This window comes from Pavona decussata, unplaced genomic scaffold (assembly GCF_977016875.1).
Source record: "Pavona decussata unplaced genomic scaffold, jaPavDecu1.1 SCAFFOLD_155, whole genome shotgun sequence".
Lineage (NCBI taxonomy): Eukaryota > Metazoa > Cnidaria > Anthozoa > Scleractinia > Agariciidae > Pavona > Pavona decussata.
The window spans coordinates 2,902,649-3,046,827 of NW_028145567.1; the positions used below are offsets into that span (position 1 = coordinate 2,902,649).

General features: G+C 38.2%; 6 protein-coding genes, 1 long non-coding RNA gene and 2 pseudogenes across 12 annotated transcripts; 5 read left to right on the forward strand and 4 right to left on the reverse strand.

The window, feature by feature from the left end:
• Positions 1-254: 254 nt before the first annotated feature.
• Positions 255-14,397, reverse strand: LOC146465876 (leucine-rich repeat-containing protein 27-like). 4 transcript variants are annotated; one of them, XM_085128326.1, is made up of 13 exons: positions 14,203-14,397; positions 13,929-14,059; positions 12,990-13,048; positions 11,633-11,718; positions 10,881-10,950; positions 9,781-9,846; positions 4,487-4,739; positions 3,804-3,944; positions 3,583-3,674; positions 2,799-2,851; positions 2,045-2,115; positions 1,370-1,496; positions 255-717 (listed from the first exon to the last, which is right to left on the reverse strand). In XM_085128326.1, exons 1-13 carry the CDS (start codon positions 14,386-14,388, stop codon positions 589-591), a joined length of 1,464 nt encoding a protein of 487 aa, XP_084984452.1. In that variant the 5' UTR covers positions 14,389-14,397; the 3' UTR covers positions 255-588. The 4 variants fall into 4 exon arrangements, with proteins under 4 accessions (XP_084984452.1, XP_084984451.1, XP_084984450.1 ...); XM_085128325.1 differs by having other exon boundaries at positions 9,781-9,849; XM_085128324.1 differs by lacking the exons at positions 255-717; positions 1,370-1,496; positions 2,045-2,115; ... (2 more) ...; positions 3,804-3,944; positions 4,487-4,739 and adding an exon at positions 5,324-7,467.
• Positions 14,398-16,648: 2,251 nt separating this feature from the next.
• Positions 16,649-22,449, reverse strand: LOC146465877 (uncharacterized; annotated as a pseudogene). The gene is made up of 5 exons (XR_014868222.1): positions 22,310-22,449; positions 20,102-20,193; positions 19,288-19,405; positions 17,392-17,557; positions 16,649-17,054 (listed from the first exon to the last, which is right to left on the reverse strand). The product of XR_014868222.1 is annotated as an uncharacterized LOC146465877 (transcript).
• Positions 22,450-24,362: 1,913 nt separating this feature from the next.
• Positions 24,363-46,228, forward strand: LOC146465878 (F-box/WD repeat-containing protein 1A-like). The gene is made up of 13 exons (XM_085128046.1): positions 24,363-24,519; positions 24,619-24,853; positions 27,528-27,714; positions 28,132-28,222; positions 30,975-31,112; positions 32,882-33,000; positions 33,731-33,836; positions 39,347-39,490; positions 40,439-40,557; positions 40,803-40,865; positions 41,250-41,297; positions 42,535-42,613; positions 43,790-46,228. The coding sequence occupies exons 1-13, from the start codon at positions 24,478-24,480 to the stop codon at positions 43,934-43,936; spliced, it is 1,518 nt and encodes a 505-aa protein (XP_084984172.1). The 5' UTR covers positions 24,363-24,477; the 3' UTR covers positions 43,937-46,228.
• An 808-nt stretch (positions 46,229-47,036) lies between these two features.
• LOC146465879 (uncharacterized) lies at positions 47,037-48,302 on the reverse strand. The gene has a single exon (XM_085128051.1). The coding sequence runs from the start codon at positions 48,282-48,284 to the stop codon at positions 47,226-47,228; it is 1,059 nt and encodes a 352-aa protein (XP_084984177.1). The 5' UTR covers positions 48,285-48,302; the 3' UTR covers positions 47,037-47,225.
• An 83-nt stretch (positions 48,303-48,385) lies between these two features.
• Positions 48,386-67,958, forward strand: LOC146465880 (condensin complex subunit 2-like). Its single transcript, XM_085128045.1, has 20 exons — positions 48,386-48,790; positions 51,002-51,086; positions 51,240-51,335; positions 51,599-51,710; positions 52,252-52,319; positions 52,468-52,548; positions 52,698-52,899; positions 54,905-54,993; positions 55,676-55,748; positions 56,050-56,126; positions 57,111-57,226; positions 59,299-59,447; positions 60,144-60,265; positions 61,791-61,913; positions 62,809-62,851; positions 63,535-63,596; positions 64,083-64,289; positions 65,680-65,787; positions 66,887-67,060; positions 67,639-67,958. The coding sequence occupies exons 1-20, from the start codon at positions 48,570-48,572 to the stop codon at positions 67,696-67,698; spliced, it is 2,268 nt and encodes a 755-aa protein (XP_084984171.1). The 5' UTR covers positions 48,386-48,569; the 3' UTR covers positions 67,699-67,958.
• A 10,326-nt stretch (positions 67,959-78,284) lies between these two features.
• LOC146465881 (condensin complex subunit 2-like) lies at positions 78,285-88,990 on the forward strand. The gene is made up of 4 exons (XM_085128055.1): positions 78,285-78,388; positions 86,112-86,219; positions 87,925-88,098; positions 88,680-88,990. Exons 2-4 carry the CDS (start codon positions 86,154-86,156, stop codon positions 88,737-88,739), a joined length of 300 nt encoding a protein of 99 aa, XP_084984181.1. The 5' UTR covers positions 78,285-78,388; positions 86,112-86,153; the 3' UTR covers positions 88,740-88,990.
• On the forward strand, positions 80,747-82,961 carry LOC146465882 (uncharacterized). Its single transcript, XM_085127982.1, has 2 exons — positions 80,747-80,973; positions 81,114-82,961. The coding sequence occupies exons 1-2, from the start codon at positions 80,747-80,749 to the stop codon at positions 81,796-81,798; spliced, it is 912 nt and encodes a 303-aa protein (XP_084984108.1). The 3' UTR covers positions 81,799-82,961.
• Positions 88,991-112,933: 23,943 nt separating the features above from the next.
• On the reverse strand, positions 112,934-115,762 carry LOC146465883 (uncharacterized). The gene is made up of 3 exons (XR_014868174.1): positions 115,035-115,762; positions 113,168-114,578; positions 112,934-113,115 (listed from the first exon to the last, which is right to left on the reverse strand). It is a non-coding gene; the product is annotated as an uncharacterized LOC146465883 (long non-coding RNA).
• A 13,683-nt stretch (positions 115,763-129,445) lies between these two features.
• LOC146465884 (uncharacterized) lies at positions 129,446-134,539 on the forward strand (annotated as a pseudogene). The gene is made up of 3 exons (XR_014868190.1): positions 129,446-129,629; positions 129,733-129,819; positions 132,162-134,539. The product of XR_014868190.1 is annotated as an uncharacterized LOC146465884 (transcript).
• Positions 134,540-144,179: the final 9,640 nt, after the last annotated feature.

Here is a 144,179-nt window from a genome sequence, read left to right on the forward strand (position 1 = left end):
TCCATATAAGGTCAAACTACGGTATATGAGCTGATAACCGAGATTTACTGAACCAATCAGAACGCTAGAAATGCAATATCCGAGGCTGAGAATTTAATAATAGCTGATATACCATGTCCGCTCAACCAAAAATCTGGAACTGCGTTATCCAATGAATCGGTTTTTAATAATTGATTATTTGCATGAGAATTTTTTATGTAATACAGTAGTGCGACATACCTCTAAAAGACTGCAGTTGATTTGGACATACCATAAACAATCAAAAAAACTTTAATATAAAATAGGCAATAGTACAAACATTTCCAACAGTTTTATCAGTAAAACTACCTTGAATTTTCATAAATACCATAAACTGTTATCGTAACAGGAAAAAATGGGACTGTGCATAAAACTCTGTGACATCTTATCGTGTTAGACGAAAAATTTACACTTTTTAAAAGAGGCATTTTGTAGAATTAAGTTTTCTCACCACCAAAGCCACTTTGTGGACGAATAAAATTTGATCTTTTATATTAACACTCTAATTTTCACTTTGTACAAAAAAAATTGTCAATGGTATGTACATTATTTTCTTAATGCGGTTGGTATTTATCTTGGCGCGTTCTTCGTCTTGGACTTTGAATCCCACAATGCCGAAGTGACGTCATCACCAGTGAAAGCTCGCAGTCGATATTCCAATTCCTTCCTTTCATGCACATCGCGCTGGATTTGCCGAGCCTGCAACGAAAGGGTATCAGTATAAGCACAACCTTCAGTTGTACAGCCAACTATCTCTAAAGGGGACATTATCGCAACCAGCCCAATTTGTTCGGCTAAGACAACATAAATTGCAGCACCAATGTTGTCGTGGCAAGATTTCATAACCAGTCCCTAAATTAACTATGGTGTTTTCTGTGAAAGAGTTGACTGAACGTCATCAGTACGGAATTTCTTGATGCTTTGCACGAACAGTGGAAGACAGTTCACCTATGACTGGTCCTCTGCCAGGCAATCAAATACGTCAACCGTCTCTGGGCGGTCTACCTTCAAGTAGTGACGTCACCAAATGACATCCGCACACTCCCTTTCCCAGGCTTCGCCCGGACAACGAGTCGAGTCCCCGCTTCAAGCTTTGCTCGGACAACGACACAAGAGAGACTACGTACATACTACGCTAAGATTGACGAACTAGCCTGATTACAACAATTTCAGTATCACTTTGAAAAGCCAACAGCCTGCGCAGTAGGTGAAGGCGCGGGGGGAGGGGGTTGGGGAAAGTTTTCAAGAACAAACTGGAGGGATCCCTTTCCCGTCCCTTCAGCTACAAATACAAAACGACCGAGCTTATAGAGATTAATGTTTCAGCTTGTTGAGTCAAAGAGGTACTTGCCATTTCTAGGTTCTTTCTTGCAGACTCCATCTCTTCTTCTATGGATCCGTATGTTCTTGAGCGGTGGTCTTGTAACTTCTCCATGTGCATTTTGATTCTGTTCTCCAATTCGCGATCTTCTAGAGCCCTGCGACAACAAATGAACGAGACATCACTTCACTGTTTCTCTTTACCTCGACAATCCTCGTGACATAACGAACATTAGGTCTCATTATTTCATGACCGAGTCGAAAATTCATGCACTACCTTTCTTTCTTTTTCACCACACACTGCTCAACCTAGCAGCATCCAGGAAGCGTGTCACATATGTACCTAGTAAATTGACCCACAATCTTGGATAGAACAAGAACTTGAGAAATTAAGCCCCCCTTCCCCCCCCCCCCCCCAAAAAAAAAAATTAAATAAATAAATAAATAAATAAATAAAATAAATGGGGGAATGGGAGGGGTGGTGTTAATATTTTGCTTCAATTGTTCCCATAAGTCTCCCTACGGAAAGTTATGGGTTCGACTTCCGTCGGAATCTCAGATTTTTTATGTCGTGCCCATGATATGCTGAGAACTGCATCTTTCTTATTTCAAGAATGAGTTTTTATCTACTGTCTTTCGTTCTATACAAAAAAGTTCATTTTAGACCGTTTCTGACCGATAAAGAAAAACTTGTGAAAGACAATACCTTCTCGCTGCTCCTCTTCCATCTTTTTCTTCTAAAATTTCCTTTAGTCGCTTGGCGTAGCCTTGCGGAGTCTGAAACACACAAGGACAGTTACGTTAACTACACAGACAAGACTGTTATTCTTTTGTTGAAACTGTTGGGAAATTATTGCAGATTTTGATAAGACATTTCTTGTTTTACTTAGAAGAACTACAACAGCTGGAAGTTAAGCAGTCTTTGGACGACTGTGAGCAAAACTAAAACCAACCGCGACCTTTTTTTCCCGCGCTGGGCACCGGTTGAAATGTTTCGCCTCATTCTGATTGGTTGTTTGCTTCTGTTGTGATTGGTCATAGAGCAGAGCAGTTCATATAACAGTTTTCGATTGGGTGTCGTAAAACCAAAGCCAATTGAAAGTCATCACTCTAACCAATCACAACTGGCAAAAAACAGCACAATGGACCAATTAAAATTCGAGAAAAATAACTGGTGCCAAACGGAGGAAAATACGTTCGAGTGAGTCACAGGTGCTTTTCGTTTTGCTTTTCAGTGGACGAGAAAGCGGCGCTAGTTTTGCTAACCAATCACAGAAAGTTGAAAAGCAAAACTAAAGCAAACTTGAACAACTTTCGACGCTCAATTGAAAAACGTGCGATGTATTTAGTTTTTTGGCTTTAGCCGTTATTACACCGCTCTACTGGAAGCTACAATCACCACCATCGTGATTTCTTTGGTTATTAGAGAGTTCTTGAAACAATGCGGATAAACAGCTCACCTTCTCCTCCTCCTTGACCGACTTTTCGGTTCCGTAAGGAGCTTTCACCTCGACTGAAAAACAGATGTGAACAATGGTCAATATTATTGACATAAACAACATCTTCGAGTCCTCAGATGGATTTGGACGTGGTTTCCAAATTTCCTGCATAGCCACGTTATCATAAAAGTTAGGTAGCTTATGCTTGCTCAATTGCTGGTTCGTTCTCCAGTACTCTGAGCAAGGTTATAAGACCCGACAAGGTTTCGTTTCATAAACGACCAAAACATCTCTCTTTGACACACGGTGTTGCTAGCACTTCAACACCCAACTCAACAAATCACAGAAGCAAGTGAAATAAAAAGAATTCACCTGGCTTTTTTTTTTTTTAATTTATTTATTTCTACAATTACAAGTAGTACCACCTTACATGTACTGCTTACACAATACAATGAGCACTACTTACATAAATATTGACACGAGTTATATACCCACATCACTTAACTCAATATACTACTTCTTTATTTTAGTTACAACGAAAGTAATATAACACAATCTTGTACAACACTTAAAAGTCAAAATGTACAACGTATGCTAGCTATTTTTAAATACCTATAATTTTTAGCTATTTACAGTGTAATCTGCAGCTTGTCACTATAAAGGGAGAAACGATCGAGAGCTCTGTACCGTGATGAAGTACATTAAGCGTACAGTCTATTTTTTTTCCATTTGAGTTTGTGACTGGTCTCGTTCTTATTTGACTTGGTTATTTGCCATTCTAATTGATAAACCTAGTTGATCTCACCTGGCGGTGCGCCCTTTATGGCGGCAAGTCTTTGTTTCTGTTGACGCATAACTTTGGTCTGTTCTCTCCAGTCATCCAGGACCTGCTTGTCTCTACCGGGAGGATAATGAAATGCCAATTTGACAACAATTTTTAAATTGTTAAAACAACAATTCCAAGTCTAAATAATATATTAAAATTTACTCTTTCTCAGATCGAATTGGCTTGCTATCCAAACTCACTTTCTTTTCTGTAAGATCAGATCCTCTTTCTCGTTCATCACAGCTAATACCGCCAGTTGTTGCTGATCGGCCAACCGAGCCTCGTAATCCGGGAACCTTGGAGTCGCGTTTGCATCGTACTGAAACCGAGCGGACCAAGAACTTGAAAAGAAAATTCAAAAACTCATTAATAATTCATAAGCCAACTGACCTATCAAATGGTCGATAAAACATCACGTGCAGTAGTTTTAAAACCGGATAAAACCTCCTCCTTATTATATGCGGTGTTTAATGTTTTTCTCGTATGCTAATTTCCAACGTTCACAAAAGCATCATTGTTATGAACTCTCTTGACACACGCTTTTCCAGGAATGTTTTTGAAGCCATCCAAAAAACTCGCAGCACGTCTAAAACCACTCGGCTGCGCCTCGTGGTTTGAAATCTCGATAAAACACTGCTGCTCGTGTTTTAAACATTACCTAAACTTTATCATACCCATATATACAGCCTCGTTCCCAAGCCTAATCGCGCTTATCAACCAAGCCGAGTTGCCTCTCTGAGGCTTGGGACCTGGGCTCAGCTCAACGAGTGACGTCACGTTCAACTACGCGCTAAGAGGGACTGGCGACGAGGCTTCTATTTATACTGAGTCTTTTATCTCCGAGTTTCTTTTATAACTTTCAAAATTTTAAAACCCTTCCTACCTAGTTTCTGATTTAGGACTGGTCTTCTTCTGCCTGGCTGCAGATCTAACCTGTCCAGCAACCTCCCTGGAACGTGCATCCGCTGACAGCCCGCTGCTAGACTGCAGCTCCATCCGCTGTTTGTCGTATTCTCGCCGTAATACATCTGATCGTGAGGGAGGGGGGTGGAATGTCACCGGAGTGTTGATCAGTTCAGGAAGCTGCTTTTTATCTGATTTACTTCTGCGACTGGTAGAAGTTGAATTCTTTTTATCTGTGTTTGAAATCAAGTGGTAAAATCACAGCTTTAAGGACTTTAATTTTAAGATAGAAGGTAAAAGACCCCGCAAGTCATAAAGAGCTTTCGAGTTATGTTGTTTCTCTCGACTCGTCCTGAAAAGTTGTAACGTTAACCCCTACCAGCGGCCCTTTTTTTTAGAAAATAGGGGTTGCAATCGAAAACGTGTTTAGTTTCCTTTGGATTTACGACATTTTCAAGTAAAGTTTTCTCTTAAACAAGAGAAAATATACTGTCTGTTCGCCAACCAATCGAAAATAGACCACAATCAATTAATCGCGACCAAAACTACCTAAAGTCTCTCAATCAAAGAGAGGCTTGACCAGCGCAAAGCCTTTCATATTTCGCAAAAGGAGTAAAACTCTTCAGAAGGAATACTCTGACCCAAGCCTCACCTTAAAAAAGAGGCTGGAGGTAATTATCGTTTTCCCGCGCTTTTCATCAGTTGCACGCTGTTATATTGTTGCGGGTTCTGATTGGTTAATTGCACATTATTTACGTTTATTACTATTGTTCAATCGTTAGAAAGTGTTCATTAACCCCAGACATTACACGAAACGTTACGATAACTATCTTGTTTATTTCCGTTGTAAATAGTATCTTACTTTCAATTGTTAAAATACTGCTATTTTCGGACGTATTTACAGAGATGTAAAACTAGTAGACAAATTATCTTTTTTTCTAAAAACGTTATGTTTACAGGATATAATTGACAAAATTATTTCTACTTTTTATCCAGATATACGTAATATCTCAGGTTACAAAACTATATAGAATTATCTTCACTTACTTTTATTGTACAAAATAATTATAATTGTTGAATCGCCGCCGGATCGCAAGTTGAATGTAAATTGACCTAACATATATCTACCTGCGTAATTGTAAATACATTCTAAAACTTCTTCCGCAAAATTGGACTTTTACAATGTAAGCGGAATTGATTCTATTCTTAAAACTCTCTTATTGCTAAATCTCCTTTATCATATCCATATATAACGGTAGAGTATACTATCTCCGAGTTACTTTTCTCAAAAATGGCGCTTTCAAATGAAATTGTTACTAAGCAGAAGCCAAAACTTGTGTGTAATATATCAAGACTTTCCTAATATCAAGAACCTTTTGAACTTTTCAAGCCTGGCGAGATAAAACTCGTCCCATTTGTGTTTGCGCGTATTTGTTTGGTCGTTTTCATTCAGATCAGAGTTATTCACGTTATACGTTTAAAGTGTAAATGACTACAAAACAAAGAATGAATCACATGAATCTTATTTTAAAGTGTCCTTTAGAATCTAGAATAAACAGAAGTTTTTTCGATTTTCAGAATTATCTTTCCTGAGTTGCTTGCCATTTAGCCAGATTTTCGGTTTGACCGATTGAAATGCAAATAGTACGCGCGGATGAAACGGAAATTTCCCAGAACAAACGGACAACTCTTAGAGGTACTCTCCTTTTCTCCGTTCTAACAAGTTGCACAAAATTTTCCATTTCACAGCTATGATTCTATTAAATAAACATAAAGAATCCTTTATATCCAAATCTTATATTTGTCTGTTGAGTACGAGGATACGTTCTCAGAATAGACTTTTGCACGTAGCATGCTTCCTATATCCTCTAGGTATATCGCTGAGTGAAATTCTCTCTGTTAAAGTAATCAAATGAATCAATCCTCGATTCTCTCTCTCCCTCTCTCCTCACGCGGTATCACCGCTTTCATTTCGTTCGTCATCAACAACCGTCCTCAACTTTCGCTGGGTGATCGGCGACATTCTTCCATCAGAACTCAGCTTGAACTTGCAAAGCACATCAGCCGCATCCACCTTCCTTAGGTATGGACTGGTCCGGCTCATCATGGGTCTCCAGCGACCCTCATAACTGCCCGTGTAGTAATGAACAGTGAGCAGGCCTTGGTGGTCCGCTAGCGTTGTTATTTTACCAAGACAAGGTTGTCCTTTGATGTACAGCTTCTCAGGCACTCTAACGGCCACCATATCTCCTTCAAGTAAAGTAAATCCCCCTAAACCTTTGCCGCTAATTCCATGAATGTCTGAATGTTGAGGTTTCTGAACTTTATTATCACTGGGTGAGTTCTCGTTCCCAAGCGATGAAGGTGTCACTCCTTCTACAAAGTTCCTTTCCCTGGCATGTTCAGTCTTCTCAGCCATCGTTGACACAACTGCTCGGTCATTAGAATTAGAACTTTCCAACAACGGCAAAATCTTTTGAGGGCTTTTCGACTTTGTTCGCTGTCTTCGTCTCGTTTTCTCGCTCTTTGGTTTTCTGGCATCCTTATTAGTAGTATCCACTATATATAAATCCTTATCCAAGTCTAAATTTTTGCCCAAATTATCTTCCAAGCTTTTCCCTTGCCTATCGTTTTTGCGTCGAACCTTTTCAAGCGGTTTTAGTTGAACTCTACCCTCTTTCGCTCCAGAACCATGAAACAATACATCCTTCCTCGGTGACTTAGCTTCGTGTTTCACCGTCCTCGCCTGACACTTTTGCTCCCGTTCCACATCCAGGTGAGAAAAACTCCTGGACGGTTTTTCCTGCTCAAACGTCCGAGCTTTTTGTCCCCTTAACAAACCCTCTGATTCATCAACGGTCCTATTTTTTGGCCTCGCAGCCGCTTGGAAAATCGGCGGCAGTTTGAATCTCCCACGAACATTTCTCTCATTTTCAACTTGTTCCTCTGGCTCTTGGTCCCCTGAAACGCAGATTTGAAAGTGGATATCAGTACCTCTTCAGATTTTGTTTTCCTTTTTGTTTCGACTTCAGCCATTATTAAAACTTCAAAATGACAAGTGAAATACTTATTCCAAATTTGTTTACAAGAGCTTTTATCCTCAGAACTGTCTCTTTAAGTCGGATCTCTTCTCGGCTGTCGAGTTCAACTATTTGTTTCGTTCCTCCTAAACAGTTACTTTAAAACGTTTTTTTTCTCTCTCTTTTGGCAAGTAAAATGTTAAGGCATAGAAGTCAAGCGATATCCACTTTTAAATCTGCGTATCTTACTGCCCTCCACTACTATTTAGTAAAGTTACGATCAAAAGTGCGGCAGAAAGAAAAGACACCGTGTTCTTTCATTTAGTGGCACAAGAAGCAAGTTAGTTGGTTAGCATTCTTACGTCATTTACAGATCTCAGAAGAGTTGAATTTTATTTAGTATACAAGTAGTTCAAAGAGAATGCTTACAATTGATTATATGCCACGAAAAGGAGAAAAATAAAGGAAAACGTTTTCACGACCTAGGGAAATTGAGAGTACAGCTGTAGACGCAAATCTGAAATAAGGTTGTCTCCCACGGAAGACCTTCTGAACAAGTAAATACCTTTATGCTGTAAGAGCGTTTTCAGAACTGTGTAGAAACCTACTTATCAGCACTTCTAACTTGCTGTTAAATAAGTGGTGTTTAAGGGTGCGTCCTTTTGCTACTACGCATGCGTATTACGCATTGCCAGTTGCTCTGAGAAACTCGGGTTTCTTAAGGACGGTATCTACTTTTGTGCGCATACGTTCTGCGCATCTCGAGAAACTCGGGTTTCCTATGGGTGGTGCCTACTAATACCGCGATATTTTTCGCGGTTTAAACCTATGCGAAGAAAGCAGAACTTAGCAAGTGCTCTTGGTATCAAAAAAGAAAACTGGGGGTCATCATGTGATTTTCAGGGATAATAAAGCTTCAATGTGGAATAAAACGCCATACATGGCTACTGGATTTTTGAATTATTGTGGCCTTATTATCTCTGAAAAATGCGTGGTTACCCCAAATTGTTTTCCTTTTGGATTTCAATGGCCCATATTAAGATCTGCTTTTCCCACATAGTCATAAACCACACAAAAATAGTTCTGTATTAGTAGGCACTGTCCTTAAAGAAGGTGGTTACTGAAACAAAGATGTTTTTGCACGGTTTTATATCAAATTAAATGCGGCAAAACAGATCTTAGCAAGGCTATTGGAATCCAAAAAGAATATGGCGGGTAACCACACATTTTTCAGAGGTAATCAAGCTTCAATTTGGAAAAAATGTCACACATTGTTATCTATTTTAAAATTTTCTGGAATTATTCTTGCTTATAATTATTGAGCCATGAAATAAAACTCAATTTATACAATGGAATTTGACTTTGCAAACTACAATGTAACTCTTGTCAAGACCCCATTGCAATAATTGACGCTATAAAGTGTTTTAGCCAATTAAAGAGCCAAAACCCACAATACTCATAAATCACTGTCAAGTATAAGTTAATTGATGTTAATAATTTGTTACATTGTTATTAATGCCCCAAGAACAGAGTCGAGAGAATACCTTTAGGCAGTGATCTTACCAGGCTGCAGCCTTGCGGGATTCCCACGACAAAATATTAAATGGCACATTAAATGCCAAGTATATTTGCCCTTGATGCTGCACAAGTTCAGATCAGATGCTAGTCAAGCAAAATGGACTTATAGAAAGTAATGAGCAATTTTTTTAATGAGACTCAAGTACTTTTCTTTGTTTCAAAAACAACATGATGCATGGAAGGATAGACTCTTACTTTAGTTGTAAAGTACCTTAAGGCTCGAAGGAAGAAGAGATCGAGGTTGAACAAAATTCTGACGTAGTTCTGACGATGGAGTGAACAATGGAACAAGCAAAGATCAAGCAGTTGTTTCACTGAAGGACCACATTTTCTAGAATGCTTTCAAAACAAAAGCCAAAGGACTTTTTTCCAAGCCAGTCACAGATTGTGATTAATTTTGACCCTTTTAAGTTCCTGCAGGGCCCCTATTTTTCAGGCAGGAGGGCCCACTGAGGGCCCCCCCAAGGTAAAAATCCTGGTAAGAACACTGCCTTTAATAGGTTGTTTGCAAACTTACTAAATGACTGCAATGGTTAACGAAACTTTACTGAGAACCCAGGAAACAACGTTGATACCACAAATTTATCACAAACTACATATGAATGACTAACAACACGCATGCCGACATTGCAGTGCAGTACGATTAACTGTTAACAACCTGCACAAGAGGACTTACATGTCGCTTCATTCTCATATGGTGGACCAGGCAGTTGTTCTTCACTTGATGAAGAATCTGGATGTTGATCTAAGACGCAAATTAAATTTGAATCAGTGAGGTTTCTTAAAATTTTTATTGCAGCTGAAATTTAATTCTGAGGAATTTACAACTGAAAATTATCAGTTATAATATTGTGCATTACAGGGGTTAATGTCAATAGAAACTTATACTACAGTGATGGAGACAAGAACAATTCACAGAATGATAGGATTTAGTGAATAAATTGTGCTACATTTCTTTACTGTACTAATGGCCAAACAACAATGTGAAATAACCAAATTCAAGGTTTTTGGAGAGCATGAGCACATATGACCACAATTTTTCCATTCTCTGTCTCATCTTGAATGCCGTTCCCACCTGTTCTGTTCCTGGATAGTTTGGCCGCAGTGTACAAGTTGAACGAATTGGAATAATTGCAAAGTAGTATTCAAGGAACACCAACTTATTTTTTCAAGTGGCGTTTTTGCTGGCGTTGCCATAATACTTTCTTATAGTCTCAGATCTCAGAGTTAGAAAGACAACAAAACAGTCAGTTGAACTACCAGACCTGAGTATGCAACTATGCCCGACATCATTGTTCAAATAGCCTTCTGTAATCACCAAAAATCTTTGCATAATATCTTTGCACTGTAACTTGAACCAGAATTTCTGTTCAGTTCCTGTGGCCCTTTCTCAATTATCTTAAAGGTAACTGCTTTAACATTTTAGTGCACTTTAAATAAGAAACTAAAATTTTAAACTTTGTTACCCTTCTGCATACTAAATGAGGTTGCCCCCCCACCCCCACCCCCCTTTTTCCTTCCCAGTGATGGCCAGTAAAAAAAATTAATGCTGAACAGTAAAGATTAACATGTAATTTTAGGCTCCATGAAGGCCACCCAGTGTCTGTAACATGCTTCACAGTCTCCTCTGGCTGCCGAATGCTAGTTCAATCACTCTACCGATTGTTTACTCTTACAGTAACTATAATGTCCAGCATAATGTCTAGCATAATTTTTATAGCTTTTAGAACTGATTTTCTATCCCAAAACACAACCTTTTAAAAGGCAATTGCATACCTTCCACCACGACTGCTCCACTCTCTCGAAGCTGTAATAAATACTGCTCTCTAAGGAACTTGAGTATTTCCTGAACATTAAGGCCAAAAACGATCCAATTACACAACATCATCTTAAAAAGCACTTACAACCATTAAAATTAGTTATAATTAATATAGATTTGAGTTCCTTTCTAAGTAGCTTTTATTATGGGTTAATACAAAGTTATCATTAATTATCATCATTAATGGTCACAGGAGCATATTAAACAGATGTCTACAGCAAGACATTAAGGCTGCCATTTATAATCTCAGATCTTGCCTTATATCCATAAAAGTGTCAAATATGCATAATTTAAGGAGACAACAATCCAATTGACAACCTGTGTTTCGAATGTTTGGTTGTTTTTACAAACAAAAGGCTTGTGACAAACTTGATTTTCTTTCTTTTACCTAGAGGGCGCTACATGTATAACAATTACACTAAGATGAATCACTGTTCCTATATACCCCAACCCTTTCCATTTACAATGGTGGGCCTATATACCCAGAAATATATACTAATACATGTACGTGCAAGCCAGCATTGATTTGAGGCAAGAAGGAAACTTGTACAAAACAGCATAAATTAAATGTCATTTAATTCGAGGAGAAGTACATGTAGAATGTCCCTGTTGGACCGTTTTAAGCTTTGGTGGGACAGCTGTTTTTTTTCTGTTACATTGTTCTTCTTATAAATTAAAACTCTTTTAAAAGCATTTCATTGAAGTTTACCTGTGTGCCTCTTTCCACTATGTATGAAGGAGGAAACTCCAGTGGGTTACCAGAGAGATTGAGTCCTGACAAACTCTTAAGCAGACCTAAGATGCAATGTACACGTCAAATGAAAAGTACTGCTCATTACCAGCACTGCTGCATCTCACCTCACTTAAAGCAGACTTGGTGCTTTGTGAGAAATCTTTAAATCTTTAAATCTTTAATTAGCATAATTGCCATTAGCAAAGCTAATCCGGCAATGGAGCGGCCAGCGGATGCACAATAGGTTAAATTATACATGCAGAACATATAAAGAACTAATAAATTCCGAGTAAGAGCCAGACTTGACGATGTCAGGTGGTAATGCATTACATGCTGGGATTGATCTTACATAAAATGAGTGTTTGTAAGCGTCAACTGAAGAGAATGGTAGACTTATCTTAAAGTCATGACTTGCCCTTGTATGGCTGTACGCGGGCACAGAGGTAAGCTCGTGGGGGAGGGAGATGTTAACGTGACCTCTATGTATTTGATAAAACATGCCGATATCACATATGCTACGTCTTAATTGCAGTGAGGGCCAATTTAGGTCCGTGAGCATAGATGATACACAACTATAACAGCATAATTATTATTGATCCCTGTGGGAGGAGGGTGGGGGTTAATTGGTAAATGTTTAGGTGCTACTGAGACTCTGAAATCCCTCACCTAGCTACAATGATCAGATCACGATGAGATGCTTTCTGCCACTCTATTCCAGAGTATATCACACCTAATGAATCCCTACCCTATCAAGACTCACTATTTCAGTGATCACAAAGTCTCTAAGAGCCAGCTAATGGTGAATTTCACCTTCTGAAAGAGATCTTATCACTAGCTCACATTTCAACAGAATACAAATATTTGAAGCTAATTTCAAAGGTGTACAGTCCAAACAAACCGGCTGGGTTTGGTATTGAGCCTGCTGAGGGCTTTCTTAGCTACATTGATCCCTACTATTTTTTTCCTATTTCAGACTAAATCCTTACTAATAACACCATTTAATTTCCCAGTAAATGATAATCCTATTCAGTATTGTAAGAACAACTCTCTGATTTTTATACCCTATTCCAGTCACAAACCTACTTGGAGACAACTCAACCTTCATAGCAGCACATAAATATACTCAAATATCATATTCATACAATTTAATTCTAGAACTATGGGAGTACCTCCCCTCCCACCCACTAAATTGACCAGCTAGTCAACAGCCTCTAGAGTGTTTCCATACAACCCAAGACATTTAACTGCAGTTCAACTCAAGACTCTTAGATGGAGTGTACAATTTTATTAGAAGCCCTATCCAGACCACACACAGCATAAACTTTATTCTTACCTAATTCCAAAGGAAGTGATTCTATTGTGTTGCCCTCTAGCAAAAGATTTTTTAAGTTTCTGTTGAAGAAAATATTCTCTATCAGCTCTTTTGAATTGTCATTGACATTTTTGCCCTTCAGTTTTGACTTGGACTTTTCTTTACCTTTAGCTAAAAATTAGCCTTTTACTTTAATGAGCGAGATGAAAACCAAGTGGTTAACTTTTAACCAGGGATTAGCGTTAATTGCCTTTCGAACAACTGGGCCCAGATCATTTGCAATCATACGGTATTACTCCACATAATCATCTCTGTCATCTGAAAACATATTGAACTGATCAGATTGACCCAGAAGATCATACAAGGGACATTGGCCTAGTTTGTGTATCCAATTATGGTATTCATGCAGGTAAACCGCGGACCTCACGATGATGTTTTGCACCTAAAATAAGCTAATTATATACAAATTTGGATCCATACCAAAATCTGAATAGCCATGTCTTTTATTTAAAACTGAATTCACGAATGGAAGGTGTTTGCATCAAGAGCTGGAATAATTGCTTTTCACAGGTAAAATTAGGCGGCACATACATTAAATGCAATTAAATAAATGCAATTTACTATTAAAATTCATCAACATTGAAAATTCCATGAGCAAGAAATTCTCGTTTCAACTTCCAACAGTCTGTAAGCTACTTTTAGAGTCTTTGGTCGTTATTTGGAGGCAAATAAAAAGACTAAAGACGAGTGTTATTTTGACCATTCCTGTGGAAACATCAACACCTGAACCAACAGCCACGATATAGTAAGCTTTAATATGAGTGCAATTAATTGTCAAATACCGGTATGCACGTTTCTTATAAGGAATGCGAAAACACGATTTATACAGCTGGAGAATTTAACTAATTGGCTTTATTGTGGAAAACGTTAAAAGTAATGATCAGCAGACTAATATCAAACCTGTGCTTTCCAATGATGGGTGGAATCTCTGATATGCGGTTGTTCCTGAGATCAAGCCATCTTAAATTTGGCAGACAATCGAACAGCTCTTCGGGAAAGGAAGAAATAGCATTGCCCTCCAAATACAAAAACTGAAAAGAGTAAAAACAAGAAACATTGCTGTTAATCAGTGGCATGATTCAGCGTCTCAGTTCTCTTCTGTAAAAAGTAGACGGTTAATTAAACAACCGATGGACGTATGATCGTGACAAACCAAAATGGCCGTGAAAGTTACCTCTAATTGTTGTAAATTTAGCACTTCAGGTGGAATCTGTGTTAGCTTCTTCTTGCTTAGGTCAATAGTCGTGCTTCCTAAGGCAGAAGCTGTATTTATCAGCTGTTCTACGGCTTCCTCCACTCCATCACCCACCGCCATGTTTGTTCTGACAAATGAAGCTGCTGGCGTTTGATTAGTTACCATAGTTACGATTATTTGTTTATCCTGCCTCGCTTTTGTGCGCTTTATGTGGGTCCCAATCGTTCTCGTCCCAATATTTCACTGCGTCTTCCAGGTTCTCAGAGAAACAGTCGACTGCAAGCATGAGCAGTGTACAATTAATTACTGATACAGGCCTCAAAAGATCCAGGATCTCTCAAAGCTAGTCCTGTCGCTGTGGTCTTGCCAAATTTAAAGTTACAAAAAAGTAGCCTAAATAGTGTCAAGATTTTACAAAGACTAGGTGTGCCTAGGTTTGTTGTTTTTTTTTTTAACTATAAATTTCCCAGAGAACATCCAACATATCAGACTAATATTGACACATATGATGGATCAGAGAATTAACGTTACAGTGTCAGGGATGGAGTGCTATTACTGAACTCATGAATCTCCTACTGAGCGTTGGCCCTAGTAAGGAAATGGGACTCGAGACCGGCACACTGACTAACGCTCAGTAGGAAATTCACGGGTTCACTAATAGCACTTCAAGATACAGTCAACTCCCTATTGTGGACACCCTCGGGACCGCGAGTCAGTGTCCTTAAAAGCGAGAGTCCGTATAGCGGGAATTTATTTCAGTCAAACGTCTGTAATTATTTTTGCCGGGAATTTAGCTACTGTCCGTACTATCGGGATGTCCGTCTAGCGAGGTGCACGCAAGGCGACAGTTGACTGTACGCGTGAGTGTTATTTCTCTGATCCATCATCTGTGATATTAGTGCTAGCGGCGCAACATTTATTGATGTCTTTTTCCAGGTTGTTTCATCCCAGGCAAGGGTTGGAAAAGGCGTTAGCTTGCGAAAAGTTTGGAGCGAGGAACTCTTTACCAATCGAAATAAAATAGAGCCTGATCGTAGGCTGGCGAAAATATTTTCGCGCTTGTTGGAGCATCATGAAAAATCAGATATAGAACGAAATTGAAAACTGGTAAGGGAATTCTATTCTCTCTACGGACCTTGTTCATGGGCTTCTAGCATCAGTAACTTACAGTCTAAAGAGAACTCAGAGTAGCTTTAGAAAGATTTTATTGATTTGCTGCTATGTCAAACGGATACTGAAGAGCAATGCTTTGTTCGGAGGCGCATGGCCTAGTGGTTAGGGCGGCGGAAGAGTAATCCGGAGGCCCCGGAAATCCCACTCCGACCACTTGGATGTTTGTTTTCATGGTTTGCAAATCAAAGGCCACACTCTGTAGATAGCCAACTGGTCTGCCTCCCGCCAGTTAGGACTTTTAACAAATATTATGTTGAGTTTACATATTTGGTTCAGTCCCCAATTATCACTATAAATACTATGCGCGTACGTTTTCGCTACGACTACTTGCTAGCAGCATTGGCCCTATCCGGACTTTTTTTTTTTTTTTTTTTTAAGAAAGAAATGCCACAAAACTTTGCAACTTTGGCTAGAGTAGCTTGTAACAGATTTTCCTTTTCGTAAACGCGTGGAATTTTTAATTTAAAGATGCATCGGAAAGAACATCAGATGTAGTACTTCGAAGCCAGAAAAGCCCCAGTACAAATAAATGAACATTTCACAGCCTAACACTTCGTAACATGATTTTCGACACATGAAAAGGAAACATGTTATCTCGAACGGGAAGCGAACGCCCCTCTCCCCGGTTGCTAGTAGGGCGTCATGACCACTACAACTTCGAGGCAACCACTTTGCGAACTGAGTAGAATCCTTCTTAGGCCAGTCTGTGGGGCGTTTTCAATCTCTTTCCCAGGGTATCTCCACTTCACCACCCGGGGAGCAAAAAGTAGAGACACTGGGAACAAGGTTGGGGACGTTTTCTTTCCGAGGTATAAGCGTGTTTCATGGCTTCTTAATTAATCTCTAAACGGAATTAGTACACCGTTAGACGAAGCATTTTGAAGCCAGGAAAGCCCTTATGCAAATAAATGAACATTCCCACAGTCTAACCCTGTGTAACATCAGACCTAAAGAAACCATGATGTTCATCCTTGCTTCAGGTCTGGATCTTAACAATTTTTCCGAAGTTAGACTTACCTATTCAAATTTTTTTGGAATAAAAAATAAAAAACAGTCAAACCTCAGTGGATATTGACGTAGTGGAATCTGGCAAATGGATTAGTTCATTACATCTTCACATCACTATATCTTGCTCCCAACTGTAGAAATGGCCGAGGGGGATACTCGAGCAAATGAGTAAACTGAAGTGCTAATCATTCTCCCACCCCCACCCCCACCCCCACCCCACAAAAAAGCAAGCAACGAGCCGTGCTTAGCCTTATACACTTTTTCCAGATGTAAACGGGACCGGTAGGGACACTGGAAGTGCTTCCATACGGGGAAACTGGCTGGCTTTCCCTCGCACAACTGTTGAACAATATCGGTCCCAGTCCACCGGACCGCAAATTTCTCGTCCTTTCCCCACAACACCAAGGAGAGGCCAAGCATCTGTTGCGGCATAGGAAAATACAAAAACGCGCCTCCCGTGGTTTGATTGGTTCGCTGTTATGCTGTGTGCAGTGAATGGATGGAGAACAGAAATCCCGCCTGATGGAACTTCCACGTGGACACCAGGACTAGGATCAAAGGTCGCGTCTGTGATCTCTGAAGCAAATTTATCCTCAATAAAATGTTATTTAATGGACCCTTGTGACTTCCTGGTACGACTTGCAAGCAACCTAGGAAATACAAATTCAAATTTCAGATGAGGAATCGAATGGAATTTTTCCGGATTAAAATTTTAGAAATTTGGATATACATCAGTTGAAATCGGGACAACCCGCGGAAAATTCTGATCTATTGGTCCACTCACATTTACCCGGGACCAGTTTCTCCGGCGTTAGTTAATTGGGTTACTTCAGTTTGGGCTGAAAATCCGTGAATGAAACAGATTTGTTAATTTTCAAGTCGGTTCAGGTTAACAGGGAAATGCTGTTCCATTTAGTACATAAAGTTTCCTAAATTCCAATCCGGAACATTCAACCCGCGAATGGAAAGCGTCCTTCATTATATCACCATTTTCTCGAACGGATTCGTCAATGGAGAGGAAACCAGTGACGAGACTTCGATTGGTGTGAGGCCAGAAGGACCAGTCTTGGTGCCATTTTAGTCGGCGATTTCTGGATTCTGGCATCGCCATGCACAGCCATTCATGTTGAATATATCGAAAGGAAGGACCGATCTGAAGGGACGAGAACATAATTACATTCAGCCAAATTTTATTCAAGTAAAACAGATAAGAAGAGATTAAGTACATTTATGGAGATTCTTTCAAATCTTCCAGACTTTAATTATGAGCCAGAGCGAATTAAACAAGGGAATGCAGGCCTGTAGCAAGACTAAAACAACTGAGGGGGCTTAGCAAAATGGTGAAACAAAACTACCCCCCCCCCCCCCCCCGCCTCTCGTCACTCAAAAAAAGAATGATTTTGGAGTTTAAGATGCAACGAGAACATCAAAAAAACCTGGTAGATTTAGTAAGTAAAACAATAACTTTGCACCTGGATCACACTCTTAGGTACATGTTTTTGCCTTTTCTTTAATGTGGACTACTACGTGAAGTTTCCCAATTTCACGTTTGAAGGAGGACGTAGACAAACGACGACAAATTGTTCTCTCTCTTTTTAAATTTGGAATCGGGCAACAAGAATCCGACTGCAGGAGAATTTTTTTTCTCTGGTCTTGAGGACATATTTGTGTGGCTTTTATGTGTGACAACGCAGGAACACTAAACTGTTATAAACTTGTATTGCTTAAAATGAGCGGATGTCTTAGAAAACAAGTATTTTATTTCGACAGCTTTCACGGCTTCAGATTGGTTGATTTCAATCCATTTAGATTGTTATTTCCGATTCACAAGATAGGAGTGCCTGTTAGCGAAGGAAACTGACAGACTAAACTGACTATTAAAGGCTGTGAAAAGGCACTTGCCGCGTCAGAATTCAACATTAATTTGTTTTAATTATATATTTTTGGGCACATTGCTTTTTAATTTCCAAAAATTCTGGGGGGGCTCAAGCCCCCCCTGCCCCTCCCCCCGCTAGGGGCCTGGAGTGTGTGCCGGTCGCATATATATAATGGTGACTATAATGTTTGGTTTATGAACAGCGCTCGAGTTGATAACTAAAGGTAAATTGCCACCGTAAAGAAATTCGAGTGCTAACGTTCCGAGCCTTTGCCCTTCGCAGTTTGGTGGCCTGTGAAGCGGGTGCAGGTAAGGGAGGGAAAACATGTGACAATCTGCTTCCCAGGTCCCTCCGTTGAATCCAACAGTGAAATCGCTTGCGACCCTGGTGCCATTTATGCCTGTAGCCAGGATGTGCGGTTTGTGAATTTCTGCATTTGCGCTTACAGTATAAAAACCAAGAAAACAGCTAGCGTCTGTTATGCATTTATTGGTTTGTTTTGTTTTATTGTGTTTGGCTGTCTGAGTGGATTAGCCTCCATTCAACAGTCCCACTTGGTTCTTGCTTCAAAAACTCATTAATAATTCGTAAGCCCATTGACCTATCAAATGGTCGATAAAACATCACGCGCAGTGGTTTTAAAAACCCGATAAAACCTCCTCCTTATTAGTATGCGGTGTTTAATGTTTTTTCTCGTATGCTAATTTCCAACGTTCACAAAAGCATCATTGTTATGAACTCTCTTGACGTACGCTTTTCCAGGAATGTTTTTGAAGGCGCTCAAAAAACGTGTTTTATCGGGTCTAAAACCACTCGGCTGAGCCTCGTGGTTTTAAATCCCAATAAAACACTACTGCTCGTGTTTTAAACATTACTTCACCTCGGGCAGTAGTAGATATCAATTTCTTTTGGGAGGGGAGGGGATGAGTGTTAATGGTTGTCCTGAAAAAACAACTTATTTAGGTTTGTAAACAATTTCCAGATGGCATGCTAGGAAAAGCCTTACCAGGTCGGAAACTATGTTCAGTAGCTTGTCATGGTGAAGTATTTCACAGAAGGTTGGGTGCATCGTAGAAGGCAAGAAGACGCGCTTTGCGTAAGGCTTGGCCGTATTAGTGTCGCTTCTGATCAAGTTAAAAAGAGACAGCTGCTGTTAATGGGGACCCTTTCGATTTTGCTGCTTCCATTCCTGTTTGTTATTCCTATAACTACTCGGATACATAAAGAAAAGGAAGTAAAAGAGGGGCTGGGGAAAGAAAGGGAGTCTGAACTTCTTCGATTCAGCACCATTAACTTCCGGGTTCGCTCCCCTTACTTGACGGCTCTGCCTGTGGGTGTTTTTCTGTTACAAAGTCTTACCCATTTTCATGGTTTCCACTTCTTTTCTCCAACTTCGCACCCCGCCTAAGTCCTGGTTCTAACTCCCATCTCACTGCTATCTCTCTCTGCCCTGGTTCCTGCCACCTCATGTCTTTCTAGGTTCCCTCAAACTTCTCTTACCATAAACGAGGCGTTCATGAGACACAAAGACATCTAGCCCAAAAATATAACTTTCTATCCCGTTTGCTCCTCTGTGAAGCACGGGGAACCTAAAGTTCACTCCGCTCCTTTCAACCGGGCCCACTCTGCATACCACGTTGCTCCAACATAAATCCCATGCAAGCTAGCTGCCGGCAATTTCTTGGCCCGCTAATCTTTTTCATTAGTGATCTTAAAGGCCTTCATTGCTCAGGGATGCCTTCGTAATATATACACATCTCCATTTCTATAACGGGCAATTCGTTTTGTCGTGGAAAAACAGCCGACATGATAAGTTCTACCTTTGAAGGAGTTCTTCCGCCACATCAGAAATCTGCTTCAGTTTGGTAGCGTCAAACACGTCCTTGATACCCAAATAACCATCTTTTTCATACTAAATGAAAGGCAAGCAAAATTATGAGCTAAAAAAAAGAAAAAGAAAATAAATTATGGTAACGAACCTCTCAGACCAAAACAGTTAAAATCTAACAGGCTTCGACTAAAACATCTCAAAACCAGTTGTGGCAATTTAGAAACAAACCGTGAATGAAAACAACAATATATACATCATATGATTATAACGAGACCTTCCTAGAACCAGTTGTAAAAATAAAATATGCATGGCTGTCGAGATATCTTTTGATGATGGGGGAACTGATTCCTACCTCAGTTCCACCATATGTAGTAGATATCATCATCAAAAGATATCTCAAAACCCATTTTGATGATGCCACCTAGTAGTCGGTTGGGCCTAACCAAGAGCCGTTGACTCTCCACAACTCAGGTTCACTTATAATTTATCAAGTTCCGTAGCATTTAAGTGATCGCTAATGAACGTGCACAATCCACCACCACGTCGATCACCTGGCATGTCACGCCCGCACGGTGCAAAACCAGGCATGTGGATTAAATTGTCAGGAAGGCGTGACGGAAACTACGATTCAGTTATCACAGCCAATGTGGCATGAATGAGCAGAAATACAACCGTAAATTTCCTCCAGTTTGTTCACCATAGATCGGGTATTACTTAACAATTATTCCACGAGCGCGTTGCATTTGAAATGATAGATAGCAGCGCCGAGTTGGCTATAATCATCTCACATCCAACAAGCGTGAGTGGAATAATTGTTTTATTAAAAACAATCGAGAAATATTGCTAGATTTTGCTTATTTCGCTTTGCAAGAACAATTAGAAGACAATTTAATGGTCACCATTTCTCGGCTTGGTATAATGGCTCATATACCATGGCCGCTAAGCCAATCAAATCCCTGGAATTGCATTATACAATGATTCAGTTTTTAATATAAAGAATATCCTTGTTCTGGCACCAACAAATCCGGATTAGAGGCTTTAATCGGAGAGAGACGACCGTAACTCCTTGGTCGACTGAAAAATTATTGTAATCGGACAGTGCTCGAGTTGCCGTGCTTTAATGGCTTGTAACCTCTCCTTCGCATGCAGTCTTTTGGCGCGTCGCGCAAAAAAACTTGAAAAATCACTCGCGCCGACAACATGCATGGAAAGACTTCCGGTGCGTCCACTGAAATACGAGTCCACTCGATCGGCACGTACGGTAATCAAGTCACGTACGCTAACCAAGTCGATCAGGGAGGTACACGACTTGACTCTATTTAACAATTAGATTATGAGCTCGAGATTTCTATCGCGTGATAGTTGATGAGGGCGAAGCCCGAATCAACTATCACGCATAGAAATCGAGAGCGAATAATCTAATTGTTTTAGTATAAATCTACTAGTCGTTCAAAACTCAACAAGTAAATAATCTATTTCCTCATCGCAGACACTTCGAAAACGCGAAAAAGCGGGCGCCATTTTGTTGAAAATCGCTACTCGCTATCTATCACAGAATAGATAGCGAGTAGCGTAGCTAATCAGAGAACGGCATTCGTGATAGAACACTAGTAGATTTATACTAATCTTTTTTAGTATAAATCTACTAGTATTCTATCACGAATCCTGCTCTCTTATTGGCTACGCTACTCACTTTCTATTCCGTGATAGATAGTGAGTAGAATGAGTAGTGCCTGGCGTGACTTATTTATATCATTATTCAATAAAAACGTGAAGTTGTCGTGTTGTTACGTTTTGAACGACTAGCAGATTTACACTAAAACAATTAGATTATATGCTCTCAATTTCTATCGCGTGATAGTTGATTCGGGCTTCGCCCTCATATCACGCGATAGAAATTTCGAGCTCATAATCTAATTGTTAAATATTGGACAACCCTCAAAATGTGAGGTGACGGCCATGTTTTTCCGCTTTCAAACACGGCCAGATAGCCACCTCAATTTTCTTCTTATTTCCGGACTTTAGAGAAAATATTATTTCAAAGACATGGGAAGTATTTCGTCTGTCTTGGGCCTTTGCTGTGAGTCTACGCCACGCTGTAAGTACTAAGTAATCATAAGCTAAGGCTGAAACCTTGTCTCGTTTAGTCAAGCAAGTCACGCTTTTTAGTTATCAAACTAAAAAAAGCATACGTTACCTTGCACTTTTGTTCCTGCGTAAGGCCTGAAGTTGCCATAATCGTATATGTACTTACGGAATAGCAATCCAAGTTCAGATTCTAACCCAAACTTGTTTAAAGCCCGATCGACGCTGATAATTTACATATCCTGTATATACCTGCCGTGACACTGGGGCATGCATAATTATCATAAATCACCGCGGACTTCCCATAGGTGCCCGCGAGCACAGGATACACGACAAAAAAGGGTGACATTTCTTGTATAACATTTTAAACTTACGGTGTACAGTTTATGTACAAAACCGCTCACAAAATCACTTACTTAGTAAAGAAACTAGCGATAAAATGAGTAAAATGGTACGACAATGGAGAACATGCACGGTATAGAAACGGACTAATAAAACATTCGTTAGTTTACTTTAGGCAGGTCCACATCAGCCTTTGCAATTGGCTGCTAGATGGTAAACTCCTGCGTTGTCAAATAAAGTGTACGCATTTATGTATATGTATGTACGCCAAGACTGAACCAAGTTGCGTCCGTCAACAAAGCATTCTTGGCCCTCTTTTGTTCCTAGTTTATGTCAACAACCTTCTCTCTCAGCCGGCGGTTCATCTACCAATGAAATCGAACACTTTTTTAAAAAATAAGGACTCGGACTTGCCTAAACTTTCTTCGTGGTTTAGCACAAATCGCTTAACCTTGAATATTTCTAAATCAAAGTTTATTTCAATAGGTAATGACGTTACTGTCATTGATATTAACTCTTCTCTCGAAAGCACCCACGTCGGTGTCACCATAAATAAGGCAATGACCTGGGGTGACCATGTGGACACAATCTCAACTAAGATCAACCAAGGACTTGGTTTGTTGAAACGAATCCTGAGACACTTGTTGCCTCTTGAAACGCGTACCCAATGGGTTAGTCAGGTGTCCTCTATTTGACTTCGCCGATACTATCTGGGGCGACAAGGGTAATGCTGCCCTTATGTGTGAGCTACAATTACTGCAGAACAAGGCGGCCAAGATTATCCTTAGCCTACCATGTTTTTTCTACCATGGATTTTAAGAAAAAAATTGGAGGGATGTGGCTGTGCCAGAAAGCGTCCAGTTGTGTTTTGCCGCTTTCCATACATTTGTCTGCAGTATAGCGAACCAGCCGTGAACTGCTACTAAAAATAGTTCGCGGGAAAAAATACGGGGAAATATATGGAAAGTTCAAAACACGACTGGACGCTTTCTGGCACAGCTACATCCCTCCATTTTTTTTCTTAAAATCCTTTTCCTAGTGCCAAAATTTCCAATTCATGAATTTCTCAGAAGCGGTGTTTTATGAAAATTATTTGACATCGGATTTCCATACAAATACTGTTATTTCAAGCCTGTTTGCCTACTCGTCAAAATGGCCTCGAAAACCGTGATAAGGCCTATTTTTATCTACCGAGAGTAAAACGTCATTATGGCAAGTACCCCGTATTTTATCAAGGTCTTGCCGATTCAGGAACAACCTCCATAAATCAGTTCACGACGAGACATTAATAAGATTAAGAATCGCGCTTTCGGGCAAATGGCAAACATGAGATTCGCGCTTGTGTTTTCTTGAAAAAATGAGTACATTGACGAAAATAGTGCAAAACAATTCTGGCCCTTCATGCTTTTAAACGCAGAACTACTCAATTTTACTGAAAAGCTGACAACAGCGATCGGAAAATGTAGGAAAATAATGGTCACGTGACAGAAGCCATAACCCTGATTGCTCCTGTCACGTGGTCATTTCTGCTGTCTAAATCCCTCTTCTGGAGCAAGCCGGAAGTAGACCCCTTTTTGCTATTGGGGTTTCTTGAAAATTCTGATTGTATGATACTTGCCAAACTAAACATTTTCGCTATGTTATTTCCATTCAGTTTTGTAGAGGTAGGAAAACCAAAAGGGTTTTTCCCCGTTTTGATTATTGGAATGAGACAGGAAGGCGCTCTTCTTTTCTTCCCGAGTTTATTTCCGTCCAAGGCGTGTATTTCCGGCCGCGCGTTGAAGGGATCTGGGAATGAGTTTACCGAATGTACTGCGCATGCGTAATGCGATTTTTCGTGATGTCACGAAGAGTCATAAAGGTTCGGACTGCGGAGCTATCAAACAGAAGGAAGCGAGAATTTTTTTGACTTCCAAAACACTTCGGTATTTTAGGACTATGGAGGACGAATTGATCGATTACGGATTCGAAGAAGATAGTGTAAGAACAACACTAAGTAACCCTTTGTCTAGATTGCTTCCAAAACCCATGGACACGATCAAACATTTGACGAAAAAATCCTTTCTCTTTTGCGTTTAGGTTATGGTTATCGATGGCGAAGATGAGAAAGAAAGCGAGAAGGAGAGCGAAAGAAGTCGAGAACTTTACATCGAGCAAAGACAAGCTTGTGTTAAACATTTCGAGAAATGGTCAGAAACACAGCAAGTCGAATTTGTGGAATATTTGCTCTCGAAAATGTGCCATTACCAACATGGACACATTAATTCCTATCTCAAGCCCATGTTGCAACGAGATTTTATAACCGCTCTACCTGGTAAGTTGAAAATGGCCTTTTGGAACTTAGCTATATAATATACTTAAATGTTCTTTGTGGTATGCCATAGCACGTATTCTCTTTTAAAGTGTGGGAGAAAAAAGGATTAAAAAAAAAAATGTTTTGCCGAGCGCTATCGCAAAACGCGTGATGTTGATAATATTTTGGTGTCGTTGTTTCGTGGTATTGTTTTCGCCTCAGTTGTCTACTCAAATGTGTTGATTTCAAGTACGCACTAACCGTTTAGTTTTTTAACCATTGCTTGGGACGAAAATCACTCTTTGTTTGCCGCAATTTAGGTCTCCTTTTGAACAGCCAATATCGATACTGTGTAGCGAACAGAAATTTTAAGTACAAGTTGGGTCTTGTTTATAGTTTGGGCGCCTCGCAACGTTTAGTCGTTGTCGTTAGTTCAGGGACTGTTTACATTCGTTCTTTATAAATTAATTTACCGGAAAAAAAAAACGGAAAAATCAAGCAACAGTATTTTAGCAAAGCCAATCATTTTTTTGTGCCGTGTACAATATATAAAGTCACAAGGTGTTCAGTAAGCTTGATCATGTGAACGTGTAGATCTATTTTAAAATCCAGACGTCTTGTTGATCTGTGAGTTATCATAGATTGTTATTTTTCTGAAAAAGCGTTTAAAATATGCAGTAGTTTCAACTTGAAAATTAACTTGATTATGCAAAGATTACCACTTGTAATTGAACACCTAGTTGTTAGTTTATGATCTTAGAAAACTCTTGCATCTTATCATTTTCTTTTTGCAAGTTGAACGTAAAATTTATTCATGTATATTTGGCTACATCCAGGTTTATACAATGTCTGTTATGAATCTCAGTTGGATTTTCACCCCTGATGAAATTAAAAATTGGTATTTGAACACAATGTTTGTATACGTAGAATACCTTTGCATGTGAAGATGCCAATGATTTTAATCATTCAACATTCTAGGGTCCCTTCTGTGAAAATCATTCCTTCAGGTGTTGTTTTTAAACAGAAACCCTTAGCAAACTGTACGTGGGTTACATGTCACTATAACACTAATAGAATGGAAAATCTGAAAGTAACACCTGGTGCACAAGCCTTTAAACGTGAAACTGACAGTATCTGCTAAAATTGAATTATGAGCCAATGCATTATCGCAGATACAGTTTCCAAAACGAAACTTGCCAACACCACCCAGGAGATAAAAGAGAGATGTTTATGGCAAACGGCAAACGCGAGATTCATGTTTCGGTTTTCTTAAAAATGAGCACATAGATGAGAATTGTGAAAAATGATTCTGGCGGTTGATGGCAACCCAAAACTACGTAATCTTAATGAAAAACTGAAAACAGCGAGCAGCAAATGTAGGATAAACATGGTCAGATGGTCATTCCTGCCGTTTGCTGTAAACATCACTAATTCTAAATCTCTCCAATAGCTTACAAAACATATATGAGGCTTTTTTGATATTCCCAAGGTTCCTGAGAATATCCATTACAAAACTAGACGATGGAAATTCACACACTGAAATACTGTAAGAAAGATATTTAAACTTTTGTAAAAGCCTCACATGTTTTATTGTACTAAATGTGTGACAACCATTCTGGTAAACGTTCATTAAAATCTGATAAATCTAGATGCCCAATTAATTTATTCGAATGGAGGCAATACATGTAAAAACAAACCTTTCAAGAGTTTTTGGCCTTGGTGATTTGCTCATTTTTGACATCGTTAAGCATTTGTTAACATGCCAATGCCACTAGCCCGAGAATGAGGCTTTTGAGTGGGAGGGGAAACAGGGGAAAGTGTTTTTTTCCTTTCCCCTCCCTCCCCCCCCCCCTCCCATTAGAAAGGCCTGATACTCGGGTTAGCATGGGTTTTTTCTGTTTTGCCAAGCATTCTGGTTTGAGAACAAAATATTGGTTTTACCTGCTGTCATGTTTAATGGTTGGTCTACAGGTGACTTTCAGCATACTCATAATTTCCCATGTTGAAAACACTGCACTTTCAATAATTATTGTTAAATGAATATTTAACCAAGTTAACAACCACAAGTTTATACCACAAGTGGCCTTAAAAGAGTGCTTAGCAATCCAGTTTACCAGTACAGTACAGGCTCAGAAATTCATTTCACTGATATATACTGTAGTGTGGTGCTTTAGTGTCAGCATGACGTTGCAGTATTTTGATGCTAGCACTAGTGGAGCAATAAACAGTAACTGAGTGTATTGTTCTATGTGAAACCCTTTCATTCCAAGGAGTGATCACTATGTAATTCCTTGTCAACCAGACAGGTGTTGATACTAAAGAACATTATCAACTAGATGATACTGTTTGATATAACACCAAATTCTGTGAACTAACTTTGAAAAGAAACGTATGGCAGTCAGTCAGGAGAATTAACATTCAGATCATGGGAGTGAAAGGGTCAAGGGTAGATTGAAGGTATACACTGGGTATCAATATTAACATTGAAACAGTGATGACATGGAAGACAGTATTTGCTGATGGAGACTGTGAGAAACAGTCAAAAGCTCTAATGCTTCAACATTAGTGGACCTTGAGACAAGAGTTATTCATACAATAATTGTTTAAGATTCCAAGGTCAAGAATGAGCATTCACAGTAATATTAACATTGTTTTAATTAGTAACTGATTTACTAAATCTTGTGCTATCCTACAGCTAAAGGTTTGGACCACATAGCTGAAAATATCTTGTCCTTTTTGGACGCTGAATCCTTGTGTGCTGCCGAGAGGGTTTGCAAGGAATGGTATAGAGTAATTTCAGATGGAATGCTGTGGAAAAAGCTTATTGAAAGAAAAGTACGTACAGATCCTTTGTGGAGAGGATTGTCAGAAAGAAGAGGATGGTAAGGATTTATGTTGGAAGTCTACAAAAATTAATTTTATTTGTTGCTTTTTTCCAAAACTTGCAATCTCCTTAATTCAAAGAAAGTGAATGTCACTTTAGGCTTTTTTCCACACAACTGTTTGTGTGCAATATTCAGAGGTTTGAATGTAGCAAGTCTTAATTAGCATTTAGAAATACAATTTTTAATGACAAACTGTACTTGAGAAGTTTGTATCAAGAACTCTAGAAAGTGGTTCATCAGAAATCCAAGACCTAGAATTTTTTTCTGTCAAACTGCCACATATTTCTTTTTCTTTTCTTTCCTTTTTTTCTTTTCCCATTATTTTAATGCTCTTCCCAATGTTGGATGAAACATACCCTACCTGTTTCATATAAAGTAAAAACATAAATTTATGTTCTGCTTTGTCCATTGTAGGGGACAGTATTTATTCAAAGCCCAAGTGCCAGACCCCCCTGCCAATGCATTCTTTAGAAGATTGTATCCAAGGATTATTGAGGACCTAGAGGTAAACCTTCTATGATCGTAAATGTCCAGTGTTTTCGTTACAAGGTAACTAAACTTGTCTAGTGGTGGAACTTGAGGATGGTGCCTCTTAATAAGAGCTTCTTTTCCTTTGTAGTCATAAACTGCACAAAAATACCTTTGAATTAGTGGGTATCTTTCTTAAAGGAAACCTCCACTCGAAACATATTAACGTTAAATATTTGTTGAAAATACAATCTACAGTACTTTGAAATTTAGTTGGAAAACATGGAAATAATATTTCAGTGTCAGACAAAACATGATTTTATTATCGTCTATTTTCACTTTTAAATTTTCTGGGCACCGCCATCTTGGATTTCATGACATACTGATACAGTGCTCAATTGTTTCACGCAAAAGAACTTCTGCTGAATAACAATAGCGGCAACCATTACACTTCATAAAATTCAAAATGGCTGCACCCAGGAAATTTAAAAGCGAAAGTAGTCGATAATCATACATGTATCTAATTTTTAACACACTTGAATGTCATTTCTACATTTTAGACTAAAATTTAAAATTTAGACACTATTTTCAACACTTAACCGTCAATTTGTTTTCAGAGTGGAGGTTCCCTTTAAGAAATTAACCTGCAAGATATGTGCAGTAGCACAACTGTGCAGCGGTTTCATTAAGTTTTGAAGTAGGAGGGCACCTATAGGAGAGTAGCTGGGCAGAACATTACACTTGAAGTGACTTTCTTTATGTTCAGTTTGAAAGTAGGCAGTTACTGACTCTTGTGTATCCTGGTACTGGTACCTGGGTCCCGCCTTCTAATGAGAACCCTGCACAAGGAGCGACTGTCCTTAAGTAGCTGCCGAATTTGTCTTGATATTCACATGTACATGTTACTCTGCAAGCTCCAATGTCAACTTGGATATTATTTTCACGTTTCTTACATATTTCTTATAGTATTAGTGGAGAGAATTTGTTCAAACATCAAGACAAATATCCTTGGTGATCATTTCCTTTTTTCATGACCTTTGTTTTATTTAAGTAGTAATTTTGTGGGGAGAAATTACATTCCGGTCACTGTTGGAGCTTGAAGGATTAAATTATGTACTGATTCATACTGCCACCAAACTACAACCAACTTTGGCTAGAGCTGACACCTCCTTTTTGTAACCCCCGGTAATTATTAACTCGTGAATACGCGTAGCGCAATGAACGAGTTATAGCGATAGCTGACTCTCGACTTGGTTGGTTGGTCGGTCGGTTTTGTCGTTAACTTTCGGGCGTGCGCAGTGAGTGAGTTTTAAATTCAATTAGTGGAGAAAACACGCGAACATTTATTGTTCACGGCGCATCAGGAGATTCTTATTCAATATGTAGAGAATAATTTGACGATCATTTAGTGCAAGAATGGAGATTTTTCGTTCAATCTGAGCAAAGTTACAAGTTTTTTTCAGTTTTTCAGAAAGTCCGGGGTTGTAAACTCAATTAGTGAAAAAAAAAACGTGAAAATTTTTTTCACGACGCGTCAGAATTCTCTCATTCATTCTGTAGAGAATAATTTGACAATCATTTTAGTGTAAGAATGGAGATTTTTCATTGAATCTGAGCAAAGTTATAGGTTTTTTTCGTTTTTTTCTACAAAGTGCGGTTTCTTTTAAGAATTGAAAATAATTTAATTTAGAAATAATTTAATTAAAAATAATTTAATTTGTCAGTTTTCACGCGAAAGCAGAACGTGCCATGTCACGCATCATTGATGTCGTAAACAAAATTATGCAAATTTCTGGTGAAATGAACACTTTGAGATCTTGTCAGCTTTCATAGAGGTTTCAAAGGGAAAAAATGTTTCATTTTCGAAATTTACAACTGGTAATTTATGGGAAAGCAAAAGAACGCGGTCGATAAATTATTCTTATTTAGCAAGAGCTTGTCATAGTTCATTATTTTTACTTGAGGATTGCGTGGACTGAACTCCAAAGGAAAAATTTCACGCATTTATGTCGGGCATGAAATGTAATGCGATACTTTGTTGAACAGATTTCCCTTTGTGAGATCGGCTTGCCCTACAGTAATTTTGTAATTTTAATTCCCAAAAAAACTACACTTGCCCATCGGGCAAGTGACGGTCAGAATCCACTAGCCCGATCACAAAATCCAGTAGCCCCGGACTATCGGGGACACGGATTTGCATGACGTAGCTGCACATGGCGTGCTTCTATGAACTTTGAATAAAAAAACACGTGATCAGAATAATCTTATTCAATATGTAGAGAATAATTTGACAATCATTTTTATAGTACAGCAATGGTTATTTTTCGTTACATAATCGGGCAAGGATAAAATTTCTTTTAGCTTTCAAGGAAGTTTCCGTAACCGTCTAAATTTCAATTACTATGTGCCATCTGCATTCACGTTGGCTCACAGGAGCCTTTGATTTTATCCTTCAGAATAACTTCTCCCTTGTAAGACATGGTCCCCCAACTTTCTTTTTTAGGTCAGTTTCTTTGGGAACTTATAACAAATTTGGCATTTAGTTCCTCATCCTCATTGCATATTTAAATGCTGGTCTATTTAAAAGGCCTAAAATGTAGTAATCTTACTGTGAAAGAAAGTTTTTATCATTTGTTTTGACCATAGGTGGTGATAGCCTTCAAGTACATTGTACACCATCTATTCAATTTTTCCCTTACTACGCCCAGGGTAGCACTTACTTGTTTTCTTACATATAAACTGTTGTTGTAGTTGTGATAAATCAGTGTTTTCCTTTCTTTTTAACATAGACAATTGACACAAATTGGCGTTGTGGTCGCCATGCTCTTCACCGTATCTACTGCCGCAGTGAGAATAGCAAAGGTGTCTACTGTTTGCAGTATGATGACCATAAAATAGTTAGTGGACTTAGAGATAACACGATTAAGGTAAGTTATTAGACAGCGTTCAATGATCTGATTGGATTTCTTCTCAAGACATACTAACTGTTTTTGTGGCTACTGCCTTCTGGGAAGGGCAGTAGCTACTATGTTACCGTGTTGTGCGTAAGTCCGTAAATGGGAAGCTTTCGGAATTGCAGAATTTACCCGAAGTTGTGTCGAGTTCACCAGGACAGGTTGACGAGATCTCAGTCGGCTTTATTCGTAGATCCTTGTTTTTTTCAATTCAAAATGGCTGTCACGTCTCTCATGCGTGAATTTTAATGGCGGCAGTTTGTGGTTCTTGGAGCGAAAACACAGGTTTTCAATACTGTAAATCAAAAGAACAACTTCTAAGGAACACTCAGCTGCTTAAAAAGAGGTAATCAGTGAGTTCATAGTGGAGAAATGCCTGTTCGAGATTGTGTCAAGGCGAAACATGTGCGATCGCAAACAAGATCTGCAAATCATCACATGAGCTGTAGACGTTCTCGTAATTTTTGTGTGCTCCTGGGAATCAACTTAACAAAATACCAAAGGTTTGAATGCGAATTTTATCATGTTTTATGTTAAATTGGTTGATTTGTCATATTTCAAGTAGCTTTGGTGAAATTTTTGAAAAACAAGAAATTGTGCTTCAGTGACTCGCAGTTCGCTTGAGCTTCACTCGAGGTGAAAATTGAACGAATTTGCTTTTCAGGCGTGAACACAGGTCTATCTGAATAAATTTTTCAATTAAGAAAGCTTATTGTCTGTTTATCTGTGTGTCTTGATTCATGGAATTTCTTCACCATGCGATCCTATGTAAACAATGGGATGGGAGAGCCAAACCATATCTATTACTGTCCCCTGTGTATCAAACAAACTGAAATCCTCCAGCCGATACCAAATTCGCCCATATGACAACATGATCAAATTACTCTGCATAATTTTGGCACTGACTAGAGCTGTTCATTTACCCACTGAATTTTATACAACATTGCCTTTTTACTTCAATATTCTACAACAATAAAGCAGTAGCCACATGCAGTCATAGACTGCCTTTTATTATATATGTACTTGAAAAAGCATTGCAGTGATGTCAATTTTATTTCACCTTTCGATGCATTGCTTACACTGTCTTTGAGGGCAACATTTATTCAGGAGAGGCACTTATCAGAACTTATTGAAACATAAAAATAAAAGATAAAGTTCAGTTTACTTTGGGATAGATGTATTTTTCAGTGAGTGACATAGCCATACTTGGAAAAAGAAAATTAATCCAAGTTCTCCCAACAGAAGTCGAACCTATGACCTTCTGATTACTAGTTTGGATGCTCTACCACTGAGCTACAGGAGACTCGTGGGAACTAGGCCATTAAACTAGGTTCATGCAGTAGTGTACTTTTTGTTTTTCTAAACAACATACACTGTAATTTAGACATGGTTACGTTTTTACAGGCTGAGAACATTGGCCCCACGGCCAGTTTTCAACATGGTTCTGTAGGGGTTTCCTTTCCTTGGTAACAGATTTCAGATTTCACTGCTGTCACCAAGTTCCAGGAAGCTTTGCTGCTGAGGACATGTGACTTTACAGCCAGAGCCTGTGTTCAACAGAAAGGTTTTCTCCCAGTACCAGTTGGTGACTTTCCTGGTTTTCTCACTTAGACCCTTTATGATAGTTAAGCTCCCTAGCTTTGTAGTTCCAATGACAATTTAACTTCACTCACTGAGTGATAACATTTTACCAGAATCTGTTTTGTAACCGATTTCTCATTCAATGTCTTGGTGTCTTTCAGATATGGGACAAAAACACATTAGAATGTGTCAAAGTACTCACAGGCCATACAGGTTCTGTTTTGTGTCTTCAGTATGATGAGAATGTTACAGTCACTGGCTCAAGTGATTCCACAGTTAGGTATGTCTGCCTAGCAAATATTGCATCTGACTTAGTGGTGAATTAAGCCTTATAGTATTTTTAATGGGATAGTACATGTATGTATGCTTTAAGGTCATTAAAAAAAACATTTGGCGAAAATTTCCAAAACTTAAAAAACAAAATAGGAAAGTTTTATTTTGTTACTGAATATTGCATTGATATATTTAATTCAGTCAGTGCCAGCATGATGCACTTATGGATAGTGCAGATTAGATTTTTACGGAGGATTCTCTCTGTAGAAAGTCAAATGGTATAAAATTTTCTTAATTTAAATATTAAATAAATCCACTTCCATTAATTACAACACAAACTCTAATGACAAGTAATTAGGTGTCTCAAATTTTGAGTTTCATAGTAGATGGCTAGGATTTAGAAGTAGCCATTTCAGGAAATGAGTATTATTCAGGCTTATAAACAAGTACAGATATTAAGCCTTTTCACTGAAAAATAGATGCCTCAAAATTTAAAGTACCTGGACTTTTAGGTGGCTTCTGGCACCCAATGAGAACCTTGTGTACAGAGGAATGCAAATTTTCTCCAACCAGTCTGATACCGTCTTATAGAAACCTCAGCTCTTTATTTGTTGACTGTAGTTACTTTGCTTCCATTGTCTTGTTTTCTTTTCCCTTTTCCTGACAAGAAACAGTGTCTTCCTGCAGCATTTTGCTTTCTGATCAATCATTGTTTGATTGTATTATTTCTCTTTCAGAGTATGGAATGTTCACACTGGTGAAATGTTAAACACCTTAATCCATCACTGTGAAGCTGTTCTTCATCTGAGATTCCAAGAAGGCATGATGGTGACCTGTTCAAAGGTAAAACATATATTTATATAGCTGAACACCTCTGTCAACACTTATCCCGCCAATCAAGCTTCTTTCTAGAGCAGTTTTCTCTGGCAGAGAAATGATATATAATTGAAAGGTCATGAGCATGCATGTGCTTGAATCCTGCTGACGTTTCCGTCTCCCTTTCCAAGAAAATAATGCCAATGTTAATGAGCTACATGTTGCTAGTTTAGTTGTTACCACAACCTTTGATAAATATAAGACTGTGTGCTGTTTTATGTATGTAATAAATTATCACTAAAAAATTATAGTTTTGATATTTTGTTATTTTAAAAAATCATTTACTGCTAAAAAAAAAAAAATTAAAGTAAAAAGGACCAAGTAAGTTTGTAAATATCCAACAAGGTATAAGGACATTAAGAGCCACTGTCTGTAAATATCGAGAATCCGGCGTCAGTCGTGAAATTTTCAATTTCTTCATATTTTGCCCAAATAACCTCTATAGTGAGTTATTTTCGAAAATACTATTCAAAGGACCTGAAGCGCTTTAGTTTTTTCAAAATCTAAGAAAGTTCGAAAAACGTCATTTTGGCCTTCCGGGCGGCATCGAAACTACAATAAAATTATGCATTTTCTTTTCGCTCGTTCAGATTAACGCAATAACATCTATCGATGTATTTTGGTTAACTCATAACAGAACTCTTGATCTCCCTGAATCACTAAATTATTTTGAGAAAGCTGTTGAAAACTGCTTCTTTTTGGCTGTGACAATTACCCTAGTTACAGCGCTTTAGCGGATAAGGTAATTTTAGCTAACTTTAACAGCAACAAAAGCCCACTGGTACATGTAATTTGAAGTTGAAACTAGCATGGTTTTAAAGCTCATTCTTTATAGTTTGTTGTATAAAAATTGCTAAGGCGGCCCGACAAAAGTGTCCTGTCGAGAGACGGAAACGTGAAGTGTACTTTCTGGAATTTCGACCTTTCACGAAGCGAACAAGAAGCATCCCGATTCCGAACAGAACCGCACATTGTAAAATCTACCGATGAAAACCTGTTTCGAAATCCTGGATGCATCAAAACAGTCTTGTACTCAAAGCTACAATCCCTTTTGATTGAAAATATTATTAGGTTAACACTTGTGGAAAACAGGAGACGTGTAGTTCAAGCCGTGAAATATGTAATTCAACGCCGCGCCGAGCAGATATCTACAGTACCACCGGCACGCACGTGTACATGACGCAAGATTGCTATTTTGTTCCGCTATTATTTTACCGTTAAAACTAAAAAGAAGATCCTTAATATCATGCATGCTGTGGTCTTCTTCGTTCATTCTTATCTCGAGATTTTCAAGCTCTGAAGGGAACACGCCACGCGCCAAAAAAAAAAAAAACGAAACAAACAGGGCGATCAAATTGCAAGACAATGCAAATACGGTAGCTACAAATCCAGGCCCGATTTAGTATTCAGTATTCGATTAACGCACATTTATTTTATATTCCAGTGATAAGGAATAATATACATCAAATGATTTCGTAAACAAAGTAAAGACAAACTTTCAGCAATGTCAAAGTACCATGGGAAAGCAACTGTTAGCAAGCTTTTTAAATTAATTTGTAGTTGGAAACAAAAGAATGTCAACCTCACCGGTCTTTTGGCGATCCTTGAGAAAATTAGTGAATCCCTTGCTTCTATTGCTATGTATGACAAACTTGCTCCTATATTTAAAGTTAGCAAATCGGTAGACTTGTTTCCTCCAAAGGCTGTGAATTTCCACTGGAGTATTGCAATTACCTTCCGTCAAGTACAAAAGTTACTTTTATAGTTGACGCCATATGCTCCAGATTTCTCCCTCTACAAAACGTTTCAGAATGCCGTTTGTGGCCGGATTTTGAAGTAGTTTTGTTGGCCTGTCCCAATAACTTTCGCCCTCTGGGAAACTTGCAAACTGGCACTGTTATGGCCTTGTCGGGAACGGTGTGTAAATATTCGACTTGGTGCCTGTGCAGCTCCAGCAACTGTGGAATGCGTGACAGTCTATCGCGCGGTTCTCAGTGTCATAAGAGGGCTTAGTTAATGGTTTTCGTCCTTGCTTGAAGAGATTTCTCTCCGAGTACTCCGATTTTCCCCTCTCCTCAAAAATCAAATTGAATAGGCCTTATCACGGTTTTCGACGCCATTTTGACGGGTAGGCAAACAGGCTTGAAATAACAGTGTTTGTATGGAAATCCAATGTCAAATAATTTTCATAAAACACCGCTTCTGAAAAATTCGTGATTGGAAACTTTTGGTACTAGGAAAAGGATTTTAAGAACAAAATTAGAGGGATGTAGCTGTGACAGAAAGCGTCCAGTCGTGTTTTGAAATTTCCATACATTTGTCTGTATAGCGAACCAGCCGTGAACTGCTACTAAAAATAGTTCGCGGGAAAAAATACAGGGAAATGTATGGAAAGTTCAAAACACGACTGGACGCTTTCTGGCACAGCTAGATCCCTCCAATTTTTTTCTTAAAAATCTTTCCCTAGTTCCAAAAGTTTCCTATTCATGAATTTTTCAGAAGCGATGTTTTGTGAAAATTATTTGACATCGGATTCCCATACAAACACTGTTATTTCAGACGTGTTTGCCTACCCGTCAAAATGGCGTCGAAAACCGTGATAAGGCCTATTTCCAATCTACTTATAATTATAGGGAAGCACTTTATTATGCGCCTCTGGCTCGGGAGATTGCGCAAGTAATCCCTGTGATTTTGACATTAAATAAATTATTTCACTTTAAATTTAAAGTTACAAAACTAAAAAAAAAGGAGTGTATCGTGCTCGCTCATATTTAAATCATCATCATCATCATCATCATCATCATTTTCATTTCAGAGCAAGGGCTCTAACTCTGAAAGCTATAATCAAGCTGGAATTCTGCTAGCTAGAAGTTCTAGTCTTTCAAGGGACCGACCGCTCTCTCTTCTTACCTTTTTCTTTTCGGGCGCGTGCACAGTGGAGGAAGGGGTATTGATGCTGGACGATTTTTTTAAGCAATTAGATTTTTTAAACTTTTGTCTGGGAAATAATTTTATTTTAATTTTTAGGTCCAAAAAGAAGCATTTGCATTTAAAAACAGGAGCCAAACAAAACAAGGCCTTAGCAGCAGCCTTGTTGAACAATTTCCTGTGATTTTTTTCCACCTTCCAGTTCCATTGCCCACCCCCCTACCCCCTCCCAACGCGTAACGCGCAAAGCGCGCGGCTCCACTGATTTGAGCGCTAAAAACCGTGACAATATAATGTGTTACTGTGAAGTTTATAATTATTTGACACCTTAACTGCTTGGGAAAGCAGCAATTTTGATTCACTGTCCACTCCACAATCGTCGCTAACTGTCCTTTCTTGGCAAAATGCGAGATGCCCTTGGACGCGCGATAGACTGTCACGCATTCCAACAGTTGCTGGATTCTCTGAACTGGAGCCGCACAAACAACCAACCAAAATCGCATACATATATTTCCACACGGCTCCCGAGGAGGCCATAATAGTGACCGTTAGCAAGCTTCCCAGAGAAAAAAAGTTATTGACACAGGCCAACAAAACTACTTCAAAATCCGGCCACAAACGACGTTCTGGAAGGTTTTGTAGAGGAAGAAATCTGGACCATATGGCGTGATTGACCAATTATAAAAGTGACTTTTGTACCTGACGGAAGATTATTGCAATACTCCAGTGTACTGAATTTTATGACATCCTTTGGAGGAAACAAGTCTACCGGTTGCCAAATATACCTATAGAAGCAAGTTTGGCATACATAACTTAAACTATAGAAGCAAGGAATTCACTACATTTTCTCGATTGCAAAAAGACCGGTGAGGTTGAAATTGTTTTGTTTACCTTGTTAACAGTTGCTTTCCCATGGTACTTTGGCATTGCCGATAGTTTGTTTTTAATTTTGTCTACATAATCATTTGATGTACATTATGCCTTATCACTGGAATATAAAACAAATGTGTGGTTGTCTTAATCAACTGAATACTAAATCAGGCCTGAATTTGTAGCTATTTGCATTTGTCTTGGAATTTGATTGTCCTGTTTGTTTGTTTTGTTTTCTGGCGTGTGGCGTGTTCCCTTCAGAGCTTAAAAATCTCGAGATAAGAATGAACGAAGGAAGATGACAACATGCATGATATTAAGGATCTTCTTTTTAGTTTTAACGGTAAAATAATAGCGGAACAAAATAGCAATCTTGCGTCATGTACACGTGCGTGCCGGTGGTACTGTAGATATCTGCTCGGCGCAGCGTTGAATTACATATTTCACGGCTTGAACTACACGTCTCCTGTTTTCCACAAGTGTTAACCTAATAATATTTTCAATCAAAAGGGATTGTAGCTTTGAGTACAAGACTGTTTTGATGCATCCAGGATTTCGAAACAGGTTTCCATCGGTAGATTTTACAATGTGCGGTTCTGTTCGGAATCGGGATGCTTCTTGTTCGCTTCGTGAAAGGTCGAAATTCCAGAAAGTACACTTCACATTTCCGTCTCTCGACAGGACACTTTTGTCGGGCCGCCTTAGCAATTTTTATACAACAAACTATAAAGAATGAGCTTTAAGACCATGCTAGTTTCAACTTCAAATTACATGTACCAGTGGGCTTTTGTTGCTGTTAAAGTTAGCTAAAATTACCTTATCCGCTAAAGCGCTGTAACTAGGGTAATTGTCACAGCCAAAAAGAAGCAGTTTTCAACAGCTTTCTCAAAATAATTTAGTGATTCAGGGAGATCAAGAGTTCTGTTATGAGTTAACCAAAGTACATCGATAGATGTTTTTGCGTTGATCTGAACGAGCGAAAAGAAAATGCATAATTTTATTGTAGTTTCGACGCCGCCCGGAAGGCCAAAATGGCATTTTTCGAACTTTCTTAGATTTTGAAAAAACTAAAGCGCTTCAGGTCCTTTGAATAGTATTTTCGAAAATAACTCACTATAGAGGTTATTTGGGCAAAATATGAAGAAATTGAAAATTTCACGACTGACGCCGGATTCTCGATATTTACAGACAGTGGCTCTTAAGTGCTATAGATTACAAGCCAGTTATTACCTTTTATTCTTGTTTGTTGAGAAGTTTCCTCATAACAAGTTTGCTATATTAATTCAATACTGGAGTTGTTCAACACAATTTCACAATCATTCACAAGAAGCCTGTTTTTCAGTTGTCTGTCTTATGGTGTCCTATGACAGGCCTTGCCCTGGCCTAAATTTTTTACACTTTGCACACATGTAGGCTTGTCACAATTCTCAACTCCATATGGGGGTGCAAGGCAAAGACTTCAGGTCAATCAAATATCTTTACAGTGGTCAAATTACCTTAGTTTTACTCTGTTGACAAAACCAAATAAAGCGAGAAGTTTGGGATGAGGAAGCTTCTCATTATATTTAGATATATTGTTTTGTGTGCATGGGTGAGGTTATTTTTAAAAGGTAAAATCAGTAAGTTAGATTGATAACAATAATTATTATTATCGTAAGCGTTTGACTGTTTGATTTAAGGATCGCTCAATAGCTGTGTGGGACATGCAATCTCCAACTGACATCAACCTCAGAAGAGTGCTGGTGGGACATAGAGCTGCTGTCAATGTAGTGGACTTTGATGACAAATACATTGTCTCAGCTTCTGGAGATAGGACAATCAAGGTACTATTTGCTAGATCATTCTTCACATGATTTCCAGATGTTGAGGCTTGGGTTGTTATCTAATGCTCTGGAGGCCCTCAAACTGGAGAATTTAAATCAACAGAGACAACTTATATTGATTTTGATATTTTGGAAACGTTTTGGACGTGGACATGTATGAGCTTGCAATCATGTACACTGTACTCTTGTTTCTTCTCTGCATCTATCACATCACATTAAACGTACCGATACAATGCACTTGTAAGTAAAGCTGTAAATGTTTCGAACCCAGGAGCCATATCATACAGCTGTAAGAAGGCAAATAATTATTATGATCATCCTGGTGAGTGTTTAGTCCTGAGAAGCACTGTTTGAGGTGACATTTACTGACATTTCAACAACCTCAGTGGGAAGTCAAGTAAATTGTGAATCAACTGTACATGGTACAAATGCCTCTGCTATTGAGCTGATATGGTTCATGAAGTAACAATGTTATTGATAACTTAGTCGTTTGTTAGTTAAGTTGCAAAGTTATTGGCTGTGAAGACTGTAAAAACGTTTTTGATGTGTTTTGATCCATCTTTTGTACATTTTTCTAAAAACAAACATGATGTGTTATAAAATAACAACAACACTAAATTTTTCAGCAGATATGTTTCTTGTGGTTGATCCAGTGACTGGTCTGTCATATTCCTTTGACCTGAGTTCACACATACTGTAACAAACTTTTTCAACAATTTATTTTCTAATCTGAAAAAATCCTGGTTATAAGACCAGGTGCCCCATTTATTATGAAAAATTTTCACAGCCAGAAAGTGACCATATTGATGGAGTTCCACTGAAAATAACTTTCTTGTAATCCAGGATTTGTCAAGAACAACAGACCTTGTTCACAGGCAAGAAATTGTTGGCCTCTCCATATTATCTTCACTTAGTGTTATTTTTTGCTTGTTCTTCACTGTTCCTCAGGTATGGAGCACATCAACTTGTGAGTTTGTCAGAACCTTGAATGGACACAAGCGTGGAATAGCATGTTTACAGTATCGGGATCGACTGGTTGTTAGTGGTTCTTCAGACAATACCATAAGGTGACTAAGCCGACTAAAGGAATTTGTTATTCTAATGAAGTATACCTCCACTCTCTTTCAAGAACACGTGAGATCTCAAAACTCTCACTCTCATGAAAAGAGACTTGTTTAACTCCACTGGCCTGGGACTTTGATTCTACTAATTTGACTACTGTAATTTAGCTTGGTAGAAATGTTAATTATTTTGTCTTTTTTTCAATAATTTTATTTCAAATAATATCGTTTTACCCAATGTTTTATAACAGGTTATGGGACATTGAATGTGGAGCCTGTCTTAGAGTCTTAGAAGGCCATGAAGAATTAGTCAGGTGACCATCCTTTGTCTAGTTTGTATAAAACACATGTACCTCTTGCACTGTTGTGATGAGTGTATACCAGGACCAGTAGCAATCAATACCAAGGTCAAGAACCAAAAGACATAGAATAGAATTAAATAGAATAGAATAGACTGTTTATTCAAAAATACATCGCAGTCATTAGACTGAATTGCGTATTTTACAAAGAAAAATATAAATAGGTAAATGTGAACTCTTTTATGACATGCAAACTCTTTTATGACGCAGGCCTCAAGGCTCCATTGTTTATAATTGTGTATTTTAACCTTTATTTTTTAAGATGGATGAATAATGCTTATTATTATTAGTAGTATTCTTTGAAGGCCTAGCATGTAACTGATCTCTTTCCCTTTGTAGGTGTATTCGCTTTGACAACAAGAGGATAGTTAGTGGAGCTTATGATGGGTAAGCGATCTGATACAGGGCAAAAAACTTCCACTCGTCCGCCCGTCCGAGACGATTACTCTCGTATCTCGGACGAGTGGATTTCCAAAAGCACTTGTCCTACGGGACGAGTAGAGTTTGCCTAAAAAAAGATGTTCTTTTCTACTGAGGTCTGAGTTCCCAAGCATTTTGGACATTGTAAACTAGCCTGAGTTTCGCAAAGTTTGGTTTCTTTTTACGGTACCTTTCCCGTTGTTGCCTCTGTTTTTCCGAGAATATCTGGTTCTGTTGTTTCGATGAAGACTGGGGTCCACATACCATATATGGAAATGACGACCTCGTTTGAGACAAGGCTTCATTAACACTTGAACGAGGCGATTACCGTTGTGGCAAGTTTTGTGATTATTAATTAAAAGAAGTAATAAAACCTGTGAAAAAATATGAAGAAATTCGAATTCGAAAATTCCAACAAACATGGAAAAAATAATTTTTCCCTGGGTTAAAATTGACGCGGATAAGAATGAAATGTTCTGCATTGTGTGCCGCAAGTATCCGACAGTAGCCGATAAAGCGAGCCGGCTTTATGGTGGATCATCCGCCACTGGTTTTCGCCGTCACGGTTTCTCTTGTGAGTCACGAGAAGAGCCATTCTCATTTCTTTTGTTTTCAACGAGCTAAAAACGAAGAAAAACCAGAGCAGGCGCCGCTACAGTGAATAAGCCGTAAAATCGACGAGGAGTCAAAGGAGTCATCTTAGATCGCAGTTTTAATGCCTCATAGATGCGCTACATTTTCTCAAGTCGTGTATAAAGAATGTGAGTGATCCCCAATGTGTCTGTATGAAATGGTTTTGTATTAAAAAGTGCAAAGAACAACATAAATTGAAATAGCTGTTAAAATAAATACTACAGATTTGGTACAAAAAAGATTTTACAATTTCTACGCTTTTTATGACATTTTGTTATTCACTTTAATAATTTTTTCGGACTAGTAAATTTAACTTGCGGACAACCAGAATCTGAACATTACTCGTCCAAAGGACAAGTGGAATAAAAAAAAGTCTTTTGCCCTGTGATAGATTCCCTAACATTTGTAATGAAATGATTTCATGCGTGCAAATGGAAATCCAGACTGTAAATTTAGCTACAGCTGTATTCTCTTGTTCCTGTATACGGGCGGACAATGTTTTTCTCAGTGAACTGTCTTTCTGTTATAATAAGATGTAAATTATTCAGACATGTTCTATGTTCTGTGACAGAAAAATCAAAGTGTGGGATCTTCAAGCTGCATTAGATCCAAGAGCTCCAGCGGGGACGCTGTGTCTTAGAACACTTGTGGTATGTTTGCTTTCTTGCATGGAATAAAACACATACGGTCAGTTATTTAAACAAAGTCTAACTTAGGCTATGGCTTAAGACAATCAGTGGGCCTCCAAATCTGTTTATACTGTAAGTGTTTTGTTTAACCCTTTCCCGAACAAGAGTGCCATATGGCACAAGACGCAATTATGAGCTCAGTATTTGGTCAATTTGTGTGAAATTTGCACAACCAAAAGATCTTTGAAAGATCTATAAATTGAAGGCGTAAAATCATGCCCCCCTCCTATATGAGACTTGATTTACCACCCCTCAAACTTTTGGATTTTTTTTCCTTTGTACGTTAAGGGTCCAGTTGATATCTTACAACAAGCAATGCACTGAGAGCTGTACATTGAGCTATAGTTTAGGGGGATACCCAGTATGTGCAACGAATAAGAAAATTTTCAATGTTTTTCTCCTTTCGTTTTGGACTTTTCTCACTCTCATGTGTGACCTCCTCCATCTCTGTTGGTGTGATTTATAGCACACTCCAGAAAATACCTTTTAAATGGTATATCACATGTGGTCTCCCAGTTCATAGTTAGCGATTTAGAAAAATTCGCCATTTCCCTCGGACGGGAAAGGGTTAAGTAGATAAATAGTTTTCTAGTCTGGGATGCAAGCCTTCTTGCTGCAGTCAGCAGCAACCAATGCTTAGATATGATTGCTGGCAAAATTGAAAATGGCTTTGAACGTGGTTTTGTTAAACACCATCTAGAACTGTCTTTTGATAATTAGCCCATAGCTAAATATTTATTTAATTTTTTTTTCAAACTGGCTGAAATCGGATCTGTGTCATATATGTCTCTTTTGGGGCGGAGGGTTGTAAGAGAACCTACCCGATCTCAGTTTAGGGACTAAAACCATTCGATTAGCCCAATCTTGTGATAGGAAAGGTGAAAAGACTTGGGAGGCGTACAGTTGCCAGTGGGGCAAAAATTTGGATGCTTAAACAGCCTAGATACAGCTTTCTTGTTTCTCTTTAAATTGTGTCCATGAGAGTTGGTCAAGCAATAATTATTACACTGTAACTTACAGAAAAATAGGGGTAAAATTGGATGTTTATTGTAGTTGAAGAATTTAAGACATTTTAAAATGAACATTACTGGTATTAATAAATAAAAGAAAACCTTTCATTGTTTTTCCACTTTAAAGGAACATCAAGGAAGAGTTTTCAGACTGCAGTTTGATGACTTTCAGATAGTCAGCAGTTCTCATGACGACACAATTCTTATATGGGATTTCCTCAATTTCACTCCTCCCGAAGGTGCCGGCGGCAGTGGCGCAAAGAAGGCTTGCTGAAGTACTCTAGTTACTTTAAAATGATCTGTGTACAGCTTTCTCTAAATGTTTATTGCATTTTTGTATAAAAGATTCTCAAAGTGAAAATAGTTGTAAATACCTTATTTGATGTAATTCGTGGTATTCGAGCAGAGCTGCTTATAGATACTATAAGGATGCAAAATTTTCTCTTGCAGGTGTAGAGTAGGATAGGTTTTTGTTAAGGTTGTTATAAACTTTTTAAAGTTTAGCTATTGTTGAGATTATTTAGGGGAGCTAACACCTGGTATTGGCAAATTGTCGTAGACGTTGGAGAAAAAATGTGTGTTATCAGAAAAACCATAAGTACACCAAAGGATTTCACTTCATTTTGTCATGATATGCATGCAAAATGTTACTGAATATTTTGATTTTGCTCTCATTTCTCACCCACCTTTTTCAGGTGACAAACACAATTACAAGTTAAATAGCCCAGTGGCTATAGGAATCTCAGATGAATATCGTTAGGAAACAGTCAAGACTTGTGTAAAAACATTGTTTCTGGTGCCAGCCACAGGAAAATGTGCCAAAACTGGATTTGGTTCCTTCGTTATAAAACTGATCTAAAAAAGCAATACTTCTTTTTCTTAGTCAGTCAACTTGGAAATCATCAGGGCTAAACAAGACAAATAATGTCAGTTTCTCCAAACTTACAAGTTCAATCTCAACAACAACTCCAGGTGCTGTAATTAGATAATAGTAGGGAAATTCTCATTGTTGGCCCAATACAACTTTTTCATTAATTATAAGTTTTATGACATTGTTGATTTTCTGACCAACTATGCCTGTTGTAAGTGACCATCACATACAAAATAATTATTGAGTTATTGAAAACTAAGGTTTCGTTTTCTCTTGCTTCAAAATAATTTTGTCATTTCAAAACTTTAGTGTCCTCTGACTAAGTCAAGGCCTGAGACAAAAGCTGTCAGATTTTTTTATTACTTGTTAAACTGATTGATTGAAATCTTTTTGATAATGCAGGGCCTGTGCCAATCTGCTGTTCAATTTATACAGGATATAAACTTATTCCATCTTTGCTTAATTTATGTTGTGTTTTAAAATGTTTAATGTATTTCTGCTCGCATGTGGCTTGTTCTGTCTTCACTGTCTTGCATGCAGAAGTAAATATAAATGGACGTGATAATTTAAGCAGAAGTTATTTAAATTCTATGATAATAAAGTATTTGTGGTAAAAAATCCTCTTTCTCTGGACGCATTGAAAACCATGGGAAGTACTTAGTATACTGTATGTTTGTCTGTAGGAATATAGGCCATGAGACAGAATGATCTTTAATCACTGAATCTTTGACTTAATGCAATGCACTTCTTTTAAGCCCATGGAGTAAGTCCTATGGTGGAACATCTTCCTATTGTGCCATTTGCTTTGCTTGAATTTTAATTCTGCGAACTCTTGCAAGTGAAATGGTTTATCTTGTGAAGGTTCCTCACAACTGCCCAGATCCCTGAAATAAAAACCCCAGTATCAACATGCATGCATATTCCCCTTACTGTGCTACGTAAATTTATCATGGTACTATTTGGGAGAATCTGCTTGAACATCATCAAGTTTTGTCTTAAGTGATCCTTTATCTTCATAACCTGTATGGTTGATCAAGGATCAAGGAGTAATATCGTAATGACAAATTAGGGAGCTTTAGCAACAGCAATGGCAACAGGAACATCAAAAAAGCAGTAGGCTTAATAAGCAAAACGACAACTTTTGCATGTTTATTTCACCTTTTGGTACATTTCTTTGCTGTCACTGCAGGACTAGGATGTGAAATTTCCTGATGGAAATTTCCTGATGGAAGTTTGAGGCGGATGCAGGCATGATGACAAATTTTTCTCTCTTTCTGAAATTGGGTGCGGGTCTCCCAGAATTCAACTCCAGGAAATTTCATCTACATTAATTTTGATGTTTACTGCAAAGCGAGTTGGAATAACATTATGATGATGTTTGAAAAAATGTTGACGTTGGCGCTGCCGTAACCGTTGCTATAGCTCCCTAGGTGATTGTCACCGGGGTGGGGCTTACTGGGTTAAGTAAACCTGTTCTTTTTGTGTAATTGTATGCCATTGTTGGCTGCATTTGATATTCAAGGATTTGCAGGGGGGTTGGTTCGACCTGGCTTTTGTTAGTTCATTGAGACCTAATAAATTTGCTGTTTGTAAATGATTTGTTATGCTTTTTCAAGCATGTACATAAATGCTGGGTATAGTTTGTATTTCAGATATGGTTGGACTATTAAAATAAAATGTTAGAATATTGTACAAGTGAACGTGTTTCTTTTGTTGTGCAAATTTGTACTGGTATCTCTGGGGTAGCTATTTCTAGGGTCCTTTTTCTTCCCATCGCAGATGAAAGACTCTGGAAACAGGGTTTTGCAAAGCAGTATATCATAAAAAGGTGGGATGCAATAAAAAGAAGTTTTGCATGGAAACAGTGTGATTATTTATCAAGCAGTGAGACAAACAGCCTGCACAAAAGTAACTAGTGTGGGATAGGGCAGAAGATTAATAGTTAGTTTTTAAATTCATACTTGTGTTCCATTATTCCCTTCATTGGACTCTTGGCAGCTGCAATGAATTGTTTCAATGCCCTAGTGTGTGCAGAGGCCTCATTTCTCCCCGTGATTTACAACATGAGAGGGTAGCCTGCGAACTGGCTTCCCACGCCTGCTCAGATGGCGGAAGCACCATCTCAGTGCACCCAGGAAGCCTGTTCACAGGCTACATGACAGGGAAGAGAGGAATTTGGTCACATTCTCCTTTCCAATTTCCTACCTATTTTGTGGCGTGGCTTGGGACTTGGGCTCCCAGCTTCCTGTACTGAGTTTCTCATAATTCCTACCCTTGCTTTAGCCACTCCTCCCTCTTTGCATTTCCCAAATTCAGCATGAAAAATGTCCTCCTGTTTCTTCCTATTTCACATGTCACTTTACACCACTTTCCAATCTGTTCTTGGATTCCTAAACCCTTCCCCAACCGTCCACACCTCACCCTGCACTGTCATCAAGCCCTGTACATTAACCCTGGCCAGGCAGTGAAAATGACATGGTCTTGGAGAGAAGACAATACTATATTATTACCTTGACATTTTTTATTAACATTTTTGTTCGATTATTGTGTCAGCCTGTATTGTAGAGCGTTTACTGTCAATCTTGCCTGGACAATTATCATTGGCCTATATATAATCAGAATTCGTAAGTGGATAAAAACCTGAAGGTGACTGATAACGATTGACAGTTCACCAGAATAGAACAAGTGACTTCTACCCAACTGCATCAAAGTAACTATCAACATCATCAATAAGTTGATACACGCGTCCCCTCAACTTCAGACCACTGTTTCGCAATAGTCCGACATACTTCCGGCTTTTTAAAACTATATACCAGCGCCGAGAAATTCTTTGGACACACTTGATGTCGTTGAGATCCACGACTGTGCTCAGCGCCTCGACGATTTCCATTACCCTAAAATGCGGTAAAATTCGCTGACTGTTGTAGTACTCTAATGCAAAGAAAAAACATACGGCATCTTCGCCGCGCGACGAACGATGTTGCTTTGTCACGCTTGCTCCGTCCTTGATGTTCTCGAAAAAATCATCTTCGCGCATCAGATTATCACACGAGCTCATTGCAATGTCTTTTCTACTTACAATGTACATTTTATCGTGGATTTTTGCGAATCTTGAGCCAGGTGATTGTTGATCAAACAGACCCTGTGAATTCCTGTTTGGTTTGTTTACAGTGTCGTCAACATTAACAATGCTGCAATTATCAGTACTTTGTCTCTCATTACCAGAAGGGATTCCTTCTTTGTTGGCTTTGCTTTCTTCTTCAAAAGTGAGCAAATCTTGTTTACATCCGTCGGTTAAGTTTTCTAAAAGCACACGCTCTGTATCAATTCCCAAATCGGACAGTTTTGTTTGGGTTGCAACTGTATTGATAGATTCCTTCGATGGCCTGGATTCTTCAGATTTGGCGGCAGATTTGTTACTTTCGGCTTGGCCTTTTGTATCTTCTGCAGAAGAATCCCGCTCCTTGTCGATTGTTCGTCTACGTCCCCTTTTCCTTGGTTTAATCCTCGTTTGTTTCTTTGAAAAGTTCTTTGCGTTTTCCCGGGAATTTTCTTCGTCCAAAAAAGGTTGGAGACCTAAAATACTTCCCCTCAAATCAACATCACATACTCCAAGCTCGCTAGCTTCGGTAGAAAATACTTCTGGGAAACATCCAACGCATCCAACTCCTGTACACAATATTCTTCCATCTGAAGTTTTATGAGTTTCTACCCCCGTTGCCCAGCGATTTGCCGTCACGAAACCAGCCATCTTCTTTGATTACTGCAAAGTTCTGAAGTTGAAGCAGGGTCGGGAGGGAGAGTAATTTTTTTTCTCCCATGAGAATAGTCACGTGATTATTTTAGAGAGTCGGTTGTTTTGAGCGCGAAGTACAATTTTAGAAAGAGCATTCAACCGGTTTCTTACTGAATTGTCGATTTTGTGTGTTAATTTTGTCCATTAAGATAATTTTAAGGCCACCGTTTCTTTATTGCCGCTTTCTTTCTTCGAATTGCCTTCGAATTCACTTTTTTTCGTCTGACGGTACGTGATAAAATGGCGGACGTTGCTTCGCCATTTCGAACGCCGGACTTTATTTCTCCAAATGCGAGGCGACGACGTGGAATTGTTCTGACAAGCACCAATACACCAAAAACTCATTTAGCAGAGAATGACGACGCGGCTGAAAAAAGACAAAGACGCCTTTCCAAAGTGACATCTGCAACCCTTCAAAGTCCGGCCACACCAAGGAGTGCAAGTCGTCTTGATAGCGAACGGTAAGCTTCGATTTCTTCAGATTTCGTGTTAATTAAGCTTAAGCTAAACTTTGCTTTGTCACTTTATGTAAGCGTTTAGATTTAGTAGTAAGTTGATTTATCAACTTGCCTTTACTACTTTCTTGAAAATAGAACCACTGTCAGTGTTAATAATATAATCATGATCGATCATGTTGATAATTTGTCAGACCAGGTATAAATATGATTGTTATTGGCCCGATCCGGCGCAGAAGGAAAAGATGCATCTTGCTCGATTTTGTAGAGATCCAATTATTTTCAGGGCTGTCATCAAGCTTATAAGCCTTCTTGTCTTTGGTCATTTTTAAGATCAAACTCTAAGTAGCTGGTAATGTTCACTGTAGTTGCTTGCCACACACTGTTAACACACTGAGTAATGCATGGAAGCTAACTGTACAAATCTGCAGCCATGTAAGCCATTCTGTGGAAATATTTTCTTGTAGGTTATACTGGAATTTCAGTCGAACCTGTATTAAGTGCATATCAAATGATCACCCTCTGTAATAAGCAGTGGGTTGTCGAAGTCCCAAAAATCATTTCCCATAATTCCTGTACAAGGTTTTGTAATACATAAGCAAGTAAAAATTAAAAAAGTCCTTTGATTACGCTGTAATACATTCATATTGCAAATTAGCCTGAGTATCAGGCTTTTCGGGGGGGGGGGGGGGAGGGGGAAGAGAGGAAGGGGAAAAAGGAAGAAAAGCCTGACACAAAAGCATTGAGACGAGTATTCCGCCCCCTCAATGAGCATGACGCTTCGCCGTAAATAGTAGCCAATCCAAATAACTTCCGGTCATGCAACTGTCATGTCAGCGATGACCGCTGTGAGAGATATGAATTGAAGTTACACAGACAGCTCCATTGCAAAAGTCTCTCCAAACAAAATATTTTCTGTTGAGCACCACTGAGCAGAATTCAGGACTAAATACAGCTTCATTACAGGAGGAAAATACAAATCTCACAGTTCAGGATGGCAAGAAGTGATGACAAAAACGCAGCCGTAACTAATCAAAAGACAAATAGCTGTGATAAGAAACACAAGATCTCAGCTACGAAAACAAATAGGCGGCCGGATGAAGATTATTAAACAGTTCAAATCCTAACTAGAGAGGCTGTACTGTCACCGGCCGGACGCACTGAAACAAGCCAAACGTACCAAACCCAAATAAAATGCCTCAACGGGTATAAGAACGACGGTTGTTCAACAGGCGATAAACGCAGCACTCGTAACCCAGAAATGACAGAAATGATATTTGATATCAAAATACAAAACATGCGACAGTTGCATTGTTTAGTCTATCATGATAATTTTTGTTTCCGGCGGTGTGACGTAACCTTTTGTGTTTTGTCCAATCAGCGCCAACGTCCAAAATTCGGACGTTGAACACAAACTTCTGAAAGGTTTTGTGTCAGGCCTTCCTTTCCTCTTCTCCCCCTCCCCTTCCCCCCTCCCCTTAGGAAGGCCTGATACTCAGGCTACTTGCAAATAGGAACCGCCCCTGTCAGGAGCCAAGCAACAAGCACCATCACACTGGAGTAATTAGGCAGAAACATCGTCACCTGAACTGATACAATACCTAAATCCATTAACCATGGGGAATATATAATTATGCACAAATGCCGTGCAAGAGGTATATACCAGATATAAGACAGTGTTGGCAAAAGGTTGAGCACTAGGAAAAAGGAACAGTTTGAGCCAAGACTGGTTTTACTTCAATGCAGCCTATTTTCACTCTGTAATATTAACTCTTGTGCTTTGTGTTGCTGGTCCTCTTCAACAATGCAACACCTTTAGTTTTGAAAAACAAGGTATCTAGCTAGTATGAGCATCAGTTCAGTATTTACAACCTCATTCCCTGGGTCTCCTCGCTCTTGGGAGTGGGAAGAAGAGAGACCCTGGGAACAAGGTTGCAATATTTATTTGGTGTCTGTTAATAGCTGGTTTACATGTATGACATACACTGTAAGCATGTATAAGCATGAGGATGTTTATAATGCATGTGATAACCACAAGCAAAAGGTGACATCTATAGGGCAGCACATTTCCATAATCATGCATGTATTATTTGATAAACATTATTTTCTCTGCCTGGTCTTGTGTGTGTGTTGCACCGCATGACAGTCTTTGTTTGTATATTAGTACCTGTGTACCAGCCTCACATGTTTCTGTTTCAACTATGATTTTGTTCACAGGAGCCAGACTACAGGAACCAATGGTTTAACCAATGTTCAGTTAAAAGACTTGTACTCCAACTGCATCAAGTTATCAACTGAAAATGTACGTAAATTCATTTATCAGTAGTTGATATTTGGTTCTGACATTTTGAATCTAGTTTAGTATTCAGCTACCATCTGTCTTTGTTTGACAAGGCTCAATTGAAGTGGTACAAGTCAGTTTAACTCTTTGGTTCTTTTTTCTTTATTTTGGTAGAAAATCAATGCAAAGAATGCATTTGGCTTGCACTTGATTGATTACATGCAAGACTTGATCAAGACAGTGAAAGAAGGAGACATGACCAACTTTCAGGTGAGATAAACACTTGGCTTATCCATGGGCTCTGGCATTTGGGAGCTTCACAGATTTTTATTAACCTTCTGGAGTCCTCTTGCCTGGAAACCAGGAACTTGTCTGTCCTGTCCCCTTGCCATGGGGATTCGTAGCTAATCAGACCACTTCTGTTGACCTGGGCATCGTTTACAATTACTTGGTCCAGACTGGACAAAAAAATTTTTTGCCGCATGTGCATCAAAAGATGCATCTCTCATTTGGTTAAATTAAATTTGTCACAGGTTGCAAGTTGCACGCTGGATGCAAGTGCTAAAATTTATGCTGGCCGTGTTGATTCCATCCACGCACAAGCCTATAAGATGTTAGGAGGTTTAGGACGAGCTGACAATCAAGGTAAACGCACTAAAAGAACCTGAAATGTTCAGGTTGGAGATCTGGAGTGCCTTTGCACCAAGTCATAAGGCTTCCTCGTCTTTTCTTTCCTTATTGCTAATAAAAATTATTTCCAAAATAATGATAACACCTGACAAGACATGGTCAGATTTTACATAAATCTTGTTGAAATATATTTTTTGTTGGAGCTGTTTTTGTACTAGCAGTATGACCTCTGGGAGCGGGGATGGCACAGTGATGAGAGCACTTGCCTCCCACCAATGTAGTCCGGGTTTGATTCCCGGAGTTGACGCCATAATACAAAATGTGAGCTGAGTTTGTTTTTGGTTCTCGTCCTCCAGCCTGCTCCAAGGGTTTTTCTCTGGGTACTCCTGTTTTCCTCCCTCCACAAAAACCAACATTTTCAAATTCCAATTTGACCTGGATATAGTGGACGGAGAGCCACTCTATACATGTATATATGTGCCACTGATATTCCCATTTGTTTTATTATTAATTTAATTTATTCTTTTATATCTCATTATTTATTTGATTTTCACAGAGGGAGATGAAAATGCTGTAGCTGAAGGTAATGGAGAACAACAACAAGGACCTCAGAAAGGGAAAAAGGTAAGTGCAGACATGTATATCTCCATTTTTTATTTTCTTTATCTATTTTTACAAATTCTACAGCATGATGATATGGTTCATGTAATTTTCAAAAGGATTTATTTTGTAATTTAGTTTAAATTGACTGAAAAATCCCTTTTATTTCAAGGCTGCCCACCATAGACCTGGAAATACCATAGAGACAAATCTCAAAAACCTGAATGTCAACCAGTTTGACTTAGCTTTTGAGGTGAGTTGTGAGTTCAAGTAGGGACAGATGAATTTCACAGAATTGCGCCGTCTGATAATAGATTAATTTTGCTGCTATAAACACTGATCAACATAGTTTTTACATGATTGCTGTGATTTAAGGTTTTAGTGACTGTGTTCTTTTTGCAGGTTGATCCATTGTTTCACAAAACATCAGCGGCTTTTGATGAAGGTGGTGCCGGAGGCCTTTTGCTGAATCACTTATTTGTTCGTGATGATAGCTGCGAGCTTCTGCTTGACTCTACAACTGTAACCATGGCAACAAGGGATGCATCATCGGAAGGACGAACCACACAGGATAGTAGCATGGTTGACCTCTCTGAACTCCGAGGTGAGAAACACTTACAATTTACTGTCAAGGTCTCGTTTCTTTGCTAGCAGAGTTGCTTCGATCTGTGCTAGATAATGCTCTTTCCCGACTATGCTCGATTACCCACCGCTGCTCGGGAAATGAGCCCACGTTCACCCCTGAAGAGTCTCTTCTTGGGGAGGAAAGCTGGACCCAAGGGAGCGGTGAAAATTGGGCCTGTTTCCCGACTTATCTAAAAAAAAAGATCGAAGTGACTCTGCTAGGTTGAGGGTGTTGCATTTGAAGGTCTGAGAGCATAACCGCCTTGATGTCGAATTTTAGCCCAGCTTTCGATTTCGCTTGGATTTGTCCGAATTTTGGCTCTCCCTGGTTTTGAAAACATTTCGCGGATTTACAATCGTGGACAAAACTCCTTGAGAAAACCCAACTCGAACAGAACAAAAACCACTTGCTTACTTCTCCCTCCCACCCCCTTCCCCCTATGCAATGACAACCTAACACAGACAGCCAAAAAACCACTCACTTACTGTTTCTCCCTTCGTAATTCTACACAGTTACTTCTCCCTCCCCGCCCTCCCCCTTATGCAATGTTGATGTGGCAAGTGATGCTTGCCAGGAAACTGTTCGTGACCCAAAAGACAACATTGTGTTTCTCCCTTCATAATTCTACACAGTTACTTCTCCCTCCCCCCCTCCCCCTTATGCAATGTTGATGTGGCAAGTGATGCTTGCCAGGAAACTGTTCGTGATCCAAAAGACAACATTGAGTCAGGGGCAGGGGGAAGGGGATTTGGTAGTTTGCTTGTGTACAAGTGAACGCGTTTGGAAGGCAAATTATTTATAGGTTTTGTCCACGTCAGACTCGTTTTCCAAATTATCGGTAGCCTAAAAGTTTCCACTGTCCACTAGCCGTGTTTAGTCGCACCAGTTGTTGTTTCTATAAGTAACGTTTGTGATGACATCATGGTTTGCTTTTGCGGGTTGTAACAAGCCCAAAATAGATCATGGCGGTCGGGATAAACAACTTGCGTATCGTACTGGCTAGTTGGTTTCACTTTTGTTTGGTGAAGTTTGTAAACGCACGACATCTATGGATCTTTTGAAAAGTTATGAAATTGATGAATGCAGTTCACAGGAACTGGTCGAAATGTTGTCCAAAGAATCCCTCCTTGGTAGTGATGACTGTGCCGTGGCGAATTTTTCAATTCGATTATCAAATCCCGCGGCAAATCCCGCCATGTGCAAGGTGTTTTGCAAGCCTTAGTTGTGGTTTGCCAGGCTTGAAATTCAGTATGTAACGATTAACTTTCCAATTTCAAGGCAATGATTCAATGAAAGTACGTTTAACATAGATTTTCAACGGTTAACACCGACTGCTCGTGACAAGAATAGATAGTCAGTACCTTTTAATAGAAATGTCGTTAATCGTTGAAATGGCTACATGTCTTCCTGTTAATCGTGTGGAATGCTAGTTTTTTGCGTTATCAAGAGTGATATGTCAACAAATGGAACAAAGCTGGATTTTACGCCAGGAAATGGACACATTTTCTCTTGGAGAATGTAACTGTTTACATTTCTGACATTCCTGTCACGCACATGGTAGTTTGTAACAGAATCAAATAAAAGCGTGACAGCATTCTTTTCGTTGCTCTCGCGAAAAAGACCGCTTTCATGTGCCGTGTTTGAAAGACAACAAGTGTATATTGAATACAAGTATTTAATACTCAGTGCATTGTGCTCTTGGTCATCCAGTGTCTATGATGTTACCGATATATCTTTACAAGATGGTAAAATTTCTCAATGGCATTAATGCAAAACACAAATTGGCGTGAAAAAATACTGGACGATGGTTTTCAATCAAATTGCAGTTCACATGCAAAAGTTTGGACAAATCCAAGCAACATTGAAAAATGGGCTGAAATTCGACATAAGTCGGTTATGCTCCCAGCCCTTCATTTACAGTTCAACATAACATGCTGGTTAGACAGTGTACATTGTAACTAGGTGTGTTGCATTGTTGTTTCAGATGTTTACAGTCATGTAAACTTTCAAGGACTGCAGATTTGTCCTCATTTTGCTGATTTTGAATTCACCAATTGGACAAGAAATGGAGAGGTACACTGTTCATGGACTTTTCCTTATCCTAAAATAATTAGGGTAAATTTCCAGGGTAAGAAATTATTTTGTAACTGAGCTTACCAGTTATTGATTGGCCTGAATAAAAATGACATGAGATATAAATATTTTCTTTGCATGCCCAATTGGAGGCTTGGGGGAGGTATTCCCTTATTTACCGATAATGGGATATGGTTTCCAAAGCCTTTTGTTTAAAACAGGATATCTTGTTTGAATGTCCTGCTTAACCTAGTAGGCAGAACTTCAGGATACTTCTCAAACCAACCTATCAACACCAGCCTTAGCAAAATAGTCTAAAAACATTGCTGATAGAAAAAGTTTTGTTTGCAGTGCCATGCTGTGATAGTCTTCAACAGAATCACAGAATGATGCATTTTGTGTTGAATAGGGTGGGTAACCTAAGGTTTTTGTCACAAACTATGCCGGGGTTTGCTGGGCCAAGCTGCACCTCTGTGAGCTTAGATCTTGCCCCCACCCCCCACCCCCTGCTGGTGTTGCAGTCCGCGTCATTGGACAGTGACATTCATTAATTTATCCTATTTGTTTTTGTCCTTTGCATCTGATTAGACCAGTAGGCCAAATATGTGTCAAGCAACTTGCCTGCTCCTTGTAGCTGTTGGCTGTCTGATTAATTAGAGTTTCTACTCAACTGTATTTGTAGGCTAATACCAATTATAGCAAAATGGTGGCAGAACTGGAAAATAATGAACATGCATTTGATGTCAATGCACCAGGTGAGAAACCAATAACCTTTCCTACGTCCTACATCCATAGCGTAGCCTGAGAAAATGTTTGGTGCCACCATGATGAAATCATACAACTGTACCTATTTTAGAATGAACACACAAATCTAAATGTCTAGTTACATTGTACCAGTAAGTAGTTTAGTTCAGGACCCAGAAACTTACAAAATTTCTCAGCTAATTTATCTGACTGATTTCTGCATGTTTCAATATATTAATTATGCTTGAACTCTGAAGCTGAAAATGTTTTTTTTAGAACCTCAAAACTGTACGTATATAATAATATTTATAGCTACAGAGCCAGAGTGCGACTTTCCAGAAACAATGGGTGATGACTATGGTGACGATGATATGCCTGACATGGGAGAGGTGAGTGTTATGTGTAACTGCAGTTCTTAAGGATGGTGCCTACTAATACCAAGTATTTTTGCGCGGTTTTTGACTATGTGGGAAAAGCAGATCTTAGCCAGGGCTGTTGGAATCCAAAAAGAAAATTGGAGGTAACCACGCCTTTTTTAGAGATAATTAAGCAACAATAATATTGATTTCTTAAAAGCAGTAAAAAATACATAAGCAATGTATGATGTTTTTTTTTTTTCCCCAAATTGGAGCTTTATTATCTCTGAAAAAATGCATGGTTACCCCCAATTTCCTTTTTGGATACCAAAAGCACTTGTTAAGTTCTGCTTCTCCTCATTAAGTTTTAAACCACGCAAAAATATCCCTGTATTAGTAGGCACCACCGTTTGGAAACCCGAGTATCTCAAGATGCACAGAGCTTATGCGCAGTAACAAAAGTAGGCATGTCCTGGAGTGGAATGTCCTTGAGCTCAACATTTCTAAGCCAGAAATCAAAAGATGGCACTATACATACATGTCCGAGCCACCATAACATTGTACAGTCAAACAAAACCTAAACAGCACTATTCACAGTTACTGGCATGACATTTTAATTAAGTTAAAAGGCGAGCTCACCAATGCAGTGGAACCTTGATTTAACGAACCTGATCTATAAAACAAAGTCCTCAGTACAACAAACTATGTTTTCCAGCCCGGCCTTTTAAAATGTATGGAACAGAACCTCAACATAAAAAACCAATTTCCCTAATCAAGGTTCCACTGTACATGTAGATAATTTCCCATGACTAATTTAGTGAAAATGTGATTGACAATGAAGGTTCGAAGTTTGAAAGGTTTAACTGTAAAGTCAAACGAGTTGGCCAATTTTCTGTGATTTTCTCAAGAATGAGGCTTTTATAGGACACTCAGATTTAACACTCAGAAGTCAGCTGTTTCAATGGTGTACTCTGGAATGTGTAGTGTAATTTACAATGGCTAACTTGCATTCAACAGGACATGGAATTTGGAAGGGATGGCTGTGAAAATGTTTTTCGTAATCCTATCTGCAATGCATCACTTGCTTTTGCTGATGGTCAAGAGGCCAGAATGGTTACCTCCCAGGATGGAAGGTTTGTCTTCTACTGCAAGTAGATTGGCTTTAGGTCAATTATTAAAAATTAAAAAAAAAACAATCATTCCCATTTGTTTGAGTACATCTTTTAATGTTATTTACCTCCTCTTGTACCAAGCATTCCCAGAAGAAATAAAAACCCCAAGCTTTTATGTTAAAAGAGGTCAAAGAGAGGGGTGAAAGTTTTGAAGTTGAAAGGAAGATAATGAAGGTTTCTTTTAAAATTAATGTTTGAAATTTGTTTTAACAGCATTGAATTTGCGACCTCTTACCCCTCCCACCATGTTAATGAAATCATGTGTTGTGCCACATGTGTTTGTAATAAACATGTCCTAATTTTTTTCCATTTACACCACCGCCCCCACCCCTTCCCCCCAAAAAAAATTAACCACTCTATCACAACTACAATAGGCCTTTTTAGGATGGCGTCACTTGACTACAACTACCAGAATTCATTTCGTTTTCCTTTTCAAATTCAAATTTTGTAATCCCAGTGGACAGCAAAGAACAATAGCTCTAATTGGCGTGAGAAAACAAAAAACTGAAGGATTCTGGTAGTTGTAGTCAAATGACGCCATAGTGAATATGTCCTATTGCAATGCCCCCTTAAAGTACCAAGTTTGAAATAGGTCGGCCCCAGGCATTTATTTAGTCAAGTAAACAAGATTAGCAAAAGGTTCATAATTTGAAGTCAACGTAAAGGGTACAGATGAAGGCCCGTTTAAACAGTTTTAACACTTGAGCAACATTTTATTGAACGAATGTTGGTCAAGTGTTGATAATGAAACCCGTGGAGGCCGTTCAAATGATTTCAACAGTCGGTCTAAAATTGCTAAGAACTGGTTCATCGCGAAGAATTGGGAATAAATGTTGAACGAAGTGTGTAAATGCAACATTTTCGAGAACAAAGGAAATGTTGGAGGGATGTTGAATTTACAATGGGCTGGCTAACTTGCATTCAACAGGACATGGAATTTGGAAGGGACGGCTGTGACAATGTTTTTCGTAATCCTATCTGCAACCATTCTGGCCTCTTGACCGTCAGCAAAAGCAAGTGATGCATTGCAGATAGGATTACGAAAAACATTTTCACAGCTGTCCCTTCCAAATTCCATGACCTGTTGAATGCAAGTTAGCCAGCCCATTATAAATTCAACATCGCTCCAACATCTCCTTTGTTCTCGAAAATGTTGGATGGAGTTGAAGCCATTTACACACTTCGTTCAACATTTATTCCCAGTTCTTCGCGATGAATCAGTTATTTTTTCTGGTTAACCAAATGCCTCTAAATATTCTACTTTTTTTTCCCTTAATTGCTGTAGTCAATTATTTACATGTAAATACGCGAACTCATGTGAACATTTCTCTTTCTTAGAAACTAATTGAATATTCTCTTTTTTGTGTTCTGTAAGTAATGTTATCACTATTTTAATATAGTTTCGTATTGTAATTATTTTCACACGACCCCACAAGCTCTGAGCTTTAACCCTATCGTGTTTAAATAAAGGATATGCATGTATGAAAATTTATACCAATTTACCGTTTGGCTCAAAAAAATGTTGAAGTAATATATCAAACACGAGGAAGAGTGTTTCATCAGATATCCAAACACTGAGAAGTAGGTTGAAAAAACGAGGCGCAGCCGAGTTTTTTTAAACGACTTCGAGCAGTTTGGATATCTGATGAAACACACTTTCGAGTGTTTGATATGGCTTCTCAAATGATCAATAATTCTTGGAGAAATTCAAGGCTAAAGTTGGCAAACTTTTATGGTAATTAGGATCACATATCCAAACCACGGTCACGGTAGTGATTTTCTTTGTGTTCTCTTGATGAATTATATTAATGAGTTTGAGAACGAGTGTTGAAACAAATGTTGAAACCTTTGTTCTTGCAAAGCGAAATCAGCAAGATCTAGCAATATTTCTTGATTGTTTCTAATCAAACAATCAAACGAGGCGCTACGCGGCTCGTTGGCTATCTATCACCTCAACTATACAACTGCATCTTCACAAAGGACCCCAATTTAAAATTAGTCCATCCATTTACGTACTATTTTTTGGTTCACAGAACAGATCTTGGTTCTGCCGCTACGACCGCAGGTACTCTGTGTCTGGAGCTGTCTTCTCAGCCAAGTGATTACTCATACTTCAAGTCCGATGTCATGTCTACCTGGGCGGGACCGCAACACTGGAAACTTCGTTCCAGGTTTTCTAAAGGTACATGCATGTACTGCAGTGTTCAGCTTTGAGATCATGAGATCAGTGCTTAAATTTAAAACCGTAGTTAACCATGAGATGATCAGATCAAAGCCGATCATGAGATAGGTGGTTAATTAAACCAACGAACTTTCCGTTCACCGGTTAAAACCCTGGGTTGTTTGAGATTTTCTCAAAGAAAAAAAAAAGGAAAGTGCATAAATTAGGGTTGGGAAGCAAATTGAACTGTCTAGTCTATTGCTGCTCACAAATACAGCCGCCCCTTCGCTTCCGGCCGCAACGGGCATTAGACACATTTAGGCAGATTGTGCATCACGTTTGCCGTCTACCATATGCTCGTTTCATCGCGAGGGAGACTATCTGATTTTGTCCCTCAAAGATGATCTCTTTTTACCATGATCAAGAGAAAACCTTAAGCTATAGGACAATCGTGTAGACATCGGGTAATTTTACGCTTTGCAGTGATGTACTTACAGTTTTAGTAATATTGGGTTAAAGAGAGTTATTTTTCGTAAAAATGTAGGGTCTTTTTGCAAACGTTCTTCCTGCATCCAAGCATGTGGAGCCCCAGGACTGACGATGAACATTTTCAAACTCAAAAGAAATCAAAATGACTTTAAATTCCCTTATAAGTCATGATCACCAGTTAATTATTTTTATTAATATTAATTTGCAATTTTTTCTCTCACGATGTAGGCTTAATGAACTCAGCATCGGCAGCTGAACAACAAAACAAGAAGAAGCGACCGAAGAAGCAACCGTTTAGCCTAAAGTTTGACAGTGAAGTGGATTTTGAAAGCAGCTTTGCAAAAGGAAGGGTATGTCCTGCGATGACTTAGTAAACAGTAGTTGGTGTAAACGTCGTTATGAAACCGAGGCTTAGTGCAAAACTTTTCATATGAAAACTAGTTTTCTTTGCATAACAGCCGCTTAGCGGTCCGCAATTGCTCCTGTCTCCTGTTGTGAACAATAATCACAGCCGACGAAACGAAACGTCGCTATCTACATTTTAGGGGACTACATCGTGAGACAAACGATTATTTTATTGCGTTCGACGTAGAAAGAACGCACTCCTTATTGCGTTTGGAGTCGAGATTGTATGGGGCAGTCAACGAATCTGTGGGTCTTGGGACGCGTATCTGGCATCCCCCGCAGATACTGCTAAGGGGTGGATGACATCATCACCAACTTGGCAAAGGAAAGAGAGCCTGGGATGGACATCATCGAACGTACTCACTACTCTTTGATTATTACTAGTTTATTATTGTCTTTCGTATCGAACGTCAAGTTATTTATGACGTTGATACTTTCAGCGGGCCTTTACTTGTACTTTCGAGGGGCAATAGCGATAGTCGGAGAGGGGGAGGGGGAGGGGGAGGGGAGTGAGTCCTCACTCCCCCCCTCTCACTTTTTGTCTCCCCTTGGCTGCCCCTCCCTGGTTACGCCTGCCACACAGGATAAATTGTATCACTAGGTTTGGTGTGTTATTTTTGTTTGTAAATCATCCCCATGGGAAACGTGTACAGAACGACGCGGCATGAGAGAACAGAGCCTCGTCCCCAGTCCTCCTTGGCACGCGGTCAGATGTGACGTCACCCAATCCATTCAGCTGATCGGCTGGGCCGATAACAGCTATGTGGACTGAGAACGAGGCTGAGCGATGCTTACAAGTAAATTGAGCCTTTTAGCAGTTTAGGAGGGGTGAGGGGGGGGGGGGGCTTACTTGAGAATTACACAGTCCAACTGTATATGTGAATGTTTGGTTTATCAACAGAGGTGATAACTAAAAGTAAATTGGCCACCGTATAGAACAGAATCTCTTTACGGTGGCCAATTTACCTTACAGGGCCACTGTCACGGCGATTTTGCTGTATTTTGGTCAAAACTGCTCACTGAACATTTGACGAAAAACGTACATTTTGCTAACATGAAATTGCTCTTAGAACACGGGGATTTCTGCAAGGAAGAACTAACCATAATTGGTTCTTAGCGACTTCTCTAAAATACATAAGAAGAACTTGAAAAAACTGGCCAATTTTTTCAAGTTGTAATCCATTTCCATCCGAGCCATCCACAGCCAAACGTAACTAAAACTAGTTTCTGTGCACTGGTGGTGTTATTGTTAACAAAACTGAACCATTATTTAAACGATTCCGTTGATTGAAGTATGTTTTTTGGCCATTCAAAGTGACACTAAAATAGGTGACACTGCCCCTTTAATTGAGTTGTCAACTCTATCGATAAACCAAACATTCGTTTCTACTCCCCACTGACGCAACATCACAGTTTCTTTAGAAGATAACCCCTTATCCGACTGTATTTGCGTTGTTTTTGTTTCTGCAGGCTGCGACGACCTTATCCAAATCAACCTTAGCAAAATACACTGCAGACAAAACAACCTTGCCTGAAGACCTTCATTACGATGCTGATAAGCTTTTTAGACTCTTCATCAAACCAAAAATAATGGTGAGTAACGCGTTCAGAACTGTCCTTTGTAGCAAAAATGTTAAATAATCTTTTTCATTGTTATCGAAAAATTAACAAAATGAGGGTAATGCTGACTATATCAGGGTTCGTACGGGTTATGAAAAACATGGGAAGTCATGGAATTTTGTAATTTCGTTTTCCAGGCCTGGAAAGTCATGGATTTTAATTGTGGGTCATGTAAAGTCATTGAAAATTATGTTTATGGGAAAAATCGCTAAGAAAGCATTCTTTTAGGGAATAAAAAAGGAAGAAGAGGAACAATTAAAAAAAACAAAGAACGAAAAGGAACAAAGAAACAGATTTTTACGCAATAGAAATAAACACTGCGCATTTTGAGACTGTAAAATGCAAACGCTTTGTCATGGAAAACTTGAAAAGGTCATGGAAATTTATGGATTTTTACAAGCCCAAAAGAGAACAAACCCCGTATAAATAAAAAGCATCCTCTAAAAGGCGTACCATGGTGAGAAGGAGTATGTGTTGACGCTTTCAGTGTGGCTTTCTTGCGCTTTTTCGTGGTTTCCTGGATAACCTGCTGAACATCCATCTGAAGTGTCATTGAAAACGCAAAAACCTCCGTATCCACGACAATACGGACATTCAGACCGGAATACGAGTACGAGATTGAGTACGAGTACGACTTTCAAATTTCAAATCAGTCACATCCCCAAAACTCTCGTTCCTTTCTGTTGTTTACCAGCAGATAAGGAGACCCTAGAAACAAGATTGGTGGACAAGTGGTTATCTAAAGCACGCAAACTAGATTGGAAAAGTCGTAATGTTGACTCGTAGTTAAGTCAAATCTGAAGGTGGCTATTTGAAGTCCTTGCTTTTTGTCATACATACCCTCTTACATGGATGTGTTTCATCTTAGGTAAAACGTCAAATGCAAGCACAAACAGAGCTCAGAGATGATGGTAAGTATACAAGTTCAAACACTGGTTTGGTTGATGATGGCTATTTTATCGTTACTGTTGAGGTTATTATTTGTTCCCCGCTTAGTTAGTAATGGCTCATTGCCTTCTCATCACTACGACGCCTACTGGGTCTCAGACTGAACAAAGTGTAGTCTGACCGAAAGTGGACCCCTCCCCTTAACCCTTTACCGTCAACATAGTAGTGTGGTGTTGACAATCATAACAACATCATCATCATCGTCATCATCATCATCATCATCATCATCATCATCATCATCATCATCATCATCAATAAAAAATCATCATCATTTATTTGCCTTACTAAAAACAAGAAGAAATGATAGAATTTACAATAATGGCGAGGAGACCTCAAGAAACCGCCAGGCTTATAAGAGAGGCCACCTCGGCTGTCATTAACATTAAAGTCTTTATATGACACAGTGACGATCGATTGTACAAAGCGAAAGAAGACTTTGGGACAAGGCTGACTCCGGCAACACCCTGAAACTAAACAAAGCAAGCATTTGCCAAGCTGTTCCCTTTTTATTGTAACTTGTATGGGCAAGGCCAAACTTCTCCGGTTATTCAAGAAACACTCTTCAGCCATCTGGTAAATTATCCCACCCTTTTCTCGTAAGCTAATCCCTTAGATAGTGAGCTGATTTGAGCTAATCTTCCTTCAGGCTCTGCGTGGTATAACTACGACAATGCAAATGACTGCGCAAACTACTGTCCGGATCTACAGGTGAGTATCAGTAAGTAATGTGCAATTCATGGCAGTTGTCTGAGTACAGTGCACTTCGGAAATCAAGAGAAGGTAAAGGTTATTGAATGGGAAACGACTCCAGAACAACGAGAACCACAACAGGCAGTTATTTGAATTACTTCTTTGGGATATCCTTTTCTGTAGTGTAATACAGCCAATAATTATTGTAATGGTGCGAACTTAGTAAAAACAGTCCTTTGTCAGTAAGGATTTCATCGGGTAAAATCCTCAAGTATGAAAGGAAAAGTATTGCTCAATAGTTTTCATTTGAATGCGGATTCCATTTCATCAGACTCAAAACGTAGAACCGTCTGCAATTCTCGTGCAGCCAAAAAACAACACCACAGGAAATTGCTTCACTTGAATGGTCACACTTTCGGATTTCGTATGACAGCCACCTTACATCTATAGGGCAAGTTTAACTCTTAAGTTTAAAGCTCTTAAATCCGTGGTTTATTTTGATAGGACGGTGCTGACGATGATGACGATGACCTGTTTGATGGTGCTGCCGATGCAGGCGACGCACCGGACGGTGATTTCACTCAAGCGGAGTTCCCCTTATCTCAGGACACGATATTCGGGGACTCGTCCCAGGGCCTCAGCTTTACGAACGAGAGCGTGGTGGATCAAACCATGTTTGCTGGGGATGGCCTGGTTGCCCAGCCTAATAAGGTGTGTTGAAACCAAGTTCTCACTGACATTCTCTTTCTTTCATATAAAGGAAACATGAGACATCCGTAAGCGAGCTACAATCTTGAACAAAACTAGTTGAGAAAAATGGAAATTTTGTGCATAGACTTCAATCTCCCTTAAACAAGAAGTTAAGCTATAAAAGGAACGCCACTCCTTCCTTTCACACCTTTGTGGGTGTGAGATGCAAATTTAGACGCCGTTCAGTCGTAGCAAGTTGATGACTTAAGCGTCCTCCGAAAAAAATATACCTCAAAATTTCATAATACACCGCAGTCGTATAAGACATCGGTTTCTTATTTGGTTAACAGGGTTTATTCCGAAAACTAAGCCAATTTTATCAGTAACGGTCGTAGAAAAAAGGCATGTTGCTTGTCATTTGTTTACGCTCTATGGTTGATTGACAATTGAAGGTGAGAATGGCCGGGCCTGGCCCCTTTTATACCGGAATTTCCTGTTCAAGTAAAACACCGTCTGGAGAGGAGTGAACCTTCACTCCCCCCTCCCCCACCCCCCCCCCCCCACCCCCTCACTAAATGTTGCTTTGAATGCCGGCCGATTACACGGCCCTTTTTCAGCCGCGGACTAACAATTATGAGGAGGGGGAGGGTTGGGGCTGAGTTGTTGATGTATCACTGTAGCGGTGGAATTTGTAGATCGACAAAAAGTTTCTTAACAGTTGCGTCCAAGATTGTAGCTATCACAATCCAAGGCCAAGAAAGAGTTATGAAACACCCGAAAGTTTCTTAGGAAGCCTTGAAAGGTCATGAAATTTGTTAGACATCAGGGCATAACAAAGTCATTAAATTTCGTAGTTGCCTAAAACAGAACACTGCAACTAGGCAGTTTGATTCAGCAGTGGATACTTAGGTTTTCAAGCACATTGTAAGTAAGTAAGTGAACTTTATTTAGACAGGTGGCCCAATCAGCTAGGGGCTGTTATCCTGAGGGGCCTTGTATAGACCTAAAATAATTATTATTATGGTATGAGAAAAAAATTACAATATATATGACTCAAACACTTTTGGGTTAAAATATCATAGGATAGAAAAAAATAAATAAAAACATTTGCACACTAACAAAAAAATCTATGCAAAATCGTGTTTCATCATTAGTCGCTTAAAAGCCTCCAAATGACATTGACCATTTCTGACGTTTGTCCGCTATAATTTCTTCCAATCTTATTAATCCATCCGTGTTCCTTTTTGCACTGTTACCAAGTTGTTGCCGTTCATCTACATTGATTTCATTTGCAGGCTGGCTTTACTTCTTCATCTTACAGTAATGGCATACCATTATATCTATGGATTATAGCCCTGTTACTCTGCTTGTGTCCAGTGTTTTATTTCTATTTCTTTGTTCTTTCTTACAGGTTCAGAAAATTGACATTGGCTATGCCAAAACCGCCAAAAAGATGGACGTGAAAAAACTAAAGAGCGCCATGTGGGGACTTCTCACCGCAAATGGCCAGGGAAACAAGGTCTGTTCTAAAGCAAGCCTTCCCTGCTTCTCTACCTTAACCGCCTCCAACGCCTTTTCCGATTTCATTTGGGTGGCCGAAATATTTTCAGTTCTAACTTAGAAGTCTTAATGCTTGAAACTTTTGATGGGTACTCTACTGTAAGCAACGACAACGGCGACGGCAACGAAAACGTCACTTGAAAATATAACTTCATTTTATTTGCGCTACTTCGCTATTATTTCAACCCATCCAACTGTACAAGAACAGCGAACTTACCCAGGAACCAAATTGGTAAGAGTGGCGTACAAGTTAAGAAAGAAAATGAAAAATTCACCGTCGTGCGTTCACGTTCTCCATAAAACCTTGAATTTGGTCATTTCACGTTGTTGTTTTGCAGAGGACGGCAAAGAATTGTACCAAAATTTAAATCGTACATGCGGAGAGATTGTTTTTGCTCATTAAACCTATTGTTTTGCGGCGTTATCGTTGCCGTCGCCGTCGTCCTTGCTTAAGTTCCTGATTGACAATTGTTGTACACGGTGCTAATACATTTTGAGTCTGAATGTGGCTGGGCTATTGTCCAGTACTTTGCCATGACCCTAGATGTTTCCATAGTTGTAATTTGGTAGTGAAAGGCTCATCCCGTTCTTCAACTGACAACAAAAGTTTGGCTCTTCGACCAGTAATTGCAGTTTATTACTAACAGGGTTGTTTGCCATCGCCCTCTTTCTCTTAGGGCGTTTTCCATTTGTTAGAACTAGCCAGCTTGATCGATCAGTTCGCAAACTGGAATGTACCAATTTATCTTAGTCCTTCAAATTTCTCCAAACTAACGCGTACCACTCTCGGAGTGTTTATTTTTCAAGATTTCAATGCAGTTACATCCCTTCAAAATGACACATTCGATTTACAGACTGACTGCCGGTCGAGCGTGCCAGTTCTGACAAATGGAAAGCAGTCTTCGGATGGGTTGGTAGATCGGAAATACAAAAAAAAAAATAAATAAGACAATTATCGGTAAATATTTATAATTCCAGTTACCTGGGACTTGGTCATTTATTGCGATGGCCAAAGAATTCTGACTACACTCACTACGCTTTGGTTTTATTTCATGTAGGAAAATGCGCCTCCAGATCAGGATAGACAACAAAAGGACGAAATCAGGGTAACACAAACTCAATCGTTTAAAGACCTTTACGCTCAGCTGCCTGGAAAACTATCCAAGAACATGGGAAAGAATCTGTCCGTATCCATCGCGTTTGTCTGCATCTTACATCTCGCGAACGAAAAGGTAAAGTTTGTCCTTTGTTCAGTTTAAATTCAAAAGGGAATTAGCCCAACGGTCGTGGAATACTGAGAGATTGACACAAAAAGAAAAGGCTATTTCCGAGTTGCTTTAAACCTCATTATGAAAACGAGGCTAAGCGCACTTAGCCTCGCTTTCATAATGAGGCTCAAAGCACTCGGAAATGGCTTATTCGCTGCAAAACTGTCATCTGACAGTGACAACTATCGGCCACTCCTATGAAAATTTAGTACGTTAACAATTTGAGGATTGTTGTTCGTCAAACAAGATCGTGAATTTTAATGAAGCACCTTGTCCTCAAGAAGTGATTACGACCATTGTGTTTTCATTTGCCGACCAAATGGTGAACAGCTTTAGAAAGAAAAGATATGTTACGTTAAAAAACGTAACATATTTGGCAGCCCAACGAGCGAGGGCAGGGAGTTTCCATAAAAATGCGCGCTTCATAGCCTTGTTAAAAACAAGTTTTCGAAGGTGTATGCACTCGGAATGTTGTGGTGGAAAAAAGTGCGAACCCTATTAACAAGACTTGTAACGCGTTCCTTTTATTCTTTCTTCCCCAGTGCCTCATGATGACTGGTGACCCAGGCATGGAAGATTTTTTCATTTCTCAAGGCATATAGCTCTGTCATCCCAAGCAGTGATGACATTCTATCCTGGTGTCTTCTTTAACCTTAATGACAAACTCAAGGTAGGACTGAGAGATCCTATCTTCTCGTGAAAGAATTCTTCAAACCAAACGAAATTCTCGCAGGGCCTGTTCTGGGCGAGAATGCCGGTCGGACGCCCGTAATTCCTCGTCAGGGACTAGTCAACATTGCGTTGCTGACTCGAAGAAATGTATACAGGCTTGTCAACGAAAATAAAATGGATGCTTATTCAGTGTAATCACCTCATCTAAATCGGCGATATAATCAAACCTCCTTTAAGCAGCTAGCAGACCCACCCCGGTCCCCCAGGTCAATATTCGAGTGAACACCTTCAAGGGGTGTAAGTTTGAGGTTAAAATATGAAGGCCATTTATTTAAACGAAGTTCACATGGGGTCTTACAAAACGACGGTTTACACCTATTTCGTTCTTGCCAACCCGAATTGTTAAACGTTGCCTACTTTAGAGACCTTATAGATTCTAGTACGAGTACAGTCAGTCGGGGGCGGGTGAAATAGCACGAGTACGACTCCGAGTTTTTCCAATACATGTAGACAAATAGCGCCCGAGTGAAGAAGGGTCATTTTGGCGGGAAAACGAGATAGCCGTCGTCGAAACGTAAGTGATCTCGTCTTTTTGGAATCTCGATTGGGCTTAGCTATCATTGTTCAAAACAACTGCGTCAAGTTCGTCGCTCACAGAGAGTAAAATGAAGCCTCCTGTGATATATTTGTTCTTAATACTTCGCTGAAAACTCGTATTCATGATCGTACTCGTAACTAGTTAGAATCTGAAGGTCTAGAAGGCCTATAGCCGTAACCAGACACATTTAGCTACGTGAAGTGACCCAGTTATAAAAGAATATTTTGATCTGTGCATTGAATTCAAGGGGCGCTGTCGGGGAGATTTCTGTGTTTTGGTATTACATCTCATTTATCTTACACATCGCTCAAATATTTGACGAGATACCTTTTCTCTGACATCAAATTGATCTTAGAGCACGTAGAGGAAAATACTAAGTGATTTATTTTAAGGACGGTGCCGACTTATAAAGAAGTATTTTTTTTTTGTTTTTGTTTTTGTTTTAGTTTTTCCATAATGAAGCTTTATTATCTCTGAAAAATAAACGGTTATCCCCAATTTTCTTTTTGGATACCAAGAGCACTTCCTAAGTTCTGCTTTCTCTGCATAGTTTAAAACCGCGCAAAAATATCCCTGTATTAGTAAGCACCACCCATAGGAAACCTGAGTATCTCGAGATGCGCAGAACGTATGCGCGGTAGCAAAAGTAGGCACCGTCCTTAAAGGGGGATAAGAACATAGCTTTCTTAACATTTACATCGAATTTACAGTGCCAGATACATCCATTTGAAGTAGAAACAAGTCAACACGCGCCTTTTAACATGTTAACTTAACAATAAAAAAAATGAAAACTATTTTGAGCAAAATGCTCCCCCGTCTCTGCTCCTCCCTACCCCCCTCATTGGGGTAGAGTTACTGGGCGCATAGTCTCTGCAGAGCCAGCCTCACCGGTCCACCCGCACGAGGGAACTCTTAAAAACCGGATGATGCTGAAAACATATATATAAGAAGCGACAGCGTCGGACGGTCGGAGAATCTGAGGGTCGTTGGTTCGAGGCCAGGTTGGTATCTTCATTGCTGTGTTGTTTCCTTAGACGAAAAACTTTTCTCCACATTGTCTCTCTTTACCCAGGTGTATAAATGGGTAACGGTGACATACTGCTGGGGGTAACCCTGTGATGGACTAGCATCCCATCCAGAGGGGAGTAGCAATACTCCTAGTTGCTTCATGCTACAGAGAACCGAGCTAAGCTCCACCCGTTAGGGGCCACTTAGGCTCTTTAGCGACTTTACCTTTACCTTTCCATCAGTGATCCCAGATCCAGGTTTTCTAACCTATTTCTCCATTTGTTTATTTCTGCAAGTTGAATTAACTATTTAACCCCGAAAATAGATGGTGTCTAAAAGTACAAACGAGTGACCACGAATAACCATGAGTGAGAGTGAGAATAACATGAAAATATAATGACGTCATTTTTATCAAAAAGTAACTATTTAACGGCAAATGGACCGTTTTCGAACACCTAAATAGGTCCAAATTTGATACTGAAGACGTTTCCGAGAGGGGAGCGATGGGGGGAAGGGTGGGGCGGTCTAAATCTACCTCCTCACGTTGCCTTTAATCCTGCCCCCTCCTCCCTTTTTTGTTGACTTTGCCTTTTGAGAATTTGCATTTTTTAAAGGTGAAAATAAAGCCTTGCAAATGATAGTCTCTAGCATTCCCATAAAGGACACCCGGCTAAAGCTTGGTAGCAGCGGCCTGCATGTAGCTTATGAATACGCCCTGATGTCCGATGTGTTATAACTACGATAAGAAAAAAGACTGTTGTGTTTATGTACTTACCAAGTGAAATAAGACTTCTGGAATCGAATCAGTGGACTTTTTGTTTGGCGCAGCGAGAACGAACGCCCTGGGGGACAACTCTACCCAACTACAAATAACCAAATTGTAGAGACATCTGACATTTCAATTTCAGTGAAGAAGAGCGTGATTATGTGATACAAAATATTGCATCACATAATTACGCTCCTCTCTAAGATTTTGTCGCTTTCATTGGATGAATTAAACTTAACTCCTTTCATACTGTTCTATAAATAAGCGCCAATGGTCTAGTTCCACTTGTACGTGAAAAGCTAAGCACAAAGGCAAGAGCGAAAAAAAAAAAGGAGTACTGAACTTTGGGTTAACAACTGGGTAGCCAATATCTAAAGTCGAGGGGTGACCCTCCTTATGTGATATGAATTAAACGAGGAAAGAAAGAGGTCTATTTATGACCAGTTTGTAAGGCTTCTTTTATTTACAGGATTAAAATCATGGTACTCTTTTTCTTTTTATGAATTACATTACATGAAGTTCAATTGGCTGGAAACGACTTGGTTCCCGAGTTTTCCAACAAATCAGTGTCTTGTATAGTTCGTTCCTAAACGATTGCATTCTGATGGCATAAATCAATGGATTTACTAAAGAACACGCGTAATATGGTACACAAACAATGTTATGTTGTTCCCTTTTAGGCAATTCATCCCAAGCGGCTTGTGGAATGAACGAGTAAAGAGCAAAGGGCAAAACTGTCAGTATAGATACGGCTGTGACTATGAATAAGGTAACTGAGAGTTTCCTGTCTGAAACAAGTGCACCACAACGCTGACCAGTGGGATATCTTCTTACTTTTACTATAATGACAACATAAGAGTATGTGAGTACCAGGAGATTAAGGATAATGTATATTGTCCATGCGTAATAATACTTTTCATCTGTCAGAATGGATACCGTGCAAGAAAAAAGGAAAGACAAAAGCCAGCTAGAAATTATTACTTTAAAGTAAACCCATTTCTGAATTAAGCAGTGCCTGAAAGGAAAAAGTGTTGCGTGTAAGCGCTCTAAAGAAATTAGCGTAAGATTACAAAGGGAGGATAAGCCAAATAGGTTGAAAAATATACTGATACTGATGTGTTTCCAATGGTCACCAGGTTCAATTCCCCCATATCTAAAGAATAATTCCAAAGGTCCCGATACTACTCCCACCAGTAAATCAGCCACAGTCAGGTTTATTATTAGGTACGTAGTGCGCTTGCGCAAGTGGTGACCTCTTGCAAAAACGACGAGGGTTAAGGCGTTGACTAATAATATGAGAGTAAATTCAATGACACGAACTGCAACCCAAATGGCACCCTGGGGCTGTTTAGAATGATCTTGATAGGTGTCATTGGCCATCCTGGTGTAAAATATTTTGTTGGCTTCCTCTTGCTGTAATCGTCCTTATTTTTCTGGCGAAGACTGACAAAGAATTAAACAAAATTAGTACTTCAAGTGGAAGACATAATATTGAGATGAGAATGATATGATACGAGAATATTTTTGGATTTTTTTCTCAATTTTCATCAACACCACTACTGGCTATTCTCTTTTAACTTCCGCTGAAAGGTAGAAGACGCGGAAATATATCACATGTGCGAGACATCACAGGTCATAGGTGATTCGCTCTTTGGAAAAATGTAAAATTTTTAAAAACAAAACAACAAAAAAATTTTCATTCAATTGCAGACTTACGATCTTTGCAGTGCCAGTTGAGGAAAGGTTTGATGAACCAATAAAAAAATTGCTCATGGGTTCTTTTATCTAATGCAAATTGAAGCAATTATATTACCGAAACGATGGATCGCGGTGACCGCTTGCCGACAGATATGTTCCATCTTGAGTCGAAAAACAGAGAAACAGGAACCAACGTTTTAATTTAGGTATTTTGCTTAAATGTCTCGTTCGGCACCTTTTCACTTTTCCATTAAGTAACTTTGAAATCATTGCGTTGTTGTCGTCTTCAGCTTCAGAAAGACCAACTTTAAGAAACAACTTGAGATGAAATGTTTCAAGGAGACGCGCAGAAACGCTATTTTGTTACTGGCGGTCTATGGCGGTCCATCTGTTAAGCAAGCACACACACATTTCCCAGGACAATAAAAACATTTCCGTGGTGTATTTCCCATTTGGCCTTATTATTTGAACACAAAATGTTCGCTAACAGAAGTGGCTAAATGTTTTCTAAAAACACTTGGTGAGTACTTTGTGAGTGGAAAAATACAGATAAAAAGAAAAAGGAGAAAACGCCATTTCTATCTTTTTTTTTCTTGTCGTAGCATACTCACTCACCTCTTTTTTCTGTATGTTATCGTGATCTTTAATTAATGTATACCAGCAGCTGATCAAAACTATTAATACCCTAATTTCTCGACATCTGTTTCTTTATTCAACGCCACATCACGGTTTTCATTCCTTGTTGTTCCGCAATTATTCCAATGCGGCAAAGCTATTCTGCAAGTGGATTCGAAGGCGACGTTGCGTCGAGATCAAATGAGACTGAAAGGAAACTTTGCTGCCGTTTCAGTGGACACCCCGAGAAGATGGTTCGTCTCGGTAGGATTTCTGCGCAATTGTCAGTAAAACCGGTGTATTTTCATTAAATGGCACCTCAATCACTCTGGGACAAATATATTCCCACTAATAAAATTGGAAAAATATATCTATGTAGTTTTATTAGTGGGAGCATTTTTGGTTTGACCCCTTATTTTCTTTTAAATACGTATTTTTTGTCTTTCTTTTGGAACAACATGTGAAGTCATGTTCAGCGGAACAAGTACAGCAAATAGCGTCTGTTTCCCAAAATCGATCGCTGTAGGAAACAACACCGCCATTTTAGGTCCTTTGCTTAGTTTTTTATTGCGTAACCCCGCACGGCTTCCTCATTTGGCGTTGTAGTAGTGAAAAGGTTCCGACCGACAAACGACTAAATGTGCCAAAACATACCTTTTGTTTAAGAAGTTATCGGCATCGTGTTAAGTAGTTTCGGCGTACATAATTCTTGCTTGTAAATAAGCTATGTTTTCATCTGCTTGTAAATTGTTTTTCATATGGAACCGTCATCATATCTGTTGTGTTCATTAGGGTACACAAATATCTTCCCTCCAGTGAAACGTTTTTAACGATTGATCGACTAACACTGGGTAACCCCTCACGGCCTCTTCATTTGGCGTTGGAGTCGTGAAAAGTTTCGGATCGACAAATGAATAAATGTGCCAAAACGTACCTTTTGTTTACCGAAGTTTTCGTTGCCGCTGTCTTCGTCGCAGTTTCCCAAAGTCTCACGCACAGAAGAAACACGGGGAAAGTTATTGTGAGAATTTGTGGTTTCCCTGTTTGAGATCAGAGTTCAGATTGTAAGACATCCAGCAACTACCAATCTTTCAGCGCATCATTTTCGGTCAAACGTCCAGTTAATCTTGTGAGGAAGTTATCCTTGTGTTTAGTATTTAGGCATACATTAATTCTTGCTTGTCAATTAGCTATGTTTTCATCTGCTTGTAAATTGGTTTTTCGAAGGGAACCGTCATTATGTCTATTACTATCAATCAACCACATCGAAGTCTTCACAAATAACTGAAACAAGAATATTCGCGGCACATTTTGTAAACTTACCATTACAGCACAAAAGTGGGGGGACTAAAGCCCCCCCCCCCCCAGCCCCTCCCCCTGCGCAGTCCCTGTCTGCATTTAGTTCGTCTTTACTCTTGTAAGTTATTCAGTGTTTCCTTGTCTTTAGCTTGATTTTGTATTTTGAATTTGTGTTTATACAGTCGAACCTGTATATAACGGCCACCCTTGACGAACTGGCCGCTTAATACAGATGGCCGCTAATACAGGATCACTAAAAGTACTCACTGGGGGTTGTCTAATGTCAATTTTAATGGCGTATCATACAAAAAAAACACTTCATGCAAGGAATCAATAGGGAAATCAACACTCTTTCGAGCGATCAATACTTTAAACAAAGTTCAGTGCCAACTTGTAACTTACGGTATAATAAACATAACATTGTGTAAAAGTACTATACAATAAATTGTCCTCTACTCTTCTACAGTATACAGTGCTCTATTTCTATGACTTACAGTTCACAACAAAATATCTCATTCCGTCATTTCATAGTTTTTACGCTCAATGTTCAATGTCGCATGGCTGAAGAACAAGCTAATTAAAGAGGAATTTCTTGCTAAAGAGTGAAGCATATTCAAAACAAACTTTTTTTAGCGTTCGTGTTATGGTACTGTACTTCAGCACATTGCTGACATCTGAAAAGCGTTAACCATATTAAAAACGGCGGAGTATCAGCTTACAGTAGCTTTGTACATGTTATTTGATTCTTTATAGTGATGCTGAATCGCATTTTAAACACAATAAAATACCGCATAAAATAACATATGGCTTAGTTTCCATTCAAGGGTGGCCGCTTAATACAGCTAAAAATAACAAAGAAAAACAAACATAGGACTGCTACAGGGTGGCCGCGGCCGCTTAATAGAGAGGGCCGCCTAATACAGGTAACAAATACAGTGTTTGTATGAGCAAACAATCGGGACCTTGAAAACTGGCCGCTTATTAGAGGGTGGCCGCTCGATACAGGGCCGTTATATACAAGTTCGTCCGTATTTCTTATTTGTATCTATTATATCTATTCAATAATAATAACAATAATAATAATAATGATAATAATAATAAGGTTCAATCTAATCTCGTACCCAGATCTCAGTCGGCTCGTGGGAGATCTGGGCACGAGATTATGGAGGACCATCTGTCTATAGCGAACCCCACAGAGGCATCACAAAGTGTATATTTTATGCGGCCTTATTGTTTGAACGCAAAAATAATCGCCAATATGAATCCCCAGTTGTTAAATATCAGAAAACAGTCGTTCGTACAGCTTTCCCATTTACTTCAGCATTATGAATAAAAAAAATATAATAAATAAAAAGAATAAAGAGAGAAAGCCCTTCCTGTGCTTAATTTGTTATCTGCTAAAAAAAGGTTCACTCGCCCCTTTAATTTTCCTGTATGTTACCCTGATATACCAGCAGCCGATCAGACCTCTTTACTTGTGATAGAGACGCAGTCGAAATTTACAATAAGTGATTCTTCTTTGTGTAACTTACAACCTAATGCACAAAGAACAAGTCGAGAATTTATTTTAAATAAATACAGATTCAAGTTGTTTAAGCTTTTAACCTTAAAAACAGGATAATGACGTATTTTTTCTTTTTGTTTGAATTCAGTCAGAGGATATTTTGACATGAGTACATGTAATACTTGGACCTTAGACTGTTAACAGTCCCCCAATTTTTCCGTGTGATTGTCGAAATCATATCCTTCGATAGAACTGCCGCCATGTTGGTTGTTGGTTGGTATCCGAATACGGTCCATTTGCGGTTAAATAGTGACTGTTTGATAAAAAGGACGTCATTATGACGTCAGTATAATATTTTCATGTTATTCTCACTCGTGGTCACTCGTGTGTACTTTTAGACACGATCCCGAAAATATTTTTAATGCGATTGAAAATTCTCCAGTAATGTGAGTAAAACTGTTGCCTAGCCTCCAAATTTTCCTAGAACAAATATTTCAAAAATTCTTTGTTTGTCAATGGCTTTCTCGTACCTTATGCGTATGGACGGCCACCAAAAACACACGATTATAAATACGGAGATGAATGTATGTTTAAAGAAGGAATAGCTAATAAACAGAAGGGTTCCCAGTAAATAAATGGTAAATGATAGAATACAATAGCAAATATTTTGGCGCTTGAACATTTTGTGTCAACTTTGCGTGCATATTTGTAACATAAGGGCTTGTGGTACGTGAGCTCTTGTGTAGAAAAGGGTTGACAACAAACTGAGTTTTTCGAGGCCTCAGCTCCTAACGAGCAGCGGTACCATACCAATCAGTAGATAAGATAACTTTCATGTTTTATTTTGTATTAAGCTCATTTTATTCGTTAGAAATAAAACTTCGCGCGAAACAAATCAGCAGTAAGTATTCTCGATCGGGGGGTATTTGATCCCAAGCCAAAAATGGTCCGTGTTTTGAGCTACATGCTATCAAAATCAGGGATCAAAATATTATTTAAGTTTTGTTTTACATTGTTTCCAATAGAAACCAAAATAAACTCGTTCACCTAATTGTAGCATTTCTATCACAACTGAGGATCCAGTGAAACTCTAGCTTGAACGCGAGCAGAAGTGTATTACATAATAATTGTTTCCTTCGAATGCATGATCTCGCCCCAGATGGGAGGTGTTGGGGGCGTGTGCCATGGTTTGTTTTGACTCTTCGTACAATAAAGGTAGCATGCAAACTAAGGCCTTACGCAGTTCTGGGTGCCTCTTTTTCTTTCCTTTGTTTTTAACCGTGTTTGTAACAGCGTTCCGAAATTTACGTTCAAGGGCACTGTTCCCATCGCCAGATGAAAACGGACAACGCAATCAAGAACCAAATGGAGACAAACCCTTCAGCATTCACAGAAACTAGAATTTTATAGCATATTTAAAAGCGATTATACACCCTCTGTTTCTCTGGATTTGACCAGAAAAATCCCTGACAGAATTAAGAATAGGCAACCACAAAGTCAGATAGACAGGTAGATACAAGAAAATATTGAGGTGTAAAAGACTCTGCTCTCTCCGGCTACGAGCTCACTCTCTCGAGGATGAACTGAACAAGCTCATTTTCTATTTCATTGTCCTAATTATTTATCAATTAGAAATAACTTTATGATAAAATAGATTACTAATATAAAATTTCCAAACTTCAAACATTTACAAATCACAGAATTTATTGTAGCGTTGATGAACTCCTCTGATTATGTTGCTAATAAGCAGCTTCTTCCTGTTTTGATTTAAGAAACAATTTGTTACCAAATAATATAGTCTGATGAAATTTAATTCTCTTCTCCGCCTTATTATTAATTTATCATTTTTTTTATTTCTTTTTTGCAGTATTTTGTATTTTATGTTTGCGTTAGTTAGCAGAACTTTAGGACTCTTTTGCAGTACTGTAGTAATAAATAGTTACACTCTTTTTTGTTATATAAGAACCTTATTTATGAGAACGTTGCAGTTGAGGTTGAGATTAACTAAAATTTAAGAACATACTAAGAACATTACCCAGGCTGATTGCTGGACTTGTCCTATTTAACCTAAATAATAGGTGTCTTGGTCACGTCCGCATAGATTTATTGAAATACTTTAACAGATAACTTAAGAGGCATCTTAAGAACTTTTCAGGCTCAAATTGCGAAAAACAAAATATAAGAACGTCCAGCCTCGGCGCCAAAATTAGACGTTATTATATATATAAAAAAAGTGTTTATGTTCACGCAAGTAAAGCTTATCTACCTTCTCGGTTGTTGTTGATAAGCTATATATTTTATTTCATGCGGAAGGTGACAGTGCCAATCACAACTCGTATCCTATAATCCTCGGTAATAACCAGGGATTATAGTCCGTCTGCAACGCAGGTTAACTCGTGAATGGACAGGAAAGTGAAACAGAATTGTGAAATTCTTAACTAAAATTGCCGATACTAACCCCCTCGGTTCTCCGGATGAGGCCGCGCGACAATCAGCCGACCAGAGTCAGTGATCGAGTTAGAACATAACATGTTCAACCGATCGCTGATAGGTCCTCCTTATAAAGGAACTAGGCGAAAGCTTCTTAAAAAACTCCTTTATTTGGAAAGTTCACCTTGCGTCAGTTACATTTCAGCTTCCGTTATTTCCCGTTAAATTTAAGGTACATGTTATGAAACGATATACCTCTCGGGTGATCTTTCTTATCGTTTGGAATAAACCAGCACGTGATCGAAGACTGGGCCAAACCCTGGACAGAAGAGAAACTCTTAATTAATCCAATTGGTTCCACTATCTGCACCAAGCTAGAGAAACCGTAAAATGAGTCTTCCAAAATACGTGACTATGAACGTTCCCCAAGTCCGATGACAGGGAGAGTGCATTTTCGTGCCTTTCAAAATCCACGACTGACAAGCCGCACGACATCACTTATATCTACTGAGGTTGCGACATTTCATAACTTTTTTTTTCAGACCTTTCCACCAATCAATGAAATATTTTGATGCATAATGATTGACATTATTTTTTTTCGATGTTTCCGCACAGTTCAGCTCGCACAAGACTCTGTGAGTTTAACACAGTCAAACCGGCGGCCAAATAAACTAAAGGATTTCCAGTCTCATTAATTACCTGGTAAGTGGAACTTAACATTCTTCAGTCACGCAAGTTCTTGAATGGAAATTGATTTGTATAAAATATTGTAGCTGTGTTGAAGCTCCGTCATGCTAAGTCTTCGCCAAAACCTCGACCATGACCAACGGACCAATTCTTTAGCTGTTGTACGCGTTCTCTGGTTACCTATTCTGCGTGCAACAAGTTTTGACGTTGTTTTCGTTTCTACTTTTTGCAACACGAAAATTTTTGGGAGCGCGGAGGTGGTACTACACGCAACAAACAGCCAAAACTTTGCAACACGACATCAATTTGTCACGAGACCAGTTGCCCGACATGTCGCCCGTATTACTTGACCTTGACGGAAGACAGAAATCGCAGCCTCAGTTGTGGCTAGAGGAAGAGAGATCGATACAATAAAGCTAGTAAAAGAACCAAAGGATTGAGGTGGGGTTCAATTAGTTAGGGACTCAGTGGAGTATGAGGCAGGAAAAATGGGGGAGAGGAGGAGAGAGAAACAGAGAGAAACGTTAACCCCACTGAGAATTTCGAAAGTAACAGCCCCTGTTACTTTCGGATTTAGTGAGCCAAATGGGGTAATGTTACTTTCGGTGAGCCGTTACTTCTGTTACTTTCGAAATTCTACGGTATTCAGCGCATAGGACTTCTCTTACCGTATTACAGAATTTAAGACTGATTAAAATGTTTGCTACTTTTCAAATACGAAAAAGACAAACATGTATCTTCTCTTCAGACCAGTATGTAAAACGTATCTCATATCAGACCTTGATGGTGAAATATATAATTTTATTACGTGTTGACGAGTACCACGTCCAGGGGCCCGTTTCTCGAAAGTCCCGGTAATTTACCGGGCCCGATAAGTATATTTTAAAGTGTTTTTTCGCCGATTACACAGTGATTACACGCAAGGTACTTGGCCAATGCTTTCACAGAATTTAGTATTCAAAGCTAACAAAAATTGACTTCCGTTAAGAAACATTTATCACCAAAGACACTTATCGGGCCCGGTAAGTTACCGGGACTTCCGAGAAACGGGCCCCAGATCTCTATCTGTAGCTGCCCGGCTAGTTTGAGTTTTGGAGCATTTTATACCTTCACGTAGCAGAGCTTGTTTTCTACGGTTTTTCAGAGCCTTCTGGGGCGGGACTCTCGTTGTTTATGATAAACATCGCAAAGTGGCTCGGACTATTAAAACACAGATAATTCTGAGTGATAAATCTCTGTGTAATATGACGTATCCAAATGGGCCATTCGGAGTTGCTTTAAACCTCATCACGAAAGCGAGGCTAAGTGCAAAGCTTTCTTTTTTTCTTTTTTTTTTTAGTTTTGTTTGCATATTTTCAATTTCATGATAAAAATTGTTCACGAAGCCTCACTTTCATGATGAGGTTCAAAGCAACTAGGAAAGGGCCTATTCAGAGATCGTGCATTTCTTCAGAGGTAATCAATCGATACCAATCGATGAAGAAAAAAGTTGAAATCGATTACTATCTATTATCGATAGAAATCGATAACGATTGATTTATCGATTGTTATGGGAAACGTTTGAAGAGTTGAACTCCGCTAAGTCCCAAGGGAAATAGAAAAAAAGTTTTCTGGGCCCAGTTTTTCAAAGCTCGATTAAGCTAATCCTGGGCCAACGTGAAGTTTGATTCGAGTTTAATTACTAAAGAAAAAGCATTTTTCCAAAACATATTTTCCCTTTAGCTTTGACTTAGATTTTTCTTTACTTTAAGCTGAAAGTCAGTTAAAATATTTTTAATAAGCGACATCAAAACCTCGGTTAATTGTAATCGGGGATTAACGTTAATCAGCTTTCGAACATCTGGGCGCAGAACTTTAGCGGGGCAACGAATGAGCGGGGTTGGTGTTGAATTTCAAGTATCCTGTTAATAATAATTTTAATACTTAATCGTGGTTCTATCATTCTGTCACAATCACCAGTCGGCTTTGGTGCAGTAAGTATGTTTTACAAGAGCCTTTTGATAAGAACGTTTAGGTTGGGAACTTTAGGCCAAATGTTAAGACCATATTATGGACAGGCTTACATAAGGTGCAGTGATTTTGGCGTCCGTCATCAATAAACTCGAATTTCTGCACATACCAGTTAGCCTGTGCTTGGTCTCTTACTTTTTTCTGAAAAAAAAAAAATGATAGACAGAAAAAAGTCGAACAAGAAGGAAAGCAAAGTCGGAAGCGCGAAGGCCACAACCCAGGGAGTCCCTAGCCACAACCCAAGTCTGCGAATTATCAAGGGAGGGGATTGTGGGTGTGGTGGGGCTTAGGTTAGAGACCGTGGGTCTCCCGAATAATATGCTAATTTTTTATGGATATTTTCATAGGATGCTAAGGTAAGTTATGGCCAAAACGTCGGAAAAGATTCTTGTTCTGAACCTCCTGGTCTGTGGAGTGACATTCGCATTGCTCCAGCTGAGGTGCTTTCCGAAAAATACCCCTCAAGGGCGGAACAGCAAGTTGAGACGAAGCTGCAACTCGCTCCGAGGCAGCTCATTTGTGCTGATGGTTGGTTGGGATTATGAGCCGGAAGAAAGTGTAGAGTTAAGACTAGCAATGAACTCTGTGAAGTACGTGTTGATGGTTCCCCATAAGTTGAAGTCGAAGTTTGAATCTCCTAGTGTAACAAGGCTGACTTCAAGAGACCAAGAAGAGTTACTGAAGCTGACAAAATTTCTTGACATGCATGCGGACTACGATGGGGCAACAGGAACCACCGCTCAGAAGAATGGACCAAGTGTGCGGACGACAAACAGTTCTGCCCCGAAGAACCCTTGAGCTTGCGCTCAAACACCTTGGCAGCATCCGACGGTTTTCCGATCTGTTGTGATGTTGTCATGGATGACATCCTATCCGCCACTGTTGACGCCATGAATAAAGTTGGCATTGACCATCGTGTTGTGTACGGCACCCTCCTTGGTGCCGTGAGAAGCCAGGCCCTTATCCCGTACTCGGACGACGTTGACATTGCCATTCACAAAGCTGATAACGACAGATACGCCAGCTTCCGGCTGATGCAGCACATACTGGGCCCCAGGTACTTTGTGGCGTGGAAGACCAATCCTCCAACAAGCAGGGTATACCCTCACTTTGCTGCAACCGTGATAACAGATACGCGCCGCCTGTTCAAAGGAGCAGAAAGTCTTGAAAGTGCCGTACTATTCGATAGCAGAGTCCTTAACGAGATTCAAAAACTCTTGCCCGTACAGAACATCCTTTTGGAGCAGCGTTACGTTGAGAGCTGGTTTGAAACATCCTCCATAGTCACCATAAACAATCGGCAATACCTTGGAGTGTCAGACAATGTTGACAAGTTCCTCAAAAGTTTGTATGGCGACGACTACATGAAGAAAAAACCTGCGATACATTCCAAGACAACCCTGCAGACCGACTGACTTATTCTGTTAATTCATAATCTTGAAAGAGAAGTGTAGACGTTAGTCCTGGAATGTCCTGTTGTTGGTGGAGATTATCGAGCTATCGTTTGGAGGTTGTAGCTTACATTGTGGATATTACGACTTGGAAAATCCAAAGAGAGTACGAAACAACTGTGGCATTGTTCCTTAACTACCAAAACGAGGCAAATCTGAGACAGAATCTGCTCTCGTCCTAGACCCCTGACCGCGCGCAACAAAAGCACCACTGTAACAGTTTTTTAGTCGTTCGATTTTTATCTCGCTTACTCGCTTAATAGATGAAACACTTGCTTGTAAAAACAGTCAGCATTAATGATATACAAACAATCAGTATTATATATAGACAAATTTCTGCTGAAAAACAACAACAACAACAACAACAATTTTGTTTGCATTCCAATTTACATAGGTGGTATTGCGCAAAAACAGTGAAAGAAATAAGAAATCACACTATACTTAAATAATTCTATTTTTTAATAATAATAAACTTAAATTATAATAAATTGATAAAACAATTATTTTCTAGAGAACTTCAAAAACAAAATAACTTATTTTTTTTATTTATTTTATTTTCACACAAAAAAAAAGATCTACTGGTATATGATTAAAAGCAATAATATTTTATGAGGCTCCTAAGAGGGTATTTCAAATCAAAGGACTTTTTCATATACACTAAATAAATTTAGATTGCAAACGAAAAGGAATTTAAAATGATAACGATCAGTGTTGTAGCCAGCCATTTTTCCCCCTTAAGCCCAGGGGTGTAAGAGAGCATATCAACTTTTTTTTGCCAAAGTTCTACATACGAACAGGTCAATATATGAAACTATATATGAAAGCACACTATATGAAAGCACAGGTTTGCCTTTTCCTTCACGTATTGATTTAAACAGAAAATGAACGGGCTTCTTTGAGATACGGAGGTCATATCAGCATCCGGGAGGAACATCAAAGGAATGACTATCACTGACTATCCTTCACTCAGATACAAGTGTTCTTGGCTTGTTCGCACAGAAATCTCCGATGCACGACTCTCTTGCGTTCATTGGCTATTGATCACGAGGGCGTCACGTGCTCTGTTTTCATCCTGGGTTTAAGGAGAAAAATGGCTGGCTACTCCAGGGGAAAATCATTTCCTACATTACTTGACAAACAATGTTACAATATTCTTAGCTTTTTTTAATATTTCATATACAATGTCTACCAGTCATAGCCTCAACATTTCTGAATACTCTATACGTTTTTTTCAGCTGTCTATTGATGGTTTTCCGTCTATTTGTTTGTGCTTGTTTCAACTGTATGTTATTTATTTTTGTAATTGTATCAACCGTCTCCCAGTTTCAATCCCTTTTTTGCCAAGTTTTCCAGCCATCGAGGCATCAGTTTTAGCCGGAAGTGGCCTGTCCGAATGAAAGAATGATACTATAGTTTTATAATACAGTCGAACCTCCCATAAGCGACTGCCCAAAATGCCAAGATTTAGTGATCGCTTACGGGAGGTGGTCGCTTACAAGAGTCGAACCAGAGGGGTTTCTTTCCGGGAACAGGTCTGGTACATCTGCTTATTCGAAGAGAACTTATTGCATGCGTTTTCCTAGTTACAATACGAGCAGTGCTAGGTTGTCACCAGAAGGTCCTTGTAAACTCAGTGTAGCGTAGTACATACAGCCAACATGGAGATCAGCCTATGTCTCAAGTGGTCGCTTACAAGAGGTTGAAAATAATGAAAAATTATAATGCCGTCACTTCAAAAAGTGGTCGCGGTCGGTTAACTATGGGAGGTGGTCGCTTACGAGAGGTGGTCGCACATGGAGGTTCGACGGTATACTCAAAATCATTTACTCACTAGCAAATGAAAAAAAAAAGGGTACAATACCTGTTTATTTTGAAAATGTGGGCTTCCCGAACAAGTAGTAACGCTGTACTGCTTCATAAACCTTGAATAGAGAACCAGTCAGACTGCAAGATCCCGTGGTTATCACAAAGGGCACATCGAAGGTCCAGGTGCATGGCCGGGGGATTTAGGGCCGGGATGAATAGGCCACAGAAGGCACCCTAGGGACAAAATCAGGTTAATCTTATAGCATAAGGTTCAAAATTGACCAAAAATGGTCAAAGCCAACCTGGCCACGAAAACGTCAAAAATTGTCAAAAATTAAACCTTTAGTATTAGGTTGAAAATTGGACTAAAACTAGTAGTAATCAAAGATTATACCCTCCGACAGCCCTAAGTTGTGCGATTGTACGGCCTGCTGCGTGACTTTTTTTAGGTAGTGTATTAAACTACCAAGGTCAAATACTTGCAATAAACGAAGCTGAGTTAAAAATTTCAGCGGCTACGTTGTTAAACTTAAAAATAATAGAAAGTATTTTCGGTCCGCCTGTTGCGTGACACCGTCGAACTCTAAAATAATGCACATCATTTTCGGTAAAACGCTTTCAATCTTGGAGAAAAACGAAACTTACAGGCCAGCGTACTATTTTGGTCAAACTGAAGCGAGCTAATTTGCATACAAGTTGGATAGCGAATTATCCGTTGAATAAAATAATCTGCTCTTGGAAAAACCGGGGCCGGATCAGTCAGTTTCTGATGCGTGTATATTTCAGATATTTTTGTATTTCGATTTTATACTAACTCGCGAACCTAGGGCTGGGAGAAAAGCACTCTTTACTCGTATTGTAAAAGGTTTCTGAACATAGCAACGATTTTGATGAGGATGGTCTTTTCGTAGTTCCACAGGCTAGTTTGCGGTTGAAATCTATTTCTGACGCGACGAAATGTACAACGGGTGTGCAGCGCTGTCGTGTTCGATGAATTTATTTCCCATGGAAAATTATTTTACCGCGGCCACAAAACGAGTTATTTTTTTCTTCAATGCAATCTTTCACAAAAAAGATTTCTGGAAGAAAGGGAAAAGATTCTGCAGAGATGTTTTCCAGTGAATATTGATGAACATTAAAGTTGAAATGTGATCCGGTAAAACTTTCCCGATGGGAAAAATGGGTGTCAGTAAAACGCGGGGTCGGGGTCATTTTTTTTCTTTTTTTTTTTTTTTTCTTTTTCTTTTTTTTTTTTTTTCTTTTTTTTCTTTTTTATTTATTTAATTTGTTTTTCAACATCACAGGTCATTTGTGGTTCAAAAAAGGATTAAATCCAATATAAAAAAGTTAAGTCTCTAAAGCTTACTAGCTTAGGATAGGTCATCGGTGACAACACTCGATGCAGTTCCGTATTTTGGCGGACATTGGTTCCTTGAATTGACTTCCTTTTATTCTTCTAAGAAACGAAATGAGGCAAAAAATGCAAGGTACGAGACAATATATTTCCTTGAACTAAAAAATTCTTGAACTAGAATGTGCATGAACTTACTATGAACACCCATGATCGTGCTCGTTTGTTACAGTCAATCCATGTCACGCGTGACATGGATCCCAAGGGGTTAGTTGATGACTCAAGCGTCCTCTGAAAAAATATGCCTCAAAATTTCATATTACACAACAATAATACAAGACCTCGGTTTCTAATTTGGTTAACAAAGTTTATTCCGAAAACTAAGGCAATTTTATCAGTAACGGTCGTAGAAAAAAAAAACACATGTTGTTTGTAAGTTGTTTACGTTCTGATGGAATTTCCTGTTTAAGTAAAACGCCGTCTGGAGAGGAGTGAACCTTCACTCCCCCACCCTCCTCACTCAATGTTGCTTTGAATGCCGGCCGATTATCCATCCCTTTTTTTCAGCGGCGGACCAACAGTTATGGGGGGGGAGGTGGGGGTTGGGGCTGAGTCGTTGATGTATCACTGGAATTTGTAGATTGACTAAAAGTTTCTTAACAATTTTGTCCAATATTGTAGCTATCACAATCCACGGCCAAAGAAAAGTAAGGAAAGGTCCAAAAGCTTCTTAGGAACCCTTGAAAGGTCATGAAACTTGTTGAACAGTAGGGCATAGCAAAGTCACTGAATTTCATAGTTGCCTCAAACAGAACACTAAAACCATGCAGTTTCTATCAGCAGTGGATACGTAGGTTTTCAAATACATTTCGGTTCTACAAGTACGTTGGCCATTTCTGAAGTTTTGACCGCTATAATCTCTTTCAATCTTATTAATTCATCCGTTTTCCCTTTTGCACTGTTTATATCACGTTGTTGGCGCTCACCTACATTGATTTAATGTGCAGGCGAGCGTTACTTCTTTATCTTAGAGTAATGGCATACCATTATGTCTAGATTATGGCGCTGTTACTCTGCTTATGTCCAGTGTTTTATTGCTATTTCTTTTGCTTTCTTACAGGTTCAGAAAATTGACATTGGCTATGCCAAAACCGCCAAAAAGATGGACGTGAAGAAACTAAAGAGCGCCATGTGGGGACTTCTCACCGCAAATGGCCAGGGAAACAAGGTCTGTTCTAAAGCACGCCTTCCCTGCTTCTCTACCTTAACCGCCTCCAACTCCTTTTCCAATTTCATTCGGGTGGCGAAATATTTTCAGTTCTAACTTGGAAGTCTTAATGCTTGAAGCTTTTGATGAGTACTGTAAGCAATGACGGCTGCTAGTTCGCGATTATTTCAACTCATCCAACTTGTACAAGAGCAGCGAACTTACCCAGGAACCAAATTGGTAGGCGAGGCGTTCGAGTTAAGAAAGAGAATGAAAAATTCACCGTCGTGCGCTCACGTTCTTCACAAAACCTTGAATTTGGTCATTTCACCTTGTTGTTTTGCAGAGGACGGCAAAGGAATTGTACCAAAATTGAAATCGTATATGCAGAGAGATTGTTTTTACTCATTAAACGTATTGTTTTGCGGCGTTGTCGTTGCCGTCGCCGTCGTTGTTGCTTAAGGTTGGTTATTGACAATTTGCTGTACACGGTGCTAATAAATTTTGAGTCTGGATGTGGATGGGCTATTGTCCAGCATTTTGCCATGACCCTAGATGTTTCCACAGTTTTGTAATTTGTTAGTGGAAGGCTCATCCCCTTAACTGACATCAAAAGTTTGGCTCTTGACTTCCACTCTGTAATCGCGTTTTGTTACTAACAGGGCTGGTTGCCATCGCCTTCTTTCTCTCAGGGCCCTTTCCATTTGACAGAATTGGCCAGCCAGATCGATCAGTTTGCAAACGGAATGTACCAATTTGAAGGATAAGTTTTATCCTAGTCCTTCGAATTTCTTCAAAATAGCACCTACCATTTTCGGAGTGTTTATTTTTCAAGATTTCAATGCAGCACCATCCCTTCAAAATGATTCATTCGATTTACAGACTGGCTGCCGTTCGAGCCTGCCCGTTCTGACAAATGGAAAGCAGTCTAAGAATGGGTTGGTAGATCGGAAATACAAAAATAATAATAATAATAATAAAAATAATAGTAATAATGATGATAATAATAATAATAATAATAATAATAATAATAATAATAATAATTTAATAATGAAATAACTTTATTATTTACAAGAATAAAATCTACTAGATACAATTTGAATTCTATTAAAACCTGAGTGATTTTACAGTTTGCTGTCATAAAATTGTAAAATATCAACATCTCATATATAAAAGCTAATTCATATGGGTTTGGTTCAGAAGATAAAAGAACAATTTCCACTGATGTAATAAAAATATACATACCCTCATAATAAAAATATTCTAAATAAATGCCCAGTCACAGTGTTTCCAATCACACACTAAAAAATAGTTCAGACTGACAAAAAAAAGTCACTACTTAAATTCTGGCTTGCGCACTTTCCGATGTAATGTCAATGTCAGACATATTGGTGGCTACTCTTCTCTTTCTCCTGGTTCCCCTGAGACACAGCAAGGCTGATCGTAGAATGGCAAAGGATACCTTCGCCCTTATCCAAGAAATGGTTGTAGCGTAGTCATCTCCTTTCTTTAACGCAAGTAGCTCTGAAAGGCGGCTATGGAATCTCTTGCATTCATCGGCCATTCCACCTGTGCTTGTAAAAACTAGTGGTAATAATAATAATAATAATAATAATAATAATAAGACAATTATCGGTAAATATTTATAATTCCAGTTACCTGGGACTTGATCATTTATTGCGATGGCCAAAGAATTCTGACTACACTTTGGTTTTATTTCATGTAGGAAAATGCGCCTCCAGATCAGGAAAGACAAGAAAAGGACGAAATCAGGGTAACACAAACTCAATCGTTTAAAGACCTTTACGCTCAGCTGCCTGGAAAACTATCCAAGAACATGGGAAAGAACCTGTCCGTATCCATCGCGTTTGTCTGCATCTTACATCTCGCGAACGAGAAGGTAAAGTTTGTCCTTTTGTTCAGTTTAAATTCAAAAGGGAATTAGCCCATCGGTCGATGAATGCTGAGAGATTGACACGAAACGAATAGGCCATTTCCGAGTTGCTTTAAACCTCATTATGAAAACGAGGCTAACTGCACTTAGCCTCGCTTTCATAATGAGGCTCAAAGCACTCGGAAATGGCTTATTGGCCGCAAAACTGTCATCTGACAGTGACAACTGTCGGCCACTCCTATGAAAATTTAGTACGTTCAGTGTTCTCCATTTTAGGCGGTAACCGGTAAAATTTACCGCCTGTAGCACCACTCGTTACCGCCTCAAGAAGTGATTACGACCACTGTGTTTTCATTTGCCGGCCAAATGGTGAACAGCTTTTGAATACTGACGAAGCGTTGACCTGGGACAATTTACAAAAACTTAACATATTTGGCAGCCCAACGAGCGAGTGCAAGGATTTTCCATAAAAATGCGCGCTTCATAGCCTTGTTAAACACAAGTTTTCGAAGGTGCATGCACTCGGAATGTTATGGTGGAAAAAAGTGCGAACTTGTAACACGTTCCTTGTATTCTTTCGTCCCCAGTGCCTCAAGATGACTGGTGATCCAGGAATGGAAGATTTTTTCATTTCTCAAGGCACATAGCTCTCTCTCATCCCAAGTAGTGGTGACATTCTATCCTGACGTCTTCTTTAACCTTAATGACAAACTCAAGGTAGGACCGAGAGATCCTATCTTCTCGTGGAAAAGTTCTTCAATTAACCAAACGAATTTCTCGCCGGGCATGTTTCTGGACGAGAATGCCAGTCGGAGATTTGCAATTCCTCGTCAGAGACTGCTGACTCGAAGAAATGTATAAAGGCTTGTCAACGAAAATAAAATGGATTCTCATTCAGAGTAGAATCACCTCACCTAAATCGGCGATATAATCAAACAGCTAGCAGACCCCAAGCTCCCAAGCAGCTTGCAGACCCCCCTCCCCCACCCCCAAGGTCAACATTAGAGTGAACACCTTCAAGTGGTGTAAGTTTGGGGGATAAAATCAGAACGCCATTTATTTAAACGAAGTTCACATGGGGTTTGACAAAAAGGCGGTTGAGACATTTTTCGTTCGTGCCAACCCGAGTTGTTAACACGTTGCCTACTTTAGAGACCTTATAGATTCTTGTACGAGTACGAGTTTTTCCAATAGTGGGTGAGTGAACCAGTGTCATTCTGGCTGGAAAACGAGATAGCCGTCGTCATTTTACTACGAGTTTTTGTGAGAACGGCGTAGTGGCGAAAACAGGGGCGAAAACAAGTCCTCGAAACGTAGGTTATCTTGTCTTTTTAGAATCTCGATTGGGCTTAGCTATCATCGTTTAAAACAACTGCGTCAAGTTCGTCGCTCACGAAGAGTAAAATGAAGCCTCCTGGGATATATCTCTTCTTAGTACTTCGCTAAAATCTTGAAGTCAAATCTCGTATTCATGATCGTACTCGTAAGTAGTTAGAATCTGAAGGTCTAGAAGGCCTATAGCGGTAACCAGACACATTTACCTAAAGCCGGCGATTTTATACGCCGATCGCCGCGATCGGAGAAAATCGCCAGGTGTGCCCGGTGGAGCGATTGCGATTTTCGCCGATCGCCGTATAAAATCGCCGATATCTAGCATGTCAGGTTATCGGCGAATAAATTCGCCGGCATTCGCCAAGTGTGCCCGTTCACGCGATTTGCTATGGTCATTACTGCGAATCGCCAGTAAAGTCAACTAATCAGTTTGGGCGATTTTATCACATGAATTTTTAAAACTGCCACATCACTGCGTTCGGCGAAAAAAATCGCTAAGTGTGTCCGTATCAATCGGTGGCGAAAATCGCTCGCGATTTTCGCTGGCTATCAAATTCGCCGCAATCGGCGTATAAAATCGCCAGGGGTGTCGCCGGCTTAAGAGAAGTGACCCACTTATAAAAAAATGTTTTGACCTGTGCATGGTATTCAAGGGGCGCTGTCGGGGAGATTTCTGTGTTTTGGTACTACATCTCATTTATCTTACACATCGCTCAAATATTTGACAAGGTACCTTTTCTCTAACGTCAAATTGATCTTAGAGCATGCAGAGGAAAATACTAAGTGATTTCTTTTAAGGACGGTGCCTACTAATAAAGAAGTATTTTTGTGTGGTTATGACTACGCGGGAAAAGCAGATCTTAGTAAGGGCTGTTGAAACCCAAAGAGAACATTGAGGTTAACCACGCAGTTTTCAGAGATAATCAAGCAACAATAATCCAAAAGAGCAGTAAAATACAAAGCAATGTTTTTTTTTCTTTCTTTTTTTTTTTTTTGGGGGGGGGGGGGGGTTAGTTTTTTCCATAATGAAGCTTTATTATCTCTGAAAAATGCACCGTTATCTCCAATTTTCTTTTTGGATACCAAGAGCACTTCCTAAGTTCTGCTTTCTCCGCATAGTTTTAAACCGCGCAAAAATATCCCTGTATTAGTAAGCACCACCCATAGGAAACCTGAGTATCTCGAGATGCGCAGAACGTATGTGCGGTAACAAAAGTAGGCACCGTCCTTAAAAGAAAAAATTGAGAGAAAAAAAACCCCGACTGTTTAAGGGTCTATTGGAGCACTAAAAGTCTGGATATAACTGAAATAGTTTTTGAATTAGTCACGGATTTATTGGAGTTTTCCGATTTAGCGGAAGTTCTGCGGAAGTGGAACTTGGCAAATTCAACTGAATTCAATTTCTCGGATTTCCTTATGGGAAATTCGTTTAACGAATACTAATAAGTAACTTGCACTTCACGAAACCAACTTCAGCGCGCAAATATACTTTATTGCAAAATTAATGAAAGTTTCGATTCACCAACAATTTCAGCATTTAAGCAAGCATTTTTTTTTAATCAATGGACGGACAAGCTCAATGGGGTTTTAAAGATTGTTTCAATACAGTTTTTCGGAGGCGATACCGATATTTTTTCAATCGCATTAAAAGTGGTTTTATCCTTGTCCAGTCACTATCATATTTTCACCACTAACTAACTGTGCTTATGACTCAGCTATCATGACTTCATCCTAATCAGCGAGTTTCTTTAGTACATGGTAATGACTCCTCGATTAGTCAATTTTCGCTATAAGGAAAAATAGATCGAACTTCTGCTAAATCGGAAAACCCTATTAAAAGGTCACTTTTCCATCAATGAGTGGAGGCGCGGTGGTGTAGTGGTTTGGTGTAGTCGGACTTTCGATCGGACGGTCTGAGGGTCGTTGGTTCGAGGCCAGGTTGGTCTCTTCATTGCTGTGTTGTTTCCTTAGACAAGAAACTTTGCTCCACATTGCCTCTCTTCACCCAGGTGTATAAATGCTACAGAAACCGTAAGCTAAGCTAAGCTCCGGCCGTGTGGGCCACCTAGGCTCGTGCGACTTTACCTTTACCTTTCCATCAATGATCCCAGATCCAGGTTTTCTAACCTATTTCTCCATTTGTTTATTTCTTGCAAGTTGAATTGATTATTTAACCCCGAAAATAGATCGTGTCTAAAAGTACACACGAGTGAGAATAACATGAAAATATTATACTGACGTCATAATGACGTAATTAAGGAATAGTCATGTGCTTAGATTTGTTCCTCTGCAATGACTACTAGTGAAAAATGGAAAATCGCATTAAAAATAACTATAATTTTAAAAATGCAACATCTGTGGCATTTGCATGTTTTAAAGGTGAAAAAAAAAAGCCTTGCAAATGCTAGTCTCTAGCATTCCCATAAAGGACACTCGGCTTAAGCCTGGTAGCAGCGGCCTGCATGTAGCTTATGAATACGCCCTGATGTCCGATGTGTTATAACTACGATGAGAAAAAGGACTTGTGTTTATGTACTTAGCAAGTGAAATAAGACTTCTGGAATCGAATCAGTGAACTTCTTGTTTGGCGCAGCGAGAACCGGGAGGAGAACGAACGCCCTGGGGGACAAAAAGCTTTGTAACTCCACCCAACTACAAATAACCAAATTTTAGAGACATCTGACATTTCAATTTCAGTGAAGAAGAGCGTGAGTATGTGATACAAAATATTGCATCACATAATTACGCTCCTCTCTAAAATTGTGTTGCTTTCTTTGAATGAATTAAACTTTACTAACTTCTTTCTTACTGTTCTATAAATAAGCGCCAATCATCTAGTTCCACTTGTACATGAAAAGCTAAGCACAAAGGCAAGAGCGAAAAAAAAAAAAATGAGTACTGAACTTTGGGTTAACAACTGGGTAGCCAATATCTAAAGTCGAGGAGTGACCCTCCTTTTATGTAATACGGATTAAACGAGGGAAGAAAGAGGTCTATTTATGACCAGTTTGTAAGGCTTCTTTTATTTACAGGATTAAAATCATGGTACTCTTTTTCTTTTTATGAATTACATTACATGAAGTTCAATTGGCTGAAAACGACTTGGTTCCAGAGTTTTCCAACAAATCAGTTGCTTGTATACTTCGTTCCTAAACGATTGCATTCTGATGGCATAAATCAATGGATTTACTAAAGAACACACGTAATATGGTACACAAACAATGTTATGTTGTTCCCTTTTAGGCAATTCATTCCAAGCGCCTTGTGGAATGAACGCGTAAATAGCAAAGGGCAAAATTGTCAGTATAGATACGGCTGTAACTATGAATAAGGTAACTGAGAGTTTCCTGTCTGAAACAAGTGCACCACAAGGCTGGCCAGAAGGACATTTTCTTACTTTTACTATAATGACAACATAAGAGTATGTGAGTACCAGGAGATTAAGGATAATGTATATTGTCCATGCGTAATAATACTTTTCATCTGTCAGAATGGATACCGTGCAAGAAAAAAGGAAAGACAAAAGCCAGCTAGAAATTATTACTTTAAAGTAAACCCATTTCTGAATTAAGCAGTGCCTGAAAGGAAAAAGTGTTGCGTGTAAGCGCTCTAAAGAAATTAGCGTAAGATTACAAAGGGAGGATAAGCCAAATATGTTATAAAATATATAGATACTGATGTACTTCCAACCGTCACCAGGTTCAATTCCCGCTTCAATAGAGAATAATTTCAAAGGTCCCGATATTGTTCCCACCAGTAAATCAGCCACAGTCAGGTTTATTATTAGGTACGTAGTGCGCTTGCGCAAGTGGTGACTTCTCGCAAAAACGACGAGGGTTAAGGCGTTGACTAATAATATGAGAGTAAATTCAATGACACGAACTGCAAACCAAATGGCACCCTGGGGCTGCGCAGAATGATCTTCATAGGTGTCATTGGTCATCCTTGTGTAAAATATTTTGTTAGCTTCCTCTTGCTGTAATCGTCCTTATTTTTCTGGCGAAGACTGGCAAAGAATTAAACAAAATTAGTACTTCAAGTGGGAGACAATATTGACATAAGAATGATATGATATGTGTATATTTTTGGATTTTTTTCTCAATTTTCATCAACACCACTACTGGCTATTCTCTTTTAACTTCCGCTGAAAGGTAGAAGACGCGGAAATATCGCAGCAGATATATCACATGTGCGTGATATGACAAGTCATAGGTGATTCGCTCTTTGGAAAAATGTAAAATTAAACAAAACAACAACTTTTTTTTTTCAATATTTCAATCGCAGACTTGCGATCTTTGCAGTGCCAGTTGAGGAAAGGTTTGATGAACCAATAAAAATATTGCTCATGGGTTCTTTTATCTTATAGTTCTTATGCAAATTGAAGCAATTATATTACCGAAAGGATGGATCGCGGTGACCGCTTGCCGACAGATATGTTCCATCTTGAGTCGAAAAACAGAGAAACAGGAACCAACGTTTTAATGTGTTTAATTTAGGTATTTTGCTTAAATGTCTCGTTCGGCACCTTTTCACTTTTCCATTAAGTAACTTTGAAATAATTGCGTTGTTGTCGTCTTCAGCTTCAGAAAGACCAACTTTAAGAAACAACATGAGATGAAATGTTTCAAGGAGACGCGCAGAAACGCTATTTTGTTGCTGGCGGTCCATCTGTTAAGCGAAGCACACACACATTTCCCAGGACAATAAAAACATTTTCGTGGTGTATTTACCGCTTGGCCTTATTATTTGAACACAAAATGTTCGCTAACAGAAGTGGCTAAATGTTTTCTAAAAACACTTGGCGAGTACTTTGTGGGTGAAAAAATACAGATAAAAAGGAAAAAGAGAAAACGCCATTTCTATCCGTTTTTTTCTTGTTGTAGCACACTCACTCACCTCTTTTTTCTGTATGTTATCGTGATCTTTAATTAATGTATACCAGCAGCTGATCAAAACTACTAATACCCTAATTTCCCAACATCAGTTTTTGTGGCCTCAACGCCACATCACGCTATTCATTCCTTGTTGTTCCGCACTCATTACTCCAATGCGCAAACCCATCCTGCAAGTGGATTCGAAGGCGACGTTGCGTCGAGATCAAATGAGACTGAAAGGAAACTTTGCTGCCGTTTCAGTGGACACCCCGAAAAGATGGTTCGTCTCGGTGGGATTTCTGCGCAATTGTCAGTAAAACCGGTGTATTTTCATTAAATGGCACCTCAATCACTCTGGGACATATATATTCCCACTAATAAAATTGGAAAAATATATCTTTTTATTTTTATTAGTGGGAGCATTTTTGGTTTAACCCTCTTATATTCTTTTAAATATGTATTTTTTTGTCTTTCTTTTGGAACAACGTGTTAAGTCATGTTCAGCAGAACAAGTACAGCAAAGCAGCAAATAGCGTCTGTTTCCCAAAATCGATCGCTGTAGGAAACAGGACACCGCCATTTTAGGTCCTTTACTTAGTTTTTTATTGCGTAACCCCGCACGGCTTCCTCATTTGGCGTTGTAGTAGTGAAAAGGTTCCGACCGACAAACGACTAAATGTTCCAAAATATACCTTTTGTTTAAGAAGTTATCGGCATCGTGTTAAGTAGTTTCGGCGTACATAATTCTTGCTTGTCAATAAGCTATGTTTTCATCTGCTTGTAAATTGTTTTTCATATGGAACCGTCATCATATCTGTTGTGTTAGGGTACACAAATATCTTCCCTCCAGTGAAACGTTTTTAATGATTGATCGATAAACACTGGGTAACCCCACACGGCCTCTTCATTTGGCGTTGTAGTAGTGAAAAGTTTCGGATCGACAAATGAATAAATGTGCCAAAACGTGCCTTTTGTTTACCGAAGTTTTCGTTGCCGCCGTCTTCGTCGCAGTTTCCCAAAGTCTCACGCACAGAAGAAACCCGGGGAAAGTTATTGTGAGAATTTGTGGTTTCCCTGTTTGAGATCAGAGTTCAGATTGTAAGACATCCAGCAACTGAAAAATTTCCAAACTACCAATCTTTCAGCCCATCATTTTCGGTCAAACGTCCAGTTAATCTTGTGAGGAAGTTATCCTTGTGTTTAGTATTTAGGCATACATTAATTCTTGCTTGTCAATTAGCTATGTTTTCATCTGCTTGTAAATTGGCTTTTCGAAGGGAACCGTCATTATGTCTATTACTATCAATCAACCACATCGAAGTCTTCACAAATAACTGAAACAAGAATTTTCGCGGCACAATCTGTAGACTTACCATTACAGCACAAAAGTGGGGGGGACTAAAGCTTTGTGATAGAGACGTAGTCGAAATTTGCAATAAGTGATTCTTCTCGGTATAACTTATAACCTAATGCATAAAGAACAAGTCGAGAATTTATTTTAAATAAATACAGATTCAAGCTTTTAACCTTAAAAACAGGATAATGAAGTATTTTTTCTTTTTGTTTGAATTCAGTCAGAGGATATCTTGACATGAGTAAATGTAATACTTGGACCTTAGACTGTTAACAGTCCCCCAATTTTTCCGTGTGATTGTCGAGATCATATCCTTCGATAGAACTGCCGCCATGTTGGTTGTTGGTTGGTATCCGAATACGGTCCATTTGCGGTTAAATAGTGACTGTTTGATAAAAATGACATCATTATGACGTCAGTATAATATTTTCATGTTATTCTCACTCGTAGTCACTCGTGTGTACTTTTAGACACGATCCCGAAAATATTTTTAATGCGATTGAAAATTCTTCAGTAATGTGAGTAAAACCGTTGCCTAGCCTCCAAATTTTCCCAGAACAAATATTTCAAAAATTCTTTGTTTGTCAATGGCTTTCTCGTACCTTACACGACGTATGGACGGCCGCCAAAAACACACGATTATAAATACGGAGATGAATGTATGTTTAAAGAAGGAAGAGTTACAACAAACTGGGTTTTTCGAGGCCTCAGCTCCTAAATGATGAGCAGCGGTACCATACCAATCAGTAGTTAAGATAACTTTTTCATATTTTGTTTTGTATAAGGTTCATTTAATTTGTTAGAAATAAAACTTCGCGCGAAAGAAACCAGCTTCAAATCAGCAGAAAGAATTCTCGATCGGGGGTATTTGATCCCAAGGAAAAAATGGTCCGTGTTTTGACCTAAATACTATCAAAATCCCGGGATCAAAATATTATTTAAGTTTTGTCTTACATTTTTCCCAATAGAGACCAAAATAAACTCGCTCACCTAATTTTAACATTTCTATCACAACTGAAGATCCAGCGAAACTCTAACTCTTTGAGCAAAATGCTCCCCCGTCTCTGCTCCCCCCTACCCCCCTCATTGGGGTAGAGTTACTGGGCGCAGAGTCTCTGCAGAGCCAGCCTCACGGTCCACCCGCACAAGGGAACTCTTAAAAACCTGATGATGCTGAAAACATATATATAAGACGCGACAGCGTCGGACGGTCGGAGAATCTGAGGGTCGTTGGCTCGAGGCCAGGTTGGTCTCTTCATTGCTGTGTTGTTTCCTTAGACAAAAAACTTTTCTCCACATTGTCTCTCTTTACCCAGGTGTATAAATGGGTAACGGTGACATACTGCTGGGGGTAACCCTGCAATGGAGTAGCATCCCATCCAGAGGGGAGTAGCAATACTCCTAGTTGCTTCATGCTACAGAAACCGGGCTAAGCTCCGGCCGTGTGGGCCACCCAGGCTCTCGTGCGACTTTACCTTTACCTTTCCATCAATGATCCCAGATCCAGGTTTTCTAACCTTTTTCTCCATTTGTTTATTTCTGCAAGTTGAATTTAACCCCGAAAATAGATGGTGTCTAAAGTACACATGAGTGACCACGAATGAGAAAAACTATTTAACCGCAAATGAACCGTTTTCGGACACCTAAATAGGTGCAAATTTGATACTGAAGACGTTTCCGAGAGACGAGAGGGGAGCGGATGGGGGGAGGGGTGTGGGGTGGAGTGGTCTAAATCTACCTCCTCCCGTTACCTTTAATCCCACCCCCTCCTCCTTTTTTTGTTGACTTTGCCTTTTGAGAATTTGCATTTTTTAAAGGTGAAAATAAAGCCTTGCAAATGATAGTCTCTAGCATTCCCATAAAGGACACCCGGCTAAAGCTTGGTAGCAGCGGCCTGCATGTAGCTTATGAATACGCCCTGATGTCCGATGTGTTAGAACTACGATAAGAAAAAAGACTGTTGTGTTTATGTACTTACCAAGTGAAATAAGACTTCTGGAATCGAATCAGTGGACTTTTTGTTTGGCGCAGCGAGAACCGGGAGGAGAACGAACGCCCTGGGGGACAACTCTACCCAACTACAAATAACCAAATTGTAGAGACATCTGACATTTCAATTTCAGTGAAGAAGAGCGTGATTATGTGATACAAAATATTGCATCACATAATTACGCTCCTCTCTAAGATTTTGTCGCTTTCATTGGATGAATTAAACTTAACTCCTTTCTTACTGTTCTATAAATAAGCGCCAATGGTCTAGTTCCACTTGTACGTGAAAAGCTAAGCACAAAGGCAAGAGCGAAAAAAAAAATGAGTACTGAACTTTGGGTTAACAACTGGGTAGCCAATATCTAAAGTCGAGGGGTGACCCTTCTTTTATGTGATATGAATTAAACGAGGAAAGAAAGAGGTCTATTTATGACCAGTTTGTAAGGCTTCTTTTATTTACAGGATTAAAATCATGGTACTCTTTTTCTTTTTATGAATTACATTACATGAAGTTCAATTGGCTGGAAACGACTTGGTTCCCGAGTTTTCCAACAAATCAGTGTCTTGTATAGTTCGTTCCTAAACGATTGCATTCTGATGGCATAAATCAATGGATTTACTAAAGAACACGCGTAATATGGTACACAAACAATGTTATGTTGTTCCCTTTTAGGCAATTCATCCCAAGCGCCTTGTGGAATGAACGAGTAAAGAGCAAAGGGCAAAACTGTCAGTATAGATACGGCTGTGACTATGAATAAGGTAACTGAGAGTTTCCTGTCTGAAACAAGTGCACCACAACGCTGACCAGAGGGATATCTTCTTACTTTTACTATAATGACAACATAAGAGTATGTGAGTACCAGGAGATTAAGGATAATGTATATTGTCCATGCGTAATAATACTTTTCATCTGTCAGAATGGATACCGTGCAAGAAAAAAGGAAAGACAAAAGCCAGCTAGAAATTATTACTTTAAAGTAAACCCATTTCTGAATTAAGCAGTGCCTGAAAGGAAAAAGTGTTGCGTGTAAGCGCTCTAAAGAAATTAGCGTAAGATTACAAAGGGAGGATAAGCCAAATAGGTTGAAAAATATATTGATACTGATGTATTTCCAACCGTCACCAGGTTCAATCCCCCCATATCTAAAGAATAATTCCAAAGGTCCCGCTACTGCTCCCACCAGTAAATCAGCCACAGTCAGGTTTATTATTAGGTACGTAGTGCGCTTGCGCAAGTGGTGACCTCTTGCAAAAATGACGAGGGTTAAGGCGTTGACTAATAATATGAGAGTAAATTCAATGACACGAACTGCAACCCAAATGGCACCCTGGGGCTGTTCAGAATGATCTTGATAGGTGTCATTGGCCATCCTTGTGTAAAATATTTTGTTGGCTTCCTCTTGCTGTAATCGTCCTTATTTTTCTGGCGAAGACTGACAAAGGATTAAACAAAATTAGTACTTCAAGTGGGAGACATAATATTGAGATGAGAATGATATGATACGAGAATATTTTTGGATTTTTTTCTCAATTTTCATCAACACCACTACTGGCTATTCTCTTTTAACTTCCGCTGAAAGGTAGAAGACGCGGAAATATATCACATGTGCGAGACATGACAGGTCATAGGTGATTCGCTCTTTGGAAAAATGTAAAATTAAACAAAACAACAAAAATTTTTTCATTCAATTGTAGACTTACGATCTTTGCAGTGCCAGTTGAGGAAAGGTTTGATGAACCAATAAAAAAATTGCTCATGGGTTCTTTTATCTAATGCAAATTGAAGCAATTATATTACTGAAACGATGGATCGCGGTGACCGCTTGCCGACAGATATGTTCCATATTGAGTCGAAAAACAGAGAAACAGGAACCAACGTTTTAATGTGTTTAATTTAGGTATTTTGCTTAAATGTCTCGTTCGGCACCTTTTCACTTTTCCATTAAGTAACTTTGAAATAATTGCGTTGTTGTCGTCTTCAGCTTCAGAAAGAGCAACTTTAAGAAACAACTTGAGATGAAATGTTTCAAGGAGACGCGCAGAAACGCTATTTTGTTACTGGCGGTCTATGGCGGTCCATCTGTTAAGCAAGCACACACACATTTCCCAGGACAATAAAAACATTTCCGTGGTGTATTTCCCATTTGGCCTTATTATTTGAACACAAAATGTTCGCTAACAGAAGTGGCTAAATGTTTTCTAAAAACACTTGGTGAGTACTTTGTGGGTGGAAAAATACAGATAAAAAAAAAAAGGAGAAAACGCCATTTCTATCTGTTTTTTTCTTGTCGTAGCATACTCACTCACCTCTTTTATCTGTATGTTATCGTGATCTTTAATTAATGTATACCAGCAGCTGATCAAAACTATTAATACCCTAATTTCTCGACATCTGTTTCTTTATTCAACGCCACATCACGCTTTTCATTCCTTGTTGTTCCGCAATTATTCCAATGCGGCAAACCTATCCTGCAAGTGGATTCGAAGGCGACGTTGCGTCGAGATCAAATGAGACTGAAAGGAAACTTTGCTGCCGTTTCAGTGGACACCCCGAAAAGATGGTTCGTCTCGGTAGGATTTCTGCGCAATTGTCAGTAAAACCGGTGTATTTTCATTAAATGGCACCTCAATCACTCTGGGACAAATATATTCCCACTAATAAAATTGGAAAAATATATCTATGTAGTTTTATTAGTTGGGGCATTTTTGGTTTGACCCCTTATTTTCTTTTAAATACGTATTTTTTTGTCTTTCTTGTGGAACAACATGTGAAGTCATGTTCAGCGGAACAAGTACAGCAAATAGCGTCTGTTTCCCAAAATCGATCGCTGTAGGAAACAGAACACCGCCATTTTAGGTCCTTTGCTTAGTTTTTTATTGCGTAACCCCGCACGGCTTCCTCGTTTGGCGTTGTAGTAGTGAAAAGGTTCCGACCGACAAACGACTAAATGTGCCAACTCACATACCTTTTGTTTAAGAAGTTATCGGCATCGTGTTAAGTAGTTTCGGCGTACATAATTCTTGCTTGTAAATAAGCTATGTTTTCATCTGCTTGTAAATTGTTTTTCATATGGAACCGTCATCATATCTGTTGTGTTAGGGTACACAAATATCTTCCCTCCAGTGAAACGTTTTTAACGATTGATCGACTAACACTGGGTAACCCCTCACGGCCTCTTCATTTGGCGTTGGAGTCGTGAAAAGTTTCGGATCGACAAATGAATAAATGTGCCAAAACGTACCTTTTGTTTACCGAAGTTTTCGTTGCCGCCGTCTTCGTCGCAGTTTCCCAAAGTCTCACGCACAGAAGAAACCCGGGGAAAGTTATTGTGAGAATTTGTGGTTTCCCTGTTTGAGATCAGAGTTCAGATTGTAAGACATCCAGCAACTGAAAAATTTCCAAACTACCAATCTTTCAGCGCATCATTTTCGGTCAAACGTCCAGTTAATCTTGTGAGGAAGTTATCCTTGTGTTTAGTATTTAGGCATACATTAATTCTTGCTTGTCAATTAGCTATGTTTTCATCTGCTTGTAAATTGGTTTTTCGAAGGGAACCGTCATTATGTCTATTACTATCAATCAACCACATCGAAGTCTTCACAAATAACTGAAACAAGAATATTCGCGGCACATTTTGTAAACTTACCATTACAGCACAAAAGTGGGGGGACTAAAGCCCCCCCCCCAGCCCCTCCCCCTGCGCAGTCCCTGTCTGCATTTAGTTCGTCTTTACTCTTGTAAGTTATTCAGTGTTTCCTTGTCTTTAGCTTGATTTTGTATTTTGAATTTGTGTTTATACAGTCGAACCTGTATATAACGGCCACCCTTGACGAACTGGCCGCTTAATACAGATGGCCGCTAATACAGGATCACTAAAAATACTCACTGGGGGTTGTCTAATGTCAATTTTAATGGTGTATCATACAAAAAAAACACTTCATGCAAGGAATCAATAGGGAAATCAACACTCTTTCGAGCGATCAAAACTTTAAACAAAGTTCAGTGCCAACTTGTAACTTACGGTATAATAAACATAATATTGTGTAAAAGTACTATACAATAAATTGTCCTCTACTCTTCTACAGTATACAGTGCTCTATTTCTATGACTTACAGTTCACAACAAAATATCTCATTCCTTCATTTCATAGTTTTTACGCTCAATGTTCAATGTCGCATGGCTGAAGAACAAGCTAATTAAAGAGCAATTTCTTGCTAAAGAGTGAAGCATATTCAAAACAAACTTTTTTTAGCGTTCGTGTTATGGTACTGTACTTCAGCACATTGCTGACATCTGAAAAGCGTTAACCATATTAAAAACGGCCGAGTATCAGCTTACAGTAGCTTTGTACATGTTATTTGATTCTTTATAGTGATGCTGAATCGCATTTTAAACACAATAAAATACCGCATAAAATAACATATGGCTTAGTTTCCATTGAAGGGTGGCCGCTTAATACAGCTAAAAATAACAAAGAAAAACAAACATAGGACTGCTACAGGGTGGCCGCGGCCGCTTAATAGAGAGGGCCGCCTAATACAGGTAACAAATACAGTGTTTGTATGAGCGAACAATCGGGACTTTGAAAACTGGCCGCTTATTAGAGGGTGGCCGCTCGATACAGGGCCGTTATATACAAGTTCGTCCGTATTTCTTATTTGTATCTATTATATCTATTCAATAATAATAACAATAATAATAATAATGATAATAATAATAAGGTTCAATCTAATCTCGTACCCAGATCTCAGTCGGCTCGTGGGAGATCTGGGCACGAGATTATGGAGGACCATCTGTCTATAGCGAACCCCACAGAGGCATCACAAAGTGTATATTTTATGCGGCCTTATTGTTTGAACGCAAATATAATCGCCAATATGAATCCCCAGTTGTTAAATATCAGAAAACAGTCGTTCGTACAGCTTTCCCATTTACTTCAGCATTATGAATAAAAAAAAATATAATAAATAAAAAGAATAAAGAGAGAAAGCCCTTCCTGTTCTTAATTTGTTATCTGCTAAAAAAAGGTTCACTCGCCCCTTTAATTTTCCTGTATGTTACCCTGTTATACCAGCAGCCGATCAGACCTCTTTACTTGTGATAGAGACGCAGTCGAAATTTACAATAAGTGATTCTTCTTTGTGTAACTTACAACCTAATGCACAAAGAACAAGTCGAGAATTTATTTTAAATAAATACAGATTCAAGTTGTTTAAGCTTTTAACCTTAAAAACAGGATAATGACGTATTTTTTCTTTTTGTTTGAATTCAGTCAGAGGATATTTTGACATGAGTACATGTAATACTTGGACCTTAGACTGTTAACAGTCCCCCAATTTTTCCGTGTGATTGTCGAGATCATATCCTTCGATAGAACTGCCGCCATGTTGGTTGTTGGTTGGTATCCGAATACGGTCCTTTTGCGGTTAAATAGTGACTGTTTGATAAAAATGACGTCATTATGACGTCAGTATAATATTTTCATGTTATTCTCACTCGTGGTCACTCGTGTGTACTTTTAGACACGATCCCGAAAATATTTTTAATGCGATTGAAAATTCTCCAGTAATGTGAGTAAAACTGTTGCCTAGCCTCCAAATTTTCCTAGAACAAATATTTCAAAAATTCTTTGTTTGTCAATGGCTTTCTCGTACCTTATGCGTATGGACGGCCACCAAAAACACACGATTATAAATACGGAGATGAATGTATGTTTAAAGAAGGAATAGCTAATAAACAGAAGGGTTCCCAGTAAATAAATGGTAAATGATAGAATACAATAGCAAATGTTTTGGCGCTTGAACATTTTGTGTCAACTTTGCGTGCATATTTGTAACATAAGGGCTTGTGGTACGTGAGCTCTTGTGTAGAAAAGGGTTGACAACAAACTGAGTTTTTCGAGGCCTCAGCTCCTAACGAGCAGCGGTACCATACCAATCAGTAGATAAGATAACTTTCATGTTTTATTTTGTATTAAGTTCATTTTATTCGTTAGAAATAAAACTTCGCGCGAGTAGTGAGATATTTGGGCATATAGGCACACTTTTGAAAATATCACTGAATTCATACCTGATTCAACAATGACTCCTGCAACGGAGACGTCAAAAACCTAAATCCTCGGTTTCTCAAAAACCTAAATTTTTATCCTCGGTTTTTCAAAAACCTAAATTCTCACTTTCATAAATGACACCCAACTCACAAACAATCATCGATTAAATCCAACCAACTCATCAATCGCTGATTTGAATGATGAATACAATATTTTTGAACATCAATTTGGATATAATTAACCTGTTATAAAGAAAAAAATAATCATAAATAATTTAAATTTATGGTTGTTGTGTGACTGGATGCCGTTACTGTCACGCGTGACGTTGTGTGACTTGTCACGAAAATGGACAAAACCCTGAACGTGGGGTGCTCGGTTGGCTGTTTACTTGCCTGGCCCCAGCCAGGTCTTTTCCCGCCGCTGACAAGGCGGCTGTCCCTTCCCAGTTTACCTCTGGGACCGAGGTTGAGTCCTGGGACGAACTCTGAGCACCCCGCTGTAAACCAGTAGGGCCTGAGCGGGCTCACCCTGGAGGTACCGTCTACTGGAAGACATCCCACACTACTCAGTAATTCACCATCTGCACAAGCCGTTAAACAGGTTTCAGTCAGGGGCCAACTGACACCACCCTAAAGCTTCACCAGAGTTTGTGAACTAATATAACAATGGCCCGATTACCTATATATTACACTCAGTTCTGAAATTTTTACACTTGTGGTGCTATTTTTCTGTATATTGCGTAATATTGCTTGATTTGGATTAACACGCATGCGCTTTCATGCATGTTCACGATGACACAACCCAAAGCGGACTGGACACTAGTTTGTTAATACACGTGTCGGCCATTTTGTTGCCATTTTGCGAAGAGCTTGTGTTTTCATGTTTATGGCTCCTGTTTTGGGATTTTTGAACATTTATTTCTCCACTTTCATCGTTCTGATGTTTGTAGACGCTTTTTGAGGTAAGAATATCATTTATCTTGCACACAACAATAGATTTTTTATTGGATCGACCCGCTATCGAATATTCGTGAGGCTGTGAAATTAGCTTATTTATTTTTGGAAATCGACTAAATCCTTGATTGGGATCCAAGAATTAAAGGTATCATTGTATCCTTTCCACTTTACCAAAGCTTGTTTCTTCTTGTAATCTCTCCTGATAACTTTATCGATTCTGAATATCTCCTGATTAGCTTTCAATAATTCTGGTTCATAAAAACTCCCTTTGATTTCTTCATTATTGAGATCTTTCAGTTTATATGTGATCGGATTCGTGTATTGTATTTTATCGATAATGAAGACCTCTTCTGACCAGTTTTCTGTATAACCTCGATCAAACAGCTTTCTTTTATACTTTGATATTCTAACCATTTCACCAACTTTAAATTTTGGCAAAGATGATAATTGCTTCAAATTGCCAAATAGATTGAAGTAAACAGTTCCTACATTCTTTTTCTTAGATGCTTCTGTCGGTGTCATTTTTATTGAACTGTGTTTAGTGTTATTATACTGCTTCAATATTTTAGGCAAAATATCCAGATACATTGTATTGCCTTGAGCAGTGAATCGTTTCCACATTTTATTTTTAATCGTTCGATTCCAGCGCTCAACAACTGATGACTTCTCTTCATTTTCAGTCGAATACAGTGTAATGTTATGTTTTTTGAGCAAGTCTTTGAAATGTTTGTTGTAGAACTCTGAGCCTTTATCAGTCCATAGATACTTTGGTTTTCGACCCTCTTTGAATATGCTTTGAAATGCTTTCGTTATGGTCTCACCTTTTTTATCTTTTAATGGAACAATCCAACCGTATTTACTGAAAACATCTATAGTCGTGAGAAGATACCTATTACCTTTATTCCATTTACTGAATTGTTGCATTTCAACAAGGTCAGCAGCCCATATTTCATCAATATTATTTACAATAACACGCCGCCGAGTAAAGTTACGCCGTATGGGTTTATGCAGCTCATTAGCTAATTTTTCTTGCCAGTTTTCCTCTTTACCCGACGGCTTTTGACGTTTTTTGGAACCCCAAGACCCAGTTTCTGTTTTGTATTTATTGCATTTCTTGCCAACCAATGTCCCCATTGTCGTTCGGAATATGGAACAGCATCCAATGACTTTACCATCTTTTTGTCAGCTTTTAATTTACATTTTTTGTCATCTTTGCAGACTGAATAATCAACATCATGTTGCATGGCTATTGCATCTGTTTTGCCTGTTGGTTTATCATATATTTCCAATATTTGCCCTGTTTTGGGGTTATATTTGACTTGATTTTCCAAATCATTGTATGGACCAGTGTATTTATGACCAGGTAATACCCACCCAGCTTTGGGTTTTGGGAGCTTACCAATCATTTTGTGTATATCAATTGAACCACCGCTTTTGGGTCGTCCTTTGATTCCCTTTTCATACCCATTCCAATTTGGTGGGTGCCAACCAATTGCATCATAACTTGAGCATTTCGGTGTGTTGTGATATTTGCTTCCAATCTTGACCATGCTTTCACAAGGATAATCTTTGTATTTTTCTAATGTCTTTTTCCCAGCCTTGCCAGACCAAAATTGACTCGACAATATGCCAGTATCTGTACTGAAAGCACTTTTGGCAATGTCTCCAGATTTGTATCTATCAAAGACTTCCTTTGTTAATGGAATTAATGTTCCAACAACATCCATTGACTTCGACGCAACCTTACCTGGTGTACCGAGTTGTTCCAAAATTGTATTCAAATTACCACCATCAAGTTCTTTTCGGTCAGTTTTGTACCTTCTTTTTGGCCTTACTTTGGTTGATAATTTATCAAACATCTCTGATCCAGTCTTTTGAACAAAAGGTGTTGCTTTAGAGATAGCATAATCAATAGCTTTCTTCTGCAATTTGGGGTTTCTGAGAGCTTCAGACCCATAATATCGACCCATTTCAACTGCTTTCTTTCCCATCCATGGTAATGCATGTTGAATTAACATATCAGTACCAGTTGATGCTAAAGTATCCATTATGCCCCCCCCTTCGGAGGGGCTATTTAGTTTCCCTGTTTTTTAACAAATTTGGTTTTAGTTATACCACATTCAGCACAGGTACAGAAGAACATAAGCCGACCATTTTTGGCTTGCTTGTAACCTGAAGGCTGAACACATTCAGTTTCTTTCTTTTGTTTAACACAATATGATTTGACCATTTTATATCACTATATTAGATTAATTATCATCAGAGTCAGACTCATAATCCGTCTCATAATCCTCTGACTCAGAATCTGTTACCAATGTACACCATAAACATTATTTTCCTGAAAATTCTGTGTACTCATCACACTCTTCACAATATCTTATATCAACCATTATACAAATTAATTAGATAATTTTTTAAAATATTGGATTATAAAATTATGATTGACACTTTGATTGTTCATGTCAAAATGTGCATTGTGGATTGTTTTCAATATACTTGTACCCTTTTGTCTCTCAAATAAATAATACAAACACCAATAGCCACATAATACTGAATCTCTTTCCTGGATTTCATCACCTGAATACATTAATCGTTTGCCACTTGTTGACATGAATTGCATAATTTCTTTTGGCATAATTAACCCAAAACTATCAAAATATTCTACATATTTGTCTCCGTTTCGATACGCAACCCAATGTGTACCTGGTCCAATCTGTGAATCCAGGTTAATGATACCAACTTCATCTTTTTTCATCTTTTGTGGTTGATTATCTCTGCTGTAAATGCCTCTGAAGTGTTTTATTTTGAGTTTTTTGACCCAATCAATGAGTTCAAAGTTACTGAGTGGTTTATTTATGAATTTCACAGAATGTCTCCGATTAATGGAATCCCCTTGAATGGACTGTTTTTGCCTAACAACAGACCTTTTCCTTTTTTGGTTTTTTTTTTACCTTTACCATATTGATCCCATGTACCGAAAAATGGAGGCGGCCTATAATTAACTGGTAGGACCAAACCACCATCTTTTTTGGTTGTGTTTGGAACAAAAACTGGGACCGATCTTCTGGATCTACTTCTATCCACCTGCAAGCCTTTACCCATTAATGCATTCAAAACCATTGGAATGCCAATTGAAGCCAGTAAAGTACCCAAAAAACCTCCTGATTGTGTCTTAGTTGGTTTAATTACAATCTGTCCACCAGTATGTATTGCATTGACAATTTGCTTCTTTTGTGCTTCAGTGAGCCAATCTTTGTATTTTATTAATTGATCAATTTTATTTTGAGGAATGAGGAAACCACCAACTTGTCCTCTACCAAATATTTTATTGACTCCAACATTTGCAAGTCCAGAAAGTGCTCCAGTAGCTAATGGTCCAACTGCTTTTGCTGCCATTGGTAGTAATTTTGTGCCAATTTTGAATAATGATGACCAAAGACTGCCTCCTTGTTGTACAGCTTTTCGTATCTGTGTTTTGCTTATTTTAATATCTGCTCCAGTTTTGTTTTGCATTGCCTTTTTCAACCTATTTATTTGTGTTTTGGTTAACATCAGCTGATCCGGACCAGTTAATTTAGAATTTGATAATCTTATTGTTATTGCTGAATTGTTTTTTAATGCTTTTGCTAGTTTATCTTTTTGCCCAATTGATAGTGTTACTCCATGTGAATGATAAGTTGTCATATCTTTTATATAACTAACGTTACATTAAAAATTTATTCCATTTATCGAAACAATAGTTTGCCATCCTTCTGGATGAGTTCAGCTTCTTGCTCGTATAATGTCAATGCATAAACTGAATATGCAGTTGCAGTTGTGCCAGATAATTCATAGTGGAATGTCAGCTTTGTGGTACCATCTTTGATATCCATTTTTTGTTTTGTTAAATCGAAATACAAGAATGGGAATATTGTTTTGAAATTGTTGACATTCAATAAAGTTCCTTGACTGTACTCATTGTTTGCATGCACATATTTGAGGAAATCTCTGTAAACTCGAGTCAAATCAGCCTCTGGAGTGTAATGTACATCAGGATATTCATTGCCATTAGCCACAGATAAATGACAATTTAGCAATGTTCTGGGATCTGTTGATACACTAAATGTATTGTACAAAAATGGATTTACTGTTTGTGCAGCAAGATTTGCATCATTGATAATGAAAACAAATACATGCCTTGGCTTTGAAATCCCACTTGTTATCTGAAAATGACCACTTCTTTGTGTTGAAGAATTACTTCTCTCAATATTTTCTCGCAAATAAACCCATTTATGTGGCTTCAAAAACTGACTCATATACAGTGATTGCCCCTCTGAATTGAAAGTGATTCTTGGTACAATCAACTCCATTCTGGTAATAATTACACGACAATCAGCCCCAGCTTGCCATATTAGAATAGTATCAGATTCAATCTGCAAATTTAATTCCAATCTTGTTGATGGTAATAACTCATCCATCAATGCTTCAAAGAATGAGTATCGATTCAATGGTATTTCTGTATTGACAACCACTGATAGACCCAAAAGTGCTTTTCTTGCAGCAAATCCTTTATTGTAGTTGTCTTCAGCCGATCGTTCTTCAGCGTGCCGGCTTGTATCCAAATAGAAAAAATCATTTGTTGCTGTCGATTGAGCATATCCTGGACTATATTCCAATAGATTCTTGATATTTACACAATGATTTGCATCATTACAATCATATACCATTTTGCCATTCAATCTTACATCGAAATCATGTATAAGACTGTGTGAACCATTAACAATACCATTATGGTCTTCATCTGCAAGATTTGCATTCTGCATTGTTTGGACTTTAAAACCAACTGATATTCTTGCATTATACCAATCAAATGGGGTCACTTCTCCTGTGTTGTCAACAACAAAACGATAACCATCTTTCTTTTGTGACCTATTATTTCCTGGATTACCAGTATTCAATGGTGTCTCCAATTGGAAGAAGACATCTTCATATCTCTCAATGTATTTTGGATTTCTGAATGATTTCATTTATACAGATATGTTACATTATTTTCATTTCCTCCTTCTTTTGAGTTTTCCACCAGATATCATCCTATTAACTCTCTCAGCTATTTGAAAATCAGTCAGTGGCTGCTCCATTTTTGGTTGGCTCATTGTCACTGATTTTGTTTTGGAAGGTTGTTTTTTTCTCAATAATTGAATTATTTTATCGCCTGCTTTATTACCAGCAAACTCACCAGTTTTGGTGACTGCTTTTTCAGCTGCAGTTTTGGCTCCTTTCTTAGCTAATTCTTTTGCTGTTTTTCCGAAAAGTTTTGATCCAACTGATCTGAAAACATCCATAATTCCTTCACCATGGATATGTTTCATCGCATAACGACCCAATTCTGGGTCAAAACGTGGCTTAAATTCACTTTGTCGTACCATATATTGATATATTATATTAAACTAGACCTGAGAATCAAGCTCATGAACCAGTCAATGCCATTCAAGTCAATTGGCCGACCCAAAGCGTCAGTCACTGTTATCCCCATTTCTGAAATAATTGACTTGGAAACTGGGCTGTATAATGCTCTTTTTGGCTCAAAAGTAAAGGGATAACTCCTTGTTAAATTGTCAGTGGGTATCATTATCAGTGTATTTGTGAATCGTCCATCACTGAGGCTATCAGTTATTGTATCACAATTAATGTTCAAAATGTCAATATCATTGGTAATATTTGGCAATTTTGTCCCATGTTCAGTTTGGCTAATTAACTTTGGTTCAAATCCAATAAGCGCTCCAAAATTAGAGTTTCTAATATCAAGCTTCCATTGGTTGTCCAGCTCAATGACAACTCTATATGATGAAAGCACAAAATATAGATTGATGCCCTTGCTGGAAGATGGTTTATCTTCATTTTGAATTATTGATTGAGTGATATAATCATCAAGATCATCATATGAATACATTCCATCAACAAATGTGATTGTCTTCCATTTTGTACCATTATCTGGGCTGTATTTTATTGTATTATTGTTGTATCCTGCATTGACATTATGCCATGAATATGTCATTGACACTCGATCAACAGCTAGCTCATGTCTCATTGTTGTGTCGAGCTTCAATGGTGGATCAAATTTGATAATAAAGTCTTCAGGCCGACTTCGACCTATTTTTTGTCGGTTAACAGATGAAATATGTATCGCCCTTTCTTGCATATATTATTTGATTATATATTGTTGCAATAAATCAATGAGTTGTTTGTTGTTTATTAAGCCAAGTTGATTCAATTTATGGGCTATTTGTGAAAATTCCTCTTTGACTCCATTATTGCCAGCCAAAATGGATCCACCAAGCAATTCCATTCTGTCAATCAAATCATTAGCATCATTGAAATAAACAACACCAGAGCCCAATTTCTTGAATTTTTTGCTGGATTTATGGATTGGAATCTCACTGAGTTGGTTCAATTCATCAAATACCATTTTGGCAAGATCACTGTATTTCTTCTTTGAACTAAATCTCTTGGTCAATAAATCGATTGTATCGAAATCAACCTTTTTATCCATTACTTTGCGTTTATCTTTTGTTGCCACAAGTCTGAGTTGTCCCATTAATTTTGGAATATCAATCATCAGTCCACCATATTTCCCAGAAGATGATATTTTGTATGCATTTCTCTTTGGTTGCGTATAACCAGAACCTTTTTTGATGGTTTTCATTCCTTCTGGGATTATTTTAATGCGCCCTCTGTATTTTTGCAATAATTTTATATCTTCATCTATTTTATCAATTTTGTCTTTATTCTTGGTCTTTCCTTGGCCCTTGGATAAAGGACCCTTCCTTATTCCAAGTTTTTTCAACATTTTGCCAATATTAGCATCGTAATCCTTGATGTCAATATCTCCTTGCATAGAAGCTTGGAGAACAGAACTCGGAGGTGTAAGATCGTATTGCATCAATTTTTGGAACTCATCATCATCAAAACCAGCATCCAAATTTGACATTGCTGGTTGATAGCCAATTGGTAGCTTTGCTTCTGGTAATTGTGGTTGTGGTTTTGTTTCTGGTTGATAAGTTAACATAGCAATGTCTTCCAAACCTGAAGTCAACGCTTTTTGGTTTTTCTCCAATTGTTCAATCAGTTTGTCTTGTTTTTCATCAATTGTTTGTTTTGTTTCCTCTTGAGCTTTAATAATTGGTTTGAAAGTTTCTTGTAAACCTTGTTGTAAATCTTGTTTATCATGCTTGTACTCCTTCAATGTATCTCTAACTTGTTTGGTTATTGTTCCAGCCTTAATCTTGGCTTCAGATAGTTGTTTTAATCTTTGTAGATCCATTATATTATTAACTTATATAATGTATTGATATACATGGAAATCCCAAATTATGATAGACATGATAAAAACACTAATTTCAAAAGATTGTATGGTTACATGCCAAGTGACACGTTTCGGATGTTAATATGTGGTAATTCAGGATCTGGAAAGACAAATTTATTGTACAATATGCTGATGAAACCACTTTTGTATTATGATAGAATACATTTATATGCCAAAAATTTGGAGCAACAAAAATACAAGGATATGATTCAAACATTGACTGATATATCAAATAGTGTCGGGTATAATGTCCTTGTTTGTAGCAATGATGATATAATTCCAGTAGAGGAATTGAAGGATGATGATGCCCAGAAGATAGTCATATTTGATGACTTTATTTGTGATAAAAACCAGAAACCATTGATTGATTATTTCATTCGTGGCAGACACAAGAACTGCTCTGTTATTTATCTGAGCCAATCGTTCTACAAAACACCAAAAGATATTCGACTCAATTGCTCTCATTTCTGTGTCTATGACTTTCCTAGCAGCAATGAAAGAGGTCTGATATCCCGTGAGTTGGGTGTCGAAAAGGATAAATACATCAAAGCAACCAAAGAGCCATTTTCATTTCTATATGTTGATAAGCCCCTGAAGAGAATTAACAGGAATTTTTATGGAACAATATAACCAAATGATATAAATGGGAATATTCAACGAACATAGTTCATCGTCTTCTTTCACAACGGTTCCTCTTCAAGGAGCCGCTGGTCCTCAAGGAATAGGGTTTAAATTGACTCAAAATGGCAATTATGATATACAAAACAAAAAACTTGTTAATGTTAAACAAGGAGCTGATCCCAATGATGTTGTCACAAAGAGCCAAATACAATTGTTGGATAATGCTCCTGGTGATGTGCGAGCTAATAAAGCAGTAATTTACAGCAACAGTGGAAGTGTTCATACCAATAGTATTTATCCCTGGTGAAATCTTTAAAGATCCTCAAAGATCTTCATGAAGATCTTCGAGGATCCTTATGAAGATCTTTAAGGATCCTTAAACAATCTTGCAAAGATCTTTAAGGATCCTCAAAAATCCTTGCAAAGATCCTTAAGGATCCTCAACTTTCTTGCCAAGATCCTTGAAGATCTTGGCCAAGATCTTTGAGGATCCTCAAAGATCCTTAAGGATCCTTGCAGATCTTGCCAAGATCTTGTCAAGATCTTTAAGGAACCTTTGCAGATCTTGCCAGGATCTTTGAGGATCTGCAAAGATCCTTTGCAGAACTTGCCAAGATCTTTGAGGATCTTCAATTATGTCGCCAAAGATCTTAAAAGGATTTTCAAGGATCCTTTGCAGACCTTTTCAAGATCTTTGAGGATCTTCAATAACCTTGCCAAAGATCTTCAAGGATCCTACAGGATCCTTTGCAGCTCTTGCCAAGATCTTTGAAGATCTTCAATAATTTTGCAAAAGATCTTCAAGGATCTTGAATGAACCTTTTCAAGATCTTGTACTACTTTGAACTTTCCAAAATCACAAAAACATTTGTGACTGAAATTTCCGGTGAGTCTCAGAATAAGCTGTTGAGAATGTACATGTAGTATGTAGATGAAAAAGAACATCAGCATGTCATAAAAGGGATAATTTTATTGAACAATCCCTAACTTATTTTAGTTAAGATTCAGGAATTTATTTGTATATAAATGTAGGTCTACAATGCTAAATCAATACAAAATAACTTGTGTAAATAAAATCAGAAATAGAAACATAACTTTTAATATGTATTGTGAAAGAATAATATTCAGCAGATGGATATTTTACCTCAACCATGATGGACAAAATTTTGACTACAACATGAAGCCTGGGTGATCACGATCCTAATGTTAATGTACAAGAAACTAATAATTTTTATTCTAAAATTTGGTTTGACAATTGCCAGTGAAAACGTTTGTACAAGAAAACATAATAACAGAAAAACAATAACTTATAGCAAGCTCTGATTATGTACAAAAGTTCTAATGACAAGGCTACACAGTGCAACAAATTTCAACAGATGTTGTTCACAACATTAGTGCAAGTCAAAATCCCTCAGTCTCTAAATTATCAGCCTTTAACAAAACTTAAAAGTTACTGCCTTGTCTGCACAACTTTAACACATTTATAGTGGCTCAGAAAAATTGTAGTTTTTCCCTCGTGATGACCCACAAAATGTGGAATAACTATATTCTAGATAATGAATAATGTAACAAAACAGTGCAATCACAACATCAGCAAATGTTGTGCTACTATAAAAATTTGATAGGCATAATAATTGTGCAAGCACAGTGCTAAAAGACAAAAAAGTACCAATTTGCTTGTAATTTACATTGACCAAAACAATTTGACCCTCTAATTTTCTATTAAACTATCAAACATCAAGTAATGAATTCAAGGCTCAAAGGTACAAAATTTTTTATTTTTTCATTGTTCCTGAGTAGTATATATAGTAGTAGAAGTCACAATTCATAACCATACTAAATCAGTTAAAAATAGGCTCCCCTGCTTACAAGTGACTTAGCTTATTGATCAGGATTTGGTGACTTCACACACTCTGAAGCTGCAGTCTTGGGTATCGGCCTTGACAACAACATTGAGTTGAAGATCTACAGCAAAAAGAGAAAAAATCATGCACTTTAGTCAGTTCTTCTGTGTGAATACAGTGTTCACATTCGTTTTTAACTGATGGTGCTATTTTGTTGTACATGTGGGCATTATAATACTCCACCAAATGACCTTCAACTTCAATCAAATCACAGGCAAATTAAAGTAATGTTATACTCGATCGAAGAAGTCACCACACAAATAAAGCTTGCAATTGATTCTCAGTACAACTACAATCATCTGATTGTTCATTTCAACTAGCGCTACAACTACAAACTTACCCCATAAAAACGTTTGTAAATGTTTTATTTTAAAAATAAATAGGAAATGGCTACTCGACAACCGAGATCAGATGAATTTGTAGCTAAATTCACAGAAGCACATGCATTCATTTGGTTGAATTGTGCATCACATTTTCAAGCCAGTCTTTTATCAAAATCATTGATATTAAAGCCTACCTGTTTCTAAAAAGTAGTTGTCCACGATTTATTGCTTAAAGCCATCATTTTCTAGCTTAAAAGAAGAAAAAAACCGAGGAAATGTGCCTTGTTTTCTTGAGTCCTGCGAAAATCCAAAAGAAACGGTCTTTCTGCGAGCCTGAAGTGTATAGCTGCTGACCAAATTTGGCTTTGCTCGTGCCCAGTCTTCCAAGTCTGATGGAAATCCAAGATGGCTGCCGCTTTTGGCCCGGTGGTTTCCATGTTTCCTTTATAAAAGAAGTATTGTGCAAGAAAGCGACAGGGTAATCATTTGATGAAGACTGTGAGCAAACTTTTAGCTATTGGAAATCACTCTTTATTTATAAGAATGAATTACTGAGTCTGAGTATCACTAAGACACTATCATGCTGCATGACAAGCACTGATCAGACAATCAGCTGAGTAAACTTATTTATTTGTCTATTGAATTATATCCTTTGGTGGGAAGCCATATAAAGCAGGAATCTTGGTGCAACATATCACAAATTTAAATTGCCAAAACGAAATTCCATATTCCACGTACCCGTTTCTCTGAGACATCCAAGCAATAGTTCCAAGCAAAAAACCAGCAGTATTGATGACATTGCATTATTGCAACTTTGAGAGTTTTAGTCAACAGTCTGTACTTTCCAACACCTTTAAGGTATAATTATTTACTCTGGAAGCTCAAACTCAGTAGAAACAGAAATTTTGATTCTTAATTTTAAAAGTGACAAATGTATTTATTACTAAAGCGGGCAGATCTGTGTGACTTTCTTTCGAACAAACTATTTTAACTCTTTATCTTCATCAAGAAACCACAAACGCTCAAATTTGCTGCCTCCACCTGCCCTTTCATCCCACAAGCTTAGGAGCAATAACCATTTTATAATTCCGGTGTGCAAGACCAATCGTTAAAAGAACTCTTTTATTATTAGTCATTAGTAGTAGTATGTAGTTTTTTAAATAATGTCCTTTTTCCTCTCGCAGAGTTCTATGCATTCTTCTTTATTATATGTTACCTGTAATTATTAAATTTTTTTCTATATTTTGTATACATATTTATGTTTTTCAGTTTCATACAGTTTAATTATTTGTACACGCAATTCAGTCTTTGGACTGCGAAGTGTATTTGAATAAACGGTCTTATTGATTAATAAAATAAATTACCAAATGCCTACACTGTAATTGCAAGTGTAATGGCCTTTTATTTTCCATCACCTTTTTTTTCTATTTATTATAGGGGTCTTGCAAACATCCTCATTAAATCCTTGAAGCTCATGAAGGATCCTGGCAAAGGTCTTTGCAAGATCCTTACTATCAAGGATCCTTTTAAGATCCGTCAAAGATAATTCAGCTTAATTTAAAAATCCTTTAGGAGCCCTAAGGATCCTGACAAAGATCTTTGCAAGATCTTCGAAGGATCCTTATTAAATTGTTGAAGATTTTGGCAAAGATCTCTTGCAAGATCTTTGAAAGGATCTTTTAAAGATTCTTCAAAGATCCTCATTAAATCCTTGAGGATCCTGGCAAAGATCTTTGCAGGATCTTCAAAAGGATCTTTCTAAGATTCTTTAAAGATCCTCATTAAATCCTTGAGGATCCTGGCAAAGATCTTTGCAAGATCTTTAAAAGGATCTTTCTAAGATTCTTTAAAGATCCTCATTAAATCCTTGAGGATCCTGGCAAAGATCTTTGCAAGATCTTTAAAAGGATCTTTGTAAGATTCTTCAAAGATCCTCATTAAATCCTTGAGGATCCTGAAGGATCCTTGCAAAGATCTTTGCAAGATCTTTAAAAGGATCTTTGTAAGATTCTTCAAAGATCCTCATCAAATCTTTGAGGATCTTGAAGGATCCTTGCAAAGATCTTTGCAGGAATCTTTGCAAGGATCTTACAAAGATCCTTGCAAGATCCTTACCAATTCCTTGAGGATCTTAGCAGATAGTATAACAAGATCTTGCATATGCAGGATCTTTGAAGATCTTTGGAGGATCTTCAAAGATCCTATAAGGATCCTTTGAGGATCTTTATCTTTAAAGATCTTTGGCAGGTCTTTGAAGATCTTTAAAGATCCTTGAAGATCCTGTGAGGTTTTTCACCAGGGATATTCTACAAGACACGCCAGACGGTGCTGGCAGCTCCAATGATGTTCGATTATTGACTGAGCATCAGTCTTATGAAAACATTCATCTTAATATACCAGATTTGAAAAACTTTGATGGCCATGGTGGACGAGCTAAAAGTGAAATAATGGTTACATCAACAGAACAACATATTACTGGACGGAAAACATTTTTTGATATTAGTGTTTTAAAACCCGATAATAACGATCAAGCGGCGAATAAAAAATATGTCGATGATGAGATTAAAAAAATACCATCACCTGATTTGTCTACATATTTGAAAAAAGATGGCACTGTTGAAATGACTGGAAATCTGGATATGGGTAATCAACAAATTACTAATCTTGGAGCCAATATACAAAATACATATGATGTCGTTAATTTAGGTTTCTGTGATACTAAATATTTACAAAAAGTTTCCAATAGTGACCTCGATATGGACAATCATAAAATCAAAGATATGGCTCAACCAACTGATGATAACGATGCTGTTAATAAACACTACGTTGATCATAACTTTCTCAACAGGTTAACACCCAATGCTCTTGGTGGTGAATTAGATATGAGAGGTCATAAAATAATCGTTCTTGGAAATCCTTCCGATCCCAATGATGCTTCCACTAAAGCATATGTTGATACAGAAATAGCTAAAATACCATCTGTTGGAAGTGATTTGAGTGTATATTTGAAAAAGATGGAAGTGTTGCAATGACTGGAAACCTTGATATGAATAATAAACAAATCAAAGATATGGCTCAACCAACTGATGATAATGATGCTACTACCAAAAAATATTTTGATGACAAATTGGAGCAAAGTCATCTTGTCAGCAGCCATAAAACAAATGAATTCAAATATCTTACAGATACCGATGAAAGCAGTTCAGAATATAATATCACAGTGTATGGAATAGCTGCTTTCAATCAATCCCCGCATCAGAATAAAAAAGCTTATGATATCAAATTGATTAAAGACAGTGGAAGTAATGATTACAGATCAAGGATAGGTTTCAATATTTATACTCTTGCTATTGGAACATACACAATTGTGTTTGAATTCTACCCACCAGAAATGACTAATATTCAATTATCATGTACTGCTTCTGAAGCATACATCCACAAAGCTGTACAGCGTGATTTCACTGCTTATAGCAAGCTATTGGTTCAATTCAATAACAACAGCAAACAAACTCCAGATTACATCTATTTGACGATGCATGGAACAGCTACAGCGACTCCAGTACAATGTCATCTGGTTGTTTATGGGGTAAAAGATTGGTCAGATAGCGTTTATCCAGGAGTGTATGATGGCTTGGACAATGTCATGTTTGAATATAAAAATGGGGATATGGAGATGAAAGTCAATTTGGATATGAATAATAAGATTATTTCTGGTTTAATAAATCCGTTATATGATTCTGAAGCAATGAATTTGGGTTATTTTACCAACTTATTCAAAACGAAATACACTGGAACTATTGCCAGTGGTGTTTTCCAAAGAACAAATCCAACAAATAATTTTCAAATCGCTGCTGATGGAAATAACTTTTTCAATCTATACTCCATTGTTTTCCAAAGCAATCAACAAGTTGCAAATGCACAAATTTTGATAAATGGGAAAAAACAAGGTGAAACAACCAACACTGACACATACCACAGAATTGGAAACATAATAAGTGGAAGCAATACATTTGATTTGCCCAAATCAAGAAAATTTGTCAGTATTGATTCTATGTCAATATTGGATAATATTGGAGCAGGAACTGCTGTTAATGGAACTTTTGAATTGAAAGTATTATACTCTGATTTTTTTGAAAGATATCATGCTGTCAATAAAAGTTGGTTGTCAAATATTGAAACTTCAAGTGTTGTTAACGGCAACATAAAAAATGGAGTTTTTGAAAATGTTCATGGTTTCAAATTTGGAACATTAGGCCCGGTTAAAATAAAAAATATTGTAATTAATACAAAAAATCATTACCAAGTTTCTTTTGTCGCCATTGCTAACAGTAAAACTTTATTTTCCCATTTAATACAATTTAATATGAAAATTGGGAGAAATTTTGTAACTACAAATACAACAATCAAACCCATGATAATTCAAATGGGGATTTTTAAAAGACGTCCAGGGTTTACTTCTCCAATTATAAACCAAGAAGTCACAGGAACTTTTGAAATTTATTTATCAACACTATTAATATAATGCCATACGTTGAAGATGAAAATGGAAACCATATTCTTGATGAAAATGGAGATAAAATAGAATACACAGTAACTTATGACAACTTAGAAGATGGATACAAACACAGAGAATCTATCCATGTGAATGATGATGGTCATTTGGATACAGAAAACAGACATTTAGTTATCAAAGATGGAGTTAATTTAAATCATGCAATTTCACTCCAACAATTAATTAACAACAATGAAGACATCATCAAACCATATATTGAAACACAAATACAACAAGCTCTGGCTCAGTTTAAAGCTCAACAAGCTCAGGAAGCTGTAACGTTTCTCAACAATCAAGTTGCAATGAGAATAGGAAGAAAAAGTGGTACAATACCAAAAACAAATTACAAATGGATAAAATTATTGAGTAAAGATGACATTAAAGGAATCAATACATTGCAAGAGATTCTTGTGACAAACACATATATCAGGAGAAATGACAGATATCATCATTCCAAATCCGATTTGGTGTCATCATCATTTGATCAATTGGAATTCTTCTTTGATGTGTCATTTGAAAACTATTATTGCTACTTCAACAATCATCCATCTGATTGGACAATGAAGTATTTTGTTGAATATATTAGGATACAATTACCTGACAATAATGTCCACTAGGTCGTGGACTCCGTTACTTTATTTTATAAAAATATTGTAATCAAATTGTATAATGAAAGAATTGTCAGAATTGCAAGAACACATTCGAACATCGATGATAGATTTTCACCGTAAATTGAGTCTTCCAATATTGCCCAGACAGGAATGCAAGATAAAAAGTATCGTAATATTCACATATTTGCATGAAAAATATTACAACACAGGTTTACCTGATGAAGTTTACAAAGAGTTAATTCATGATGGAATCGGATTAATTGGACCTGGAGATGGATGGTTAACAGCTATTCTCCATCGATTATTTGGTTGGCAACCATATATCAGATCACATGGAATATTACATGATGCTTATGGCCAATTTTACAACAGATATCATCGTGACAAAGGATACATGTACACCATTAATGAGAAAAAAACATTCAATTGGATGAAAAAATGCATGTTTTTGGGTCAAATAACTGGTCTCTATTATTGCATCAAAAATAAGATAACCACATAATATATGCAAAAGAAGAAATTAATAATTGATTTCAATCATATTTCAAATCGATTATCAACAGAAGAAATTGATCAATTGAAAGCTTATTACATGTCATATCACAAAAAGATGTGGATGTACAAAAGTGCATACAAAAGATTCAAAAAATGGGAATTCGCTGGTAATATTTCATCCATTGTATTTGCAACTGGTGGTATTGCATCATCGGTTGCAACCAGTGGAGCTTCATTATTGGCAATATCATCGGTGTCTGTCATAATTCAAGCTTATATGAAGCATAAAAAAGTTGAAATCAAACTTTATCAATGCCAATATGCTTTTCAAACTTACGGACATTTATTAAATGAAATAAAAGAAATAATGAGAAATGGACATTTTGATAGAGATGATTTGACAAACAAGCTTACTCAAAATGATGATTTCATTTTGGATAATTCGCCGATTGTCGATAAATGGGGTGACAAATATGATAAAAAATATCAGATATTCACTTATGTATGATTAATAATGTGCATGATTTTGGGGCCAATAATATTCATAATTTTATCCCAATAAACATTGTATAATTTCATTGTTTTTTTGGATTTTGTCAACTCAATTTGGGAAGAATCAATTTTCATAAATTGCAATATTCTATGCAAAAGATATTTTAAACTGATTATTCTCTTTCTTTTACCATTGATTTGTGGCAGTATTTTGTTTATTTCAACGAATATTTTATGAATTTGAAATTGGTTGAACAACTGATTTCAATTTTGTTTTTCAAAATAATTTGATCTAATGTATGCGACAAATGGTATTTTCTATTATACACTGTTTTCTTGTATATTTTGAACAAATTAGCATGAAAATTGATGTATTCTGTTTTGTAATCTTCACCAACAACCTGTCCACAAGCAACACACGTTATTTGACATTCCATGTTTCTCAAATTTTGTGATTCACAACATTCAGGCATTGATTGTTGTGTTTCAACTTTGGATTCATCATGATATCCACAAAATTCACATTCATCTTTGCAATGCAGGCTTTGACACAGAGATGATTCCACCTGCGGAGAAACATCTTTTGTATTATTCAAATTTGTTTTCATTTTTGTATAAATATAGTATATAATATAATTACACAAAAATGTTTTCAAAAATATGGAAAACGCAAAAAATGATTAAAAGTTTAGAAATAAAATATGTAACAAACAACAAACCAAATAACTCAACACAAAAGTTGAGACGAATTATTGAAATAAATTATACACCGGAAAATTTGAATAAAAATCTCGAAATAAAAATATCAAAATCAAATGATGGGAAAAAAGATTAAAATCACAATTTTTTGTCGCAATGTTTTGATCACAAAGTTTGTTTACCAATGTTTGAATGCCATCCTGGATGGATGTGTATTCCAATGCCCATAAGCATAACTGTAGATTCCATCTGGATGCAAATATCGTTTATCATCAAAACATGACAACGATGTCTTGTTGATTGTGTAACTACCCAATTGATGATTGTTGCTGCGGATTGTTTTCATTTGGTGAAATAATTGTTTCTCATTAAACAACACATCTTTGTAATCAGAATGTTGAATATCATTTTTGATCACATTCTTTTTGATACCTTTGGCTGTTTTTCCACCATTATTGTTTTCTTTGATATATGAATACATTTTGGATCTCAATCCCACAAATCCAACAATGGGTACACCAGCAGCTTCATCTTTGAATTTACCAATCACTTTCTTATTAGTTGCATCAAAATATTTGTTATCCACGTTGTAATCACTGTTGTCAAACATATCTTTGTGTTTCCAAAAATCGGCATACACATCTTCTGCTTCAATTTCGTATGTCAAACTATCAGTATCCGTGAACAATAATTTGGCTTTGTTACCATATTTGTTTTTAACGAAATTGTAATGGAAGTCATACATGAGTGTTTTACTCAAATCAAGGATACACATACCAACGTATGCTGGTCGATTGAGAGTCAATGATTCCTTGATTTTGTGGACTGCAACCAAGTTTTCATTGAATATTTTACTGTTTATGAAAGTTGGTTTCGAAGTCATTTTCAATAATTGTTTTTCATTTGTAACCAATTTGATGTCTTCCCGTCTTCTGATATTCTCCATTGTTTTACCGAAGACACTATTGTTCATCAATTTGAAGAAATCTTTCTCAAAAGCATTCTTTGCATTAGTTCTTTGACGTGTATTGAAATCAATGTATGTCTTCAACCAAGGTGATTGGTCAAATGATAGAACACGATAGATTTTCTTCAATTTCAAACCCAATTCACGATATAATTGCAGATTACGATAATGTAACACATATTTTGATTTGTTTGCCAATGTTGGAATCAGTTTTTTGACTTGTCCACTTGTTATTCCAAATTTGTCTGCAATTTTTTTACAATAATCTGACAGCATATTTGGTGTCACTTTAATTTGTTCAGCAGCACATGGATAATCATTGTGTAAATCATGTAATTCATTAGGATATTCCAAATCGACTTCCAATAAGTATCCAGTCTTGTTATCTTTGGGAACTGTTTTCCAATTAATGTTCAATATTTGTTGTTTTTTCAACCATTTGAAATTCCCTGTTGGAAGATGTTGTGACATCGCCCATCCATATAGATTGTTTGCATCCAAATACATGAGATATTTACTGGGTTCATTTGGATTCCAATTTTGCATGTATTTGTTGTTAGCTTTACCGTATCTATTGGCTATGTAACTGATTCCGCCTCTCATGCCTTTTTCAACGAATTGATACATATCAATATCCGTAATGAGTTCCAAATTGACTTCAGTCATTTTCAACATTGCATCCCATGATAATCCAGGAGATGTGAAATAATGACATGGATCCAATCTATAATATTCCAAACATGTTTTACGGAAATTTTCAAAAACATCAGCCAACAATAATACATCAGATTTGAGATATAAATCATGGTATTCGCCCATGGTTTTCAATTGAAATGTATTCCAAACATTTTGTGCATGACTGTATTCTTCATCAGTGATATTAGTATTATTCATTTGACTGTAAAATTCATCTTTGGTTGGTAATTGAGTATCATTGAATTTATCAAAATTACTCATATAATCATACGGATAAACTCCTTTTTGTTTCATTAATTGCAGTTTTTCACCTTTGAAGACTTCATTGGTATATTTGTATGCATCTTCTGGTAGATTTTTTGCAAGATTTGCCAATGATTGATTCATAAACTGAAGACTGTCGATAAATACTAAATTATAACCCAACATGAATGCCATGTATTTCTCCATGTTATTTGGGATTACATTAATTTTGTGTTGTCTGGTTTCACCTTTTTTATCCACATAAGTATTGGTCTCAATAATTTTACCAATTTCTTGCATTATAAAATGACTATCATATCCTTTCAAATTATGAAATATTACAGGGATTTTGTTAGTTATTGTAAAATCCCTGTTACATTGATTATGGGCTGAGCCACGGAATTCTCCATTAATATGACAATGATCTCTGACACGTTTATCTGTTTTCTTGTATTTTTTACCACAAATATGACAAGATGTTGCTTTTTGGAATTTGTCTTCATCTTCTGGAGACATAACTAATGGTTTATTGAATTTGTATTTGATAGTTTGTCTGCAATATTTGACTTCATCAAGCATTGCTTGCATGAATTTGTAAACAGCATTTTCTCCACGATAATATTTTATTGGTTTTGAATATTTGTCATCATAGCAGCATACAACTTTGTAACCATAACCGCAATCAGTGTGTTTTTGATAAGCTTCAGTAAAAGATTGTTGGTTAGATTGATTACAACCATGAATTGGTTCAGTGATTGCTTCAAAATCTGCGTATATCACGAATGGCGCTTGCATTTGTTTATTATAATTTGTGAATTCTATTTTGGAACCAATTGGTGGCATTTTAATAGCTTGTTTTCCATTGATTTCCATGCATACTTCCTTATGCTTGGTTAAAACTCGTTCTGATGAAAAACATTGCAAACAATGCATACAAAAATGTTTTCTTTGATGTGATTTGGTTTTGTGGTGCATAAAACGATTAAAATCTTTGATAAGACAATAATGTTTATTTTCATTTTCTGAGATTAACAACAAATTCAATACATCATCAAACTTTTCTTTTGAAACATAAATTGGATAAGTTTGTTTGTTTTCATAACCTAATACGTTGATGTTAATACTGTTTTGGGTTTCAATTTTGTTGTATTGTTTGACTGAAACAGGGAATTCAATGTTATCATAATTCAATTGTTTGACAAATGCTTTATCAGTTTTTTTGATTCTTTGTGGATTGTCATTTCGTGGATTCAAATGTCTAATGTGACACCATCGAAAGCATTCGTTGTCTTTATTCTTGAGATTTATCAATCCATGTTTGTGATGTTGAAGTTCAGTTGGAAGTTTAATGTAAGAACTTCTAGTAAGAGGCTCATATTTGATAATATTAATGTAATGTCCATTGATTGATTTAATTATCCAAGCTGAACCTTCACTAATCCATTTGTGAATATCATTCATAATTTGTTCAACATTAACATCCAAAGATTCTTGAAAATCATTGGCATTAGTTATTGTTTTTGGTTTACTATTAAAATATCCAATTCTGGAAACAGTTTGGTTTCCTTTTTGTTGTTCAAAGTTTCAATAAATTTAATTCCTTTCATTTGAGTTAATAATTGTTTCATAAAATGAGCAATCGCTAATCTGGTTGAACTCATTTGAATCAAAGGATCTGTTTCATTTTTAATTCCAACTTCATAAGATTTTGTATATCCCTTGAATGCTCTTGCAACTTCTGTGATTTGAGTTCTTTGTGTTGGAACTGGAGCCATTTTCTTCATTCTTGGCTTCGGGACTAGTGTATCAGCAAATTGTTTTGGAGGAGGAATAATGTTGTTTCTTGGTTGAACAATTGGTCGATCTCTGAATTGCATTGGCGGCTTGATGATTGTATTCTCATAATCTTTTACCATTTGTTTGACTGATTTTCGTGGATAGGGTATTGGTTTCACTTTCTTGGTTCTCGGCATTGGAACCGGTTTTTGTTTAGCGAGTAATAATTCAATTAACTGTTCTTTCGTTAATTTGGATAGATTAGATTTATTCATATATTTTATAGATAGATTATTTTTATTTGATGCGTTTGACAAATTTACTAATGAATGTCGACTGTCAACAACATTCATGTCAGATATCCGTTGCACATCTGACGGGTGCAATCTCTTATTTATTTGTTGAGCCATACGGCCTGTATACACTCATTGAGTATACACAGGTCGCTAAACTACAAACATAAACCAACTAATTAATTACAAGATTTTTTATGCAAATATTTACTTCCATTTTTTAATTGTTTGTTGCAGTTTGGGCATGTAAATGTTTGTTTTTGCCATCTTTTAACTCGTTCTTTTTGATTCATTCTTTTTTCTTCATCAGTTGATTTTCGTGGTCTAATATTGGATGATTTAAAATGATTGTCTGGTAATTCTTCTTGTTCAATGTATTCAAAAATGTATGCTTGATGATTCATTTTGGAAATTGCTGTCTTACACATATTTAATCCCTCAGCAACCATTTTAACCAATCCAGGATTAATTCCAAGATGTTCTTTTATTGAATACATACTATTAAAATAACTCACTTCTTGGGTTTTACAATTTGTTGCCTTAACACATCTCCGGTTTTTGTGATTATTTGCTGCAAATGCATAATCTCTGTTCTTTGCTGTTTTCAAACAATTTTCTTGTTGTGTCATCATTTGTAAATTCTTTATTCGGTTATCATCTTTGATATCATTAACATGGTCAATTACCATTCCATTTGGTATTACACCATGAAAGCATTCATAAATAAATCTATGTGCTTGCATTGTTTTTTGTTTATTATCATTTGATTTAACAGTAACTGATAAATACCCTGTATGATTATTAGTTCCAGAAAATTTATTCATTGTCTGAAAATAAATAACTTTACCAGACTTTGAAGCACCATATTCGTTGTAAATTGGGTGAATATAATATTTTTTACCATTAGTAGTCATTGTATTATTAGATGATTTTTTTGTAGATGAATCCAAAAGTTGATTTTCAGATTTTTGATTTTTCATTTCTCTCATACAATAATGTATTATATAATTATCGCTTTAAATAGTTAAGGTAAAAAATTACAGTAAATGTATGAGACCCCAAAAATACATCAAACATAGCCAAACAACCCTTGTATTCATTGATGATTAATCATTGTAAAGTGGAAAATTAATGTCATCCATATCGTGACACATTCTGTAATACATCTTATTGATTAACTTATTTTCTGTGCGTGTAAACTCACAATCATTGTCTTCCATTGGTGGAAATTCCATTAATCTATTGACTGTTTGCAATTCTTCTTCAGAGTATGAGCTGTTCAAAAATTCTTTTCTGGCTTTGTGCATGAGTTTCATATTTTCAGAGGCTGTAACCAATTGCAAATTTACAATTGAATTGTTCTGGCGATTGGAATCAATGTGATTTATTTGCAATCCAGGAGAAATATGTGTCTGATTTACGGCCTCATAGACGAATCGATGAGCGGGGCATGTATTGTTACGTCCCGGAGAAATTATATAATAGCCATTCTCAGACAAATGTCCTTTTCTAGGTTCTAATCTTTTTCGATTGATTATATAACCATCAACTGAGGCTCCGTAATTTTCAAATGTTGGATGAATAAAATATGTTTTATCATTGTGATCAAATTGGTTGTTCATATAAATTAGATTACATAATTTTTCGAAACCGGTTATAATCGGTTTTTTTCTTCATCATTCAAATCAGCGATTGATGAGTTGGTTGGATTTAATCGATGATTGTTTGTGAGTTGGGTGTCATTTATGAAAGTGAGAATTTAGGTTTTTGAAAAACCGAGGATAAAAATTTAGGTTTTTGAGAAACCGAGGATTTAGGTTTTTGACGTCTCCGTTGCAGGAGTCATTGTTGAATCAGGTATGAATTCAGTGATATTTTCAAAAGTGTGCCTATATGCCCAAATATCTAACTACTCGCGCGAAACAAATCAGCAGTAAGTATTCTCGATCGGGGGGTATTTGATCCCAAGCCAAAAATGGTCCGTGTTTTGAGCTACATGCTATCAAAATCAGGGATCAAAATATTATTTAAGTTTTGTTTTACATTGTTTCCAATAGAAACCAAAATAAACTCGTTCACCTAATTGTAGCATTTCTATCACAACTGAGGATCCAGTGAAACTCTAGCTTGAACGCGAGCAGAAGTGTATTACATAATAATTGTTTCCTTCGAATGCATGATCTCGCCCCAGATGGGAGGTGTTGGGGGCGTGTGCCATGGTTTGTTTTGACTCTTCGTACAATAAAGGTAGCATGCAAACTAAGGCCTTACGCAGTTCTGGGTGCCTCTTTTTCTTTCCTTTGTTTTTAACCGTGTTTGTAACAGCGTTGCGAAATTTACGTTCAAGGGCCCTGTTCCCATCGCCAGATGAAAACGGACAACGCAATCAAGAACCAAATGGAGACAAACCCTTCAGCATTCACAGAAACTAGAATTTTATAGCATATTTAAAAGCGATTATACACCCTCTGTTTCTCTGGATTTGACCAGAAAAATCCCTGACAGAATTAAGAATAGGCAACCACAAAGTCAGATAGACAGGTAGATACAAGAAAATATTGAGGTGTAAAAGACTCTGCTCTCTCCGGCTACGAGCTCACTCTCTCGAGGATGAACTGAACAAGCTCATTTTCTATTTCATTGTCCTAATTATTTATCAATTAGAAATAACTTTATGATAAAATAGATTACTAATATAAAATTTCCAAACTTCAAACATTTACAAATCACAGAATTTATTGTAGCGTTGATGAACTCCTCTGATTATGTTGCTAATAAGCAGCTTCTTCCTGTTTTGATTTAAGAAACAATAATATAGTCTGATGAAATTTAATTCTCTTCTCCGCCTTATTATTAATTTATCATTTTTTTTATTTCTTTTTTGCAGTATTTTGTATTTTATGTTTGCGTTAGTTAGCAGAACTTTAGGACTCTTTTGCAGTACTGTAGTAATAAATAGTTACACTCTTTTTTGTTATATAAGAACCTTATTTATGAGAACGTTGCAGTTGAGGTTGAGATTAACTAAAATTTAAGAACATACTTAGAACATTACCCAGGCTGATTGCTGGACTTGTCCTATTTAACCTAAATAATAGGTGTCTTGGTCACGTCCGCATAGATTTATTGAAATACTATAACAGATAACTTAAGAGGCATCTTAAGAACTTTTCAGGCTCAAATTGCGAAAAACAAAATATAAGAACGTCCAGCCTCGGCGCCAAAATTAGACGTTATTATATATATAAAAAAAGTGTTTATGTTCACGCAAGTAAAGCTTATCTACCTTCTCGGTTGTTGTTGATAAGCTATATATTTTATTTCATGCGGAAGGTGACAGTGCCAATCACAACTCGTATCCTATAATCCTCGGTAATAACCAGGGATTATAGTCCGTCTGCAACGCAGGTTAACAACTCGTGAATGGACAGGAAAGTGAAACAGAATTGTGAAATTCTTAACTAAAATTGCCGATACTAACCCCCTCGGTTCTCCGGATGAGGCCGCGCGACAATCAGCCGACCAGAGTCAGTGATCGAGTTAGAACATAACATGTTTAACCGATCGCTGATAGGTCCTCCTTATAAAGGAACTAGGCGAAAGCTTCTTAAAAAACTCCTTTATTTGGAAAGTTCACCTTGCGTCAGTTACATTTCAGCTTCCGTTATTTCCCGTTAAATTTAAGGTACATGTTATGAAACGATATACCTCTCGGGTGATCTTTCTTATCGTTTGGAATAAACCAGCACGTGATCGAAGACTGGGCCAAACCCTGGACAGAAGAGAAACTCTTAATTAATCCAATTGGTTCCACTATCTGCTCCAAGCTAGAGAAACCGTAAAATGAGTCTTCCAAAATACATGACTATGAACGTTCCCCAAGTCCGATGACAGGGAGAGTGCATTTTCGTGCCTTTCAAAATCCACGACTGACAAGCCGCACGACATCACTTATATCTACTGAGGTTGCGACATTTCATAACTTTTTTTTTCAGACCTTTCCACCAATCAATGAAATATTTTGATGCATAATGATTGACATTATTTTTATTCGATGTTTCCGCACAGTTCAGCTCGCACAAGACTCTGTGAGTTTAACACAGTCAAACCGGCGGCCAAATAAACTAAAGGATTTCCAGTCTCATTAATTACCTGGTAAGTGGAACTTAACATTCTTCAGTCACGCAAGTTCTTGAATGGAAATTGATTTGTATAAAATATTGTAGCTGTGTTGAAGCTCCGTCATGCTAAGTCTTCGCCAAAACCTCGACCATGACCAACGGACCAATTCTTTAGCTGTTGTACGCGTTCTCTGGTTACCTATTCTGCGTGCAACAAGTTTTGACGTTGTTTTCGTTTCTACTTTTTGCAACACGAAAATTTTTGGGAGCGCGGAGGTGGTACTACACGCAACAAACAGCCAAAACTTTGCAACACGACATCAATTTGTCACGAGACCAGTTGCCCGACATGTCGCCCGTATTACTTGACCTTGACGGAAGACAGAAATCGCAGCCTCAGTTGTGGCTAGAGGAAGAGAGATCGATACAATAAAGCTAGTAAATAAAACCAAAGGATTGAGGTGGGGTTCAATTAGTTAGGGACTCAGTGGAGTATGAGGCAGGAGAATGGGGGAGAGGAGGAGAGAGAAACAGAGAGAAACGTTAACCCCACTGAGAATTTCGAAAGTAACAGCCCCTGTTACTTTCGGATTTAGTGAGCCAAATGGGGTAATGTTACTTTCGGTGAGCCGTTACTTCTGTTACTTTCGAAATTCTACGGTATTCAGCGCATAGGACTTCTCTTACCGTATTACAGAATTTAAGACTGATTAAAATGTTTGCTACTTTTCAAATACGAAAAAGACAAACATGTATCTTCTCTTCAGACCAGTATGTAAAACGTATCTCATATCAGACCTTGATGGTGAAATATATAATTTTATTTCGTGTTGACGAGTACCACGTCCAGGGGCCCGTTTCTCGAAAGTCCCGGTAATTTACCGGGCCCGATAAGTATATTTTAAAGTGTTTTTTCGCCGATTACACAGTGATTACACGCAAGGTACTTGGCCAATGCTTTCACAGAATTTAGTATTCAAAGCTAACAAAAATTGACTTCCGTTAAGAAACATTTATCACCAAAGACACTTATCGGGCCCGGTAAGTTACCGGGACTTCCGAGAAACGGGCCCCAGATCTCTATCTGTAGCTGCCCGGCTAGTTTGAGTTTTGGAGCATTTTATACCTTCACGTAGCAGAGCTTGTTTTCTACGGTTTTTCAGAGCCTTCTGGGGCGGGACTCTCGTTGTTTATGATAAACATCGCAAAGTGGCTCGGACTATTAAAACACAGATAATTCTGAGTGATAAATCTCTGTGTAATATGACGTATCCAAATGGGCCATTCGGAGTTGCTTTAAACCTCATCACGAAAGCGAGGCTAAGTGCAAAGCTTTCTTTTTTTCTTTTTTTTTTTTTAGTTTTGTTTGCATATTTTCAATTTCATGATAAAAATTGTTCACGAAGCCTCACTTTCATGATGAGGTTCAAAGCAACTAGGAAAGGGCCTATTCAGAGATCGTGCATTTCTTCAGAGGTAATCAATCGATACCAATCGATGAAGAAAAAAGTTGAAATCGATTACTATCTATTATCGATAGAAATCGATAACGATTGATTTATCGATTGTTATGGGAAACGTTTGAAGAGTTGAACTCCGCTAAGTCCCAAGGGAAATAGAAAAAAAGTTTTCTGGGCCCAGTTTTTCAAAGCTCGATTAAGCTAATCCTGGGCCAACGTGAACTTTGATTCGAGTTTAATTACTAAAGAAAAAGCATTTTTCAAAACATATTTGCCCTTTAGCTTTGACTTAGATTTTTCTTTACTTTAAGCTGAAAGTCAGTTAAAATATTTTTAATAAGCGACATCAAAACCTCGGTTAATTGTAATCGGGGATTAACGTTAATCAGCTTTCGAACATCTGGGCGCAGAACTTTAGCGGGGCAACGAATGAGCGGGGTTGGTGTTGAATTTCAAGTATCCTGTTAAAAATAATTTTAATACTTAATTGTGGTTCTATCATTCTGTCACAATCACCAGTCGGCTTTGGTGCAGTAAGTATGTTTTACAAGAGCCTTTTGATAAGAACGTTTAGGTTGGGAACTTTAGGCCAAATGTTAAGACCATATTATGGACAGGCTTACATAAGGTGCAGTGATTTTGGCGTCCGTCATCAATAAACTCGAATTTCTGCACATACCAGTTAGCCTGTGCTTGGTCTCTTACTTTTTTCTGAAAAAAAAAAATGATAGAGAGAAAAAAGTCGAACAAGAAGGAAAGCAAAGTCGGAAGCGCGAAGGCCACAACCCAGGGAGTCCCTAGCCACAACCCAAGTCTGCGAATTATCAAGGGAGGGGATTGTGGGTGTGGTGGGGCTTAGGTTAGAGACCGTGGGTCTCCCGAATAATATGCTAATTTTTTATGGATATTTTCATAGGATGCTAAGGTAAGTTATGGCCAAAACGTCGGAAAAGATTCTTGTTCTGATCCTCCTGGTCTGTGGAGTGACATTCGCATTGCTCCAGCTGAGGTGCTTTCCGAAAAATACCCCTCAAGGGCGGAACAGCAAGTTGAGACGAAGCTGCAACTCGCTCCGAGGCAGCTCATTTGTGCTGATGGTTGGTTGGGATTATGAGCCGGAAGAAAGTGTAGAGTTAAGACTAGCAATGAACTCTGTGAAGTACGTGTTGATGGTTCCCCATAAGTTGAAGTCGAAGTTTGAATCTCCTAGTGTAGCAGGGCTGACTTCAAGAGACCAAGAAGAGTTACTGAAGCTGACAAAATTTCTTGACATGCATGCGGACTACGATGGGGCAACAGGAACCACCGCTCAGAAGAGAGGGCAGGGATTCGATAAAGCCAGAGAATCGCTGCACCAGAGTGCTTGCAGATTTCTGGTCAAAAACTGGACGATGATTATTCGCAATTTTGGTAACATTCACCTTGACGCCAATGATGAGAGCCAGTCAGGATGGTATCAAGAGTGCAACATCGTAGAAGGCGCCATCATTCTCCGTAAAGATGTGTTTCTGTCGTTAAGGTGGCGTGCTGACTGCGGAAGCATGAGCCATCTTGATTTTTTTCGTGCGATCAAACGCAGCCTTGAAAATTGCCAAATTATCAAACTGTGTCTTCTCTTCCGAACTCACTTACGCTGACCGCGGCATCCTAGAAGGCACCCGAGATTTCATCGATTACTCAACGCTCGGCCAGCTTCACAGCATTCTACGCGTCGTGCGTCCAGATAAGATCGAATGGACCAAGTGTGCGGACGACAAACAGTTCTGCCCCGAAGAACCCTTGAGCTTGCGCTCAAACACCTTGGCAGCATCCGACGGTTTTCCGATCTGTTGTGATGTTGTCATGGATGACATCCTATCCGCCACTGTTGACGCCATGAATAAAGTTGGCATTGACCATCGTGTTGTGTACGGCACCCTCCTTGGTGCCGTGAGAAGCCAGGCCCTTATCCCGTACTCGGACGACGTTGACATTGCCATTCACAAAGCTGATAACGACAGATACGCCAGCTTCCGGCTGATGCAGCACATACTGGGCCCCAGGTACTTTGTGGCGTGGAAGACCAATCCTCCAACAAGCAGGGTATACCCTCACTTTGCTGCAACCGTGATAACAGATACGCGCCGCCTGTTCAAAGGAGCAGAAAGTCTTGAAAGTGCCGTACTATTCGATAGCAGAGTCCTTAACGAGATGCAAAAACTCTTGCCCGTACAGAACATCCTTTTGGAGCAGCGTTACGTTGATCTGTACCCCTCCCCCGAGAGCTGGTTTGAAACATCCTCCATAGTCACCATAAACAATCGGCAATACCTTGGAGTGTCAGACAATGTTGACAAGTTCCCCAAAAGTTTGTATGGCGACGACTACATGAAGAAAAAACCTGAGATACATTCCAAGACAACCCTGCAGACCGACTGACTTATTCTGTTAATTCATAATCTTGAAAGAGAAGTGTAGACGTTAGTCCTGGAATGTCCTGTTGTTGGTGGAGATTATCGAGCTATCGTTTGGAGGTTGTAGCTTACATTGTGGATATTACGACTTGGAAAATCCAAAGAGAGTACGAAACAACTGTGGCATTGTTCCTTAACTACCAAAACGAGGCAAATCTGAGACAGAACCTAGACCCCTGACCGCGCGCAACAAAAGCACCACTGTAACAGTTTTTTAGTCGTTCGGTTTTTATCTCGCTTACTCGCTTAATAGATGAAACACTTGCTTGTAAAAACAGTCAGCATTAATGATATACAAACAATCAGTATTATATATAGACAAATTTCTGCTGAAAAACAACAACAACAACAACAACAACAATTTTGTTTGCATTCCAATTTACATAGGTGGTATTGCGCAAAAACAGTGAAAGAAATAAGAAATCACACTATACTTAAATAATTCTATTTTTTAATAATAATAAACTTAAATTATAATAAATTGATAAAACAATTATTTTCTAGAGAACTTCAAAAACAAAATAACTTATTTTTTTTATTTATTTTATTTTCACACAAAAAAAAAGATCTACTGGTATATGATTAAAAGCAATAATATTTTATGAGGCTCCTAAGAGGGTATTTCAAATCAAAGGACTTTTTCATATACACTAAATAAATTTAGATTGCAAACGAAAAGGAATTTAAAATGATAACGATCAGTGTTGTAGCCAGCCATTTTTCCCCCTTAAGCCCAGGGGTGTAAGAGAGCATATCAACTTTTTTTTGCCAAAGTTCTACATACGAACAGGTCAATATATGAAACTATATATGAAAGCACACTATATGAAAGCACAGGTTTGCCTCTTCCTTCACGTATTGATTTAAACAGAAAATGAACGGGCTTCTTTGAGATACGGAGGTCATATCAGCATCCGGGAGGAACATCAAAGGAATGACTATCACTGACTATCCTTCACTCAGATACAAGTGTTCTTGGCTTGTTCGCACAGAAATCTCCGATGCACGACTCTCTTGCGTTCATTGGCTATTGATCACGAGGGCGTCACGTGCTCTGTTTTCATCCTGGGTTTAAGGAGAAAAATGGCTGGCTACTCCAGGGGAAAATCATTTCCTACATTACTTGACAAACAATGTTACAATATTCTTAGCTTTTTTTAATATTTGATATACAATGTCTACCAGTTTTAATAAATGAATAGCCTCAACATTTCTGAATACTCTATACGTTTTTTTCAGCTGTCTATTGATGGTTTTCCGTCTATTCGTTTGTGCTTGTTTCAACTGTATGTTATTTATTTTTGTAATTGTATCAACCGTCTCACAGTTTCAATCCCTTTTTTGCCAAGTTTTCCAGCCATCGAGGCATCAGTTTTAGCCGGAAGTGGCCTGTCCGAATGAAAGAATGATACTATAGTTTTATAATACAGTCGAACCTCCCATAAGCGACTGCCCAAAATGCCAAGATTTAGTGATCGCTTACGGGAGGTGGTCGCTTACAAGAGTCGAACCAGAGCGGTTTTTTTCCGGGAACAGGTCTGGTACATCTGCTTATTCGAAGAGAACTTATTGCATGCGTTTTCCTAGTTACAATACGAGCAGTGCTAGGTTGTCACCAGAAGGTCCTTGTAAACTCAGTGTAGCGTAGTACATACAGCCAACATGGAGATCAGCCCATGTCTCAAGTGGTCGCTTACAAGAGGTTGAAAATAATGAAAAATTATAATGCCGTCACTTCAAAAAGTGGTCGTGGTCGGTTAACTATGGGAGGTGGTCGCTTACGAGAGGTGGTCGCACATGGAGGTTCGACGGTATACTCAAAATCATTTACTCACTAGCAAATGAAAAAAAAAAGGGTACAATACCTGTTTATTTTGAAAATGTGGGCTTCCCGAACAAGTAGTAACGCTGTACTGCCTCATAAACCTTGAATAGAGAACCAGTCAGACTGCAAGATCCCGTGGTTATCACAAAGGGCACATCGAAGGTCCAGGTGCATGGCCGGGGGATTTAGGGCCGGGATGAATAGGCCACAGAAGGCACCCTAGGGACAAAATCAGGTTAATCTTATAGCATAAGGTTCAAAATTGACCAAAAATGGTCAAAGCCAACCTGGCCACGAAAACGTCAAAAATTGTCAAAAATTAAACCTTTAGTATTAGGTTGAAAATTGGACTAAAACTAGTAGTAATCAAAGATTATACCCTCCGACAGCCCTAAGTTGTGCGATTGTACGGCCTGCTGCGTGACTTTTTTTAGGTAGTGTATTAAACTACCAAGGTCAAATACTTGCAATAAACGAAGCTGAGTTAAAAATTTCAGCGGCTACGTTGTTAAACTTAAAAATAATAGAAAGTATTTTCGGTCCGCCTGTTGCGTGGCACCGTCGAACTCTAAAATAATGCACATCATTTTCGGTAAAACGCTTTCAATCTTGGAGAAAAACGAAACTCACAGGCCAGCGTACTATTTTGGTCAAACTGAAGCGAGCTAATTTGCATACAAGTTGGATAGCGAATTATCCGTTGAATAAAATAATCTGCTCTTGGAAAAACCGGGGCCGGATCAGTGAGTTTCTGATGCGTGTATATTTCAGATATTTTTGTATTTCGATTTTATACTAACTCGCGAACCTAGGGCTGGGAGAAAAGCCCTCTTTACTCGTATTGTAAAAGGTTTCTGAACATAGCAACGATTTTGATGAGGATGGTCTTTTCGTAGTTGCACAGGCTAGTTTGCGGTTGAAATCTATTTCTGACGCGACGAAATGTACAACGGGTGTGCAGCGCTGTCGTGTTCGATGAATTTATTTCCCATGGAAAATTATTTTACCGCGGCCACAAAACGAGTTATTTTTTTCTTCAATGCAATCTTTCACAAAAGAGATTTCTGGAAGAAAGGGAAAAGATTCTGCAGAGATATTTCCATCCAGTGAATATTGATGAACATTAAAGTTGAAATGTGATCCGGTAAAACTTTCCCGATGGGAAAAATGGGTGTCAGTAAAACGCGGGGTCGGGGTCGGGGTCATTTTTTTCTTTTTTTTTTATTTAATTTGTTTTTCAACATCACAGGTCATTTGTGGTTCAAAAAAGGATTAAATCCAATATAAAAAAGTTAAGTCTCTAAAGCTTACTAGCTTAGGATAGGTCATCGGTGACAACACTCGATGCAGTTCCGTATTTTGGCGGACATTGGTTCCTTGAATTGACTTCCTTTTATTCTTCTAAGAAACGAAATGAGGCAAAAAATGCAAGGTACGAGACAATATATTTCCTTGAACTAAAAAATTCTTGAACTAGAATGTGCATGAACTTACTATGAACACCCCCGCCACCTTCCATGATCGTGCTCGTTTGTTACAGTCAATCCATGTCACGCGTGACATGGATCCCAAGGGGTTAGTTGATGACTCAAGCGTCCTCTGAAAAAATATGCCTCAAAATTTCATATTACACAACAATAATACAAGACCTCGGTTTCTAATTTGGTTAACAAAGTTTATTCCGAAAACTAAGGCAATTTTATCAGTAACGGTCGTAGAAAAAAAAACACATGTTGTTTGTCAGTTGTTTACGTTCTGATGGAATTTCCTGTTTAAGTAAAACGCCGTCTGGAGAGGAGTGAACCTTCACTCCCCCACCCTCCTCACTCAATGTTGCTTTGAATGCCGGCCGATTATCCATCCCTTTTTTTCAGCGGCGGACCAACAGTTATGGGGGGGGGGAGGTGGGGGTTGGGGCTGAGTTGTTGATGTATCACTGGAATTTGTAGATTGACTAAAAGTTTCTTAACAATTTTGTCCAATATTGTAGCTATCACAATCCACGGCCAAAGAAAAGTAAGGAAAGGTCCAAAAGCTTCTTAGGAACCCTTGAAAGGTCATGAAACTTGTTGAACATTAGGGCATAACAAAGTCACTGAATTTCATAGTTGCCTAAAACAGAACACTAAAACCATGCAGTTTCATTCAGCAGTGGATACGTAGGTTTTCAAGTACATTTCGGTTCTACAAGTACGTTGGCCATTTCTGAAGTTTTGACCGCTATAATCTCTTTCAATCTTATTAATTCATCCGTTTTCCCTTTTGCACTGTTTATATCACGTTGTTGGCGCTCACCTACATTGATTTAATGTGCAGGCTGGCGTTACTTCTTTATCTTAGAGTAATGGCATACCATTATGTCTAGATTATGGCGCTGTTACTCTGCTTATGTCCAGTGTTTTATTTCTATTTCTTTTGCTTTCTTACAGGTTCAGAAAATTGACATTGGCTATGCCAAAACCGCCAAAAAGATGGACGTGAAGAAACTAAAGAGCGCCATGTGGGGACTTCTCACCGCAAATGGCCAGGGAAACAAGGTCTGTTCTAAAGCACGCCTTCCCTGCTTCTCTACCTTAACCGCCTCCAACTCCTTTTCCAATTTCATTCGGGTGGCGAAATATTTTCAGTTCTAACTTGGAAGTCTTAAGAGCCGTCCTCTGTAAATATCGACTATCGTCGTTTGGACGAGAAAAAATGAAATCTCTCAAACTTTCTCAGAAGAATGGTCTATATAAGTGATTCACATAAATATAACTTTCAGCTCAGTTCGATTCGTATTGTAGCTGTATTGCGACCATCTTAGTTTTGCCGCTCTGAGAGGGCTTTCAGCGGCCATTTTAGGCCACACTTTTAAAAAGTTGCCTTACAAAGAAAGCGTTACAAATCCGAACAAAATCTCATTATTCGAAACAAGCAAATGTTTTTTGTTGTGTTGAGAAGCATTTTTGGGAATTTGATCGAAATCTGATTTTTTTACAAAATTTTTAATTACTTCCCTATTGACTCTGTTTCTCTACTCCGCCTTATTATTAATTTATTATTTTTTATTTCTTTTTTGCAGTATTTTGTATTTTATGTTTGCGTTAGTTAGCAGAACTTTAGGACTCTTTTGCAGTACTGTAGCAATAAATAGTTATACTCTTTTTTGTTATATAAGAACCTTATTTATGAGAACGTTGCAGTTGAGGTTGAGATTAACTAAAATTTAAGAACATACTAAGAACATTACCCAGGCTGATAGTCAGTTAAGAACATTTTTATTACGACCAAAGGTTTTTTAAAATGAACAGTGTTAATACGGATAAAATATCAGTCTATATCTGCTGTACTTGTCCTATTTAACCTAAATAATAGGTGTCTTGGTCACGTCCGCATAGATTTATTGAAATACTATAACAGATAACTTAAGAGGCATCTTAAGAACTTTTCAGGCTCAAATTGCGAAAAACAAAATATAAGAACGTCCAGCCTCGGCGCCAAAATTAGACGCTATTATATATATAAAAAAAGTGTTTATGTTTATGCAAGTAAACAGGGCTTGCACAATCGATGAAACCGATGATCGGAAAATCAATCGATCAATCGATGACAATCGATGCCAATTAATCGATTGATATTGATAATCGATGAACAATCGATGCACGGGTTTTTTGTGATTATCGATTTCATCGATTATCAATTTTTATCGATTATCAACGCCAATCGATCAGTTCATTGACATCGATTGTCATCGATTGGTTCTCATTTTTTATGCGTTTTATTTTCAGTCAAGATGACCGGTAGCCTCCCACGCAGTCGTTTTTAGGGGAATCGTATTACCTCCTCCCCACAAACGCCTGCTTACCTAAGCGCCACATTCTTTTCCGCCGCTAAGCCAATCACAGTGAACCTTCTAAAATCTGGAAGGTCACGACCTTGACCTCAGAACGCCTCTCGCGGGAACAGTGAAAAACATCACAACGGTGACAGAAGTTGACCGAGCTTACGTGAGCTTTTAGCACCGTGTGCCGGGTCTCTGTAAAACGAAGACCGGATGGCGGTGGATGGCGGATGGCGGATGGCGGACGGCGGATGATAAAATACGGATAATAAAATCCGGATGGAAAAATGCGGATAATAAAATGCAGATGAAAATAATAAATAAATTGATTGATTAATTATTAATCACAAATTTCCCACATTTTTTCTTTATGTATCGTCGGATCCGAAAAAAAGAAAGCACTTTCATCGAAGAAGAAGTACTTTTTGATCGGGATCCATACTTTTCAACTTAACATCACCACTACAGTCCTTTTATCCCCCATCTTTATTAGTAACTAACATTTAACAAAGAAAACTACACTACTACTACTACAGTACTTGATCGACACACCACCCTACCCTAAATAGTTGTCAATTTTGCACCGAGCGTTTGTACGTGCACGGCACCTGTACTAGAAAGGCTTGTTTAATAGCGTAATAACTCGAGTGAATGAACCGCGCACCTGGGTTAACCGATGTCTGAGTTGTCGGAAGGCGATGCGGATTTGGGCCAGCCAACTTTTGTTTGGAAGAGGTGAGTTAAGTTAATGAATTGATTAAACTCAATCGATCTTCAACCTTTTTTTAAAGTCAGGCAATTTTTGTTAACCTTTTTTGTGTTCACTGTACATGTATGCTGAAAATGCTGGTCCAGCCCTTTTGCGTTTCACAGTCAACCCAGGTCACCCGTGAACGATATTTTTGAAATTTGAACGGAGTTTCGAAATTTACATGTCATTTTAATTGAATATTTCAAGAATAACAATTGTTTCCCAAGTATTTTGAATCTTTTTTTCAGTTAATGCGTCTTTTTCGGAACGATTTCCAGAGAAATGTCCAACATTCCATTCACACGTCGGACATTACAAAGCGAAATTCGAATGTTCATTTCATTCTTGGAAATCCTTTAACGCGTGACCTGGGTTGACTGTAATGCATGTTACAAAATTGCGATAGTAGCATTTTAGTTGTAGCTTTGACCAATGTCTTCCGGCTTCTGTCGAGGTAAATCTTATTATCATTGTTTTACACGGCCACTGAAGGCTTAGCTTACCCCTAGACCCGCACGTAGACAGTATATCGTAAGCAAAATAACTTACTTGATTTGCCGGTTAGTTCATTTTTAAACTACATCAAATCTTAACTAATCAAACATTGATTTGTGTTATGAGCTAATGGTTCTTGTATTGCTTGAAACGCGAGCGAGATATTTCCGTTAAATCGATTTTAAGCGGCGTAAAAACAGCTTTCAGATGTACCCTCGCCTCAAGTCAAGCAAAGCGGTTAGAAAAATTTGTTCCGGCTATTTTCTAGTGCAACTTCATAACATATAACAAACGGTCAAGCCATAGCGTAAGTCTTTCGGCATGAATCAGTACTTAATTTTCACGTAATTTTTACATGATTTTCTAAAAGAAATTTGGCGTAAGAAATTGTTTATTTATTTATTACTTTAATTTTTTTCATCCGCATTTTATCATCCGCCATCCGCCATCCGCCGCCATCCGGTCTTCCTTTTACAGAGCCCTTAGCCTCCTTTGCAGACGTTGTTTGTGTCGGTCCCATTCTAAGGGAGAATGGGACCGACACAAACAACGTTTGCAAAGGAGGCTAGTGTGCCCTACGTTCAACGCCAATCGATCAGTTCATTGACATCGATTGTCATCGATTGGTTCTCATTTTTTATGCGTTTTATTTTCAGTCAAGATGACCGGTGGTAACTGTGTTTCGGACAGAGGCTGTACATGTTGTGTTGTTAGCTTTTTCCCGCGCATCTCTAAGTTTCTCGATATGGTCTCTTTTTTTCCAGCTTTTACTATACGGCCCACCCATTTAAGCCTGCATGCAGTAAACTTTACTCATTTTTTACCCTGTTTAGTTTATGCATCTTCGTTGTGACAAAGAAGTAATAAAGTGATTACCGAAGCCTATTCACGTTTATTCTGGTTTATTTTATTACAGTTCAGTATAATTACAAGTACATCACCCACCATTCAGAGCTCACTCGTCTCCAGTCGCATCTGCATACAAACAATCCGGTGAACGAATTCAAATCTGAAACATTTGTGCGTACTGCGAGAGCGTATACGTACATGCTGGAACGTGTGGAATACCGAAATTTTTTTTTTTTAATACCAATCGATGATAATCGATGAGTTACGACCACTTTTGTGTGATTATCGATTGGTCATCGATTGGCCGATGCCAATCGATACCAATTAACTAACAAGGCATCGATTGTCATCGATTGATCGATTGATTTTCCGATCATCGGTTTCATCGATTGTTCAAGCCCTGAAGTAAAGCTTACCTACCTTCTCGGTTGTTGTTGATAAGCTATATATTTTATTTCATGCGGAAGGTGACAGTGCCAATCACAACTCGTATCCTATAATCCTCGGTAATAACCGGGGGTTATGGTTCGTCTGCAACGCAGGTTAACAACTCGTGAATGGACAGGAAAGTGAAGCAGAATGGCTATCTCTAAAACAGGGAACGGGGAATGGAGGAATGGGGAACGGGGAACGGGGAACGGGGAACGGGGAATCTCTAAAATAGGGAATCTCTAAAATAGGGAATCTCTAAAAGGGGGAATCTCTAAAAGGGGGAATCTCTAAAATAGGGAATCTCTAAAAGGGGGAATCTCTAAAATAGGGAATCTCTAAAAGGGGGAATCTCTAAAAGGGGGAATCTCTAAAAGTAGGAATCTCTAAAATAGGGAATCTCTAAAAGAGGGAATCTCTAAAATAGGGATCTCTAAAAGTGGGAATCTCTAAAAAAGGGAATCTCTAAAAGGGGGAATCTCTAAAATAGGGAATCTCTAAAACAGGGAATCTCTAAAATAGGGAATCTCTAAAAGGGGGAATTTCAAAAAAGGGGAATCTTTAAACGGGAGAATCTTTCAACAAACTGGATAAATCTATGAACGTTTTAGAAGTAGAGTTTTTCCTAAGAGACATTTACAGCATTTGCCAACAACCAATAATATTCTCGGTTTTCACTGTCACGCCATTGAAAAAAAAAATCGAAACCATTCCATGAATGAAGTCAAGAAATTGACATGGTATAGAGGATAAATAAAAAAGGCATCTGTCCAAGTGTCAGGTCTGTGCGGCATTCCCTACTGGAGTTATTTGATAAAATGTTCCACATAAATTTATAGAGCTTAGTATGGAGACGCCATGTTTGTGTCCCTCTGAGGGACACAAACATGGCGGCCGGAAATACGAAAAAACATCTGGAGTTCACTTTTGCCAGAAAAGAGGTTTGTTTGCCCTTGTGAATTTTCGAATGTTTAGCTTAATATTTCTCCTCAAACTTAAATTGTTTAGAATGCTGAAAATTACCCGAAGAGTCATTTTTAAGATACGGAAAAGCTCTGTCACGGCCGTCCTCCTTATGTCACGCACGATGGAAACTCGGAAATTGAAACCGTTCTATTTTCAAAAGGAAGCACGACATCGAGCTAAGAAATTGTGAACAGACATATTTTTAGGTAATCTTTCCTTGAATGAAGGTAAAAATTTTGTAGGCCTCCCAGTTTTGAATTTTAGAATTTGGTGACGTCACGTGAAAACCAGTGATTATTGACAGTTGTTGTCATAATTACTAGATATATAAGATAAAAATAAATTATTGTCGTTATCTTCGGTAGGGGTGGTCTAAAAAAAAATGCCAATTGATACCAAAGGGCCACGTACAGCAAGAGAAATCGAATTTTCTACAGCATCTTACTGCAAAACGGTTAAGATGAAAGCGCGATTGAATCTCTGAATAAGCCGTAGACTCAAAATGACTGGAACTGGAACCGGGCCTGGCATCTGTAACACGGGTCGACCATCATTAACTGGACTAGACAGACGTCTGGACGCCTGCAAAAAGCTTATCTAGTGATCAGTTCAAAAATGCCAATTGTGAAATTCGCGGTGTTTGTGTTGCGATTGATCCATCAACCCTAATGGCCTTACAACGATGTCTAATAAAAAAGCCCTTTCTTATGTCTAAAACTAACCAATTTCCTTTTATGCCTTTCGAAAGTTGCAACAAACGCCCTCAATGTTTTTCAAGAAAAAAAGGTTTCGCTGGTCAAGGAAAAAATTCACCTTATCTATGATGTTATCACTCAGGTACCAGACATGCTTATCTCCCTGGGATAAAGACATGTCTGACGTAGGCCGGAAGCCACCCAAATTGCAAATGCTAAATATGTTTTCATTGTGTCTGGCTGGTTACGTTTCATGGCGTAATTAACAAGACTAGTAATGAGAATATAAGGTTTAATAGCGTCTGCTTTTTTATACCAAAAAGACAAATTCTCTTTCAGTAGTACCAAATGGCGGGAAATGGCTGCAAGAACGTGTTAAGATAAGACATGTCATCCCGACCTTCGGTCGACCTTTTTTCAACTCGGTGGCTTCAGGTCAACATGGATAACAATTTCAAGTTTCCATTGGCGTTTGCCAGCAAAAGAAAAAAGCTTGAGGCGTTTGATGGACTCCCAAAATTTAGCTGGGACGAGATTACGAGCCAGGAAGTAATTGGTCAAGGCTCATTTGGCGCGGTGTTTATTACCCAGTATCAGACAACAAAAAAGCCTGCCGAAACAGTGGTTGTAAAAAAGCTTTAGAGATTAAGA

What these genes read in the sequence shown, in the direction of transcription:
- LOC146465880 (XM_085128045.1), top strand. Translation starts at nt 48,570, where the DNA reads ATGGCGGACGTTGCTTCGCCATTTCGAACGCCGGACTTTATTTCTCCA. An exon ending in TCGTTCCAGGTTTTCTAAAG is followed by an intron (nt 59,448 to 60,143) that starts GTACATGCATGT and finishes CTCACGATGTAG; the next exon opens with GCTTAATGAACTCAGCATCG. An exon ending in GCAGCTTTGCAAAAGGAAGG is followed by an intron (nt 60,266 to 61,790) that starts GTATGTCCTGCG and finishes TTGTTTCTGCAG; the next exon opens with GCTGCGACGACCTTATCCAA.
- LOC146465881 (XM_085128055.1), top strand. Translation starts at nt 86,154, where the DNA reads ATGGACGTGAAGAAACTAAAGAGCGCCATGTGGGGACTTCTCACCGCA. An exon ending in CAAATGGCCAGGGAAACAAG is followed by an intron (nt 86,220 to 87,924) that starts GTCTGTTCTAAA and finishes TATTTCATGTAG; the next exon opens with GAAAATGCGCCTCCAGATCA. An exon ending in TACATCTCGCGAACGAGAAG is followed by an intron (nt 88,099 to 88,679) that starts GTAAAGTTTGTC and finishes TTTCGTCCCCAG; the next exon opens with TGCCTCAAGATGACTGGTGA.
- LOC146465879 (XM_085128051.1), bottom strand. Translation starts at nt 48,284, where the DNA reads ATGGCTGGTTTCGTGACGGCAAATCGCTGGGCAACGGGGGTAGAAACT.
- LOC146465882 (XM_085127982.1), top strand. Translation starts at nt 80,747, where the DNA reads ATGGCCAAAACGTCGGAAAAGATTCTTGTTCTGAACCTCCTGGTCTGT. An exon ending in CTAGCAATGAACTCTGTGAA is followed by an intron (nt 80,974 to 81,113) that starts GTACGTGTTGAT and finishes ATGGGGCAACAG; the next exon opens with GAACCACCGCTCAGAAGAAT.
- LOC146465878 (XM_085128046.1), top strand. Translation starts at nt 24,478, where the DNA reads ATGGAGGACGAATTGATCGATTACGGATTCGAAGAAGATAGT. An exon ending in GGATTATTGAGGACCTAGAG is followed by an intron (nt 28,223 to 30,974) that starts GTAAACCTTCTA and finishes TTTTTAACATAG; the next exon opens with ACAATTGACACAAATTGGCG. An exon ending in TGATGGTGACCTGTTCAAAG is followed by an intron (nt 33,837 to 39,346) that starts GTAAAACATATA and finishes GTTTGATTTAAG; the next exon opens with GATCGCTCAATAGCTGTGTG.
- LOC146465876 (XM_085128323.1), bottom strand. Translation starts at nt 14,388, where the DNA reads ATGGTAACTAATCAAACGCCAGCAGCTTCATTTGTCAGAACAAACATG. An exon ending in CCCATCATTGGAAAGCACAG is followed by an intron (nt 13,049 to 13,928) that starts GTTTGATATTAG and finishes TTTCTTCAACAG; the next exon opens with AAACTTAAAAAATCTTTTGC. An exon ending in ATATGAGAATGAAGCGACAT is followed by an intron (nt 7,468 to 9,780) that starts GTAAGTCCTCTT and finishes TCTGCGTTTCAG; the next exon opens with GGGACCAAGAGCCAGAGGAA.